This window comes from Jaculus jaculus, chromosome 14 (assembly GCF_020740685.1).
Source record: "Jaculus jaculus isolate mJacJac1 chromosome 14, mJacJac1.mat.Y.cur, whole genome shotgun sequence".
Taxonomy (NCBI): domain Eukaryota; kingdom Metazoa; phylum Chordata; class Mammalia; order Rodentia; family Dipodidae; genus Jaculus; species Jaculus jaculus.
In genome coordinates this window covers 21,937,569-22,076,555 of record NC_059115.1, presented here as the reverse complement: position 1 = coordinate 22,076,555, position 138,987 = coordinate 21,937,569, and the positions used below count along the sequence as shown (strand labels likewise).

Below are 138,987 nucleotides of genomic sequence, written 5' to 3'. Positions count from 1 at the left end.
CCCACACAGTAAAACAAATTGTGTTTTGTAAATAAACATTTTTGGTGGGCGGGGGGATTTCAAGGTAGGGTCTCACTCAGGTTGACCTGGAATTCACTATGTAGTCTCAGGCTGACCTCGAACTCATAGCCATCTTCTTACCTCTGCCTCTTGAGTGTACCACCACGCCAGGCTGCAAATGATTTTTTCTTAAATGAACTTCTATGGAGAATCTCCTATTTAGTATCTTATGAATATACATGATTGGACACACGTGATTAAAATCAGATGCAGCATGGGAAGGGACAGGCACAGTACAAAAAGAAAAGTTTACAAAACCCAAGCCTGTCAATCAAAACAAAGAACCACACACACACACACACACACACACACACCTTTAGCAACCAGCTCCTCCTTCTCCTAGACCCCATTAAAAAAGCCTCAGGAAGTGGGCATGGTGGCACATGCCTTTAATCCCAGCACTGGGGAGGCAGAGGTAGGAGGATTGCCATGAGTTTGAGGCCACCCTGAGACTGCATAGTGAATTCCAGGTCAGCCTGGGCTAGACTGAGACTCTACCTCAAAAAACAAAACAAGCAAACAAAAAGCCTTGGGGCTGGAGAGATGGCTCAGAGGTATAAGGCACTTGCCTGCAAAGCTTGAAGGCCCAGGTTTGATTCCCCAGTACCCACATAAAGCTAGATGCACAAGGTGGTGCATATGTCTAGAATTCGTTTGCAGTGGCTAGAAGCCCTGGGGTGCCCATTTTCACTCTATCTGTCCCTTTCTTCTGCTTCTTTCTCTCAAATAAACAATAGAAATATTTTTAAAAAATTGGATTGGAGAGATGGCTTAGTGGTTAAGGCACTTGCTTCTGAAGCCTAAGGACCAGGTTCGATTCCCCAGGATCCACGTAAGCCAGATAACAAAGCGGCACATGCATCTGGAGTTCATTTGCACCAGTTGGCAGAAGGCCCTGGCGTGTCCATTCTCTCTCTCTGCCTCTTTCTCTCTAAATTATAAATATAAATAAAAAAATTTTTTAAATGAAAATAGCTGGGTGTGGTAGGAGGATCGCTGTGAGCTTGAGGCCATCCTGAGACTACATAGTGGATTCCATGTTAGCCTGGGCTAGAGCAAGACCCTACCTCGAAAAAAAAAAAAAAGAACAAAAATAACAATAATAAAAATCTCTTCCTGTTTTGCTATGTGAGCTTCTTATGTTCTCTGAATAAGCCACCAAGAAACTAGAAAACACTGGAGACCACCAGAAGTAGGAGGACATTGGAGCTCCCAGCGCTGAGAGCTGAGAAATGCTGTGGGCACTTAGGAAGTTTGTACCAGTCCTACTTATGCCAACCCCCTCCCCGGGGCCCAAACTTCACAGTCATTTCAATCATTCTTTCTCACACCCCCTCATCCAGCTCCACAGCTGGGTGTGCTTGCAAATATTCCCAGAATCTACCACGGTTTGCCACCTCTATTTGACCTTCATTGTTTGCTGAGACTCTGACAGTCACCCCTTCTCTGGGCTCCATATTTTGCTCAGCCCCTTACCTCTTGGTTCTTAAACCACACATGGCTCGCATCCCACCTGGAGAAAACCCCAAAGTCTTCCTCTGACCCACAGAACACCACTGCACATTTCTTTGCCCCACTTTTGGTCCTCTGTCTGCTGCCTAGTCCTTTCTGTTGACTGAGCAGGTAACAAGGAGCCTCAGAGACTCTGTAGTGCCCACTGACCGCCACCGAAGGCAGTTTCAGTCCGGGCTCTTTCTGCTGTGTATGCTGTGCCACAGAAGCCTCTCCAGGCCTCCGAGGAGCTAGTCCCTCCCTTGCCTTCTCCAGCCCTCAGTCCTTTCCTTTCTTTTTTTTTTTTTTTAATTTTTTAAAAAATTTTTATTTATTTATTTATTTGAGAGCGACAGACACAGAGAGAAAGACAGATAGCGGGAGAGAGAGAGAATGGGCGCGCCAGGGCTTCCAGCCTCTGCAAACGAACTCCAGACGCGTGCGCCCCCTTGTGCATCTGGCTAACGTGGGACCTGGGGAACCGAGCCTTGAACCGGGGTCCTTAGGCTTCACAGGCAAGCACTTAACCGCTAAGCCATCTCTCCAGCCCTCCTTTCTTTCTTTTTTCCACTTTACAGGTGTTTTCTTTTAATGAAAAAATATTTTTATTTGCAAGGAAAGAGTGAGAGTGAGAAAGAGAGGAGAGAGACAGGCAGAGAATATGGGTGTATGGGTGCACCAGGCCTCCAGCCACTGCAAACAAACTCCAGATGCACGTGCCACTTTGTATATCTGGCTTTAGGTAGGTACTAGGAACCAAACCTAGGTTGTTAGGCTTTGCAGGTGAGTACCTTAACTGCTGAGCCATTTCTCCAGCCCTTACTCCCGCCCCCATTTTTTTTTTTTTTTAAGAAAGGAGGTGTTTGGGCTGGAGAGATGGCTTAGCGGTTAAGCACTTGCCTGTGAAGCCTAAGGACCCCAGTTCGAGGCTCAGTTCCCCAGGACCCACGTAAGCCAGATGCACAAGGGGGCGCACGCGTCTGGAGTTCGTTTGCAGAGGCTGGAAGCCCTGGCGCACCCACTCTCTCTCTCTGTCTTTCGCTCTGTGTCTGTCTCTCTCAAATAAATAAATAAATAATTAAAATAAAAAAAAAAGAAAGGAGGTGTTTATTTTGGCTTACAGTTTGAGGTTACAACCCTTCATGTCTGGAAAGATGTCATGGCAGGAGATGAGGCAGAGCTGGTCACAGTGCACAAGCTCTTTTCCTTTCCCTCTCATGCCATTCAAGGGCTTGACCACAGCTTCCTTCTTCTGGGGAAAGGACTAGAAACGTTCATGATCCTGGAGCTTTCTGCTTCTGCAAATGAACTCCAATGCCTGCTTCCTGTCGTACATCTTGCTTTACCTGGGTACAGGACAGTCAGGCTTTGCAAAAAGAGCCTTTACACGTGGGGCCATCTCTCCAGCCCTGCAAGTAGCCTGGGCAGCCATGTGAAAAGGGCCTGTTTACAGGTTTATTAGATTATACTATTTATTTATTTATTAGAGACAGAAAGAGGCAGATAGACAGAATGGGCACACCAAACTCCAGCCATTGCAAATAAACTCCAGGCCCATGGCCCACCTTGTGCATCTGGCTCATGTGGGTACTGAGGAATCGAACCTGGGTTCTTAGGCTTCATAGACAAGTGCCTTAACCACGAAGCCATCTCTGCAGCCTTTGTAGATAGAACTTAAGAGAAGGAAGGAACACAGAGCTCATGCCCAAGAGACATAAACAGTGTTCCTGGAAATAGGGAAGCCTAGAGCTTAAGAGAAGGAAAGAAGAGGGAACGCAGAGCCTCTACTCATGAGAAGTCAGGAGTGGACCCCTGTTCTTTCTCTTCATGAGGGTAAAAAAGCTCTGCATGGGGCTGGAGAGATGGCTTAGCGGTTAAGCGCTTGCCTGTGAAGCCTAAGGACTCCGGTTCGAGGCTCGGTTCCCCAGGTCCCACGTTAGCCAGATGTACAAGGGGGCGCACGCGTCTGGAGTTCCTTTGCAGAGGCTGGAAGCCCTGGCGCGCCCATTCTCTCTCTCTCCCTCTATCTGTCTTTCTCTCTGTGTCTGTCACTCTCAAATAAATAAATAAATAAATAAATAAATAAATAAATAAATAAATAAATAAATAAAAAAGCTCTGCATGACTCTGGGCCACATGTTTGTGTGCTGAAGTATTCAGGTCCCTGCTGTGTCTAGCACCTGGCTTGCAGGAGTGGCACAGTCACCTCAGTGGAAAGGTAAGGTGACAAGACAGGCGGAGGAGTGGGCAGGGCTGAGGTGGCACCAAGCTGTGTGCTGAGGCAAAGAGCCGGGTGTGTCCCTGAGATGAGAGCTAGGGAAGAGCAAGCCACTGGCCGCACAGCCGCTCGTAAAGCCCAGGGGCCCCTGGGTAGGAGGATGGGGAGTGATGTCGCACAACCCAAGGCCATGCCTCAGACTTGACTCATTCATTCATTCATCACTCATTCACTACTTTGGGGGCATAAGGTCACATTTTGAAAAGGTATATGCCATGTAACCATGGAATCAGAGGGGTTAGCAAAACTATCACCTCAGACACCGTATCAAAGCCTCTCTTCCAGGTGACTTGAAAGATGTCCTGTGTACTTTGGACTGGAGTCACTCCAAGGCAAAATAGTGCATCCAAAACTGCTCCTCCCACTTGCTTTTGTTGGCCAATCCTCAACCCCGTCAGTGACCACCGTGCACCCCAGTTCTCACTTCATGAGGTCACCTTCTCAAGTTTTTACGTGAGTGAGGTCATGCTTATCTCTGTGTCTGGCTTGTTCCATTTGTGCATATGCACATTTTCATCATCCATTCACCCACTGGGCACTCAGGCAGCTCTCATGACTTGGCTCTTGTGAACAGTGCTGGGAGCAGGGATGAACCCACAACCCGTGGCACATTGACCTCGGAACTCATGGCTCTGAACCCAGAAATGTGATGGCTGGGATTGTTCACTGAGGTTTACCTAGCTAGAGAGAGGACATATGTGTATACTTGTCTCTGGTTCTGAGGAACCAACTCTACACCACATATTTCTTGCTCTTTTCTTTTTTCCTTTTTTTTTTTTTAAGTTATAAGCCAAGCTTGGTGACACACACCTTTAGATGTATTTTTATTTATTTATTTATTTGAGAGAGAGAGAAAGAGGCGGACAGAGAGAAAGAGAGAATGGCCACGCTAGGGCCCCTAGCCACTAAAAATGAACTCCAGATGCATGCGCTTCCTTGTTCATCTGGCTTATGTGGGTCCAGGGAATCGAACTGTGGTCTTTAGGCTTCACAGGCAAACACTTTAACAGCTAAGCCAATTTCCCCAGCCCTTTCCTTTTTTTTTTTAATTTTTTTTTTTTTATTTCTCACGTTAGGGTCTCACACTAGCCCAAGCTTACATGGAATTCACTATGTAGTCTCAGGGTGGCCTCGAACTCATGGCGATCCTATCTCTGCCTCCCAAGTGTTGGGATTAAAGGCATGCACCACCACACCTGGCTCCTTTTTTAAAAAATGTTTAATTTTTATTTATTAATTAGACAGAGAAGAGAGGGAGAAAATGGGTGTGCCAGAACTTCTAGCCACTGCAAACAAACTCCAGACACATGCACCCCCATTTGCATATGGCTTACTTGGGTTCTGGGGACTCAAATCTAGGTCCTTAGCCTTCCCAGGCAAGTGCCTTAACTGCTGAGACATTTCTCCAGCCTTTTTTTTTTTTTTTAGTTATTTCATTTTATTTATTTGAGAGAGAGAATAAGAGAGAGAGGGAAGGAGAGAATGGCCACACCTGGTGCCTTCAGCCACTGTAAACAAATGCTGGACACATGTGCCACCTTGTACATCTGGTGTATGTGGGTCCTGGGGAATCAAACCTGGGTCCTTTGGCTTCATAGACACACACCTTAACCGCTAAGCCCTCCTCCCAGCCTTTTTGTGTGTGTGAGTTTGTTTTTTGTTTTTTGGAGGTAGGGTCTCGCTCTAGCCCAGGCTGACCTGGAATTCACTATGTAGTCTCAGGCTGGCCTTGAACTCACAGCAATACTCCTACCTTGACCTCCTGAGTGCTAGGATTAAAGGCATGCTCCATCACACTCTACTGTGTGTGTGTTGGACATGGAACCCAGGATCTTATTCATGCTAGGTGCAAGCACTCTATTGCTGAACCACACCCACAGTGCCTCACTGGATTCTAGGCAGGAGCTCTACCTCTGAGCCATGCCCCCAGCCCTCACTGTGAATTCTACACAGGAGCTCTACCTCTGAGCCACGCTCCAGCCCTCACTGTGGATTCTAGCCAGGAGCTCTACCTCTGAGCCACGCCCCCAGCCCTCACTGTGGGTTCTAGGCAGGAGCTCTGCCTCTGAGCCACAACCCCAGCTCCTCACTGTGGGTTCCAGACAGGAGCTCTACCTCTGAGCCATGCCCCCAGCCCTCACTGTGGATTCTAGACAGGAGCTCTGCCTCTGAGCCACGACCCCAGCCCTCACTGTGGAGTTTAGGCAGGAGCTCTACCTCTGAGCCACAAGCCTAGCCCGTTACTGTGGGTTCCAGACAGGAGCTCTACCTCTGAGCTACATCCCCAGGCCCCCACTGTGGAATCTAGACAGGAGCTCTACCTCTGAGCCACACCTCACCCCCTTAGTATGGATTCTATGCAGGAGCTCTACCTCTGAGTCATGTCCCTAACTCCTCGCTGTGGATTTATTCTAGTTAGGTGTTCTACTCCTGAGCCATACTGGAACTCCTAGTTCCTTGGGTTTTTTTGTTTTGTTTTTCCGTGGAAGGGTTTCATTCTACCCCAGGGTGACCTGGAATTCACTATGTAGTTTCAGCCTGGCCTTGAATTCATAAGGATCCATCTACCTTGGGCTCCCAAGTGCTAGGGATTAAAGGCATGGGCTACCATACCAGGCTGTTCCTTGTTTTTTGGGGGTTGGTTTAAATAAAGTTTTATTGGAATTTAATCACATACATTATATACTGTCTATAAGAACAGAGTTTGGGCACTACAGAAAAGAAGTTTCACTTACAAACGTAGGGTATCAAGTGACCCTGATATACTCCTGTTAGATGAAATGCCAGAGCTGTCTTGCTTTATTCTTTTTTGTTTGTTTGCTTGTTGTTTTGTTTTGTTTTTCGAGGTAGGGTTTCATTCTAGTCCACATTGACCTGGAATTCACTATGTAGTTTAAGGGTAGCCTCAAACTCATGGCGATTCTCCTATCTCTGCCTCCCAAGTACTGAGATTAAAGGTGTGTGCCACCACACTCGGCTCTTGTTTTATTCTTTTAAAGGTCTCTCTATGTAGCCATGGCCAGCCTGGAACTCACTTTATAGACCAGGCTGCCCTCAAATTTGTGGCAATCCTCTTGCCTGTGTCTCTCTAGTGTTGGGATTACAGGCATAAACCACCATGTCTGGCCTCTCCTTCAGTTCCTCATTTGCTGTCCCTACATTTCAGGGGGAAGTCAAAGAGCCACATCAGTGGTTTCTACAGAGTGTAGATCACAGACCTCTCTGTCACCTCAAGGGTCTGAGGTATGGCTGGCACTTGGTGGTGTTGGATTCACACTCTGCTGGCCTTATCTCCTGGCTCTACAGATCATCTTCCCCAGCAGGGCCCACAGGCCTGCCAAGGAAGTCTGAGTCAGTTTCCCAAGGAGTAGTGGCTTACACAACCATGATTCATTTCTTCTCATGATGCTGTGTGCAGTCAGGGCTCTGCAAGGCAGTTCTTCCGCTTGCCTTACTTCACTGGGAATCTCAGGTCAGGGTGTAAGTTGGAGGGGACCATCCACTTAGTAGTATCTAGGTGTGCTGGTGGGAGACATCAGTAGTCCCTGTCTTTGTGGTCTCTTTGCAGCCTGGATACATGAGAAACTGTCCAAACTTGGATCTCTAGAGGAAATGTTTCAAAGACCAGCCCTGATTCACATGCTCTGTAGCAAGCTTCTGCTTGTCTCATGCTTGACTGCCACCCATGGGTCAAGCCTAGTCTCTCACAGGGGACACTCCACAGATGTACACATTGCAGGTGTGAGAACCACTGCAGGGTCCGAGCTCAGGGAAGAGTTGCGCCTCTGCTTTGAGCTTTTCTGCTATATGAGCCCCTTCCATTCCGTACATCTGCCTCATGTCACTCATCAGCCTAGGTCATGCTGTGTCACTCATTTGAGGCCTTGGGGTACAGATTCTGAGGCCCCTTGTGCAGCCTCCCTGCCATGACAAAGGCTGCCTTCCCTCTAGCAGAATTTGAGGGTGCTCTACATAAAGGGTAGCACCTTAACCCAGCACCACTGAGCACCCATTCCTTTTCTGTATTTGTTTTGATTTTTTTTTTTTTTTTTTTTTTTGAGGAAGGGTCTCACTCTAGCCCAGGCTGACCTGGAATTCACTATGCAGTCTCAGGGTAGCCTTGAAATCACAACAATCCTCCTACCTCTGCATCCCAAGTGCTGGGATTAAAGGCGTGTGCCACCACGCCAGGCCCTATTTTTGTTGTTGTTGTTGTTGATTTTTGTCCTCAAACTCACTATGTAACTGAAGATGACCTTGAATTATTTTGTTTTTCAAGGTAGGGTCTCACTCTAGCTCAGGCTGACATGGAATTCATTATGTAGTCTCAGGTGGCCTCAAACTCACAGCAATCCTCCTACCTCTCTGCCTGCTGGGATCAAAGGTGTGTACCACCACACCTAGCTAACCTTGAATTCTGTGTGTGTGTGTGTGCATGTGTGTTTCGAGGTAAGGTCTCACTCTAGCCCAGGCTGACCTGGAATTCACTATGGAGTCTCAGGGTGGCCTCAAACTCAAGACAATCATCCTACCTCTGCCTCCTGAGTGCTGGGATTAAAGGCGTGTGCTACCACGCCTGCCTTTAACCTTGAATTCTTGATCCTCCTGACTCCACCTCTCATTTCTGGGATGGCAGGTATACCACCATGGCTGGCTTGAAATCCTTTTTGTTCTTGTGTGTTTTGTTTTCAAGGTAAGGTCTCACTCTAGCCCAGGAAAACCTGGAACTCACTCTAGTTCCAAGCTGGCCTTGAACTCACAGGAATCCTCCTACCTCTGCTTTCTGAGTGCTGGGATTAAAGGCGTGTGCCACCACATCCGGCCTCTCTCTCTCTTAAATAAATAAATTAAATTAAAGTAAAGTAAAAATATATAGGGTATGGTGACACACGCCTTTAATTCCAGCACGTGGGAGGCAGAGGTAGGAGGATTGCCGAGAGTTTGAGGCCACCCTGAGACTACATGGTGAATTCCAGGTCAGCCTGAGCTACAGTGAGACCCTACGAAAACAAAAACAAAAAAGAGAGAGAGAGGCAGATAGAGGGAGAGAAAGAGAGAAAGGGTGCACCAGGGTCCCTAGCCACTGCAAACAAACTCCAGACACATGAGCCACCTTGTGCATCTGGCTTGCGTAGATCCTAGGGAATTGAACCTGGGTCCTTTGATTTTGTAGGCAAGTGCCTTAACCATTAAACGATCTCTCCAGCCCCCAACAATATATTTTTTTTGCAAGGAGAAAGAGAGAGAGAAAGTGGAGATTGGGCACACTAGGGCCTCTTGCCCCCTGCAAATGAATTCCAGATGCATGTGCCACTTTGTCCATTTGGCTTTGCGTGGGCACTGGAGAATTAAGCCTAGTCCATCAGGCTTTGAAAGCAAATGTCTTATACCGCTGAGCTATCTCCAGCTCTGACTTGGCATTTTGTCTTCTAAATTGATTTTTTTTTTTTTTTTTTTTTTTTTTTACAAGGTATAGTTTCACTCTAGTGCAGACTGACTTGAAATTCACTATGTAATCTCAGGGTGGCCTTGAACTCACAGTGATCCTCCTACCTTGGCCTCCCAAGGACGGAGATTAAGGTGTGAACCACCATATCTGGCTCTAAATTGAGTTTTTGAATAATTTGTTTAAAATATATTTTATTTATTTCAGAGAGAGAGAGAGGAAGGGATAGAGAGAGTGAGAGAAGGCACGTGCCAGGGCTTCCAGCCACTGCAAATGAACTCCAGATGCATGCACCTCCTTGTGCATCTGGCTTACGTGGGTCCTGGGGAATCAAACTGGGGTCCCTTGGCTTTGCAGGCAAACACCTAAACTGCTAAGCCATTTTCTCCAGCCCTGAATAATTTTTTTGTTTTGTTTTTCGATGTAAGTCTCACTCTAGCCCAGGTTGACCTGGAATGCACTCTGTATTCTCAGCTTGGCCTCGAACTCACGGCAATCCTCCTACCTCTGCCTCCCAAATGCTGGGATTAAAGGCGTGTGCCTGGCTCTGGATAATTTTTTAAAATTTATTTAATAAATTGATGTTTTGAAACCTAGCAGGCAAATACCAAATCTTGCCTGTCGGTCACGTTCAGTATTTCTCTGAGACAGAGCCTCAGAGCTACCATGCTATGGCTGGGATAGGTGGGTGAGCAGCGGGAAGTCTCTGAGTATTGGTTACTTATTTATTGCCACGCAATAAACCTTCCCAAACTCTAGGCAATCATTGTTTATGACCGGATGGTCCTGAGGTCAGGGCTGGGGAGTGGCTTCATGTGTGACCAGCTCAAGGTCTTTTGTGGATGGTAGATTAGGGCTCCTGTTACCTGAAGGGTTGGCTGAGACGGAAGGTATCTATCTGAGATGGCCTAACTCCAAATTGGATGCAGCCTCTACACAAAGCTACTTTCCCATCCCCACAACACAGAGGTCGCTTTCTGAAAGCACATGACCCAAGAGATGGAGCTGGAAATTGAGGTGCCTTCTATGATATGTTGTATTCTCTTGTTCCCAAAGGTCAGCCCTGATTCGGTAAGGATGGGCTAACACAAAGGTTTCACACACATCAGAGATTGCCGGATGCCATGTAGGACTCACAGCACATGGGACTGGTCAGTGAACATCACCAGTTCCCTTGTGGCTAACACTCTAAGTTGTGACAGCCATGTGCCTTGCTGCTCTACAGCACTCGTGGCAGCTCCTGGGGACCCTCAGATCTCTGTCCCAGCAGCCCTACTACTTTCAAGCTTCCTGCAGGCCATCCGCTGCCTCCTGTGGCCTCCAACTTGTGGGTCTGCACATCGGCTGGCAATTGAAATGTGGCTCAGAGCCTTGAGCTGGGAATGCAAAGGTTCAGAAAGAGGAAATAATCCCATTCATCTGCCCAGGGGAGTGTGGGAGGAGGGCACAATAGCCTGGGAATTCAGAGCTGGAGTCAACGCATCCCTGCCTCAGGAAAACTCAAAATCATGGTGGCCAGGACACACCAGTTTCTGCAGGGGGGAGCAGAGACAGTTATTTATTAATTATTATTATTTGTTGTTGTTTCTTGAGGTAGGGTCTTGCTCTAGTCCAGACTGATTTGGAATTCTCAGGATGGCTTCGAACTCACAGTGTTCCTCCTACCTCTGCCTCCCGAGTGCTGAGATTAAAGGTGTGTGCCACCATGATGGGCTGTTTTTTGTTTTCCTTTTTTTTTTCTTCCATTTCTGTTTTATTATGGCATTGAGATCCTGTTCAAAGTCTCTATGTAAAAGGAGTTACATAAAAGAACTTTTACATTTAAGAATTAATTGCTGTTTTCCTTTATAAAACAGGGTTAGTTCTTCAAGATAGGTTTGACTCAAACTCCTGGAGGCAAGCGACACTTCCTCCTCAGTATTCCTGGAAGCTAAGCTTACAGGCATGGGCCATTGTGCCCACCTCTTTTGCAGTTCTTCCTTTGCTTCTTGGTTTCCTGAGTTCTTTCTTCAGAAATCAAATGCCTTAGTCAACTCTTCAGGGGGCACGGGGCACCATTCAAGTGATCCAAGCCGGCCTTCAGAACGTGTCAGTTCCGACTCGCTCCAGAAATATGAATCTTCCTCCCCTGGGTACAACTCAGGGTCCACATCAGTCTCCAGATCAGAACCATGAGGCTCACATCCTGTCAGAGGTGGATCCTCAGAAGAGCTCATGGCACACGGAGTTCCTTTTTCAAATCTGGATGCCAGGCCATTCTTCACCACCGTCGATTTCATCTGGTGTATGGCACACGTTCCTGCACAGTCCTCCTTCCACTTCACTCTTGAGGCTCCATGGGTGTCCCGCATGTCCATGGGTGTGGGGGGGGGGGAGGGAATTACCATGGGATTTTTTTATAATCATGGAAAATGCTAATAAAAATGAAAAAAAAAAGTATCCCATGGTAATACCCTCCCTTTCCCCTTTGAAATTCCATTCTCCCTCATATCCCCTCCCCATCTCAATCAGTCTCTCTTATTTTGATGTCATGATCTTTTCCCCCTCTTATGATGGTCTTGTGTAGGTAGTGTCAGACACTGGGAGGTCATGGATATCCAGGCCATTTTGTATCTGGGGAGAGCACATTGTAAGGAGTCCTACCCTCCCTTTGGCTCTTACATTCTTTCTGCCACTTCTTCCGCATAAGACCCTGAGCCTTGGAAGTTGTGATAGAGATATTACAGTACTGAGTACTCTAGTCACTTCTTTCCAGCACCATGATACCTTCTGAGTCATCCCAAGGTCACTGCCATCTGAAAAAAAGAAGATTCTCTATCAAAAGTGAGAGTAGAATTAATATAAGGGTGTGAACATTAAGAGAAGTGCTTACTGGGCAGTTTGATAAGCACAGTATATACATTTAGCCAGACAACAGCAGATGTTACAACCCTAGGGCTCATGACTACCCCTGTTTTAAGTTTTCAGTGTCAGGGATATATTCCCTCCCATGGAGAGGGTCTCCAGTCCAATTAGAGGGCAGTTGGTTTCCACCATGATAGATGTGCCACTATTGCACCCATTGGCTCATTTGGCCTGGCTGGCCAAATATAAGGCTTGCAGTGTCCACTGTTGAGTATCTTCACTGGTGATTTCAATTTCTCCCATTGAACTGCATGCAGAATGGCTTCTTCCAGCTTTCTGTCAGGGTCTATGCGGAGGAGGTTCTCAGCTTAGTTCCAGCAGGATTTCTCAGTGATCTTGCAGGCCAAGTATGTGGAGTCTTCAGCAATAGGGTCTTACCATCTCTTCCTGGTGGGAAACCAAGGGCCTTGGCAATGGCCTATAATGTTTTGGGGGCATCAGGGACCTCCCTGACCAACAACTCACTGGAAGGTATCCCATCCCTGGCACTGAAAATTTTCCAACAACAATCTATGGCTCCTGAGTGTTCCACTGTCCAAAAAAGTAGGATTCTATATGATTTATTTATAGCCTCTTAGATTTTGATTAGCCCTCTCTCCACCTCCCCTTTACTCTCTCTCTTTCCCTGACCTCACTTTGGGCCTTTTCACCCCCATTAATCTAGTCTTCTACTTACATATATACCATACCATCCTATTAAGTACCCCCTCCCTTCCTTTCTCTTCCCTTTATGTCTCTTTTTTAGCTTACTGGCCTCTGCTACTGAGTTTTTTCCTTCTCACTCAGAAGCCCAATCATCTGTAGCTAGGATCCACATATGAGAGAGAACATGCGACGCTTGGCTTTCTGGGCCTGGGTTACCTCACTTAGTATAATCCTTTCCAGATCCATCCATTTTCCTGCAAATTTCATAATTTCATTTTTCTTTACCGCTGAGTAGAACTCCATTGCATAAATGTGCCATATCTTCATTATCCACTCATCAGTTGAGAGACATCTAGGCTGGTTCCATTTCCCAGCTATTATAAATTGAGCAGCAATAAACATGGTTGAGCAAGAATCTCTAAGTCAGTGAGATGAGTCCTTAGGATATATGCCTAGGAGTGCTATAGCTGGGTCATATGGTAGATCAATCTTTAGCTGTTTTAGGAACCTCCACACTGATTTCCACAATGGCTAGACCAGATTTCATTCCCACCAATAGTGTAGAAGGGTTCCTCTCTTTCCACATCCCCGCCAGCATTTATGGTCATTTATTTTCATGATGGTGGCCAATCTGACAGGAGTGAGATGGAATTTTAATCTGCATTTCCCTGATGACTAGGGATGTAGAACATTTTGTAGATGTTTATATGACATCTGTTTTTTTTTTCTTTTTCTTTATTTTATTTTATTTATTTGACAGAGAGAGAAAGATTGGCACATCAGGGCCTTTAGCCACTGTAAACAAACTACAGATGCATGTGCCACCTTGTGCATCTGATTTATGTAGGTACTGGGAAATTGAACCTGGGTCCTTTTACTTTGCAGGCAAACCATGCCTTAACCACTAAGTAATTTCTCCAGCCCTGTTTTTTGATTTTTGAGGTAGGGTCTCACTCTACCCTGGGCCAACCTGGAACTCACTAGGTAGTCTTAGGTGGCCTTGAACTCACAGTGATCCTCCTACCTCTGCCTCCCAAATGCTGGGATTAATGGCATAAGCCACCATGCCTGGCTCTCTCTTTTTTTAAATATTTAATTAATTAATGTATTTGCAAGAGGGAGCAAGAGAGAAAGAGACAGACAGACTGATAGATACACACGCACACACAAACACACACACACACACACACACACACACACAGAGTGAGAGATTGAGAGAGAGAGAGAGAGGAGACCTCTACCCACTGCAAGCAAACTCTAGATGTATGAACTACCCTGTGCATCTGGTTTATATGAGTACTGGGGAATCAAACCTGGGTCCAGAGGCTTCAAGGGCAAGTATCTTAACTGCTAAGCCATCTCTCCAACCCTATCCTTTCTTTTAAACCAAAATATGAAAGGCATAGTATCCCAAGTCTGTAATACCATGGAAACTAAGGGAGGAGGATTGACACAAATTTAAGGCTAGCCTGAGCTACATATCAAGATTCTGTCTCAAAAAAATTAAGCTAGTTGGGTATAATGGCACATGCCTTTTATCCCAGCACTTGGAGAGGTAAGAGGATCACTATGAGTTCAAGGCCACCGTGAGACATCATAGTGAATTCCAGGTCAGCCTGAGCTAGAGTGACACCCTACCTCAAAAAAGAAAACAGAACCAGGTGTGGTGGCGCATGCCTTTAATCCCAGCACTCAGGAGGCAGAGGTAGGAGGATCGCTGTGAGTTCGAGGCCACCCTGACACTCCATAGTGAATTCCAAGTCAGCCTGAGCTAGAGTGAGACCCTACCTCGAAAAGCAAAAAAAAAAAAAAAGAAAACAGAAACAAACAAACAAAAAAATCCCCAAAATGTGAAAAACCTTGAATTGGGGCTCAAGTACTTTTTTTTGTTTTGTTGTTTTGTTTTTCAAGGTAGGGTCTTGCTCTAGCCCAGGCTGACCTGAAATTCACTATGAAGTCTCAGGCTGGCTTCAAACTCATGATAATACTCTGCCTCCCAAGTGCTGGGATTAAAGGCATGCACCACCAAGCCAGGCCTGGGGCTCAAGTTCTTTGGGAGGTTGCTCTGAGTCTTAGCCAGCTAACCTAATTGTTTTTGTGTGATCTTGGTACTTTGGTCTTGACTCTCCTGCTATGAAGATATGACTCAGTGATAGAGCGTGAGGGGCTGAGGCGTGACTCAAAGGTAGAGCTCCTGCCTAGAATCCCGTGAGGGGCTGAGGGTGTGGCTAGGCAGTAGAGCTCTGGCATCCAATGTGTGAGGCCCTGGGTTCAATACTATCACTGCTTCAAACAAACAAATAAATAGAACTGGAGAGATGCCTTAATGGTTAAGGTGCTTGCTAAAAAGCCAGAGGACCCAGGTTCGATTCCCAGGACCCATGTAAGCCAGAGTCATAAGGTGGCACATATGTTTGGAGGTCGCTTACAGCAGCTGGAGGCCTTGGTGTGTCCATTCTCTCTCTTTCTCTCTCTCTCTCTCATAAATAATAAATAAATAAAATAGATGTCCAGCGCTGGGTGGGGACTAGGGTCCTGTGCCCAGTATTTTCCTCTTGAGCCTTGTTCACTGCTCCTGTTGGAGCTACAGTGCTGCCATAGAGGTTATTACTGTGTGAACTTCACCTCTGTGAACTGGGGGTGACCTCAGTAGGCTTCTCAATGATTAACAAGCAGTTGGGGGATTTCTTGGCCAGGCACTGAGGATGTGCCACCAGCAAGTCAGGCAATATAATAAAACTGTGACTGTGTCTTGGTATGACAGGGGTGCCCTGGGTATGTGCCAGAATGAGCATCCACAAGGTGTGTCAGCTTCGGCCTGTGGTGAGATAGCCAACACCTAGGACATGGAGGAAAGAGAGCTGGATGTTGGGGGGCAACTGACTTCCTGTTTTGCCCATTGGGTGACTCTGCTCCACCACCCTCCCTCCCTTGGTGCTCCTCCATCCCAAATGCCCGCTCCTTCCCTTGTTCCTCAGAGGCAGGTCAGATATCAGCACTTGGTTTAGAACACTGGGCCCAAAGCCTCCCATTTCCACCCTGCCTTATTTTTTCCCTTGTATTATATTACTCATTTCCCTCACAGAATGACCACCTATAGTCATCAAGGCAGTGGGACCATATACTAATAGTTTTTCTTTCTTTTTAAAAATATTTTTATTTATTGATTTGACAGAGAGAGAGAATGGGTGTCCCAGGGCCTCCAGCCACTGCAAATGAACTCCAGATGCATGTGCTACCTTGTGTATCTGGCTAAGGTGGGTCCTAGGGAATAGAACCTGGGTCCTTTGGCTTTGTAGGCAAATGCCTTAACAGCTAAGCCATCCCTCCAGCCCTTTTCTTTGTTGTTGTTTTTCCAGGTAGGGTCTTGCTCTAGCCCAGGCTGATCTTGAATTCACTATATAGTCTCAGGGTGGCCTCAAACTCATAGCCATCCTCTTACCTGTGCCTCCCAAGTACTGCGTTTAAAGGCGTGCACCACCACGCCCTGACACACCTCCTTCTTTTGTACTTCAGCTTTCCCCTTTAATAAATCTCTTCCTGCCAGGCCTGGATTTTTTTTTCTTTTTTTCAGACAGAATTTTGCAATGTAGTCAGGTTTGCCTACACTTCAAGATCTTCCTGTCTCTTAAAAAAAAATGGGCTGGAGAGATGGCTTAGCAATTAAGCACTTGCCTGTGAAGCCTAAGGACTACAGTTCAAGGCTCGATTCCCCAAGACCCATGTAAGCCAGATGCACAAGGTGACACATGCATCTGGAGTTCATTTACAGTGGCTGGAGGTCCTGGCACACCCATTCTCTCTCTCTCTATCTGCCTCTTTCTCTGTCTGTTGCTCTCAAATAAATAAATCAAAAATTAAAAATAAAAAACATTTATGGGTGTGTGTGTGTGCATGTGTGTGCATATATGTTTTGCCCCCCCCCCTTTTTTTTTGAGGTAGGTTCTCACTCTAGCTCAGGCTGTCCTGGAATTCACTATATAGTCTCAGGGTAACCTCAAACTCTCAGAGATCCTCCTACCTCTCCTACCTCTGCCTCTCAAATGCGGGGATTTAAAGGCATGCACCACTACGCCCGGCTCTAATTAATTGATTTATTTCAGAGAGAAATAGAGAAAGAAGCAGATAGAAAAGATATTCTCTCTTTTTTTTTTAAAAGTATTTTATTTATTTGAGAGCGACAGACACAGAGAGAAAGACAGATAGAGGAAGAGAGAGAGAGTGGGCACGCCAGGGCTTCCAGCCTCTGCAAACGAACTCCAGACGCGTGCGCCCCCTTGTGCATCTGGCTAACGTGGGACCTGGGGAAACGAGCCTTGAACCGGGGTCCTTAGGCTTCACAGGCAAGCACTTAAAAGCTAAGCCATCTCTCCAGCCCGAGAATCTCTCTTATATGTGGATCCTAACTACAAATGTTTGGTCTCATATGTGAGTTGGAATAAAACTTGATAGCAGATATCAGTAAGCTAGAAAGGGGATATAAGGGAGGGAGGAGAGGGGAGGACTTAAGGAGATGATAATAAATATATGTAAATAGGAAATAGATTAATGGGGGTGGAAAGGCCTAAGTGAGATCAGGGGAAGAGATTGAGTAAAGGAAAGGTGGGGGGAGGATTAATAAAAATCTAAGATGGTATTAATAAGTCATATGGAAACCTACTTTTTTGGACAATGGTGCTTCCAGAAGCCATAAACAATTAGTAGAAAATTCTCAGTGCCAGTGATGGGATAACTTCCAGTGAATTATTGGTCAGGGAGGATCCCAGTGTCCCCAAAACATTACAGGCTATTGCCAAGGCTCTTGGTTTCCCATCAGGAGTAGATGTTAAACCCTATTGCTGCTGGGTGTGGTGGCGCACGCCTTTAATTCCTGCACTTGGGAGGCAGAGGTAGGAGGATTGCCCTGAATTTGAGGCCACCCTGAGACTACATAGTGAATTCTAGGTCAGCCTGGGCCAGAGTGAGACCCTACCTCAAAAAAAAAAAAAAAAAAAAAAAAAGGTATTGCTGAAGATTCCACATATTTGGAGAGGAAGGTCACTGAGAAATCCTTCTGGAACTGAGCTGAAAATCTCATCTCTGTTGAACAGCTGACAGAAAGCTGGAAAAAGCTATTCTGCATGCAGTTCAATGGGAGAGAGAGAAATCACCTGTGGAGATAAACAACAGTGGACACCAGAAGCCTTAAGTTTGGTCAGCAAGGCCAAGTGAACCAAGAGGTGCAACAGTGGCATGTCTGTTATGGGGAAAACCAACCACCCTCTAATTTGATTGGAGGCCCACTTCATGGAGGAAATACATTCCTGATAATGAAAACCTATGACAGGGTAGTCATGAGCCCTATGGGCGTAACACCTTCTGGTGTCTGGCTTAATGCATATATTATGCTCATCAAACTGACCAGTAAGCACTTCTCTTTTTTTTTTTTCTTAAGCACTTCTCTTAATGTTCATACCCATATATTAATGCTAATCTCACGTTTGATAGAGAACCTTCTCTTTTCAAATGGCAGTGACCTTGGGATGACTCAGAAGGCACCATGGTGCTGAGAAGAAGTGATAGAAGGGTGCTCAGCATTGCAATATCTCTATCACACCTTTCAAAGCTCAGGGTCCATTGCAGAAGAGGTAGCAGAAAGAATGTAAGAGCCAAAGGAAGGGTAGGATTCCTTACAATGTGCTCCTCCAGACACAAAATGAACTGGATATCTATGACCTCACAGTGCCTGACACTACCTACACAAGACCATCATAACAGGAGGAAAAGATCATGACATCAAAATAAAAAAGAGACTGATTGAGGGGGAGGGGATGTGATGGAGAGTGAAGTTTCAAAGGGGAAAGTGGGGGGAGGGAGGGGATTACCATGGATTATTGTCTACAATTATGGAAGTTGTCAATTAAAATTTTTTTTAAAAAGAGTTCAAGGTTATTCTTGACTATATAGCAAGTTCCAGGCTAGCCTGGGCTACATTCTCAGACTTGGTCTCAAAAAAAAAATAGACCAAAACAAGGTTTATTTTCAACCTTTAAACAGAATTATGTGTAAATTAGACTGGAAGGGCCATTTAGCAATGCAAGCAAAGCTAGTACAGACCCTCAACAGAAAGAAGCCAAATGTATGCAGCCACCACGTGTTCTCCAGTCATGGCTTCAATGATTACATTTTCTGAACCAAAAATCAGAACACATGGGTAGCAAAGGGTTTTTGTGTGCTCTGGGTGTAAGAGGTGATCCAAGCAATGTTGTTTTTTTTTAATTTTTTTGTTTATTTTTACTTATTTATTTGAGAGCGACAGACAGAGAGAGAAAGAGGCAGATATATATAGAGAGAGAATGGGCGCTCCAGGGCCTCCAGCCACTGCAAACGAACTCCAGACGCGTGCGCCCCCTTGTGCATCTGGCTAACGTGGGTCCAGGAGAACCGAGCCTTGAACCGGGGTCCTTAAGCTTCACAGGCAAGCGCTTAACCGCTAAGCCATCTCTCCAGCCCCCAAGTAATGTTTTTATCTTTTTAATGCCCAACACTTTGGCAAACACCAAGCCTTTTAATGGCATATGCCAAGATGGCAGAGTATTTAAAATCTAGATTGTCTCAGGAAATCAACTTACTATGACCACAATGACTGGAGTGTTATCCTTAGGACTCCTTATACTGGCTCTAAAAGAACAATTATTGTCTTTGCCCTTTTCCTAGGGAAATCAAACAGCACCGACTGAGGTCCAGCTATAGCCCAAAGCCACGTGCAGATGCCATGTTTAACTATGTATGCACTTGGAGACCACAGGAGTCCCAGTGCTAGTAACAGTTTAGAAATCCTGGAAGTGGATAACTAGTCCTTATCCTGAAAGACATGTGGTAAAACATGCATATGAAGGTTAGTCAGGAGCAACCCATCTGCTCAGGAGGGATGCAGGCAGAAAACGTGCCAAGCAGACACATTCACACTTGGGTTTCTATGTCTTGTCCCCAACTCTTCATCAGGTCTACTTTCTAGCCAGGTCCTATGGTTGCAGTGGCAGGTCATTTAGCAAAATACTTTTGTTTAAAAATTCATAGCCAAAATATGAGAGAGAGAAAAAGATAAAAATAAAAACACATAGCCAGTGATTAGCAATTTAAATGGGACATAAGTACTTAATAGTTAAATTCTGTTAATTATCAAAAGTCATGGCCTAGTGGGATTAGCAGCATCACAAATGAAATTAAACTGCAGCTCTGAAGGTTTTGTTGTTGTTGTTGTTTGGTTTTTCAAGGTAGGGTTTCGCTCTTGCTCATGCTGACCTGCAATTCATTATGTATTCTCAAGGTAGCCTTGAACTCTCGGGGATCCCCCTACCTCTGCCTCCCAAGTGCTGGGATTAAAGACATGTGCCGCCATGCCCAGCTAAGAAGTTTTTTCTAAATGCTTAACAAGTCTAATGCAGTGTTAATTGCACTTAAAACACATTGATTTATTATCATTTAATCTCTGAAATCTGTTCAGTTTTCATTTGCACAAAGAGAAAAAATGCATTATTTTGCATTATGAATATGATGAAAATCCCTTGCAGATTTGTGCATCAAACAGAGCTTCTGTTGTTCTCTGAAGCAGATTAAACTCGTCCTTGTGACATTTCAGAGCTTGGACTGCAGGGGCTTCAGGTGCTTGTGGAAAGATCCGTGGAGCCACTCAAACTTAAGTTTTCATGCACATTGCCAGCACAGCGGCTGAGAACAGAGCCAAGCATCCGATCCCCAAGGTATCAGCAAACACAACAGCGCTGGGCCGGATCACAGCACGCAGTTCCTGCCCGCGCTGACTCACCTGAGTCATTGGAGTGCTGGCTGACTCCACGCAAAGTATGTAAGAAACACAAATTTCTTAAGATAGCTTGGACTGCTTTATCTTGAATTTTGGGCACTTTTTCAAGGAAGAGCTTTACTACCACAAAGTGGCAATGAGCCTCACTTGCTCAAACCGGGTCCACAGAGTCTGGGTTGTGGATACAGAGATTGGGAAGGTCATTCAGTTGGGACACCAACTTCCCTGAGCGTAGCTTTTCATTAAAAAAACCTGGCCAACTGTCACATCATGACAGTTTTTTCTCCCTTGAAGGTGCAGGCCGGGGTGAACATGGTGTAAATAGTTGGAATACCACTGCTATGAGAATAGCCATGGCCACCAGAAGCCATGTGACATTCTCCATACCAGCGCTTACTATCCAGGTGGTGGAAGCCTTTAGCCCGGCGATGAGGGCATGAAGCTCAGGCGGCTCAGGTCCCCTTGGTTAATGTCCTCATTAATTCCATAATAGATGTCTTTCATGCATTTCCCCACAAACTGGAAGTCATAGGCTGTGGCCTGGAGCAGGAGGAGTTTATGCTGCTGGGTTTGAAAATCCAAAATCTGTGGTTCTGGTTCACCTGGCTTGATTTCAGACCGGCACTTCACGGCGCTGTATCGGATGGCAATGGTGCGTGTCTTGGACAAAGACTGAGCTGCTTCTCCCGCAAAGTAGGGCCTGTCGAACACCAAGGCCCCGAAGGTCACCTTGTTATTCAGGAGTTTCACAAAGGTGCCGTCAGGCTTCACACCTGGGCATATTTCAGCATCATGTTTTCTCTGGGAATATGGTAACTGCCCATTTTCAGGAAGCCGTTATCTATCTCTTCGTAACCAAATTTGGGATCAATATTCCCAAGAGTAATACCTGGCAAGGGCTTGTGAGTCTCAATTTCACAAACACAAATTAGGTACAATGAAGAGAGCAGACCACAGTTCTTTACCTGACGATGAACCGGGCAAGAACTACTGCATGGTCGGAAGTCTTGCCGAGCCTTCCAGACCACCACTTAACGGAGGTCACGGTAGGACTGTTAAGGAACTCTTGGGCTTTGGGGTCATATGCGGCAGTAGTTTCCAAGCCCCAGAGGTGAGTTCCATGACCCACCTCTGTCTGGGCATAAGTGCCAGTGATCTCCGAATCCAAATTCCAGGCTGGCATGAAGAAGTGTCCTGCTGCTCTGCGGTGGGCAGGAACACGCTCAGGTGAAGATCCAAAGGCACATGATTTCGTCAGGTCTGAGGTGCCACACTCTCTCATCTTCTTCACCATGGTGGCACTGTTCTTGACAGCCACTTCGTAAGGCTGGCTGCAAGTAAGGATGTTACTTACAGTCCTCGTGCTGGAAATCTGGGCTGTTGAGAATCAAGTTCTTGATCTCTCGGCAATGCCAGATGTTCTCGGGGCTGCCATCCAAAATGTGTGTGATCAACTCTGGGTTGCACACGGTGGAGGCCCGCTCCTTGTGCAGGTTGGGGTTCATGATGCCCACTGGGTCAGCGGCGGAGGAAGGAGTGGCAGAGGCGGCAGCGACGACAGGGCTTGGTTTTTAAATTTATTTATTTGGGCATGTGCACGTGCATTGGCTCTTCTTTTTTATTATTTTTTTAAATTTTTATTTATTTATTTGAGAGTGACAGACACAGAGAGAAAGACAGATAGAGGGAGAGAGAGAGAATGAGCGCACCAGGGCTTCCAGCCTCTGCAAACGAACTCCAGACGCGTGCGCCCCCTTGTGCATCTGGCTAACGTGGGACCTGGGGAACCGAGCCTCGAACCGGGGTCCTTAGGCTTCACAGGCAAGCGCTTAACCGCTAAGCCATCTCTCCAGCCCTGGCTCTTCTTTTTTAAAATTTGTATTTATTTGTGTGTGTGTGTGTGTGTGTGTGTGTGTGTGTGTGTGTGTGTGCCTGTATGCACCATAGGGCTCCACCGCCACTGAGGCAGGATCTCTTACTGATGCATATGAACTGTCAGACTGCAGAGAAATGTCAGACTAGCTGGCCCACAAGTTTATAGACTCATGTACTGCTTCGCATCTGACTTTACGTGGTTACTGGGGAGTTGAACCCTGGACAGTAGGCTTTTAAGCAAGTGCCTTTAACCACTAAACCATCTTCCCAGCTCTTTTTTTTTTTTTTTTTTTTTTTAGGTAGGGTTTCACTGTAGTCCAGTGGTGGCGTTGAACTCACAATGATCCTCCTACCTCTGCCTCCCAAATTCTGGGATTAAAGGTGTGCGCCACCACACCCAGCTTTAAAAAAAAAATTTTTTTTTTTTTTTGGTTTTTTGAGGTAGGGTCTCACTCTAGCCCAGGCTGACCTGGAATTCACTTTGTAGTCTCAGGGTGGGCTTGAACTCACAGTGATCTTCCTACCTCTGCCTCCCAAATGCTGGGATTAAAGGCATGTGCCACCACGCCCAGCTTAAAAAATATTTTTATTTACTTACTTGAGAGAGAGAGTGAGTATGGGCATGCCAGGGCCTTCTGACACTGCAAATGAACTCCAGATGTATGTGCCACTTTGTGCATCTGACTTTATGTGGGCACTGAGGAATCAAATCTGGGCTGTTAGGCTTTCAGGCTTTGCAAGCAAGTGCCTTTAACAGTTGAACCATCTCTCCAGCCCTCCCCCCCCCACCCTTTTTGAAACCAAGTCTTTCTTTGCAACCCTGGCTGGCCTGGAACTTGTAGCAATCCTCCTGCCTCAGCTTTTTCAATACTAGGATTGGAGGCATGCACCAAGCCTTGCTTATTTTAATTTCTTCTCCTTCTTGTATCCCAGTGCTCAGAACAGTACCAGGCACAGGACAGGTGCTTTGCAGAGCCGCACGAGGGATGGCTGCCAGTGGAAGGAAACAGAGCTGGAAGGAGGGGGTTGGTAGAGCAGGTTTTTGGGGACTGAGGGCCAGGGCGGAAGCATGAGTCCATGAAGACATAGATGCTGTTAGTGAGGAGCCACCCAGGAAGCAGGAGGAGAGAAGATGGACCAGGGATTGGGGTGTCCTGTTCTCCCACTTGAGCAGGCCTACACACCCGCCCTCAGGCTGGGCCTCCCTGGAGACACTGAGACAAAGAGAGAGGGTGGGGAGGGGGGACATAGGGATACCCAACTGGCACAGCGGGTTTGGCTGGTCTTAACATTTGGCAAGGGAGGGTGTCAGGGAGGGGTGAGGATGGCGCTGGAACAACCTCAGCCCCTGAGTCTAGGGGCGTTGGAGGGTGGCACCTCATTCACCTGATCCACCTATGGATTCCAGGACCCCCATCCAAATGCCATCACCCAGCATCTTTGGTGCCTCTCCCATGTGAGGCCATTAAGAAATTCCTCCTCCCTCACACAGGAGAGTCTTTCTGAGCCTTCCTAACTCCCTCCCTCAGACCAAGCGGGAGTCTTCCCTAGCCCCTCCCCTTAGATACAGAAGCCCTCCCCAGTCCTCCTCCATCAGATCAGGACTGGCCCTCATCTCCAGATCTCCACCCCCTCCCTGCCCCCCAACAGCCCTATGGCTCCCCCTCTCTGCCCTGCTGCTCCCTATCTCCTTTGTCTTTGTGGCCAAGCAGCCTCTTGGGACCCAGGCCATCTCTCCTAGTGTCCTCTCTTAATGTCCACTGGCTCTGGGCCCAGTGGTGACAGCCATGAGGTCTCCACGTGGCCTCAAACCCCACACAGTAATTGAAGACGGGGATCGGGGAGGCACAGGGTGGGGCAGGCTGGTAGCATCCCCCAGCGTCCCCCGGGGCTGCAGCCGCGTGGAGCAATCAGGGTGGAGAGCTACAAGGTTTCTGTCACACAGCCCGCCCCGCCCCGAGATGGACCCACTGATTAGAGGAGAGGCAGGAGGAAGAGTGGGTGGAGCCAGCTTTGGGGTGTCAGTGGTGGCCTCCCACCTCATCCAGTTGAAGGTTTTCACTTCCTCCCCACAGCAACTCTGCAGTGCCCTAGGTTACATCCTGTAACCTACCCTTCCCCACCCTTTCCCAGACCCAAGTGGTCAGGGTTCCTTTTCATGGATCTGGGTCCCCAGCACCCTACCTCGTAGGAGGCCCAGCACCCAGGAGTCCAGGACTCATCTTCAGCCTGTTTCCTCACCCCATTCAGGTTCCTTTCTGACTCAGGATTGGGGACCCAGCTGCACTTTCTAGGGATCCCTACCTCTCACAGCCTGAGCATTTCCTGTGTTTCTGACAATGACAGCTATTGGCTTTTAATGGAAAGGCTCAGCTCTGAAGGTGACAATGGCCTGGTTCTTGGGATAAGTGACCTCATGACCCAGTGACCTCCCCTCTGTGGATTCCAAGAGGCATTCTGGGAAGCAGATAAGTGGGGAGTGACAACCCGGCCCAAGCAGGGCAGCCCATCCCTATGGGTCCCCAGGGAGTGTCTCCAGATGCCCACTATTCAGGACCCAGGACAGCCTCTCTCCCTTAGAGCACTTCTACAGTCCTTGCCCACCAGACACCCCCCCAGGTCCTGCTCTCTCTCTAGAGCTACTCTCCGTTCCCCTGGGCTTAGCCCCGCAGCCAGCAGACTGCACAAGAACGCACACGGCGCATGTAGACTTTTATTTATTTATTTATTTATTTTTGAGGTAGGGTCTTCCTTTAGCCCAAACTGACCTGGAATTCAATATATAGTCTAAGGCTGGCCTTGAACCCACAGCAATCCTCCTACTTTTGCCTTCCAAGTGCTAGGATTAAAGGTGTGCCCCACCACGTCCGACAGAATTTTTTACATATATATTTATTTGCAAGCAGAGAGGGTGGAAGAGAGAGAGAGAGAGAGAGAAAGAATAATCATACCAGGGCATCTTTCCATGGCAAACTCCAGATGCATGTGCTACTTTGTACATCTGGCTTTACGTGGATGTTGGGGAATTGAACCTGGGGCCATCAACTTTGCAAGCCTTTTTTAAACCACTGAGCCATTTCTCCTGCCCATACGTGGATTTTGAAACTTTGTAGTCACCTTTGAGATAGGGTGTCACTCTGTGATCCAGGCTTGCCTCAAAGTCAGTGTCTTCCTGCTTTGTCTCCTGAGTGCTGGGGGATCACAGGCACGCAACACCATGTCACATTTTAAAAAATATATTTTATTTATTTATTTGAGAAAGAGACAGGATGGACACGCCAGAACCTCCTGCCAATGCAAAGATGCACCACTTTGTGCATCTGGCTTTATGTGGGTCCTGGGGAATCAAACCCAGGCCATCATGCTTTGCAAGCACCTTTAACTGCTAAGCCACTCCCCTTCATTTTTTTTTCTTTTGAAGTGAAAAGAGGGGCTGGGGAGTTGGCTCAGTGATTAAGTGCTCTTGCTCTGCAAGCATGAGGATTCAAAAGGGCCTGAGGTCATCTGAGTTTGATTCCCTGATACTCATATAAACAGCTGGGCATGGCCACACACACCAGGAACCCCAGTCCTGTGGACAGCAAAGACTGGGAATCACTGGGGCTTGCTGGTCAACCAGTATGGACAATAACAGGTTTGGGATCAGTGAGAGACTTCACCTCAAGATGAGAAACAGAGGAAGACATCCATTGGTTCTCCTTTGACCTCCACAGATGAACACACATGGGATGTATGCATCTGCACAAGTGTGTGCACACAATATCACACACACTACACTACTCATGCAAAAAGCAAAAAAAAAAAAAAAAAAAAGTACTGAAAGATGGCTTAGCGGTTAAGCGCTTGCCTGTGAAGCCTAAGGACCCCGGTTTGAGGCCTGATTCCCCAGGACCCACGTTAGCCAGATGCACAAGGGGCCGCACACATCTGGAGTTTGTTTGCAGTGGCTGGAGGCCCTGGCATGCCTGTGCTCTCTCTCTGCCTCTATCTGCCTCTTCCTCTCTCTCTGTCACTCTCAAATAAATAAATAAAAAAAAAATTTTAAAAAGAGAGAGAGGAAAAAAGTGAAGAGATTAAATTATTATTATTATTTGTTTTTTAATTAGTTAATTTATTTATCTGAGACAAAAATGAGGCAGAGAGAGGGAATGGGCATGCCAGGGCTTCCAGACACTGTAAACAAACTCTAGATGCATGCATCCTCTTGTGCATCTGGCTTACGTGGGTCCTGGAGAATCAAACCGGGATCCTTTAGGTTTGTAGGCAAATTCCTTAGCTGCTAAGCCATCTCTCTGGCCCTATTATTTGGTTTTTGATGTAGGCTCTCACTCTAGCCCAGGTTGACCTAGAATTCATGATGTAGTCCCAGGCTGGCCTGTACTAACAGCAATCCTCCTAGGTCTGTCTCCTGAGTGCTGGGTTTAAAGGCATGCACTACCATACCTGACCTGTTATTTTTAGAAATATACTGTATTTAATTCAAGGTATCTATCATTTCAACATGCAATGATATCAGTTACTGAGACTTCGTCCAGGCCTAGTATTTGAATTCCACTGCTCACTTTTCTTAAGTGTTTTCAAGGTAGGGTCTTGCTCTAGCCCAGGTTGACCTGGAATTCACTATGTAGTCTCCAAGTGGCTTCAAACTCATGTGATCCTCCCACCTCTGCCTCCCGAGTGCTGGGATTAAAGGTGTGCACCACCATACCCAGCTTTTAAAACATGTTTACTTATTTACTTGCAAGTAGAGAGAGTTAGAGTGAAGAAAGTCAGAGAATGGGCCCACCAGGGCCTCCAGCTGCTATAAATGAACTCCAGATGCATGTTCCACTTTGAGCATCTTGCTTTATGTGGGTACTGGGGAACTGAACCTGTGCCTTAGACTTTGCAGGCAAGCGCCTTAACCACTGAACCATTGCTACAGCCCCTAAAAGTTTTCACTTTTTTAGTCACACATGCTGCATTTCTGGTGCTAAACAGTCAGCTCAGCTCTAAGCTACGTTTACTTAGCTGGCTTGCTGTGGACTAACCCATAGGAACCTCTCCCATACTGGCTGAAGAGGTAGATAGATGGATGGATTAGGAATGGAAGGATGAATAGGTTGATGGATGGATGACAGAGTGGAAGGATGAATGATTGGATAGGTAGATGAGTAGATGCATGGATAGGCACGTCAGTGGGCGGGAGGGTGGAAAGGTCAATGAGTGGGTGGATGAGTGAGTGAGGAGATGAGTAGGTGGATATCATGTTGAATAAGTGGATAGGTAAGAAGATGGATGGGTGGATGGCTGGATGGGTGAGTGGCAGAGTGGATAGATGGATGGATAGGGGAATGGATCGATGAATGAGTAGATGGATGGCATGTTGGGTGAATGGGTGGACAGGTAGGTGGGTGGAGGGATGGATGCATGGATAGCTGGATTCATGGAGAGTAGGCAGGCACATGGGTGGGTGGGTATATGAATGAGTGGGTAGATTGATAAGTGGATATACAGATGGATAGATGGGTGGACGGATTAATGGACTGATGAATAGATTGTGGGTGAGTGGATGGGTAGATGGTTGAACAGATTGATAAATGCATAGATGGATATGTGTATAGCTGGCTGGTTGGGTGGATAGATGGAGGTAGATGATGGGTACGTGCGTGAATAGATGAATGAATGGTTAGACATATATGTGTTAGTCAGCTTTTAATTAATATAACAAAATACTGCAGGAAGGCTATTTTATAAAGCAAGGGGTTTATTTTTGGTGCCCAGATCTGGAAGGACACGGTCCAAACGGATTTACGCATGAGGTTTCGAGCCTGCGTCTCATCATGGTGGGCGTGTGTGCAGAGTTCTTTGTCCTGTGGTGTGATGCCTCCTTCTCCCTCTAAAGCCCTCTGGATGCTCTACAGGGGCTCCACCTCGGTGACCTAATCTTACCCAGTCACTTCCCAGAGGCCCCACCTCTCCACGTCATGGTTGGATTAAGTTTCAGCCCTGCTAATACCAGTAACAAAAGACCTTGGGGGCTGAGCTCCGGCCTGAGTTACTGGGAAGACCCGTTCAGACTGCAGCAGACGGTGGGCTGGAAGGGCAAACACCCAGGCTCTGCCCCTCCTGCTCCTGCCAGCTCCCTGGGCCCTTGTTCTGTGGCTCAGGCTGCTCTTGAATCCCCTTGCTGCCTCCTGCGGGCCTAGAACCCCATCGTGTCTGTGGGGCTCTGACTTCCATTAGTGTCCTCCCTCCCATTACTGCCTAAGTTGTCATTCTGGTGACTTCCAGGCTTGTCATGTCCCTAGATAGGGTGCAGACCCCCAGCATTGCCCTCCCTATGCTCCCCGAGTCTCGGCGGTCTGCTCTCCCCCCCCCCCCCACGTGTCATTCACTCCGTCTCTCAGCACTAAGCGGCTCAGTCCACGAGTGAGCATTTACCAGGGAAGAACCGCGGCACTCCAGGCACGTTCTGGAAAGCTACTGCTGGCCGACTCAGAGCAGGCCTGCCCTCGGGAGGCTGGCAGCCAGCAAAGCATTTAGGAGGTGTCTCTTATCTCACTGTCTCTCTTCTTGCGTCTCTGTCTCTTGCTGTTTCCGACTCACTCGGTATGTCTCTGTCTGTTATCTCTCGCTGTCACTGGCACTCTTTGTGTGTCTCTCAGGTGTCTCTCTCTGTGTGCTCTGTCTCTGTCTGTGTCTCTCTGTCTCTGTCGCTGTGTGATACTTTCTTCCGCACCTCTCGTTTTCTGTGTCTCTGTCTCTGCATCTTTCACTCTCTACGTGTCTGTCTCTCTGCATCTCTCACTGTGTCTCTGTCTCTGTGCACCTCTGTCTCTCTGCATCCCTCACTGTCTCTGTCTCTGACTGTGTCTCTGTCTCTCTGCATCTCTCACTGTCTTTTGTTATCTCTGTGTCTATGTCTCTGACTGTGTGTCTGTCTCTCTGTATCTTTCACTGTCTCTGTCTCTGCATCTCTCCCTGTCCCTCTCTGTCTTCTTGGCCTGCTGGGCCAGCTACATGTCTGTCTGTCTCTCCTCACAGGGCAGTTCCAAGACCCCCAGCCTCCCATGGTGGTAAGCCTGGCTGACAGGAGATGCTCAGCCAACAGTTCTTTAAATGGGATGAAGGAAGGAAAGAAGGAAAGGATGGGTAGATGGATGCATGAATGAAGGAAAGATGGAATGAATGAAAGAAGGAATGGAGGGAGGAAAGATGGGAGGAGGGAAGAAGGAGGAGGAGCTGCTTGGCTGGGCACGGGATGGGCAGTGGCTGTGGTGGCCACTTGGGGTGCAGGCGGAAGTCCCTGTGGTTGGCTGTGGACTCTGGCTGTGGGCATTCCGCCCTCGCTCAGGGAGGGCAGGCCTCTCCCTCTCCGCCTGCGGGAGGCGTGGGCAGCAGCTGGGAGAACCGGCTGCGCCCCTCCCCTGGGCCGGGTAGGCACCTGGCGCTGGCAGGAGCGGCAGACGCTGCACACCTGGCCACGGCGCCCAGCTCCTGCTCCTGCCCTGGCGGCCATGGACGGGCAGCAGATCCCAGCCCTGTGGGACACCTATGAGAACAGCATGTCGGAGATCAGGTGAGACCCAGGGAAGGGGCTCAACCTGGGGACCTACCGGGCAGGGAGGACAGTGAGCCATCACAACTGGAGTGTCCCTCCAATGCCTCAGTGGTTCTCTTGTCCCAGGGGTGGGGCTGAGGAACCGGGAACCCCAGCAGCTGCAGGAAAGCTGAAGGCACTCTGGCTGCTGTCCCGGGACACTCCAAGGAAACCCCGCTTGCTCTCACTGAGATGGAGCTGGCTCTGTCCCCATCCCAGACCCCAGGGAGGATGGATGGAGCGCAAAGGTGGGGGATATGGAGAGCAGTAGGAGGGAGAAACTGCAGCCCCAAGGCTGCTTTGAGGTGAGGAGGATCAAGACAGAGTTAAGGCAGGCTTCTCCTCACATAGGGAGCATGCGTGGCCCCTCTGACATGCTTCCTAGATGGGGAAACTGAGGCTGAGAAGGAAAGAGACCTGATCACCGAATCTGTGGCTTCTTTCTCTACTGGGCAAGCTTGCTCCTCTTGGCTCCACTTTTCAGCTGAGCAAGCAGAGGCCCAGAGAGGGCAGGCAGCTTGCCTAAGATCACACAGAGCTGCTGACTGATCAGCATGGTATCGGACACTGTCCCTCTGCCCTCCTAGACTTCTGCAGCCACCTTGGGCTGTGATGTTGGAAGCGGGGTGGGGGGATGACAGGGGACAGGCAAGCCGGTCTCCACTCCAATTGCCTCACTCTTATATTACACTACTTTGAGTCTTGCTATCCCTTCTCTCAGTGGAGAGCCAGGGTGTGGAGAGAGAAAGCCCTTGAGGAGCCTGGACTCCAGAGACCAGGCAGTTGACTGCTGTGTGACCTAGGCAAGCTTCCTGGCTTCTCTGGGCCTTCTTGGGCTAAGAGCTGCCTTCCTCTGCCCGGAAGGTGCCAGCATTCTCTGAGTCCACATCCTTTCCTCTGGGCTTCTGTCTATCTCCAAGTCAAGGGCTTCACCCCACCTAGCACCTAGAGCTTCCTCCTGGCCCTTGCCCGGTGGACACCAACTCTCCTCTCCCCCCCCCCCGCCCCCGCCCCCCCCCCAAGTGACTCTCCTCTGCACGTGATTGTGATTCAGTCATTTGCCCTCTCTGAACCCCAATCCTGTCATCCAACATGCGATGTGGGGATAAGCTCCTCCTCCCGTGAAGGTCACAGTCAGTCCCCAAGCCCTACCCCTACCCCACCCCCCACCCCCGTTCTAGACTTTCTTCCCACAGCCTCATCCTCTCCCTCTGGAGCCTCGCCCCAGCCTCTCCCATCCTGCCAGCCATCCTGTGACTCCTCAGCACCCTGGCCCCTCCAGGTCCAGGTTTGCCAGCCTCGCCCCCACCCCCAGCTCTCCTCCTGGCCTGCATTCCATCCGCCCTACGACTTTGGGTTCCTGGGCCACGCCCCACTCTTCCCTGTCCCGGTGCCTTTGCACATCCAGTTCTTTGGCAAGGACTCGCAGAGACGCTCTTTCTAAACCTCAAGTCTGTGTCCACTGCTGACCCCTGCTCTGGTGCTTTCCATGCATCCTCAGCATCTAGAGAAGTGCCTTCTAAAAGGGTTTCGTTCAAGACTCATGTTCCGCCCCCGCCCCATACCCAGGGCAAAAATACAAAATACGATGCAGGGAAGGCTAGCTCTGGAATGCAATGGTGCTCAAGGCTGGCTCCCCTGGCTCCCCTCATTGGCTTCCTACACCCTAACTCGCCACTCTTGCTACATGAGTTAGTTGGGTGGTCCCCACCGCACTCCCAGCCTCGCCCACCCTCTCTCACCGCCTGACTTCCCCCAGCTTCTTCCTCCAGCGCCCACCACCCGCTTCTGGGCCTTTGAGCAAGTTCTTTCCCCCGCCCTGTCTGTCGTTGAACAAACTGCGTCTCCGATTTAAAATTAAAATGTCAAACTTCAGCTGTTTAGGATTCTTGGCAGAGAGGTGGAGGGGCAGACCCACAACCTAAGGACCATGGCAGGAACACTGTGGTCTGTCTTAAGTCTAGGGCCGTACCTCCCTGAATGCGCCCCATCTCACCTGATCTCAGAAGCTAAGCAGTCCGACTGGGTAGTCCTTGGATGGGAAGAACACTGTGGTCTGTGTTAAGATCCATCCCAGCGGGCACGGTGGTGCTCTGCTTTAATTCCAGCACTGGGGAGGCAGAGGTAGGAAGATTGCTGTGAATTCAAGACCACCCTGAGACTACATAGTGAATTCCAGGTCAGCCTGGGCTAGAGTAAGACCCTAACTTGAAAAAAAAAAAAAAAAAGAAGAAAAAAAGGCGCACCAGTTCACCATGTCCTGACAGGGTCAAGGTATAGGGAACTATTGTGAGCAATGACCTGGGATGAATGAATGAATGGAGGGGTGAGGTCAGGAAATCTTCGATTCTGGGGCGAGTCAGGGCAAAGGGCAGGTGAAGAGGGGTAGGCAGGGAACAAAAGTGTAAGCTGGGTGGAGCACAGGAGGTGCCCTGATGGGGTGAAGTTCATCCCACCATGCCTCAGAAGCTGTGATGATTTTCTTTTTTTTTTCCTTCTTTCTTTTTTTTTTTTTATCTCTTTCATTTTTAAGCTCCTGGTGAACTGTGATCTGTTCTGGAACACAGGTCACATGACACAAACCCTCCGGGATTTAATTTGGGCTACAGGGCAGCTCATAAGATATACCACTTAGAATAGAGTCGGCAATGGTGTGGGCCACACGTCTGACTTGGTATAGATACGTCTTGCACAGCTTCACGTGAATCCAGTGGACTGAAAAAGGCATAATGGGGTGTTGGAGAGATGTCTAGGCAGTTAAGGCGCTTGCTGCAAAGCCTAATGACCCGGGTTCGGTTCGCCAGGACCCACATAAAGCCAGATGCACAAAGTGGTGCATGCACCTGAACTTAGTTTGCACTGACAAGAGGTCCTGGTGTGTCAAGTTTCGGTCTCTCTCTGTTTGCGAACAAATAAAAAAAAATTTAAAGAATATTCTAGGGCTGGAGAGATGGCTTAGCAGTTAAGGCACTTGCCTGCAAAGCCTAAAGACCCAGGTTCCATGCCCCAGGACCCATGTAAGCCAGTTGCACATGGTGGAGCATGCATCTAGAGTTCGCTTGCAATGGCTGAAAGCTTGAGCGCACCTGTTCTCTCCCTCTCTCAAATAAATAAAATAAATTTAAAAAAAATTTTTTAAAAAGAATATTCTAGCCAGGCATGGTGGCACACACCTTTAATCCCACACTCAGGAGGCAGACGTAGGAGGATTGCTGTGCGCTTGAGGCCACCCTGAGACTGTTCCAGGTCATCCTGGGCTAGAGCAAGTCCCTCCCTCAAAGAAAAATAAAAGAAATTCTAATTTTAAAACAAGGCAGGAAGGCTATACTTTGAGGGGTCATTCCTATAATTTGTTACTAGAGAAGTTTCTCTAACTGGAAAGAACCAGAAACCACGAGGAGGAGGCGCCACGTTCCCTCCTGAGGGTGAAGCTGGCTCTTGGTGTTGCTTTGCTGTGACTGCACTTGCCAGTGACGATCGGTCCTGCTCTCCTCCCGGGAGCTGCAGGCAGAGGACGCAGTCTGAGTGGCAAAAGAAAAAGCGAGAAAAAAAAAAAGAGGCAGAAGTGGCTTGGTGGTAGGCACTTGCCCAGCATGTGTGATGCCCTAGCTCCAAACCCAGCACCAAAAAAAATCAAAAATAAGGATAAAATGGGAGTTGTAAGGGGAGGGTTGGGAGTGTAGCTTAGTGGGTAGAAAAGCTCTGGGATCCAGAATCAGTGTCACATAAATGGGGGTGTGGTGGTGCCTGTAACTCTAGTGATGGGGAAATGGAGGGAGGAGGGCTATTTTAGGCTACATAGTGAGGCTAGCCTGGGGAGCATGACTAAAAGAAAGTTGTAAGGAAAGAGATTCAGGGGTTGGCAGGACACAAAGAAGGCACAGCCAGGGTGGCAAGAAGCCCAAATCCTGTAATCTGTAAACTCACTTAACCCTTCCAGTGATCTTCGGGCTTCGAGGATCCTCAGGGAAGGCCAACACGCCCACTGAGGCCCAGAGCAGTTGAATGGATTGCCTAAGGTCACACTGCTAGCTGTCAGTGTGAAGCCTCGATGTGAACCAGGGAAACCTAACTCTCGCACACATTGGATTTGGATATGAGAAAGGTCAGAGGGGGCAGGACCTGCCCCTCATCTAGGAGGTTTGTCCAGGGCTTCACTAGGGAGTTCCCCCACCTTCACGCTTGTGGAGAAGGTCAAGGACCGAGACCTGGAGAAGCCGCTAGCTTTTTGTTTATTTGAGAGAGAGACAGAGGCAGTCAGGAAGAGGGAGGATGGGTGCACAACGCTGTAAATGAACCGCAGAACATGCGCCACTTTGTGCATCTGGCCTTGCTGGGGAATTGAACCCAGGCCATCAGGCTTTCAGGCTTTGCAGACAAGCACCTTTAATGGCTAGCCTCTCCAACCAGCCACTGACTTTTGAACTTGGGAGGGGAGAACTTGTTCTTCTCTCAGTGATTGTAGGAGCCCCTGTTGGGCATTTCTTTATTTTCCTGGTGCTGGGGATTGAATTTAGAGTCCGCACATGCTCAGTAGGGGCTCTACCTCTGAGCCCCAACCCAACCTCACTGTGGATTCTAGGCAGGAGCTCCACCTCTGAGCCATGTCCCCCAGCCCCTCACTATGGATTCTAGGCAAGAGCTGTACCTATGAGCTATGCCTACAGCCCTTTTTATTTTATGACAGGCTTTCCCTAAGTTGCCCAGGCTGGCCTTGAACTTGGAGTCCTCCTGCCTCTAGCTCCCAAATACCTGGGGTAACAAACCTACTGGGTCACTAGAGGGATTCCACAGCCTTACTAAAGGAGCTTTTTCTGAAGGAGGGCCCATCAGAAAGATGTTGCCTGGCTTGGACTTGGGCAGAGAGGAGGCACCTTGATGTGAAGTTGAGATGCTCACAGCCCACAGGGATCCCTAGAGGTCTCCTCAACCTACTGTGTGTGAGGGCAGCAGCCACGCTCCATGGGCTTGCTTGAGCACCACCAGAGGCAGAGGCTGGGGAGTGGGCACTTCCAGGCCCCATTTGGAAAACACAGGGAACCCCCGAGGAAGCCTCGAGGATGCTCTGGGAGAGAGAGTGGGACCCAATGCCCATCAAGTATGGGAACAAGAGGGGAAACCCAGGCCAACAGGACAGCCTGGACCAAAGCTCTAAGAGGAGAACAGGGCTAAAGGCCAGAGATATAAGGAATCTGCTACCTGAACTGAGGTATGATGGTACCTCATGCTGGTCATGGCTGTGACCCGGGGACAGACAAGGTCTTCTGGAGCTGCAGCATCTGGGATGTGGGCAATGCTAGGGGAGAAGTCAGAAACCCACACTTGGCAAAGGGAAGGTTCATTTCTTTGGTTTTTTTTGGGGGGGTTATTTGGTTGAGTTTATATTTTGTTTTTTCAAGGTAGGGTCTCCCTCTAGTCCAGGCTGACCTGGAATTCTTGACCTCGCAGTGGGTTCTTTCTCAGCCTCCCAAGGACTGGGATTGAAAGCATGTGCTACCATGCCCGGCTTACTTTTACTTTTTAAAAAAATATTTTTTATTTTTATTTATTTATTTAAGAGAGCAAGACAGAGAGAGAGGATGGGCACACCAGGACCTCTAGCCACTGCAAATGAACTCCAGACACAAGCTCCACTTTGTGCATCTGGCTTATGTGGGTCCTGGGGAATCAAGCTTTGATCCTTTGGCTCTGCAAGCAAGCGCCTCAACCACTAAGCCATCTCTCTAGCCCAGTTTTAATTTTTTAAATTTTATTTTTACTTATTTAATTGAGAGAGAGAGAGACAGAGATAATGGGCATGCCAGGGCCCCGAGACACTGCAAACAAACTCCTGATGCATGTGCCACCACATGCATCTGGCTTACATGTGCTCTGGGGGAGTTGAATCTGGGTCCTTAGGCTTTGCAGGCAAGTGCCTTAACCATCTCTCCAGCCCCCTAATTTTATTATTATTGTTGTTGTTATTGTTGTTTGTTTTTTTGACATGGAGTCTCACTCTATCCTAGGCTGACCTGGATTTCACTATGTAGTCTCAGGGTGGCTTCGAATTTATGGTGATCCTCCTACCTCTACTTCCTAAGTGCTGGGATTAAAGGTGTGTGCCACCATGCCTGGCCCCTTAGTTTTAGTTTTTTGATACAGGGGCTCACTCTAGACCCCAAGCTAGCCTTGAACTCAGAGCAAACTTCCTACCTCAGACTCTCAAGTGCTGGGATTACAGAAGTGAGCTACCATTTGCACCTTGTTGGTATTGTTTTGTTTCTTTTTCCCTTCTCTACCTCCCAGTGAACCCTCCTGAGCCAGGAACTCAGGTGTTAGAAAAGGTGGAGAAAGACAGTAATTAATATGTCCCCAGCACACACCTAAGCCAGGCCTGCTCAGAGAGCCTTGCACAGAGGTGGGCTTCATCCACACATTCCCACTTCACAGATGGGAAAACTGAAGCCAGAGACCATGCACCCCACTCCCGTGAATCCCCCCTTTTTTTTAAGTGTGACAGAGACAGGGAGAGACACACACAGAGAGAATTGATGCCTCAGGGCCCCCCGTCGTTGCAATCAAATTTCAGACACTTGCACCATCTAGTGGGCATGTGCGACTTTGTGCTTGCCTCACCTTTGTGTGTCTGGCTAACGTGGGATCTGGAGAGTCGAACATGGGTCCTTGGGATTTTGCAGGCAAGTGTCATAACCGCTGAGCCATCTCTCCAGACTGAACCCTCTCTCTTTTATGGGTTGCTGGGAATGGAATCTCGGGCTCTGTGCACGCTACTACTTTGGAGTCACACATCAGTCTCCAGCAGTGTGGATTTAGGCAGACGCTTTACTGCTGAGTTAAGCCCCCAAAGCTGCCAATACTCTTCTCTTAGCCCCCATGCAGAGAAAAGAGTAAATGGTGGCTTTCAGCCCCAGGTAGAAGAAATATCCTGTAGGCCATTGCTCCTCCTGGGCACTTTCCACCCACTGTGGCATCGATGAGAATACCCTGCTCCGCAGAGACACAATATGAAGCCCAGGTAAACATGTTGTAGTTGTCACAATTTTTTTGGTTTGTTTTTGTTTTTCAGGATAGGGTCTTGCTCTAGTCCAGGCTGACCAGGAATTCACTATGCAGTCTCAGAGTAGCCTTGAACTCACGGTGATCCTCCTATTTCTGCCTCCCAAGTGCTGGGACTAAAGGTGTGTGCCACCATGCCTGGCCACAATTTTGTTTTAAGGAATGAGGCTAGAGAGAAGGCTCAGCAGTTAAAGGTGCTGGCTTGCAAAGCCTGATGGCCTGGTTTCTACTCCCCAATACCCATATAAAGCCAGATGCACAAAGTTGCATGTGCATCTGGAATTTGTTTGCTGTGGCAAGAGGTTCTGACATGCCCATTCATTCATTCATTCTCTCTCTCTCTCTTTCCTTGCAAGTAAATAAACATTTTTTTTTTAAGTAAGAAAACAACAGGCTGGAGAGATGGCTCAAGTGGTTAAGGTGCTTTCCTGTAAAGCATAAAGACCGAGTTTGATTCCCAGTACTCATGTAACACCAGATATACAAGGTGGCATGTGCATCTGGAGTTCATTTGCAGTGGCTAGAGGCCCTGGCAGGCCCATTCTCTGTCTTTCTCTCAATCTTTCTCAAAATAAAATAAATAAATGAAAAAAATATATACATATAAGAAAACCAGGTATTGTGGCATAAACTTGTAATCCCAGAACCTGGAAGGCAGAGGCAGAAGGATCAGGAGTTCAAGGTCATCCTGAACTGCATAGTAAATTGGAGGTGGGCCTAGACTTTGAAGACAGGCAGTCTCAAAAAAAAAAAAAAAAATCAGTAGGACATTTTCCTTCTTTCCCACACTAAGCTTTCAGCCCACAGTGTGTCTCTCCATCGGCTGACGACTCTCCTGGAGAGATTCCATTCACACTCAGAACTCATCAATGTCATGGCTGAAGAATCGGCTCGAGGCCCCCCTCAAAGCTCCCAGCCACTTTACAGAGCTTCCCACCATCAGTATTGGACTTTAAATCAGAAATGGATGAGGTAAACTCACCACCTCCATCCCCACCCCTGAGACTACATTTTGAGCCCTCAGTAGCCACATGTGGCTGGTGGTAGCTGGATCAGACAGCTGGCCACTCTCTATCCACATGGGTCTGTCTCATGAAAGGGCAGGAGAGGTATGTAGTAGGGACTTAATAAGGGAGAGAGAGATAAAGAGAGAGAAAGAAGAAAATGTCAGAGAGGTGGGAAGAGCCGTAGGCTGGAGGCTACAAGGCCTGGTGTGGTGGAGCGTGGAGCATTTAGGGAACAGGCTGAACCTGACAGAGCAACAGTCCCCACAGAGAGATGGCTGGCCTCAGGGGTCAGAGCTGGGGCCTGGAACCAAATGTGAGTCTCCAATAGGTACACATGGGTGATACACTGTGTGTCTTGCAGCCTTAGTGGCCCCTCTTTAAAGCAGACCTATGAGTGACATGTTAGCCACATGTGAATTAGCACCTGTGGCATCACCTACTTGCAGGACAGAACAACTTCCTTTTTGTTTAGTTTTTGTTGTTATTGGTTTTTTTTGTTTGTTTGTTTGTTTTTCTGAGATGGGGTCTTGCTCTAGCCCAAGCTGACCTGAAATTCACTTTGTAGTCTCAGGCTGGTCTTGAACTCAAGGGGGTTTTCCTACCTCTGTAACCCAGAGTGCTGGAATTGAAGGCATGTGCCACCATGCCTGGCCTTGAAAGACTTTGAAAAAAAATTCTTTTTTTAATTTTTTAAAATGTTTATTTGCTTATTTATTTATTAGAGACAGAGAGAGGGAGAGAGGAAGAATGGGTGCACCAGGGCCTCTAGCCACTGCAAACGAACTCCAGACACATGTGCCACCTTGTGCATCTGGCTTAGTGGGTCCTGGGGAATTAAACCTGGGTCTTTAGACTTCAGAAGTAAGAGGCAAGTGCTTAACACTATGCATCTCTCCAGCCCCCCTATTTTAATTTGTTATATTTTATTTATTTGTTTGAGAGAGAGGAGAGAATGGATGTGCCAGGGCCTCTAGCCACTGCATACGAACTCCATACACATGCACCACCTTGAGCATCTGGCTTACTAGAGTACTGGGAAATTGAACTTGGGTTCTTAGGCTTCCTAGGCAAGTGCTTTAACCGCTAAGCCATCTCTCCACCCCATTGAAGGGCTTTTTCATAGCAGTAGTTTATGTCTAGTAAATGTCACAATGATAAAGCATGCCAGCTTCGAGAATCCTAGCACACTGCAAACGTGTCCTTAGAAATGGCAGGGAGCCTATGTTTTCATTCCTTGCCTTTGGCTTTGGTCCCTGTTAAACAGTATGCATTTCACTGGGCATGCTATCAGGGTCATCTGCATACCCTACACAATGCATTTGTCCACCCCACAAATAAAATGAGGTGCTTCCCTCCATTGCTCTCTGGTCCTTTAAGTTGTAACACAATGGGGTTGAGGGGTACAATTTCTCTTCCCTTCTGGATCTGCCACTAGTGGGGAACATAAGATTTAAACAAGGGAATAGGGCTGGAGAGATGGCTTAGGGTTTAAGGTGCTTGCTTGCGAAGCCTAAGGACTCATGTTTGACTCTCCAGGTCCCACGTAAGCCAGACATACAAAGTGACGCAAGTGTGCAAGGTCGCACATGTGCATAAGGAGGTGCACACATCTGGAGTTTGATTACAGTGGCTGGAGGCCCTGGCATGCCAGTTCTCTCTCTCTCTTGCTTTCTTTTTTTTTTTTTTTTTTTTTTTTTTTTAGGCCAGCCTGAGCCGGGCAGGTGCTGCAAGCCTTTTTTTTTTTTTTTTTTTAATTTATTTATTTGAGAGCGACAGATACAGACAGAAAGACAGATAGAGGGAGAGAGAGAGAATGGGCGTGCCAGGGCTTCCAGCCTCTGCAAACGAACTCCAGACGCGTGCGCCCCCTTGTGCATCTGGCTAACGTGGGACCTGGGGAACCGAGCCTCGAACCGGGGTCCTTAGGCTTCACAGGCAAGCGCTTAACCGCTAAGCCATCTCTCCAGCCCCTCTCTTGCTTCCTTGCATTAAAAAGAAGGCTAGCCTGTTGGGCTTGCCTCAAAAAAATAAATAAACAAGGGAGTAGACAAAGAAAATAGCTACTAAATATTAAAGTGGCACAAAAAAAAAGGGCTGGAGAAATGGCTTAGAAGTTAAGGTGTTTGCCTACAAAACCAAGGGACCTCGGTTCAATTTCCCAGGACCCACGTAAGCCAGATGCACAAGGGGGCACATGCATCTGGAGTTCGTTTGCAGTGACTGGATGCCCTGACGCGCCCATTCTTTCTCTCTCTCCTTGCCACTTCTGTGTCTCTCTCTTTCAAGTTAATAAATAAAACTAAAATATTTTTTTAAAGGGCTGGAGAGATGGCTTAGCTGTTAAGGGACTTATCTGCAAAGCCTAAGGGCCCAGGTTTGACTCCCCAGAACCCACTTAAGCCAGACACACAAGGTGAGGCATGCACACAAGGTGACATGTGCGTCTGGAGTTCAATTGCACTGGTTAGGGGCCCTGGTGCACCAATCTGCTCTCTTTCTCTCTCATAAGAAATAACTTTCAAAAAAGGGCTGTGGTGTTGGCCCTGGCTCAATTCCCCAGTACCCTTCTAAAGCCAGATGCACAAAGTGGCCCATGTGTCTGGAGATCGCTGGCAGGGGCTAGAGACCTTGTCATGCTCCTTCTCATAATAAGTAAATCAATAGAATATTTTTTTTTTTAAATGGAAGAAACCAGCCAGGTGTGGTGGCACATATCTTTAATTCCAGCACTTGGGAGGCAGAGGTAGAAGGACAGCTATGAGTTCAGGGCTAGCCAGAAACTACATAGTGAATTCTAGGCCAGCCTGGGCTAAAGTGAGACCCTTCCTCAGAAAACAAAACAAAGTGGCAATGTCCTCTTCCATAGGTGCCACAAGTGCCTATCCTATATCCTGTCACCTCCCATGCCTCCTCCCTTTTCTCCCTCTTCTTCCTAATTTTTCTCCTCTTTCCTTTCCTCCTCTCCCTCCTTTTCCTCCACCCCCTCCTCTCCATCCTCCTAATCTCCTTCTTTTGTTTTGAGATAGACTCTTGCTATGTAGCCCAAACTGGCCTCAGACTTACAATCCTCCTGCCTGAGCCTCCCATTTCTCGTCTCCCTCTGGTATCCACCATGACATTATTTGGTGCTGCAAGGATTTCTGCTGTTCCCTCTCACTCCTGGGCTCCTGTCCATGGGATGGATTAATGGGCTTGCTGTCCCTCTGGCAAAGAAGTCTGAAACTCACCAGTCGCGGTGACGCACACCTTTAATCCTAGGACTCGGGAGGCAGAGGTAGGAGGATCGCCATGAGTTTGAGGCCAGTCTGGGACTACAGAGAGAATTCCAGTTTAGTTTGGGCCAGCGTGAGATCCTATCTTGATGAAAAAAGAAGTCTGAAGCTCTCTTAGAGGCCCAGGGAGAAGACTCAGGGTTGACACATCCCAGTAGGGTGGTGCTGTGGGTGGGGAGTGACTGGCCAGCTTGACATCTCATTCTAATAATAGGTTTTAAGCATTTATCTGAATGAGGCTCTTAAACACAGAGTCAGGGGCTGGGGAGAAGGCTCAGGGGTGAAGTGCGTGCCTCGTAAGCACTGGGATCTGAGTTCCTTCCCCAGCACTCACATAAAATGTTGGGCATGGCAGCACTTGCCTGTAATCCCAACACTGGGGAGGCGGAGACAGGAGGATTCCTGGATCTCTGGCCAGCTGGTCTTGCCAACTATTGGTGAGCTCTAGGCTGAGAGATCCTGTCTCAAAAAGAGGTGGTTGGGGGCTGGAGAGATGGCTTAGCGGTTAAGGCACTTGCCTGTGAATCCTAAGAACCCAGGTTTGATTTCCAAGTACACACATAGGCCAGATACACATGGTGGCACATGCATCTGGAGTTTGTTTGCAGTGGCTAGAGGCCCTGGCACATCCATTCTCTCTCTTTCTCTCCCTCTCTCAAATAAATAAATAATTTAAAATTGTTTAAATGAGGGCTTGAAAGATGGTTTAGTGGTTAAAGCATTTGCCTATGAAGCCAAATGAACCCAGGTTCAATTCCCCAGGACCCACATAAGCCAGATGCACAAGCTGGCGCATGCATCTGGAGTCCGTTTGCAGTGACTAGAGGCCTTAGTGTGTCTATTCTCTCTCTCTCTCTCTCTCTCTCTTTCTATCGGCTCCTCTCTCTCAAATAAATAAATTAATTTTAAAAAAAATCTCAGCGGGTGGAGGGTTGGCTTAGTGGTTAAGGCGCATGCCTGCAAAGCCAAAGGACCCAAGTTTGATTCCCCAGGACTCACGTAATCCATATGCACGCATGCATCTGGAGTTTGTTTGCAGTGGCTGAAGGCCCTGGCATGCCTATTCTCTTTCTCTCTCTCTCTATCACCTATTTATTTGTCTATCTCTATCTGTTCGCTCCTCTCTCTTGCTCAAATAAACCAAATAAAATATTTTTTAAAAATTTCAGCTGGGTGTGGCAGCACATGCCTTTAGTCCCAGCACTCAAGAGGCAGAGGTAGGAGTTCAAGGCCACCCTGAGACTACATAGTGAATTCCAGGTCAGCCTGGGCTAGAGCGAGACCATACCTCAAAAAAAAAAAAAAAAAAGGCTGGAGAGATGGCTTAGCGGTTAAGCACTTGCCTGTGAAGCCTAATGACCCTGGTTTGAGGCTCGATTTCCCAGGACCCACGTTAGCCAGATGTACAAGGGGCACATGCATCTGGAGTTTGTTTTCAGTGGCTGGAGGCCCTGGTGTGCCCATTCTCTCCCTCTCTCTCTCTCTCTCTCTCTCTCTCTCTCTCTCTCTCTTTCTCCTCTCTCCCCCTCTTTCTCTGTCTGTCGCTCTCAAATAAATAAAAATAAACAAAAAAATCCAGAACCAGGCATGTTGGTGCACACCTTTAATCCCAGCACTCAGGAGGCAGAGGTAGGAGGATCATCATGATTTCAAGGCCACCCAGAGACTACATAGTGAATTCCAGGTCAGTCTGAAATATATATGTGGTCTGGAGAGACGGCTTAGCCATTGAGGCACTTGCCTGCAAAGCCTAACCACCCAGGCTTGATTCCCCAGGATCCACGTAAGTCAGATGCACAAAGCGGCACATGCATCTGGAGTTCATTTGCAGTGGCTAGAGGCCCTGGTGCAACCATTCTCTCCCTCTCCCTCTCCTTGCAAATAAATAAATTATATATGGGCAAAGCAACTGAGTATGACACCTGTCATTAACCTCTGGCCTCCATGTGTACATGCACACATACATGCACATTATAAATCAGCCTATTGGGGAAGGTGTGCTTTATGGGCTGTGAGGCGGGCGTAGACTTGGGTGACCCTGCAGTTGGATCCAGACAGGCTCTGTCTCACCCACAGCTCCACCAAACAGCCCAGCCTTCTTAGTCTGTCCTTTGTCCTCTGTCGCTCTGAGAATGTTGCTGTTTGCTTCCTGCCATTGCCTTAAGCAATGGCCTCACTTTGTGTGGCTAACTCTATGACCAGTCACCATCTGTGGGTAATGTACGAATGGGTTTCCCTGGGGTGAGAGTGTTTTCCTGCCTCTCTGTCTCTCAGAGCCACCATCCTTGGCTTGTGTTCCCCACCATAGTGCCACAGTGACACTTTCCTGTCTCTTCCCCTTAGTATTGCCTGCTACCTTCTGTCAGCTCTGATTAAAAAAAAAAGTAGGGCCAGGAGTGATGGCGCACACCTTTAATCCAAACACTCTGGAGGCAGAGGTAGGAGGATTGCTATGAGTTCAAGACCACCCTGAGACAACATAGTGAATACCAGGTCAGCTTGGGCTACAGCAATACTATACCTTGAAAAAACAAAATAAAATTAAATAAATAAAGAGAAAGAAAAAATGTTTCAAGGTAGGGTCTCACTCTAGACCAAGCTGACCTGGAATTCACTATGTAGTCTTAGGGTGGTCTCGAACTCACGGCAATCTTCCTACCTCTCCCTCCTGAGTTCTGGGGTTAAAGGCATGTGCCACCACACCTGGCTCAAAAAATATTTTTAAAGATATTTTATTTGGGCTGGAGAGATGGCTTAGCAGTTAAGCGCTTGCCTGTGAAGCCTAAGGACCCCGGTTCGAGGCTCGGTTCCCCAGGTCCCACGTTAGCCAGATGCACAAAGAGGCACACGCATCTGGAGTTCGTTTGCAGAGGCTGGAAGCCCTGGTGCGCCCATTCTCTCTCTCTCCCTCTATCTGTCTTTCTGTCTGTATCTGTCGCTCTCAAATAAATAAAGAAATAAAAAGCAACTGATGGGAGAAAAGTTTTTAATATATATATATATATATATATTTATTTATTTATTTTGGAAAGATAAACCAAGAAAGAGGAAGAGAGAGAGAATGGGTGCACCAGGGCCTCTAGCTGCTGCAAACTCTAGACACATGCACCACCTTGTGCATCTGGCTTACGTAGGTCCTGGGGAATCGAACCTAGGTCCTTTGGCTTTGCAGGCAAGTGCCTTAACCACTAAGCCATCTCTCCAGCCCTCAAAAAAATTTGTATTTATTTACTTGGAAGCATTGTGTGGGAGTGGGGGGATGTGCATGCACATATACATGTGCACAAGAAAGAGAGAGACTGGGCCTACCAAGGCCTCTTACTACTGCAAATGAATTCAGATATATGTTCTTGGTAGGGTCTTGCTGTAGGTCAGGCTGACCTGCAATTCTCTATGTAGTCTTGGGCTGGCCTCAAACTCACAGTGATCTTCCTACCTCTGCCACCGAGGGTGCTGGAATTAAAGGCGTGAACCACCACACCTGGATTCCTCTGACATTTCTAAGGACCTTCCTGAAGACAATTCCCCCCAATATACCAGAGTTACATCCTCATCTTGAGGTCCCTGGCATGACAATTCCACCAAGCAATAGAGCAGTTTCCAAGCTATGGGGACACAACTGCCTTAGGGAGCCATGATTCAGCCAGCCAGTCACAGACATGCAATGACGTGACCCTTTATCTACCCAGCTTGGTGTCTGGGCCTCATATGACACCCACTCATATCAGTTGGTCAGTCTTGTCACGGTGCCTGCTGTGGATAGGCTGTTGGTAGGTTGTGGACCTGGTGAAGAACAATGGGGCTGTCCTTGTGTGGGACAACTTTGGATACAGTGGATATGTATATGCATGGATTTGCGTGAACTTGGATAAACACCCAGGAGGGAGAAAGACTTCCTTCCAAGTTGTTTTTACTATCATGACACTTATATGGAGGAATGTTAGTTATAATATAATAGCAATCACCGTGGGAGTTAGCTGACGGTGGGGCAGACGCATGGTGGTGATGGAGCACCCAAGGTCCAATCTGTGGGTTCAAACCAGCTCTGCTCTTCATAGTGTGTGACATTACCCAAGAGGTTTTGCCTCTGCTCCCATGTACCATGTAAGGCAGGGATTGTCACAAACCTTGTGATGTTGCAGAGTTAGGTTTGTACGTAGGTGCTATACAAGGAAACTTCTTTCTTTCTTTTTGGTTTTTCGAGGTAGGGTTTCACTCTAGCCCAGGCTGACCTGGAACTCACTATGTAGTCTCAGGGTGGCCTCAAACTCATGACGTTTCTCCTACCTCTGCCTCCCAAGTGCTGGGATTAAAGACCACCACGCTTGGCTCCAAAGAAACTAATTTCTTTAGCAAATTATTATTTTTTAAAAAAATATTTTAGTTTTATTCATTTATTTGAGAGAGGGAGAATGGGCACACCAGGAACTCCAGCCACTGAGAATGAGCTCCAGACACAAGCATCACCTTGTGCATCTGGCTTACGTGGGTACTGGGGAATTGAACCTGGGTCCTTAGGCTTCATAGGCAAGTGCCTTAACTGCTGAGCCATCCTTCCAGCCCCACCTTAAAAATTTTTATTTTAATGCAAGAGAGCTAAAGTGAGAGAGAGAGAGAGAGAATTGGTGGGCCAGGGCCTTCATCTACTTTAATCAAACTCCAAATGCGTGCACCACCTAGTGTGCATGTGTGACCTTTTGCACAAGTGACACCTTACATCTGGTTTACGTGGAACCTGGAGAGTTGAACCTGGGTCATTAGGCTTGGCAGACAAGTGCCTTAACCACTAAGCTATCTCTCGAGCCCTTAAAATATTTTTTTAAAATTATTAAGGAGAGGCAGAGAATTGGTGTGCTAGGGCCTGTGTGCCACCTTGTGCGTCTGGCTTATGTGGGACTTGGAGAGTTGAACATGCGTCCTTAGGCTTCACAGGCAAGCCCTAAACCATCTCTCCAGCCCAAGTAATTTTTTTTTTTTTTTGAGGTAGGGTTTCACTCTAGCCCAGGCTGACCTGGAATTCACTCTGTACTCTCAGAATGGCCTCAAACTCATGGCAATCCTCCTACCTCTGCCTCCCGAGTGCTGGGATTAAAGGCGTGCGCCACCATGCCCAGTTCCAAATAATTTTTATTTTATTCATTTTTTTTTTATTTAAGAGAAATAGAAAGAGGCAGAGAGAGAAAGAGAGAGAATGGGCATGTCAGGGCCTCCTGCCACTGTAAACAAATTCCAGAGCATGTGCCACCTTGTGCCTCTGGCTTACATGGTTCCTGGGGAATCAAACCTGGGTCCTTAGATTTCACAGGCAAGCGTCTTAACCGCTAAGCCATTTCTCCAACTTTTCTTTTTCCTTTGAGATAGGCCGGAGTTCACCAAGTAGGCTCGACTACCTGACAGGAGTTCCAGGGATCCTCTTCCCTCCACCTCTTCAGCCCTGAGATCACAAACACACACAACCGCACCCAGCCTTTTCGTGGCAACTAGGGATCTGCACTCAGGCCCCTGTGCTTGTATAGCAAGCATTTTACCCACTGAATTATCTCCCCAGCCCGCAAATCCTAAGCTTTTTGAGAGGCAGCATGACACCACAGATGGAAAGCTCCATGCTTTTCTTTATGGAATGAACCAGAGTCAAAATCCAGCACACGGAAAATACTGCATGCACTCATCTCTGGGCTTGTGTGAACTGGAGTTCAGATGATGGTCGCTTCCCAGAGGCATCTCATGATGTAGGTAGAGACATTCCAAAATATGAAAACCTCAGAGCCCAAAGCACATCTGGATGAGATGCCGACGCGGTAGTGTGTGAACTGAGGGGATTTAAAAGATCACGAGTGTGTGGGGGAAGCTGAGCTGTCTAGGGGATGAGTGGTCCGTTGTGAGCAGGGTGTCCTCACAGAGGGTGGGTGACATCAAGACAAAAGCTTGAAACAGGGGAGGGAAGAGGCAGGGACTGAATGGAAGACAAAGGAATGGCTGGTTCAGAGGCCCTGTGGCAGGGCTGCTTCTGAGTGTGGGAGGAAGAATGTGGAGGGCCAGCGCCAGGGAGATGCCTTGTGGATCCTGGTGTGGTCATGGATTCTGACGTGAATGAGACAAAGACCTGGAGAGTTTGGGCCTTGGAGAGGCCAATGGGCCTGGTGGGATCCTCCCTAGCTTGTGGGAAGAACCAACTCTGGGGGCTGGAGTGGAGGCAGGGTCATGGTAAGTCCAGGCAACAGGTGAAGGCAGCTTTCCTTCCTACTCTCCTTCTCCAACATGGAAACCTAGGCACAGAGACATCAGGCTGTATATTTAATGTCACATCAGCTAGTTGGTGAAGCAGTTTGTCCAGGTTGAGCACGTCTTCTTTTCTTCAGTGCAAGGGCTAGGCTGGCTGTCCTGCAATGAGTGAGCCCCTGTCACCAGGAGATGTAAAGTGGGTGCACACTTATTGGGTGTCCAGATGTTAGGGATGAAAACTGAAGTTGGACGTGGTGGTACATGCCTTTAATCCCAGCATTCAGGAGGATAAGGATATTGCTATGAGTTCCAGATCAGCCTGAGACTACCTAGTGAATTCCAGGTCAGCCTGGGCTAGAACGAGACCCTACCTTGAAAAAACAAAATAAATAAAAATAGAAGGAATGAAAAGTGACGAATTGGCAGCATGGCACGCAAGGGAGGCTGCTCTCTGACCTGGAGAGGTGTATTAGTTCCCTGGACTCTGGAGAAGTCCACGAGGTTCTGGGCTTCCCTGGAGCTAGAAGGAAAGAGGCTGTGTGGCTCCTGAGGCAAGTGGGATCCTGGACAAGAAAGTTTGCATTTCCGGGGTAACATGTGACTTGCTGGGTCTGGATAGTGGGAAGGCAGACAAAGGCATTTCAGGGGCAAACACCATGTGTGAGGCCTCAGAAGTATAAAATGCTCGATATTAAGAAATTGAGAGATGGCTTAGCAGTTAAGGTGCTTGCCTGTAAAGCCAAAGGACCCAGGTTTGATTTCCCAGGACCCACATAAGCCAGATGCACAGTGGCACATGCATCTGGAGTTGTTTTGCAGCAGCTGGAGAATCTAGTGCATCCATTCTCTCTCTCTCTCTCTCTCTCTCTCTTTCTCTCTCTCTCTCTCGCTTGCTCGCTCGCTTGCTCGCTCTGTTTGACTCTAGTTGCAAATAAATAAATATATATATATTTTATAAAAGAACATGAGAAGCCGGGCGTGGTGGTGCATGCCTTTAATCCCAGCACTCAGGAGGCAGAGGTAGGAGGATCGCCATGAGTTGGAGGGCATCCTGAGATACATAGTGAATTCCAGGTCAGCCTGAGCCAGAGTGAGATCCTACCTCAAAAAACTAAAAAAAAAAAAAAAAAAAAACTAAAAAAAAAAAAAAAGACCGTGAGAGAACTATGACTAGGAGGGGGAGAGAAAGATACAGGCGAATCCAGACTATGCAAGGAGCTGGAACTATGCCCTAAGTGGACAAGGAGCCCTTAGAGAGACTGGAGAAGGGAGAGACCCGAGGAGGTCAGAGCTGGGCAAGAAAGTGAGGAGGCGGGGCCTAGAGGGCCTGCGGAGGGGTCCTCAGGGTGCTCTGGGGGCTGAGTCCCACATCCTGGGGTCCCAGCTGGCTTGTGACCTCCCTGGCTGGTGGCAGGTCCTGAGCCCCGCCCATCACTCAACATAGCTCTGCCAGTGTCCCACCGGTCTCCAGCTTTGCAGCCTGCATTCCTGTGCTCAAATGGAGCGATAGCCCCTGGACGTGATTTGTGGGAACAAATTGGGCCCATGACCCAGTGAGAGGGCAGATGGTCCCCAAGGCCAGATCTGATTTGCAAGATGAGGAGAGGGCACACAAGGAGGTTGGATCACATTCCTGGCTACTCCCCCGCCCCAGGAGGACAGATGTTGGATGTGTTGGCTGGTGTCCCTTCCCCAGGAGGACTGGTGTCGGGTGTGCTTGGCATCTGCCTCTTCCCAGGACTGGCGTTCAGTGTGCTGGTTGGTTAACCGCCTCCCCGCTCCCCCACAACTGGTGTTGGGTGTCCTAGCTGGTGGGCGGGCCTTGAGAAATGAGCCACCTACAGGACTGAGTGGCCATGGCCGCCTGGGGTCAACACCCTACTCAGCCTCACTTATTCACATTCCTTTGCTCATTCATTTATTAGCATTTGTTCATGGGAAACTCATTTTCTATTCATCCTCTCATTGATTTTATCTCATTGTCACTCATTCTCCTACACATTCATTCTTTTACTCATTTACTCACGCTCTTCTTTCACACAATCATCATCTTTCTCATTCTTTCTTTCTCTCTCTCTTCTGTTTTTTTCCAGGTAGGGTCTCACTCTAGCTCAGGCTGACCTGGAATTCACTATGCAGTCTTGGGGTGGCCTTGAACTCGTGGCGATCCTCCTACTTCTGCCTCCCGAGTGCTGGGATTAAAGACGTGCGCCACCACGCCCAGCCTCTCACTCATTCTCTTTCTCAGTCATTCTCTCTCACTCTTTCTTTCTTCCTTCCTTCTTTCTTTCTTTCCTTCTGTATTTATTTATTTTCAAGGAGAGAAAGACAGAGAGAATGGGCACACCATGGCCTCTAGCTGCTGCAGACTAACTCCAGATGCACACACCACTTTCAGCATCTGGCTTTACATGAGTACTGAGGAATTGAACCTGGGTCGTTAGGCTTTGCAGATAAGCACCTTAACCACTGAGTCATTTCCCCAGCCCCCCTTCTTTCTTTTAGGTAAGATCTCACTCTAGCCCAGGTTGACCTGGATCTTACTTTGTAGTCCCAAGCTGGCCTCGAACTCACAACGATCCTCCTATCTCTGCCTTCCTTAGTACTGGGATTAAAGGCATGCGCCACCACACCTGGCATCACTCACTCCTTGTTGCTGTCACACACATTCTCTCATTATTGCTTCAGTAGTGCCAACCCTGCCATCTGGCTCCCCCAAGGCCTGCACCCATTCACAGATTGTATTGGAAGACAGTGGACTGTGTGCCCACGTGTTCACTCACTCATTCATCCAATAAACACTTCAGGGCTCCTGAGGGCACAAAATCCTTTCTGGGTGAGTGACTCGGTTTACCTCTTCTGCAATCAGAAAATAGCTCCCTTGAGGGGTTGAGATCTGAGAGTAATAATGCTACCAGCTTGAGAACCTCTTTTCAGAGCCCTGTACTTAAAGTATATGAGTCCTTGTAATCCTCTTTGAAGGATAAGCCTTCAGGCAGAAATTACCGCTGTGCCCACGTGGCAGACGGACGAGTAAACTGAGGCTCAAGGAGAGGAGGCAGGAAGGACCTCTGCGCTAAAACTTGCAGCAGATAATCTGCCTAGTTACTGGTGAGCTCACTGTGCCCGCCTCTGGGGCTGAATCTGCCTGGTAACTGGTGACATCACAAAACCACTCAACCTATGAGGAGAGTGATGCTGTCGCTCCGCGGATCCAAGCAATTACCATTACTGGAGGTCCGCTGCGCCGGAGCCGCTGCGCATCACGTAACCTGACTGCTGTGTAAAACGAGGATTTTACGGATCCGGGGGGCGCCGGCTTCGCGCCGGCGGCAAGCTCACTGCGCTGCCCGTGTGGACCCTCCTGCGACGACCATCCGTAAAATCTTAAGCAAGGTTCCCACGGCGCTCACTCCGCGCCAAGAGCATTTGCACACTCGCCACGCTGCGAGGTCACAGTTGTGACGTCATGTGTAACGACATGCCTGAGGCCCAGAGGACGCCCCAAAGTCGGAAATTCATCCTTAACCAAGGTCATGTTTCTGAGGTCCATCTGGGTGGTAGAGCCGCGCCGTGCCCACCGTCCGGGGGGTTTCGCAGCCCTGGCGGAGGGGGCGCGCACTGCGCCACCGAGCCACGCGCCCCGCCGCCGCCGGCTCTGTGCAGGCGACCTCCCGGACCCTCTATTTCCTTTTTTGTTTGTTTGGTTTTGCGAAGTAAGATCTCGCTCTAACACAGGCTGACTGAATTCACTACTATGTTGTCTCAGGGTGGCCTCGAACTCACGGCAATCCTCCAACCTCTGTACTGGGTTTAAAGGCTTGAGCCACCACGCCCGGCTTCCTCTTATTTACTTTTTTTTTTTTTCTTTTGGCCAGGCGCAGTGGCGCATGCCTATAATCCCAGCATTTGGAAGGCAAGGATAGGGGTGTTGCTGTGAGTTCGAGGTCACCCTGAGACTACATAGTGAATTCCAGGTCAGCCTGGGCTAGAGCGAGACCCTTACCTTGAAAAAAGAAAAAAAATATTTTATTTTTACTAACTTGTTTATGAAAGAGAATGGGTACTACAAGGTCTCTACCCAATGCAAAGGAATTCCAGACACATGCGACTGCCTTGTGAATCAGGCTTTCATGAATACTGGGAAATCGAACCTGGGTCTTTAGGCTTCTCAGACAAGCACCTTAATCACTAAGCCATCTCTCCAGCCCTACTTTTTGTATTTATTTTGAGGTAGGATCTTACTCTGACCTGGAATTTACTATGTAGTCTCAGAGTGGCCTCTATTCACAGCAATCTACCTACCTCTGCCTCCTGAGTGCTGGGATTAAAGGCATGTGCCACCAGGCCTGGCCTATATACATTTTATTTAGCTTAAAGTTTTTATTTATTGATGGATTTTATGAGAGAGAGAGAGAAAAGCAGATCGACAGAATGGGCACACCAGGGCCTCCAGCCCTATTTATTTTTATTTTTTTATTTATTTTAGAGAGATTGGGCATGCCAGGGCTGCTAGCCACTGCAAACGAACTCCAGATGCATGTACCACCTTGTGCATCTGACTTATGTGGGTATTGGGGAATCAAACCTGGCTCCTTTGGCTTTGCAGCAAGTGCTTTAACCACTAAGCTGTCTCTCCAGCCCTCAATTGTTATTTATTTTTATTAACTTTTTTCGAGATAAAATTTCACACTAGTCCAGGCTGATATAGAATTCACTATGTAGGATTAAAGGTGTGCACCACCATGCTCAGCTTTTTATTATTATTATTATTTATTTGAGAGGGGAGAGGGAGAGAGAGAATTGGCCTGCCAAGGCTTCAGCCACTGCAGTTGAACTCCAGATGCTTACCCTACCTAGTGGGCATGTTGGACCTTGTGTTTGCCTCAGCTTTGTGCATCTGGCTTACGTGGAATCTGGAGAGTTGAACATAGGTCCTTAGGCTTCACAGGCAAGAGACTTAATCGCTAAGCCATCTCTCCAGCCCTATTTTTTTTTAATTTAATTTTATTTATTTGAGAGAGAATGGGTGCACCAAGACCTTCAGCCACTGAAAATGAACTCTGGATGCATGTGCCACCTTGTGCACCTGGCTTACGTGGGTCCTGAGGAATTGAACCTAGGTCCTTTGTCTTCACAGGCAAATTCCTTTAACACTAAGCCATCTCTCTAGCCCCCTATTTTTATTTTTTGAAGTAGGGTCTCACTCTAGCCCAGGCTGACCTGGAATTCCCAGGGTGGCCTTGATCACAGTGATCCTTCTACCTCTACTTCCAGAGTGTTGGGATTAAAGGCATAAGCCATCACTCCCAGCTGTTTTATTTTTATTTATTTAGTTATTAGAGAGAATGAGCACACCAGGGCCTCCAACCACTACAAAGGAACTCCAGACTCATGTGCCACTTTGTGAATCTGGCTTTATATGGGTCCTGGGGAATTGAACCTGGGTCCTTTGTCTTTGCAGGCAAGCACCTTAACCACTAAGCAATCTCTCCAGCCCTAATTTTTGCGGGGGACTGGGTCCCACTGTAGCCCAGGCTGGCCTTGAATTTATGGCAATCCACCTACCTCAGTCTCCTGAAAGCTGGGATTAAAGGTGTGCATCACCACACCCCTCTTTTTGCTTTCTTCTGGGTGGGGGGAGAGTGTTCTTTTTTTAAAAAAAATTTTTTTAGCCAGGCATGGTGGTGCATGCCTTTAATCCCAGCACTTGGGAGACAGAAGTAGGAGGATCACTGTGAGTTTGAGGCCAGCCTGAGACTACATAGTGAATTCCAGGTCAGCCTGGACTAGAGTGAGACCCTACCTTGAAAAAGAGAAAGAGAGAGAGAGAGAGAGAGGGAGGGAGGGAGGGAGGGTGGGAGGGAGAGAGAGAGAGAGAGGGAGGGAGAGGGAGGGAAAGAAAGAAAGAAAGAAAGAAAGAAAGAAAGAAAGAAAGGAAGGAAGGAAGGAAGGAAGGAAGGAAGGAAGGAAGGAAGGAAGGAAGGAAGGAAGGAAGGAAGGAAAGAAAGAAAGAAAAATTTATTTTAGGGCTGAAGAGATGGCTTAGCGGTTAAGGCATTTCCCTGTGAAGTCTAAGGATCCATGTTTAACTCTCCAGATCCCACATAAGCAAGATGAACAAAGTGACACAAATGTACACGGTCACACATGGGCACAAGGTGGCACACATGTCTGGAGTTTGATTGTAGTGGCTGGAGGCCCTGGCATGCTAATTCGCACTCTCTCTCTCATTCTCTCTCATAAAAATATTTATTTATTTATTTACTTGAGACAGAGAGGCAGATAGAGACAAGGGGTGCACCAGGACCTTTCGCCACTGTAAATGAACTCCAGGCCCATGTGCCACCTTGTGCATCTGGCTTTACATGGGTACTGGGGAATTGAGCCTTGGTCCTTTGACTTTGTAGGCAAGTGCCTTAACCGCTAATGGTCACTCCAGCCCTTATTTTGATTTTTTGAAGTAGTGTCTCACTCTAGTCCAGGCTGATCTGGAATTCACTATGTAGTCTCAGGGTGAGCTCGAACTCACAGCCGTCTTCCTTCCTCTGCCTCCTGAGTGCTGGGATTAAAGGTGTGTGCCACTCTGCCTGGAAACCTTTCTACTTGTTATTTTGAGACAGGGTTTCACTAGGTGGTGCTTGAACTTTTTTTAAATTTTTTAAATTATTTGCAAGCTGAGAGAGATAGAAGAGAGACAGACAGAGAGAAGGGGTGTTCCAGGACCCTCCAGCCACTGCAAAGTAACTTGATGCATGCACCCCAGTGTGTATCTGGTTCTATGTGGGTACTGGGGAATCGAACTTGGGTCATTAGGCTTTACAAGCAAGCACCTTAACCACTGGGCCATCTCTTTAGCCGGTGCTTGAACTTTCAATCCTCCTGCCTCAGTCTCTGCAGTAGCTGGTATATAAGCCTGCACCACAAGCCTAACAGACTGTTTATTTTCTGGTTTGGGGGTTTTGGTTTTATTTTGTTTTGGGTTTTGTTGTTGTTTGTTTGGCTTCTGGTTTTTCAAGGTAGGGTCTCACTCTAGCTCAGGGTGACCTGGAATTCACTATGTGGTCTCAGGATGGCCTCGAACTCATGGTGATGCTCCTACCTCTGCCTCCCAAGTACTGGGATTAAAGGTGTGCGCCACCATACCCAGCGTTTTTTTGTTGTTGTTGTTTTTTGTTTTTTCAAGATAGAGTCTCACTCTAGCTCAGACTGACCTGGAATTCACTATGTAGTCTCAGGCTGGCCTCAAACTCACAGTAATTTTCCTACCTCTGCCTTCTGAATGCTGAGATTAAAGGTGTGTTCCACCACCCCTGGCCAGACTATGTTTTAAGAGCACTTGGAAGGGCTGGAGAGATTGCTCAGTGGTTAAAGGCATTTGCTCTCAAAGCTTGATGATCCAAGTTCCATTACCCAATAGTCACATAAAGTCAGATGTACTAAGTGGTGCATGCATCTGGAGTTAGTTTGCAATGGCAGAAGGACCTGGAAGGCCCATTTTCTTTCTCCTCTATCTCTTTCTCTCAAATAAATAAATAACTATTTATGGGATAGGGAAATTGCTCAGTGGTTAAAGGCACTTGCTTGTAAAGCCTGATGCCATGAGTTCAGTTCCCCAGTACCCACATACAGCCAGATGCATAAAGTGGTTCATGTGTCTGGAGTTCCTTTGTAGTGATGTGAGATCCTAGAACATGATTCTTTCTTCTCACTATTTTTCTTCTCTCTCTTTCTTTCTTTTAAGTAAATAATAAGTTAAAAACAAAGCTGAGGCTGGAGAGATTGCTCAGTGGTTAAGGTGCTTGCCTGAAAAGCCTAACAACTCAGGTTAGATTCCCAAGTACCAACATAAAGCCAGATGCACAAAATGGCACATGTGTCTGGAGTTAGTTTGCAGTAGCTAGAGGCCCTCAACTGCCCATTCTCTCTCTCTCTCCTTGCAAGTGAATAAAAATATTTTTTAAAAAGAATAAATAAGGGGGCTGGAGAGATGGCTTAGCGGTTAAGCGCTCGCCTGTGAAGCCTAAGGACCCCGGTTCGAGGCTCGGTTCCCCAGGTCCCACGTTAGCCAGATGCACAAGGGGGCGCACGCATCTGGAGTTCATTTGCAGAGGCTGGAAGCCCTGGCGCACCCATTCTCTCTCTCTCCCTCTATCTGTCTTTCTCTCTGTGTCTGTCGCTCTCAAATAAATAAATAAAATATTAAAAAAAATAAAAATTAAAAAAAAAAGAATAAATAAGGGCTGGAGAGATGGCTTAGCAGTAAAAGCACTTGCAGGAAAAACTAAAGGATCCAGGTTCAATTCCCCAGGACCCATGTAAGCCAGATGCACAAGGGGGTACATGCATCTGGAGTTTGTTTGCAGTGTTTGGAGGCCCTGGACTACCCATTCTCTCTCTCTCTCTCTCTCTCTCTCTCTCTCCCTCTCTCTCTCTCAAATAAATAAATAAAAATATAAATGTTAAAAATAAATGAATAAATAAATAGACATTTGCCTGGAAAACCTAAGGACTCATGTTGGACTCTCCAGGTCTCATGGGAGTCAGAGGCACATGTACACAAGACAGTGCACACATCTGAAGTTCAGTTACAGTAGCTGGAAACCCTGGTGTGCCGATTCCCTCTCTCTCGCTTGCTCTTTCGCTCGCTCATTAGCTCACTCTTGCTCTCTCGCAGCCAGTTAGCTGGGCTTGCCTCAAGAAATAAATAGATAAAAGTAATTGGCTGCCTCCAAAGTTCTGCTCATCTAACCTACCTGGGTCTCCTGTCCTTTCCCTGCTGAGGGATGGGAACCTGGGGACCCACTGAAATGACATGCAGGGCACACATTTCACTGGCCACCTGTAGGACACTGATGAAGGTGAGGTGATTGGTGAATTAGAGCATGTGAACAAAATATGGGAATCGCTTCCAGAACACTTGCTAAAGGCATAGAGACACAAAGTCAGGGACAGAAGTCAGGCCACTAAACTGCGTGTCTGAGGGCGCTCAGTTTCTGAGTCAATGACTTCAGGTGGGTGTTGGGGAGAAATTGGCTGTTGTTTTTCTGGAATGTTTGTAGGAATTTGTTCGCAATCAAAAGGAAACATGCTGAGATTTCTTTTCTCATTCAAAGTATATAATGTGCTTCCTGGGGCATGGTGGCACAGACCTTTAATTCCAGATTTCCAGGTAGGAGAATGGCAGAGGTAGGAACATCGCTCTGAGTTCCCTAGAGTGAGACCCTACCTTGAAAAACAAACAAAAACAACAACAACAAAAAAAAAAAAACAACAACACACAATCCAGAAGATGGAGCTGAATGGTATGAATGGTAGAGCTTCCGCCTAGAATCCACAGCCAGGGATTAGGGGTCTAGCTCAGCCTTACCGGGCTTCTCTAGTAAAGGTCCAGGGTTCCGTACTGAGTACTGCTGGAAACTCGGTCCTGTGGCTGCAAGAGCATCCCATAGGGCTTTGGGAAAAACACGATCATTTTAGCTTCCTGGTGACTCATCATGGTTGGTTTTTTGTGTGTGGGGGGGGGGCGGGGGGTTGGTTTTAGGATGTAGTCTCTCTCTAGCCCAGGCTGACCTGGCACTCACTATGTAGCCTCAGGGTGGCCGCAGTGATCTTTGTACCTCTGCCTCCCCAGTGCTGGGATTGAAGGCATGTGTCACCATGCCTGGCTTTCATCCTGATTTGATTTTATTTTAGTTTACTTGCAAGCAGAGAGAGCCAGAGAGAAGAGACTGGGTGGGGCGTAAAGAACGGTGCACCAAGGCCTCTGGTCTCTCCAGACGCATGAGCCACCTGGGGAATCAAACCTGGGTCCTTAAGCTTGCAGGCAAGTGCCTTGACCACTGAGCCATCTGTGCAGCCTCCCTTCGTGGGTTTTTAAACAATTTTTTTTTAAATTTTATTTATTTATTTGAGAGTGACAGACACAGAGAGAAAGACAGATAGAGGGAGAGAGAGAGAATGGGCGCGCCAGGGCTTCCAGCCACTGCGAACGAACTCCAGACGCGTGCGCCCCCTTGTGCATCTGGCTAACATGGGACCTGGGGAACCGAGCCTCGAACCGGGGTCCTTAGGCTTCACAGGCAAGCACTTAACCGCTAAACCATCTCTCCAGCCCCCTTCGTGGGTTTTATGTAGGTTCTACAGCATGCAGTATGAGCAGGGGACCTAAGACCAGTGCCTCAAATTTCCCATCTGGGAAATGGCCAATGACATGACATCTCTCTCCAGGGTTGGGGTACAGTATAAATGTATATTAAGTGCTTAGCCACACTTGCAGATATAATGGGCTCTGTGCCAACTGTTGTTTCACCCCCACATGCATCCATGCCTGCCTTTCTGCAGCCCTAATATGGAGATGATAATCATGACGTCACAGGACTGCTTGAGTTAATGTACTTCCATTATTTAGATGGACCCAGGAGGCTCAGAGAGAAGGAATGCTCTTTGCCAGGTTCTGGGTGGAGGGGCCAGCAGCTTGCAGCCCACGTCCATGCTCTTCCTCACACATCTCTCTCCCCCTCCCACAGCCAGAAGTTACAGGGGGAATACTTCTGGTACAAGGGCATCCCCTTCCCCGTCGGCTTGTACTCACCAGAGAGCATCAGCCTGGCAGAGAACACCCCAGACGTGCGCGACGATGATATCTTCATCATCACCTACCCCAAGTCAGGTACCTGCGGGGCTGGGGACACTCGGGAGAGCAGGTAGCCCAAAAAGGAGCAAAGGAGGGTGGGCTGGTGTGCAGAGCTCTGTGGGATGCGCCACCCCAGTTCCCTACTCCAGGTAGGCTCTGAAGGCCTGGCCTTTTTCAGCCTCCCAGACTGGAGTAACCCCCTCCACATGGCCTTTCTGTTGCCTCAGCCTTTATGGCACCGTCACCAGACACTATATATTTCAGGTGATTTTTGTTTTTGTTTTGAGATAGGGCTTCATGTAGCCCAGGCTGGCTCTGATCCTCCTGCCTCAGCCTCCCAAGTACTGGGACAGCAGGTGTATCACCAGACTGTCAACTGCACTGTGAATTTTTTGTTGCTGTTTTGTTTTTCGAGGTAGGGTCTCAATCTAGCCAGGCTGACCTGGAATTCACTATGTAGTCTCAAGGTGGCCTCAAACTCACAGCGATCCTCCTACCTCTGCCTCTCCAGTGCTAGGATTAAAGGCGTGAGCCACCATGCCTGGCCACTGCAATTATTTTTGTCTATTTAAAAAATTTTTTTTGTTTATTTTTATTTATTTATTTGAGAGCAACAGACAGACAGAGAGAGAAAGAGGCAGATAGCTAGAGACAATGGGTGCGCCAGGGCCTCCAGCCACTGCAAATGAACTCCAGTTGCATGTGCACCCTTGTGTATCTGGCTAACGTGAGTCCTGGGGAATTGAACCTTAAACCAGGGTCCTTAGGCTTCACAGGCAAGAGATTAACTGCTAAGCCATCTCTCCAGCCCTTGTCTATTTTTTTTTTTTTTTTTTTGATTTTTTGAGGTAGAGTCTCACTCTAGCCCAGGCTGACTGGGATTCACTATGGAGTCTCAGGGTGGCCTCGAACTCACGGTGATCCTCCTACCGCTGCCTCTTGAGTGCTGGGATTAAAAGGCATATGCCACCATGCCTGGCAAGAGACAGGCAGAGAAGAGAAAGGGACAAATGCAGGGAATGGGCACACCAGGTGCTCTAGCCCACACAAGCGCCCCCTTGTGCATCGAGCTTGCATGCATCCTGGGGATTCGAACCTGGGTCCTTTGGCTTCAGAGTCAAAGGCTGTAACCGCTAAGCCATTTCCCGGTTCCCCCTTGTCTATTTTTGTTGTTGTTGTTGGTGGTGTTGCTGTTTTTCTCAAAGTAGGGTCTCAGTCTAGCTCAGGCTGACTTAGAATTCGCTATGTGGTCTAAGGGTAGCCTCGAATTCACTGATGTGTTTGCTGAGCCTAGAGTACCACTTAGGGTATGATTAAGGCTCATTATGTTTTTGTGGAAGGAAAGCTGAGCCAGGAGTGGCGAGTCACACATTTTTAGAAAAATATTTTTCTTTAAGAGAGATGAGAGATGGACTTGCCAGGTCTTCTTACCACAGCAAACAAACTCCAGACACATCCATTGGCCCACGTTCAATTCCCCACTACCCATGGAAAGCCAGATGCACAAAGTGGCTCATGCGTCTGGAGTTTGTTTGCAGTGGCTAGAGGCCCTGGCGCTCCCATTCCCTCACTTTCTATCTATCTGCCTCTCTCCCTCTCTCATAAATTAATCAATAAATAAAATAAAAACTTTTTAAAAAGAAAGGCAGTATGTTGGATTTGCCTTAAAAAAAAAAAAAAGAACTTACCCTGAAAAATCAATCAATAAATAAAAATAAATTGCTAGAGAAACGTGGCAGGGAGCTTGGTACCAGGGGCTCTGGGAGGTGGGAAGTGGGAGTTCTTTCTTTATTGTGCTCAGAGTTTCCCTTAGAGAAAAATGAGAGGCTCTGGGGATGGATGGGGGTGATTAGTGGTTAGAATGGTGAGTTTTGCATTATGTATATTTAGTTTTTAAATTTTATTTATTTATTTGCAAGTAGACAGAGACAAGAGAGTGTGTGCACTAGGGCCTCTAGCCACTGCAAACAAACTTAAATGCATACGTCACTGTGCATCTGGCTTTACATGGGTGCTGGGGAATCAAACCCTGGTCATTAGGCTTTACAGGCAAGTACCTTACCCACTGAGGCATCTCTCAAGCTCCATTATGAGTATTTTTTTTTCCGAGGTAGGGTCTCCCTCCAAGCCAGGCTGACCTGGAATTCACTATGTAGTCTCAGACTGGCCTCAAACTCATAGCAATCCTCCAGCCTGCGATTAAAGGCGTGTGCTACCACATCCGGACCGTTACATGTATTTTTAAATTTGTTAAAAAATATTTTTATTTTAATTATTTATTTGAGAGAGAATGAGATTGAATGCACCAGGGCTTCCAGCCACTGCAAACAAACTCCAGACACATGTGCCACCAAGTACATCTGCCTTTGTGGGTAGTGGGGAATGGAGCCTGGGTCCTTAGCCTTCACAGGCAAGCACCTTAACCGCTAAGCCATCTCTTCAGCCTCCTTTGTCTGTATTCCCCCCCACCACCCCGAGGTAGAGTCTCACTCTAGCCCAGGCTGACCTGGAATTCACTATGTAGTCTCAGGGTGGCCTCGAACTCCCAGCGATCCTCCTACCTCTGCCTCCTGAGTGCTGGGATTAAAGGCGTGTGCCACTACGCGCGGCTTATACAAAAAGACACAAGTTCTCCAGCAACCAGGGCTTCAAACTGATGAAATGAACTCAAGAGTGTGAAAGAGCAGCCAGTCCTGGAAGCATATCCCTTGAGGATAACTGAACCCCAAGTCAACTGTACATTGGGGGTAGCCCTTTCCTGTTCCCCATCTCCCCACATTTGACTTCACTAGAGAGGGCGTGAGCCTGAAGTGTCCTGGGTGGAAGATCTCTTGTGTCCTCTGCAGGTTGGGACAGAGCAGAGCACGTTGTGCTGATTCGGTGTTCCTCTGGCGCCCTCTGCTGGTCGTCGAGCACTGAACCACAGGGAACGGGAGAGGTGACCTAGGAGGATGCCCACCATTGTCCTCTTTCATCTCATAGACATGATCTCCTGGAATGCGACGGGTTCGGTCCTGAAACCTGTGTTCAGATACAAAGGGCTGTGTGGAGCAAGCCTGAAGCCCTGGCCTGGGGAAGGCTGAAGCAGAAGGATGGCAAATTCAAAGCTAACCTGAACTACAGAGAGAGACCCTAGGGCTAAATTCAGCAGAGGAGTGATTACCTGGAATTAACAGTGAGGGCTGGGGGCGTGGCTCAGAGGCAGAGCTCCTGTCTAGAATCCACAGTGAGGGCTGGGGGCCTGGCTCAGAGGTAGAGCTCCTGTCTAGAATCCACAGTGAGGGCTGGGGGCATGGCTCAAAGGTAGAGCTCCTGCCTAGAATCCACAGTGAGGGCTGGGGGCATGGCTCAAAGGTAGAGCTCCCGTCTAGAATCCACAGTGAGGGGCTGGAGGCATGTCATCTCCCAGCTTTAAAAACTCCCATGAGTTTCTTTTATTCTGTTCTTTGTTTGTTGTTTTAAAGTTATTTAATTTGAGCGCATTTGCATTGCCAGGGTCTCTTGCTACTGCAAGTGAGGACTTGAGCCATTTTGAATGGAAAATTGAATCTTAGTCAACAGGCTTTGTAATTGAAGGACTTTAAGCGCTGACCCATCTTCCCAGCTCTGGTTTTTATCTTTTGCGAGGACCTTGCAGTTGTGGTGGCCCTGCACAGCGGGGTGACAGGCCTCAGTGAGCCATCCCGCTCTGGTAGTCTGTCTCCTGCTCTGGGCGGAGGCTCCTTGCCCTACCTTCTTCAAGGAATTGCTCATCGCATTTTCTGGTAGACGCTGCTGTTACTAATAGGTTGTGGGCCGGGTGTGGTGGCGCACGCCTTTAATCCCAGCACTTGGGAGGCAGAGGTAGGAAAATTACCATGAGTTTGAGGCCACCTGAGACTACATAGTGAATTCCATATCAGTCTGGGCTGGAGCGAGATCTTACCTCGGAAAAAAACAAAAACAAAAAAAAAACTAATAGGTTGTTGTCCTCTCCCCTCCACCTCCCCCTCCACCCCCAACTAACATGCTTGATTTCCCTCCACAGGTACCAATTGGATGATTGAGATCCTCAGCTTAATTTTGAGAGATGGGGACCCCTCCTGGATCCGTTCAGTGCCCATCTGGGAGCGTGCGCCCTGGTGTGAGACCATCATGGGTGCCTTCAGCCTCCCGGACCAGTCCAGCCCACGTCTCATGAGCTCCCATCTCCCCATTCATATCTTCACCAAGGCTTTCTTCAACTCCAAGGCCAAGGTATGGGTGTGAGGGCAAGACCTCGAAAAATCAGAGAGAGATAAGGATAAGGATATAGTTTAGCTAGTAGAGTACTTGCCTAGGATGCCTGAGGCTCTGGGTTTGATCCCCACCACCACTTAAACTGAGCCTGTATAAACTGGGCCTGGTGGCACACACACCCACAATCCTAGCACTGAGGTGGGGGCTGAAGAATCAAGAATTCAAGGTCATCCTCAGATGTATATAGCAAGTAGGAGGCCAGTCTGGGCTGAGATCCATCTCAAAAAATATATATTTAAATGGGTCCATATATATATATATAACAGGGGGCTGGAGAGATGGATTAGCAGTTAAGGCACTTGCCTGCAAAGCCTAAGGACCCAGGTTCGACTCTCCAGATCCCACATAAACCAGATGCACAAGGTGAGGCAAGTGCAAGTTCACACATGACCACTAGGTGGCACAAGCATCTGGAGTTCGAGGGCAGTGGCTGAGACCCTGGTGCACCAATTCTCTCTCCCTCTCCATCTCTTTCTAAAATAAAAAATAAATAAATAAAAATATATAACAATGGCTGGAAAGATGGCTTAGAGATTAAGGTGCTTGCCTGCCGAAGCCTAAGGACCCAGGTTCAATTCCCAATACCCATATAAACCAGATGCACAAGGTGGCACATGCATCTGGAGTTCATCTGCAGTGGCTGAAGGCTCTGTTGTGCCCATTCTCATTCTCTCTGTCTGCCTCTCTTCTCTCTATCTCTCTCTGCTTTCAAATAAACAAATAGAGAAAGAAATAAAATATTTCAAAAAGTATATATGACAGGATTGAAGAGATTTCTCAGTGGTTAAGGCACTGCCCTGAAGTGCCTAAGGGCCCAGGTTCGGTTCCCCAGTACCTATGTAAAGCCAGATGCACAGTGGCATGTGCATGTGGAGTTTGATTGCAATGGCTGGAGGCCCTGGCTCTCTCTTATATCTCTCTGCTTGCAAATAGATAAATAAAAATTAAATATAGCCAGGCGTGTTGGCGCACACCTTTAATCCCAGCATGCGGGAGGCAGAGGTAGGAGGATTGGCATGAGTTTGAGGCCACCCTGAGACTTCCTAGTGAATTCCAGGTCAGCCTGAGCTAGAGTGAGACCTGACCTCAAAAAAAAAAAAAAAAAAGAAAAGAAAAAAGGAAAAAAAAGGAAAAGAAAAAGAAAATATTAATTAATTAATTATATATTTAATTTATTTAAATACTGAATGGTTAAGGGTGCTTGCTTGCAAAGCCTAATGACCTGGGTTTGATTCCTCAGGACCCACATAAAGCCAGGCGCACCAAGTGGCGCATGCATCTGGAATTTGTTTGTAGCAGCAAGAGGCCCTGGTGCACCTGGTTTTGTTTTTGTTTTCTCTCTCTCTCCCTCGCTCTCTCATAAATAAATATTTTTAAAAGAATAAGGGGCTGGAGAGATGGTTCAGGTGCCTGCCTGAAAAGCCTAAGGACCTGGGCCCAAGTCCCCAATACCCACATAAAGCCAGACGGTGCATGTATCTGGAGTTCATTTGCAGTGGCTATAGGCCCTGGCATGCCCATTCTCTACCTCTTTCTCTTAAATAAGTAAAATACAAATATTTTTTAAAAGATTAAGGATTGAGAAAGACACTCCACATTGACCTCTGGCCTCCACACACACTCATGTGCACACCACACCACCCACGTGTAAAAATAAAACACATTCCATACACATGCAAAAACAAAACCCAAAGTGTTCCAGGGGAGGCCCCAGTGAGAAGGCACTGTAAGAATGACTTGGACAGAGATGCAAAGGCCCTGGGGTGAGTCGGGTGTGTCTGTGGACCAGTGGAGGTCCATGTGGCTGGAAATTGTCAGCCAGGGGGAGGGTGTGAGCAAGAAATCAGGAGACAGCAGCAGCCAGCATGTGCAGGGCTGCCTTTACCAGAGGGACAAGAGCCAATCCAAGCTCCCTGGCGTCCTCTGGCGGCAAGGTTGGGAACTGACTGTGAAGCCCTGGCAGAAGTAAGGAGGCCAAAGAGCCCCATCTCCCCTCTGTGCAGGGAGATGACCATGGAGGCTGGATGTGGCCGTGGAGGGAAGTGAGGGGACTGAGCTTGATGTGTATTTTGAGGGTTTATTTTATTTTATTTTTTGGTTTTTCAAGGTAAGGTATCACTTTAGCCCTGGCTGACCTGGAATTTACTATGTAGTCTCCAGCTGGCCTTGAACTCAGTGATCTTCCTACTTATGCCTCCAGAGTGCAGGGATTAAAAGTGTGTGCTCCACCACACCCAGCTGAGTTTTTTTTTTTAATGTGAGGGAGCAAGAGTGAGAATTGGCATGCTAGGGCCTCTAGCCATTGAAGTCAACTCCAGATGCATACGTCCCCTTCTGTGCATGTGTGACCTTGCGTGCTGATGTCACTGCATACATCTGGCTTATGTGGGATCTGGAGAGTCAAACATGAGTCCTCAGGCTTCACAGGCAAGTGCCTTAATTGCTAAACCATCTCTCCAACCCACAAGTTATTTATTTATTTATTTATTTGAGAGAGAGAGATGGCAGACACACATGCAAAGAATAAGTGGAGCAGGGCCTCTAGCTAATGCAAATGAACCCCAGACACATGCGCCACCTTGTGCATCTGGGTTTACATGGGTTCTGGGGACTCGAACCTTGGTCCTTTGGCTTTGTAGACAAATACCTTAACTGCTAAACCAACTCTCCAGCTCTGATTTTTTTTTTTTTTGAGGCAAGTTTTTGATATGTAGTCTAATCTGGCCTTGAACTCACTATGTAGCCCAGGCTAGCCTCAAACCCATGACAATCCTCCTGCTTCACCCCGACCCAAGTATGGGGATGTGAGTCACCATGCCCCAGCCATATATTCAAGATATGGGCTGGGCGTGGTGGCGCACACCTTTAATCCCAGCACTCGGGAGGCAGAGGTAGGAGGATCGCCGAGAGTTCAAGGCCACCCTGAGACTACATAGCTAATTCCAGGCCAGCCTGGACCACAATGAGATACTACCTCATAAAACAACCAAAAAAAAAAAAGAAAAGAAAATATGGTGCAGGGGGTTGGAGATTTAGTTCAGTGGGTGAGCTCTTGCCTAGCAAGCGAAAGGCCCTGGGTTTGGTACTCAGCTCTGGGAGAAAAATGTCAAACAACAACAACAACAAAAAGATATGGTGCAGGACACGAATGAACGCTGAGAACAGAGGTGGCACCAGGGCAGAAAGTCCAGGAGAGCTTGCAGGAGCTCCCAGCTGGCCTCTCCCAGGGGAGTCCTGTAACACCAGCGTGGAGTGTTGCCAGCTGGAGAAGCCCAGCTAGAACTCGGTGATCAGGGATCTCACTGCTCCTTACAGACAGGGCCACCCAGCCACGTGACAACAGCACAAGGTCCCTGGTTCCGTTTGGCTCCCAGGTACCCACTAGCTCCAGACCCATATCCCAGGTCTGCAGATTCTCGCCAAATAGGAGGCTTTTGGGCCTGAACTTTGGACAGGCCACACCGCTGAGCAAAGCAGCCATGAGAGGTGTGAGACTGGACAGGGCTCAGGAAGACACCCACAGTGTCTGAAGCTTCGTTGAGGTCCTTCTGATGTCTCAGGTTTCTTTCTCAGCACTCACACCTACCCACACACACCTGGCAGTTCCCTCAGATTCTTCCAGAGCCTTCTGGGGATGGGCTCAGAGATTAGAGAGACCCGCTCAGGCCTCCAGGAGCCCCTGTTATAAGGGTGGTATATCGCCAAGGAGGCAGTCAGGCTCTTTGAGGCCCAGCAAGCAAGCCATCTGGAGCCGGGCTCTGGACAAGAGCTGTGAGCTTCAGCCTGAGAGATGGTTACTGATGCACTGGAGGAGGGGGAAGGGCTGCCAGCCTATAAGAAGACCCTAGGCGTCTAACCACATGGAGGGCAGAAGCTCAGGCACAGGTGGAAACACAGGCTGTGGCTTCCATTGTGGAACAAGGAGGCAAGAGCCATGTGGCATCTTCACCTTCTTCATCTGAAGTTCCAGGCCTTCCTTCGATTTTTAAGAAATATATTTTGTTTATTTATTTATTTGAGAGAGAAAGAAAGACAGAGGGAGAGAATGGGTGTGCCAGGGCCTCCAGCCACTGAGCAATCTCTCTCTATATATTTTTTGTTTGTTTGTTTGTGTTTTCAAGGCAAGGTCTCACTCTAGCCCAGAATGACCTGGAATTCACTATGGAGTCTCAGGGTGGCCTCAAACTTCTGGCGATCCTCCTACCTGTGCCTCCCAAATGCTGGAATTAAAGGTGTGCCACCATGCCCAGCTAGATTTTTAAAAATGTTTTATTTATTATTATTATTATTATTATTATTATTATTATTATTATTATTATTTGGTTTTTCGGTTTTTCAAGATAGGGTCTCACTGTAACCCAGGCTGACCTGGAATTCACTCTGTATTCTCAGGGTGGCCTTGAACTCATGGCAATTCTCCTATCTCTGCCTCCCCAGTGCGAGGATTAAAGGCGTGCGCCACCATGCCTGGTTTATTTATTTATTTATTATAGAGACCTGGTACGCCAGGATATCTAGCCACTTCAAACAAACTCTAGATGCGTCACCTTGTGCATCTTGGTTATGTGGGTACTGGGGAATTGAACCTGGATCCCTGGGCTTTGCAGTCAAGAGCCTTAACTGCTAAGCCATATCTCCAGCCCAAAATTTTTATTTTATTTTATTTTATTTTTTAGAGAGAGAGAGAGTGAGAGAATTGGCCAGCCAATGCCTCAGCTACTAAAATCAACTGCAGATCTTTGTGCCACCTAGTGGGCATGGGTGACCTTGCATTTGCCTCACTTTTGTGCCTCTTCCTGCCCAAAATTTTTATTTTTATTTATTTATTTTATTTTCCGAGGTAAGGTCTCACTCTTGCCCAGGCTGACCTGGAATTCACTATGTAGTTCTGGCTGAACACACAGCGATCCTCCTACCTCTGCCTCCTGAGTGCTGAGATTAAAGGCGTACACTGCCATGCCCAGCAAGATTTAGAAAGAGAAAGAGAGAGTCAAGGAGAGAGGACGGTGCAGATGCAACAGGACCTCTTGCCCCTGCAAACAAACTCCAGACACATGTGCCTCTTTGTGCATTTGGCATTACATGGGTGCTATCAGGATTTGCAAGCAAGCATCTTTAACTGCCGAGCCATCTCCCCAGCCCTGACTTTTACTCCCAGAAGCCAAACTGTCCTCCACCTGGCTCAGAAAAGCCCTCAGAAAAGTGTTTGTGGTTAGAGGAGGAGCTGAGCTGAGCTGTGGAGCCATTGTTAGCTGGAAAATTCTCTGAGAACTCTACCCTGAGTGCTTCCTGCTTCTTACTGCGGGGTGAGAGCAGGGGCAGCCTGAGGGGCGGGGGTCCTGCCTGCGGCTGACGTGTCTTCCTCCCACTGTCCACACACAGGTAATCTACCTGAGCCGGAACCCCCGCGACGTCGTGGTCTCTCTCTATCATTATTCTAAGATTGCAGGACAACTGAAGGACCCAGGCACACCAGACCAGTTCCTTCAGAACTTCCTCAAAGGAGAAGGTGAGGGCAGGGATGGAGACAGTGGGAGACAGAGTGGGAGACAGACAGACAGACAGGAAGAGAGCCCAAGAGAGATGGAGATGGGGAGAGATAGATGTGAGGGAGACAGAGACAGGGAGAGACAGAGATAGGGAGAGATGGAGATGAGGAGAGACAGATGGGAAGAAACAGACAGGGAGAGCCAAAAAGTGAAAGAAGGCGAGCGTGCGTGGTGGCGCACGCCTTTAACCCAGCTCTCAGGAGGCAGAGGTAGGAGGATCACCGAGAGTTCAAGGCCACCCTCAGACTACATAGTGAATTCCAGGTCAGCCTGGGCTAGAGCAAGACCCTACCTCAAAAAACAAAGAAACTGATAGGTGTGGTGGCGCACGCCTTTAATCCCAGCACTCGGGAGGCAAAGGTAGGAGGATCGCCATGAGTTCAAGGCCACCCTGAGAGTACAGAGTGAATTCCAGGTCAGCCCGCGCTAAAGTGAAACTCTACCTTGAAAAATCCAAAAAAAAAAGCAAACAAAACAAAAAAAAGTGAAAGCAGGCACAACTCAGGCACCTGCTAGTCAAAGGCCCCGAGACCCTGACTTTGCAAGGGAATCTGAGCGAAGGGCTAAGGGCGGACTGGACAGCTGGACAAGAGAGGGGCAGGTTGTGCGGGACCCCGGCTCACCCGCCCTCCCACCCGCAGTGCAGTTCGGCTCCTGGTTCGATCACATTAAGGGCTGGATCCGAATGCGAGGCCGAGAGAACTTCCTGTTTATCACTTATGAGGAGCTGCAGCAGGTACGTGCCTCCCTCGGCCACCCCTCCCCACTGGCACCCACTGTTAGGGGTTACTTGCAAGGGTCTAAAGAGCAAAGGAGGAGAGCAAAAGAGGATGGGCAGGCAGGGGCAAAAATGTCTCAGGCAGAAGGAACGGCTTGTGCAAAGGTCCTGAGGTAACTCTACCAGTGAGCCACAGATTCTAGGCAAGAGCTCTACTGTTGAGCCACGCCTCCAGCCCTCTTTCTACATGTTGAGGCAGGATCTCACTAAATTACCAGAGCAAACTTTTGGCTTTTAGGAATACTGTTTTATTTATTTATTTGGTTTTTTTGGAGGTGGGGGGTCTCACTCTAGCTCAGGCTGACCTGGAATTCACTATGTAGTCTCAGGGTGGCCTCAAACTCACGACAATCCCTCTACTGCCTCCCGAGTCCTGGAATCAAAGGCGTGAGCCATCACACCAGGCTTTTTAAATTTTATTTATTTATTCGTTTATTTATTTTGGAGTTTTCAATGTAGGGTCTCCCTCTAGCCCAGGCTGACCTGGAATTCATTTTGTAGTGTCAGGGTGGCCTTGAATTTATAGTGATCCTCCTACCTCTGCCTCCCAAGTGCTGGGACTAAAGGTGTGCGCCACCACACACTGCCTTTTTAAAATATTTTTATTCATTTATTTATTTGAGACACAGAGAGAAAGATCTAGAGAGAATGGGCATGCCAAAGCCTCCAGCCACTGCAAACTCCAGATGCATGTGCCACCTTGTGCATCTGGCTTATGTAGGTACTGGGGAATTAAACCTAGGTCCTTAGACTTCATAGGCAAGTGCCTTTACTGCTAAGCCATCTCTCCAGCCCGATAATGCTTTTACTTTTTTGTCGTGGTAGGTTCTCACTCTCTAGCCCAGGCTAACCTGGAATCCATTATATAGTCTCAGGGTGGCCTCAAACTCATGGCAATCCACCTACCTTTGCCTCCTGACCAAGTACTGGAATTAAAGGCATGTGCCACCACACCTGGCTCCAGGATTTTTTGTTTGTTTGTTTGTTTGTTTTTTGTTTATCAAGGTAGGGTTTCACTCTTGCCCAGGCTGACCTGGAATTCACTGCGTAGACTCAGGGTGGGCCTTGAACTCACAGTGATCCTCCTACCTCTGCCTCCTGAGTGCTAGGATTAAAGGTGTGTGCCACCATGCCTGGCAACTAGGAATATTTTTTATTTATTTATTTATTTTGATTTTTTTATTGACAACTTTCATAATTGTAGACAATAACCCATGTTAATTCCCTCCATCCTCCCTCTTTGAAACTCCACTCTTCATTATGCCCCTCCCCCTCTCAATCAGTCTCTCTTTTACTTTGATATCATGATCTTTTCCTCCTATTATGATGGTCTTGTGTAGGTAGTGCCAGGAACTGTGAGGCCATTTTGTGTCTGGGGGGAGCATGTTGTAAGGAGTCCCACCCTTCCTTTGGCTCTTACATTCTTTCCACCACCTCTTTTGCAATGGACCCTGAGCCTTGGAAGATGTGATCTAGATATTTCAGTGCTGAGCACTCCTCTGTCACTTCTTCTTAGGAATACTTTTTTTTTTTTTTTTTTTGAGAGCGACAGACACAGAGAGAAAGACAGATAGAGGGAGAGAGAGAGAATGGGCGCGCCAGGGCTTCCAGCCACTGCAAACGAACTCCAGACGCGTGTGCCCCCTTGTGCATCTGGCTAACGTGGGACCTGGGGAACCGAGCCTCGAACCGGGGTCCTTAGGCTTCACAGGCAAGCGCTTAACCACTAAGCCATCTCTCCAGCCCCAGGAATACTTTTTATAGTGGGAAAAATCACTTAAAGTCCCCTGAGATTCTCAGAGCCCCCTCAGTTTCCTCCCTAGAATAGGTGCAGAGAGCTGGGCTTCATGAGTTTGAGACTAGCCTGAGACTACATAGTGCATTGCAGGTCAGCACGGACTACAGGGAGACTCCACCTTGAAAAGTAAATGAGTAAATAAGGACCAGATGAAAAGAAGAGCTCTTAGCCTCGTGGTGAGATGCAAGCCTGGCTCTCGCGTGGCCCTCACACAAGCCCCTTGCCAGCATCAGAGTCACGTGGAAAGTGGGAATGATTGGGGTCTGAATAAGGACCTTTCAGACTTCTTCCAGCAATGAAGGCAAATGTCTGTCACTTGCTACAAAGTAACAGGCATGGGAGACTGAGCAGTTGCCTCAGAAAGGAGAAGAGGGGAGGCATGTGCAAGATTTGCACCCGTGAGGCTGTCACGCAGCATTCCTGGAAGGCCGAAGCAGGACAGTCACTGAAAGTCCACGGCCAGCCTGAGCTACAGAGTGAATTCTAGAGTGAGACCATGCCTCCAAAAATGAAAGCGAGCCCAGTGTGGTGGCGCACGCCTTTAATCCCAGCACTTGGGAGGCAGAGGGATTGCTATGAGTTCAAGGCCATCCTGAGATGACATAGCGAATTCCAGGTGAGCCTAGAGTAGAGCAAGACTCTACCTCAAAAAGCCAAAATAAGAAAGAAAGAAAGAAAAGAGAAAGTCACCAGGTGTGGTGGTACACACCTTTAATCCCATCAGGAGGATGACTGTGAGTTCAAGGTCAGCCTGAGACTACAGAGTGAATTCCAGGTTAGCCTGGGCTAGAGTGAGACCCTACCTCGGAAAACAAACAAACCAAAGAACCTGGGCTAGGGCCGTGCGTGACTCCATGGGTGGAGTGCTTACCACACAAGCATGAGGACCTGAGTTTGGATCCTCAACACCCACATAAAATGCCAGCGGTAGCAGCACACACCTCTAACCCAGCACTGGGGAGGTAGAGACAAGGGCTTGCTGTCTAGCTGGTCTAGCTGAATTGGTGAGATCCAAGTTCAGGGAGAGACCTTGTCTTAAAAAAAAATAAGGTGGAGGGGCTGGGAAGATGGTTCAGTGGTAAAGATATTGCTTGCAAAGCTGGCTGGCCCAGGCTATATTCCCCAATACTCATGGAAAGCCAGGTCAAAAGTGCCATATATGTCTGTGATTGGTTTGCAACAACAGGAGCTCTTACACACACACACACACACACACACACACACACACACACGCACACACATACACACACACACACACACAAATACATAAATAAGGATAAAAAATAAGGGCTGGAGAGATGGGTTAGCAGTCAAGGCACTTGCCTGCAAAGCTAAAGGACCCAGGTTCAATTCCCCAGGACCCACATAAAACCAGATGCACAAGGTTGTGCATGTATCTGAAGTTCTTTTGCAGTGGCTAGAGACCTTGGTGTATCCTCTCTCTTTCTCAAATAAATAAAAATTGTAAAAGAAAATAAAATAAGGGCTGGAGAGATTGCTTAGTGGTTAAGGCACTTGCCTACAAAGCCATAGTACTCAGGTTCAATTCCCCAGTACCCACATAAGCCAGATGCACACAAAAAAATAAAGAAAAAAAAAACACAGATGGTGTGTTCATCTGGAGTTTGTTTGCAGTGGCTAAAGGCCCTGGTGCACACATTCTCTCTCTCTCTCTCCCTCTCTTACTTGTAGGGTCTCTAGCTCAGGCTGACCTGGAATTCACTATGTCACTATGTAGTCTCAGAGTGGTCTCTAACTCACGGTGATTCTCTTACCTCTGCCTTCCAAGTGCTGGGATTAAAGGCTTGTGCACCATGCCTGGTTCATATGCAGTGGCTAGAGGCCCTGGTATGCCCATTCTCTTTCTCTCTGTCTCTCTCATAAATAGTGAAAAATGCAATATTTAAAAAATAAAAATAGGGGCTGGGGAGATGGCTTATCAGTTAAAGTGCTTGCCTGCAAAACCAAAGGATCCAGGTTTGGTTTCCCAGTATTCACGTAAGCCAGGTGTACAAGGTGGTGCATCTGGAGTTCATTTGCCATGGCAGGAGGCCCTGACGTGCCTATCCCCTCTATCTCCCTCTCTGATAATCAAATAAGTAAAATATTTAAAAAATTTTAAAAAACTAAAAATATAGGGCTCATGACCTCCTTCATCATATAAAAGTAAAACTAAACAAATAATAATAAATAAAATAACATGAAGAGTGACACACACACATACATGTGTGCACAAATGTGTCCACATACACTTGAACAGAGCTGGAAGCTAGAACTTTACACCTTCAGAGAGGGTCGGTTATTTGCCCAAGGCACACAGCAATTTATTATAGCTCTAACAGTTGAGTTTTTTTTTTTTTTTTTCTTATCCTGATAAATTTCTTTTGATGGAACATTCAGGAAAAGGTTTCAGCATTACCCCTACCTCCCCCACGAGAATCAAGCTTTATTCTCCCAATGAAAAACTGGGCCATGGAGCCTAACACAGCTTCTGGGCCACTCCTGGGGTGTGTGGCGCCACCCACGTGTCCGTTTCTGGGACATACCAGTGACTGGGAGAATGAAAGGTTATGAAACCAGGACTGACCTGGAAAATTGGGCCATGGGGCTGTGTGCCACCGACCAGAGGGCTAGCTATGCAGGGCGCTGCAGGTTTCAGAAGGCAACAAGGAAGAGGGGGGCCATGCATTTGAGCCCCAGGCAGTGTGGCCTTGGGACAAGTGTTTTCTGGGCATCTGCTTGCAAACTGGGGTATCATTTCCCTTAAAAAGCTGGGCAGGATGGCGCACGTCTGCACCAATGTCAGTTTTAGTGAACCAATGAGTTTACTGGGATTATTACAGAGCAGGGTCAGGGCCCACTTACAGAGCACGGAGACCTCCCCCGCCCAAAGTAGCCTATACAACCGAGAAGACTCACCCCAGCATGGATGATGACCCCTGCCAAGGAATTTAGAGGAGCTCCCTGCTCTGGAGGGTTCTTCCCTCAGCCTCAGGGTGAGGGCTTCCCGAAAGCATGGAGCCCCCGAAGCAGCCACGCCACTGAGCAGCCTCGTCTCAGCATGGGTGACGACTTCCCCATGGCTGCTTAGATGGGGTGCGCTGCCCCTAGATCTGTATCCCTCAACCCTGTCTCCCTCTGAGGCCCCAAGATCTCGTGCAGTACTGCATACAGATGGTACAGAGTGCCTGAGATCTCAGGTTGCGGGTCTGATGGCCTTGCATGTGCCCGTCCTTCTAGGTGTGTGTGAGGGGGGATATCAACAGGCCCAATCTCCTGAATCTCTCTTGAGCTGTTCCAGCTGCTTGTGTGTGTGTGTGTGTGTGTGTGTGTGTGTGTGTGTGTGTTTTCTCATTTTTCAAGGTAGGATCTCACTCTAGCCCAGGCTGACCTGGAATTCACTCTGTGAATTCACCAACTCACGCTGGCTTTGAATTCACAGCAATCCTCTTACCTCTTCCTCCCAAGTGCTGGGATTAAAGGTGTGCACCACCACGTCAGGTTCCAGCTGCATTTGATAGTGGTTTACTGCTTTTAAAGACTTCTCTTTTTCAAACATTTATTTATTTGAGAGAGTGAGAAGAGGCAGATAGAGTGAAAGAGAGAATGAGTGTGCCAGGGCCTCCTGCCACTGCAAAACAAACTCCAGATGCACGCACCACCTTGTGCATCTGGTTTCACATGGGCACTTGGGAATCGCACTTGGGTCTTTGGGCTTTGAAGGCAAGTGCCTTAGCCAGTAAGCCATCTCTCCAGCCCTGCTAACTGCCATACAACAGGGCTGAGGTGGATAAAGAGGCTAAGGCTGGACCATGGAGCCCAGCACTGATCCCAGTGGATGCTGTGGAACAAATATCCAAGCTATGTTTATGAAGGAAGGCATTTATTGCAAGCTTACAGGTCCAGGGAGAAGCTCCATCAATGGCAGCAGAAGCTGCTACCATACATCCAAGCCGAGAGAAACAACTAAAACAGCCAGCAAAAACCAAAAACAGGGCTGGAGAGGTGGCTTAGTGGTTAAGGCACTGGCTTGCAAGCCTGATGGGCTAGGTTCAAATCCCCAGCTCCCACATGTACAAAGCAGCACATGATTCTAGAGTTCATTTGCAGTGCAGTGCTCAATCTCTCTCCCTTCCTGCTTGCAAATAATAAAATAATTTTAAAAAACAGGGCTGGAGAGATGCATTAGCAGTTAAGGCGCTTGCCTGTGAAACCTAAGGACCCAGGTTCAATTCTGCAGTATCCATGAAGGCCAGATGCACAAGGTGGTATGTGCATCTGGAGGTCTCTTTCCTTTCTTCTCTTTCTCTCTCTCTCTCTCTCAAATAAATAAAATAAATTTAAGAAGTATTAAAAAACAAAATAAACCAAAACCCCAAAGCACAAGCAGGACCCCATCCCCAGCTCAAACCCCTCTGCACACCTCTGGGCTGGAATTCATATCTGCCCCCAAACACAGGAAGCACCCCCAATGACACCTCCAGCCAGGCAGCTAGAGACGCAAGTTACAAGCCTTTCTTTGTTTTGTTTTGTTTTTTTTTTTAATTTTTTTTTAATCCCCTGTGTCAAGTACAACAAACATTTTATAGCAAAGTGAGTAACCTCTCTCTACGGGATGTGAGGTGCAATATATCGGAGTATAGAGCAATACCCTGCAAGCTAAGAGCCTAAAGCCTTTTGTTTAGTTTTTTGAGGTAGGCTCTTGCTGTAGCCCAGGCTTACCTGAAATTCACTATGTAGTTTTAGGGTGGCCTCAAACTCATGGCAATCCTCCTACCTCTACCTCCCAAGTGCTGGGATTAAAGGCATGCATCACCATACCCAGCAAGTCTTTTTTTTTTTTTTTGTAAATTAATTAATTTACTTATTTGCAAGCAGAGACACAAATAGAGACAAAATGCACACACCAGGGCTTCTAGCCACTGCAAATGAACTCCAGATGCATGTGCCACTTGGTGCATCCGGCTTTATGTGGATACTGGGAAATTGAACCCAGGTCATTAGGCTTTATAGGCAAGTGACTTAAACACTGAGCAATCTCTTCAGCTTGCAAGTTACAAGCGTTAATAAAACACCCGAGACTATGGAAGACATTCATTCACACTACCACAGTACACACGCTGGTCTTGTACTAAGGGTGTGGGGAGACTTCTGACTTTCAGGAGTGGTTCTCCCTAAGGTGCTGAGGTGACTTCTGCCAGCCCACTCACCTCTTGTCCATCCACAGAACCCTCTTAGAAATCCTAGAGGTTAGGACATCCAGCCCCTTGGCTTGGAGGTAGGGAAACAGAGACAAAGAGACAGAGATTCACTAGAGCACCCTAGGTCAGGTTGCTGACTCCTCCCTCTCTCCCTGCCCCAGGACCTGCGAGGCTCCGTGGAGCGCCTCTGTGAGTTCCTGGGCCGGTCTCTGGGCGAGGAGGCGCTGGGCTCCGTGGTGGCACACTCCGCCTTCGGAGCCATGAAAGCCAACACCATGTCTAACTACACGCTGCTGCCCCCCAGCTTGTTGGACCACCGCCAGGGGGCCTTCCTGCGCAAAGGTACGTGTCCACGTGACCTGGGCCAGTTCCTTAGCGTCTCTGGGTCGCATAGGGTGGCCAGGTCCACTGTAAGCCCAGGATCACCTGCACTCTCAGAGCTCAGCAAGGGGCTCCCACACTGGTGCAAAGCATCCTGGGAACCGCCATAGCCAGCCAGAACTGCAGGAGGCCAAAGTCCTCCTCAACTCTCTGTTTGCCAAGTTCACAACCCAGTGTGCAGAACTCAGTGGTAAACCGGTGGGCAGCACAGGCCTGTAATCCTAGTACTGGGAGGTGAAGGCAGGAGGATCTGGAGTTTAGGCCCAGCCTCAGTTACATAGCAAGTTCAAGGCCATGTTGGGCTACACGAGACCTTGTCTCACAAAACAAAATGGGATACTTTGACAACCCGGGCATGATCCAGGGCCCCGCCCCCACCCCACCCCGTCCCCAGGTTCTCTGCCATGCAGTCACACATTCTAGATGTGAAGGATTGCAAACCCCTGCAGGGAACCCCATGACTTCACCAGGAGAGTTGTCATCTTAAACCCAACATGATAAGACTGGAATGGACCCTGGGGCATAGGCAAAGACCTGGCCCGCAGTGATCTCCCTTGACAAGAGGGCCCTGGGGCTGGGAGATTGCCATAAATAAATAGGGCTTGCAATACAAGCATGAGGACCTGAGTTCAGATCTCCAGCACCCACACAAAAACTTGACATGGTAGGGTACTGTGTGCCTGTAATCCTAATGCTGGGGCGGGGCAGTGGAAACAGGAGGATCCCCATGGCTCACTGGCTAGCTCATATAGCCTAATTGATGAGCTCCACATCACTGAGACCCTGTTTCAAAAATAAAGTGGATGGCTGGGTGTGGTGGCGCACGCCTTTAATCCCAGCACTGGGGAGGCAGAGGTAGGAGGATCTCCATGAGTTCAAGGCCACCCTGAGACTACATAGTGAATTCCAGGTCAGCCTGGGGTAGAATGAAACCCTACCTTGAAAAACCAAAAAATAAAAATAATAAATAAAAATTAAAAATAAAGTGGATGGCATTCCTGAGGAACAATATCCCAGGCTGTCCTCTGGGTTCCTCATGCACATACATGTGCACAGGCATGCACATACAAGCCTACACATGCATAATAAAGAAATAAATACAGCCCTCGGGCCTAGCTATGGGGTTAACGAGGTCCTCCGCTCATGTATGGCAGCCCCAGCGCACCTGGCAGCGGCCCCCGGTCACAGCAACAGTGGAAGTCACACAGGGACACTGTAGAGGAGGCTTGTCCTGGTAGGGGTGGCTGGTGCAGGCCACCTACGAGATAGCACTCTCACTGTACCGGACAAATAGAAATACTGAGACCAAGGCGAGTTCTGGAAAGGTCTGGAGGGCCATGAGCAGTCCCATGCGGAGGGAGGGGATGGTGAGCATGCGCTGTGGCAGCACGTCAGTCATGGTTAAGGGAGCGGGGAGAGGGAGGCAGAGCCCATCTGACATCTGCCGGGATGTGGGAAAGAGGACTCTGGAAGACCGGGGTAAGGACAACACCCAGAATCCTCATCCCCCCCTCCGCGCCCCTCCCCCATGTCTACTCCAGGGGTCTGCGGTGATTGGAAGAACCACTTCACTGTGGCACAGAGTGAAACATTTGACCGGGTCTACCGTGAGCAGATGCAGGGGCAGCCAAGCTTCCCCTGGGATGTGGACCCAGAAGCCATCAGCCAGGACCAAAAACCTGACCCTGAGCCCAGCCCTGGCCCTGGCACCGCCTCAGATGACCCCCACCCAGGATCCTCACAATAAACTTATCACTCTGATGCTCTATGCTGTGCTCCCAGGGGAGAAGAGGGGTGTGAGTGGGTGGCAGTGGGGAGACAGGTCAGAGCCTGAGGTGGGGACCCAGCCCCACCACGGGGACCGTGTAGCCCTCTGCTCCACAGAAGATGAAGATGCCTCAGGGAGCATGGCTTGACCCACTTGTAATCTCTACCCTGGGGATGTGGAGGCAGGAAGGTTGCAAGTTCAAGTACAGCCTGGGCAATTTAGACCCGGTGTCAAAAATAATACATGGTTGCCAGGCGTGGTGGTGCACGCCTTTAATCCCAGCATTTGGGAGGAAGAGGTAGGAGGATCACTGTGAGTTCAAAGCCACCCTGAGACTACATAGTAGATTCCAGGTCAGCCTTGGCTAGAGTGAGACCCTACCTTGAGAAAACAATAAATAAATAAATAATAACTATAGATGGTGCTGGAGAGATGGCTTAGGGGTTAAAGTGCTTGCCTGCAAAGCCTAATGGTGGCACAATTCTCCACTACCTACATAAAAGCCAGATGTACAAAGAAGCATATATATAGAGAGAGTTTGTTTGCAGCAGCTGGAGGCCCTGGTATACCCATTCTCTCTCTCTCCTCCATATTTTTCTCTGCTTGAAAATAAATAATTAAAAAAAAATAGGACCAGGCATGGTGGCACATGCCTTTAATCCCAGCATTTGGGAGGCTGTGGTAGAAGGATCACCAGGAGTTTGAGGCCACCCTGAGACTACAGTGAATTCCAGGTTAGCCTGAGCTAGAGTGAGACCCTACCTCAAAAAAACAACGGAGAGGCTGGAGAGATGGCTTAGTGGTTAAGCATTTGCCTGTGAAGCCAAAGACCCCAGTTCAAGGCTCGATTCCCCAGTACCCACATAAGACAGATGCACAAGCTGGCGCATGCATCTGGAGTTTGTTTGCAGTGGCTAGAGGCCTGATGCGCCCATTCTCTCTCTCTCTGTTGCTCTCAAATAAGTAAATAAAAATAAACAACAAAAAATAAAATAAAATAAAACTTAAAAAAAAAAAACACAATGGAAGCCGGGTTGGTGGGGCATGCCTTTAATCCCTGCACTCAGGAGGCAGAGATAGGAGGACTGCCATGAGTTCAAGGCCACTCTGAGACTACAGAGTTAATTCCAGCCTGGACCAGAGTGAGACCCTACCTGAAGAAAAAAAAAAAAAAAGGAAAAATAGGGCTGGGGCTGGAGCATTGGCTTAGCAGTTAAGGCACTTGCCTGCGAAGCCTTGGGCCCCATGTTTAACTCTCTGGGTCCCACATAAGCCAGACACACAAGGTGACGCACATATCTGGAGTTTGATTGCATTGGCTGGAGGTCCTGGTGAGTCATTTCTTTTTCTCTTTCTCCCCCTCTCTCACAATAAATAAATAAATAAACAAACAAACAAACAAATAAATAAATGGCTTGGCTTTGGCATGGTGTCACACGCCTTTAATCCCAGCACTCAGGAGGCAGAGGTAGGAGGAATTCAGTTGTTGTGAATTCAAGGCTAACCTGGAACTAAAGAATGGGTTCCAGGTCAGTCTGGGCTAGATTGAGACCCTACCTCAAAAAATATATAAGAGGGCTTGTGAAATGGCTTAGTAGTTAAGGCATTTGCCTGCAAAGCCTAAGGACCCTGGTTCAATTCCTCAAGACCCACGTAAACCAGATGCACAAGGGGACACATGCACCTGGAGTTCCTTTGCAGTGGCTAAAGGCTCTGGTGCACAATTTTCTTTTTCTCCGTATCGACCTCTGTCTCTCAAATAAATAAATAAGTAAATTATATATATATTAGATGGGGCTAGGGGTATGTCTTCAACAGGGACAAAGGACTAAAGCTCAGACTCCCAGATCTCAAGGGTCTAAGTGAGGAGGGTAGGGTCCAAATTCCTGGATTGAGGACTTGGATGTGGACCCCTTGGTCTGAGGGCCCAAGGTCTGGACCTCTGGTTCTGAGGGAGGAAGGCTAGACTGTTGGGCTCGGGAGAGGCTGTGGAAACAGACACTTGTGCTGTGGAGGAGTTTAATCTGAGCAGAAAGAGTCGGATACACAACCCCTCCCCCTGTTCACAGGCGGCTCTGTGGCTCCAACTACTGTATCTCACAGTTTCAATTCCCTCAAATTTCCACCATCCTCCATCATCGTGGGCTCTCTCCTCTCCTGGACTCAGTTTACCCACTCTCCTGAGCATGGTGGGTATGGGAAGCTGCCCCCTTTTGTCCTTGGGTCTCTCCACATAGTCCATGGTGGGATACCTCCTCAGCAGTCCTGTCCAGGGTGAACAGGATGTGCCTTGGAGCCCGCTGCTAGTGGAGACCTTCTGTTCATTTTCCAGGCAGAGAGACAATGGTTAGAACTGTGCAGGGCTAACCCAGCTCCGATCAAGCGAGAGCCATCTCCTGTGCCCGGACCCTGAGGCCAAAGGCAAGGTCTAAGGCCCAAAAGTTGGCAGGGGCTCTGAGCTGACAGCCAGCTGGCCACATTCGGCCAGGGCTCCTCTCAGCGCCGCCGCCCAGGGCCTGAGCCAGGGGTCCAGTCTGAGGCAGAATTATCACCCAACCTCCTTCGGGCTGGAGATACATAGTGCAGGCGGCGGGCAGGAGTCACAGGCAGGGGCCCACCCCAGGGCTGCGACCAGGCCAAAGGACGGGAGTCCATCTCACCCCAGGGGCCCCCTCCAGCACCCCGCTGCCTCATCAGGGCCCTTGCAGGAGTGTCCTTGGAGTCCCATGACTTCTTAAGCTGTGAAAGGAAGAAGAGGAAGGTGAGTGGAGACTCCTGTGGCCCAGAGGCAGGGAGGGAGGTGGAGAGAAAGGGAGATGGGGGTACAAGGCAAGAGGAGGATGGGAGGTGTTGGAGGAAGAGCTGTAGATGGAGGATGATTTGGAACGGGGAGGAAAGAAGGGATTGTAGATGGAGAAGTTAGAGAGGGAGAAAGTGAGGAGGAGGAGCTGGAAATGGAGGAGGAGTTAGAGAGGGAAGAGAGTAAAAGCGGTTAGGGCTACGCTTGGTGGAGCAACCTGGTTCATTCTAGCACTCCAGAGGTTGAGGTAGGAGGATCACTGTGAGTTTGAGGCCAGCCTGGAGCTAGAGTGAGATCCAGGTCAGCTTGTGCTAGAGTGAGTGTGAGACCCTACCTCCAAACAACCAAAAAAAAGGGGGGGGGGGATGAATGAGTTAGCAAAAGAGAAGAGGAATTGGAGATGGAAGAGGAGTAACAGAGAAGGGGTTGGAAGGAAGAAGGTGGAAGGTGAAGCTGGGATGGGATGGGCAGGAAGGAAGGGAGGATGAGGTGAAAAGAAAAGGGAGGAGGGAGGTCTTAAGGATGAGAGAAGACCCGAGAGCTCAGAGCCTCCAGGAGGTAAGCCTGAGGCCTGGGACCCCCAGACCTACAGAAAAGCCTCCATTCTTGCCTCCTAGCTGGGGAGGAACCGGCATTGGTTGGCAGCCATCTGCGGGAGCAAATGTTTGCCAAGGGAGGTGATGCTGGGTGATGGCAGCTCAACCCAGATGGAGATGAGGACCTTGCCCTGCCCAGCCCTTTTACACCCTTCCAGCTCTGGCTTTACTCACAGGACTTGGGAAGTGGTTCTGTTCTAGTTCCCACTTAGCAGATGTGGACACTGAGGCTGGGCGGGTGTCAGCTTACAGAGGGATGGCACCCCATCTACTTGCATCCAGGGGGAGGCTGCCTGTCTCCCCAAAGTGACTGTTTATACCTCTGCAACTACCCATTTTATAGCAAGAGAAACTGAGGCTCAAAGAGAAAGTCACCTGCTCAGGGCCCCACTGTCTATGCAGCTAGGGACAATTCTAGGCTTCCTTGGTGCTCTTTTCCCCAGAACCCAGGAGATCCTTAAATCCAGGAAGCTAAGCAAGTCCCACTTGAGACAGCCAAGGGCTCTGGTACTTCCCTTCCTCTATATATGAAATACATATGGGCTGGGAGATTGGGAGTTCAAGGGCAGCCTTGGCTAGACAGAGAGGGCTCTACTCTCTCATAAAGCCAAAGAAAATAGCATACTGCATACTTCCTGTTTGGGGGTTTGGGGTTCAGAGCAGTTGACCCCAGGGCTAGGTCTCACCTCATTGTCACCATCACTGGAACCTGACAGCTGGGACAGGCGGCTGAGGTCCCACAGGGAACGACTAGGCCGGGTCGGTGGGCCACTAGCTGTCCTTGCACGCACACTCCTTAGGATGTCACTGAGAGCTGGCCCTGGGGTGGCAGGGGCCTCCTGTCCATCCCCCTTAAGGATTCGACAGGCAGCCAAGCGTTGGGCTAGTGGGCCTCCAGGGAGCAGTGGGGACACAGGGGCCACTGGACAGCGGAGGGCCACATGGTGTGGGCTGAGGAGGTTCCGGGTGGGCGCAGGTGGGAGTGGCCCTGAGGCCGCATACAGTGTGCGGAACTCGTGGCTGAAGGCATCTGCAATTTCCCCAGTAAGCAGGGTCACCAGGCCCCGATGCAGACGAGCATCACTCCATGTGAAGCTGGGGACATGAAGAAACAGTCAGAATCCGTGTGGGGTGGCCCCCCTCCAGATCCCCAGCCAAGTCCCAAGTCACCTATAACCTCCCAGTCCTTGGCTTCCCCCTCTGTGGAATGGGACAAGGAAGTGCCCACCTGCCTGATGGGAGCTGATGTCGGGAAATCATGAGATAAAATATTTATATCAAGTAGGGTCTGGTGGCGCAGGCCTACATGTAATCCAAAACTCAGGAGGCTGAGGCTGGAGTACTGCTGTGAGCTCAAGGTCCAGTCTTGGCATAGCAAGACCTTGTCTCAAAACAAACAATAAAACCAGAAAAGGGGCTAGGGAGATCACTCAGTGGATAATGTACTTGCTGAGAAAGCACAAGGACTTGATTTAGGTACCTAGCACCCACATAAATGTCAGGCAGGCACAGCAGCCCACCTGTACTCCCAGAGTGGGGAGGTGGAGACAGGGATCCCCAGGACGAGCTGGGAAACTCTGGCAAGTTCTGGGTTCAAATGAAAGACCTTTCTCAGTAAATAAAGGGAAGAGTGATTGAGAATGACCACCCCCTCCACATCAACCTCTGACCTCAATATATACACGTGTGCAAATGGAACACACCCATCATACTAGCACTCAGGAGGTGGAGGCAGGAGGATCAGAAGTTGGAGGTTGGGGCTGGTAAGATGGCAACTGTTTGCAAAGCCTAATGACCCAGGCTCAGTTTCCCAGTATCCATGTAAAGCCAGATGCACAAAGTGGCATATGCCTCTGGTTTGTCTGCAGTGGCTAGAGGCCCTGGTGTATCCTCATACTCTGTCTCTGCTTGCAAATACATTTAAAAAAATTTAAGGTCATCCTTGGCTGCATAGTGAGTTGGATGCCAGCCTGGGCTACATGAGACCCTGTCTCATAAAATAAACAAAAACAAGCTGGGCATGGTGGTGCATGCCTTTAATCCCAGCACTCAGGGGGCAGAGGTAGGAGGATCTCTGTGAGTTCAAGGCTACCCTAAGACTACATAGTGAATTCCAGGTCAGCCTAGGCTAGAGAGAGACCCTACCTGGGGTGGGGGTGGGGGGTCAAAAAACACACACACACAAATCAACAAAACAAAAACGGAAAGAATCCTCACAAATATTTTTAATTTTCTTTCTTTCTTTTTTTGGCTTTTCAAGGTAAAGTCTCTTTCTAGCCCAGGCTGACCTGGAATTCACTATGTAGTCTCAGGGTGGCCTGAACTCACAGTGATCCTCCTACCTCTGCCTCCCCAGTGCTGGGATTAAAGGTGTGTGCCACCACACTTTTATGAGTCAAATGAGCTTAAACGTGGGACCTGCCCTGCCCCCACTGAGGGAATGCCTCAATTTCTCCATCCTAAAGGAGAGCAGATTAGTTTCCTAAAAAAATCACAGGACTGACTGAAGACTCATGGGCTCCCTAGTAATGCTGTGATTAAGCACGTGCTGTATGCCAGACTCTGAGTTCCAGCTGCCCATTTGGCACATGGAGCTGAACCAGGGCAGTGTGTGTTTCCAGCTTCTTTGCATGGGCCTGCTGTCTGTGGAGGGCAGTCCCTGTCCCAGTGTGGATCTCGGCTCTCCACAGACACCTGACTGCAACAGGATAAAGAAGCTGTACACCTAATCTTATCTGAAAGAGCTAGAAGAGATTATAGCAGTTCTAAGCCAACACAGGGGCCCCATGGACAGGCCAGTCTCCCTCCTGGGCCTTGGGACATTAGTGAGCCTTGGCAGTGTCTTTATCTTGGTGGGTAACAGTGCCTCTGTTCCCTTGTCTGCTGCCCAGACAGTAACCCCTCCTCCACTCACAGAAGCCAGGGAATCCTGAGGGTCTGTGAGGTCACCATGTTCTATTGCCCAAAGGCTTGTGGGCAGTGACACTGGTCCATCTCTACCCCAAGGACGTGAGAGCTCCCGAGAGAAGGACTCAGAGCATTGGGAACCAGGAACACCAGTTCCAAGTGCAGACTCCAGAGGTCAGGCCAAGACGAGGGGCAGGAGGCATTCTGGGAGGTCACACTCTGCTGTCCAGGAAGCTCCTGGCCTGGCTCAGGTGCCATCCACACCGCCAGGCCACCATGGTCGTTGGTTGGCTGCTGCTTCTGATGAGCCTGTCCCCAAGCGCAAGAGCCATCAAGGACTGTGTTTTCTGTGAGTTCACTGACTCCACGCAGTGCCCTGGCACCCGCATGCATTGTGGGGACGACGAGGACTGCTTCACAGGCCGTGGCACGGCCCACGGTGTGGGGCCCATCATCAACAAGGGCTGCATACGCTCCGCCAGTTGTGGTCACGAGGAGCCTGTCAGCTACATGGGCCTCACCTACAGCCTCACCACCACCTGCTGTTCTGGCCATCTATGCAATAAGGGTATCTGTCCCACCACAGGGGCCATCAGCCTGGTGCTGGGCTTGCTGCTGCTCCTCCGGCACTGGCTGTAACCCGCAGGGAGGGTCAGGCCTGGCACTGCACCCTACACCTCTGACTCTACCTCCTTCCCCCATTAAATGGCCAGGGGCCTGGACAATGTCTCAAGGTCCTGGTTTCTTCCATTTGAAGGACTTCAGGAACCCAGCTGGTGAGGTCCCCATCTGAGCCAGCATAGGGCCATGGCCCATGTGTCACAGAGCTATGTGTGTCATTGCTTCTAAGATATGTCTTCTCAGTTTGGATCCTTCACTGTGCTGGCAGCACCTCAGAGTCCATGATATTGGTAAACAGTAATAATAATAGGGCTGGAGAGATGGCTTAGCAGTTAAGGAGCTTGCCTGCAAAGCTAAGGACCCAGGTTCGATCTCTCTCCAGATCTTAAGTAAGCCAGACGCACAAAAGGTGAGTCAAGCACATGGCTGCACATGCCCACTAGGCAGTACAAGTGTCTGGGGTTTGAATGCAATTCTCTCTCTCTCTCTAAAAAATAATAATAATAGCTACGCCACAGCCTGGGCTAGAGTGAGACCCTACCTTGAAAAAAATAAGTTGGGATCAGTACTCGTTTTTATTATTTGTTTATTTTGAGGTAGGATCTCACTCTAGCCTAGGCTGACCCAGAATTCACAGCGATCCTCCCTACCTCTACCTCCCAAGTGCCAGAATTAAAGGCATGCACCACAATTCTTTCTTTCTTTCTATTTTTATTAAAGAAAGAGAAGAGGGAGGAGAGAGAGGGAATGGGCACGCCAGGGCCTTCAGCTGCTACAAATTCTAGACAAATGTGTCTCTTGTGCACCTGGCTTACGTGGGTCCTGGGGAATCAAACCTGGGTCCTTTGGCTTTGCAGGCAAATGTCTTAATCACTAAGCCATCTCTCCAGCCCACAATTGTTTTCTTTTTGAGACAGGATCTCATGCAGCACAGACTGGCCTCTATCTCTGTATGTAGCTGAGCATGATTTTTGAACTTCTGGTCCTTGTATCTCCCCCCCCCCCCAAGTTTTGGGATGACAGATGTGTACCACCAAGTCCAGTTTATGCAGTGCTGGGGATGGAGCCCAGAGGCTTGGCATGCTAGACAAGCATTCTACCACCTAAGCTCCAGCCTCAGCCCCTTGCTTTGGCGGTTTGAGACAGGGTTTCATGTAGTCCAGGCTGACCTCCAAATTGCTATGTAGCTAAGGAATGAGTTTGTGTTCCTGATCCTCTTGCCTCAGCCTCCCAAGTGTGGGACGACAGGTGTGCAACACCAAGTCTGGCTTCAGAGCCTTCTTATGTCATGTGCTGGGCACCACACCTGCTCTGCCCTCTAGAAAAGCCAGGAAAGTAGTGAAGCCGCAAAGCACAATGGTCCAGGGCTGCTGGTGGTTCTCAGAGTGGGAACTGGACTAGCAGCACCAACATGTGGGAACTTGCCAGAAACACATGCATGTCTCCAAGTCCCACTGAAGTCCAAGTGATTTGGGACAGAAAGCGAGGTTTCAGGAAGTCCTCCCTGGACGCTAATGTGATTCCCCCCACCCCCACCTACCATTGTAGAGGTCTACTGTTCAGGCGCGTGGGGGGGGGGCGGGCACCCTGCAGCATCTAGCAACTTCGTGAGGACTTTGGAATTATGATGGTGGTAATGGGTAGGGGATACTGGGCAGAGGGCTGGGAAGTGGCTTAGCATCCTAATGTGAGATCCCCCCAGACAGTCTGATATATAAGAGGTATGGCAAAACAGGCAGAGAGGTAAAGTAAGGTGCCCAAAGTCACAGTACAGCTAGTAGCTGGCAGAGCTAGGATCTAAATTCAGGCCATCTGGAGCCCAGAGTTCACACCTATTTTCTGGATTGGGATTTATGGGTGAAATTGAGACACAGCCCAGGCCACTCACTAGGCCTGTTCACCCAGGCAGGCCTGGCTTTAGCCCCCCACTCTCTGCAGCAGGATACCTTCTTTCTAGCTAAGGGCCTGTGGGCTTATTTTACAGCTGAGGATGATAAAAGGGGGCCCAGAAGGGGTACCTACTGTCCTTTGTGTATGCCAGGGGAGGTCTGGGTACAGGACGCCATGGGGGAACAGTTGGGGTGAAGCAGACACCTCACCTGTAGGATCCCGAGATGACCCTGTCCCCATCAAGAAGCACAAATTTCTCCTGCACATGGCCAGTCACCTGGCGTCGCCAGCGGCTCTGGAAGGTGTGGCCCCGCACGGTGCGGATGTCCAGGTTCTGGAGGGAGGGGGAGAGTGGACCTTTGCTCAAGTTCACACAGTTAACTCGGAGCCTCTACCTGGGTATCCTATGGCTCCACAGGTGATGTCCTAATGTCCCAGGGCCAACACTAAGCCACAAGAGTCTCTAGGTGATACCCAGCTCCGACCCAGACCACTTGGGAGACATCCACTTTGCCCAATGTCTGGGGCTCAGATTTCCGGGGACCCCAGTGGCCTAGGACCCATGGAAGGGTCAAACTCTGGGGAATGCAGAAGCCTTGGCCTAGGTTCCTACCTCAGTGGCCCAGGGGTTAACTCCCAGCTGCTGAGCCATCACCAGGAAGGAGGGCAGCTGCTGGCGGTCGAGCAGCAGATAGACAGGCACCCATCGTCGTGTGGCAGCGTCCACTAAGTCTGAGAGCAGGTCGGGGTCGGTGAAAATATCCATGACTATGGCCACCAGCTGGGGGTGGGGAGAGAGCATGGGACATGGAGCGCAGGGCACTAGAGTACTGGAGGGGGGCATTGGGGCATTGTGGCAGCGTGTTCTGGAGGAAGGTTCAGGGCCTGGCTTCCATGGGATGTGCAGGGGCTGTAAGGGAAACCCCAGAGCATGGAGTGAGAGCCAAGCAGCTCTTCCTGGAGAGGACAGCTCCCAATTTCTGGAAGACTGTCATCTTAAATCCCATGTTCATGTTGGTCAATTGTCCCCAAAATCTCTAGGGCAGTACGGCCTCAGGTCAGTAGCTGTCCATTTGGGTCATCAGGAACATCCTGGGTGCTGGGGTCAGAAGGGCTAGGACACCAAAGCATGCTGGGAACCATGGTGTGGCCAAGGGCTTGGACCTTTTTTACACAATATTGTGGTAACAACTCTGAGTCACCAGCTAGACTACTCATAGGCAAGAGCTGAAATTGTCGGATGTCTCAGTTTCCTCATGCCCTCTATGGCACAAGAGCAAATCCCTACCTGACAGGGCTCCCAGAAAGCCATGCACATTAACCCATTCAGAGCACTTGGCATGGCAGCCAGAGACCTCCACAACTGCTACCTAAAGGGTATCTGGAAAGATGGTTCAGAAGTTAAAGGCACTTGCTTACAAAGCCTTCCAGCAAGGGTTCAATTCCCCGGCCACACATGAAAAGCTAGATGGGTGTTGGTTTGCAGTGGGCATGCACACAAACACACACACAAATAAAATTTTAAAATATGGGCTGGAGAGATGGCTCAGTGGTAAAGGCACTTGCCTGCAAGGCCTAATGACCCAGGTTTGATTCCCTAGTAACAACGTAAAGCCAGATGCACAAAGGGACACATGCATCTGGAGTTCATCTGCAGTGGCCTAAGGCTCTGGCACACCTATTCTATCTTCTCTCTCTGCTTGCAAATAAATAAAAACATTTAATCTCCCCCCACCCCCAGGTAGGGTCTCACTGTAGCCCAGGTTAACCTGGAATTCACTATGTAGTCTTAGGGTGGCCTTGAACTCTCAGAGATGATCCTACCTCTGCCTCCCGAGTGCTGGGATTAAAGGCATGCACCACCATGCCCAGCTAAACTTAATCTTAAAATTTTTTAAGAAATATTTATTTGTTTGAGAAAGAGGCAGACAGAGAGAGAGAGAGAGAGAGAGAGAGAGAGAGAGAGAGGGAGGGAGGGAGAGAATGAACATGCCAGGACCTCCAGCCACTGCAAAATGACTCCAAATGCATGTGCTATCTTGTGCATTTGGCTTACGTAGGCCCTGGGGAATTGAACTGAAGTCCTTTGGTTTTGCAGGCAAACGCCTTAACCGCTAAGCCATCTTCTTATTAAAAAAATTTTTTTAGTAGCCAGGCGTGGTGACACACACCTTTAATCCCAGCACTTGGGAAGCAGAGGTAGGAGGATCACCATGAGTTCAAGGCCACCCTGAGACTACGTAGTGAATTCCAGGTCAGCCTGAGCTAGAGTGAAACCATACCTTGAAAAAAAAATTTTTTTTTAGGGGGCTGGAGAGATGGCTTAGTGGTTAAGGTGCTTGCCTGTGAAGCCGAAGGACCCAAGTTCAACTTCCCAGAACCCATGTAAGCCAGATGCACATGGTGGTGTATGCATCTAGAGTTCCTTTGCAGTGGCGAGTCCATGGTGTGCCCATTTCCTGCCCCCCCTTCAAGGTTTCAAGGGACTGAAGGGGATTACTGCGCCAATGGTGTGGAGGGGGAAGGCTACAGCCTCTGGTAGTGGAGGGCAATGGCTGACTCAGAGGTCATAGCTCCATTTAGGACCTATGAATCCTTGACCCCCAGGTCTTGGAAAAACCAGGGGCCCTCAGATCTGAGGAGGTGAGAATGAGACTCAGGTTGTGGACTCCTGAGCCTAGGTTGAAAGGAGGGATTTAGCCTTGCAAATTCTGGGAAGGGACAGGAATTGGCATGCACATAAGGAACAGAGGTGGTGAAGGAGTGCCCACATACTCACCTTGCAAGCAGCTTGGATCTCCCCACGCACCAGCTCTTTAATGGGTGGGTGGCCCTCACATGGTGGCTGGGTGTAGAGCTGTGCCCTGGTGATGCCTTTCCATGCAGTGTCCTCCGGCCAGCCCAGCCGCAGCAGGGGCGCTGGCTCCTCGGTCTTCCTGGGCCAGTAGGTAAGGCTGTCCACATCCTCATCAGTGGTGGTGGCTCCTTCACCTGACCCTCCAGGATCCTGTCCCGCTACTATCCAGTCCTCAGCAGCCACAGCCAAAGCCTGGGCCTCATCCGTGCTCAGGAAGAGCCTCAGGCCCTCTTGTTGCACACACAACCGAAAGGCTTCCACTCCCTTACTTAGCAGGGCTTCAAGTGCCAGCCGCTGGCCCTCAGAATACAGGAAACCTGGGCTGGCCTCCGTCAGGCGGGGCTCCCCAGTCCCTGATTCCACTCCTTCCAGTGCTGCTAGTTGGGAGGCTGCCATTGGGGACCTGACCACCCGGGGGCTTCCAGCAGACCAAGTGGCCACCTGTCTCCACAATCAAACTGCAAAGTAGCCACAGGCCAGACGTCTCAGGTTGCTCACATCAACTCTCTCTGGTTGGTTACCTGAGTACTCTGCTGACCACCAGGCATCTCTCTGTGGACCATCTGAGGGACACTTCTGACCACTGGCCTCAGCTGTACCTGGCTTGTCAAGATGACCCAACTACTCCAGTGGTAGGTCTACCTTTCCAACTACCTCCAAGGAAAAAGCCACCTGCCCATCCCTGACCACCCTACTGTCCCTAACACCACAGGCTTGCCAATTTAACTTGGTCTTATTGCCAGGTCAGTCTGGACAGAATCTCATGGCAGTTGCCCCCTTACCTGCTCTCAAAGGATGACCATAAAGCCCTTAGACCTGCCCTTGGATGTTAAAGGAAAGCGCTCCAACCCAGACCTGCTCAGCCCTCACTCAGGCTTCTAGTAATGTCATCCTTACAACCTGCGTGGGGGTCCACAACACAGACCTAACTCCCCCAGCTGAACAGTGTCCTGAGGTGAGTCCAGCCCGGCTTCTCTACCTCAATCTTATGATCTCCTGCCCCGGTACCAGCTACTTCCTGGACAATAACCACCCTCTCCTACCAAGCCTATCAAGGATTCCGGCCCCTAGCAAGGTATTTGCCCTGAAGAGAGAACTGAAGTTAAGGCCAGACCTCTAGCCCCTAGCTCTCACCTGACCTGTGCCCACTCCAGGTCTCCAAGGATCTTCTTGAGGTCAAGGACCAGCTGGGAGGCCTCCCCCCCACTTGGGCAGCTCTTCCGGGCCTCCCCTTCTGCAGGCGCCAGGTGGACGGGCCCATCCCCTTGTGCAAACATAGGGGAGGGCCCATCAGGAACCTTGCTCAGGGACTGGCCACTCACCATCCAGGGAGCACTGCCTGGCGTGTTCCCACGCCCCCACTGCCAAGATCTTGGGAGAGGCTAATCCTAGCAGGAAACAGGTAAAGGGACACCCTATACCTGGCAGAGGTGAGGCCCCAAGCCTAATGGGCAGAGGGCAGGACAGGAGGATGGGTACTGCCCACAGGCAGGTAAGGGCCTTAGAGGATGGTATTCACTGGCCTAACTCCCCAACTAAAAAAAGTGAGGCCACCAGCAGTCACCCAACCCTATAAACACACACAAGGCTGTCAGCATCCAAAAACTTTTTAATAAGACAAAATCTGGGGTAGTTAGTTTTTGTAGCCGCGGCTCGCACGCCGTCCTCTAGCACGCTCGAACTTCCGGCCCTTGGAGCGGACATAAGGTCTGTGGGAGAGGAAACAAAGCAGGAGCATGACCACAATGTTTCTTTCTAGTGCACTGGGTCTCCACTGAGGCTGCCAACCACCCGTGCCCAGGGAGCATCTGGACACTTACTTGGTGTGGCTGTGTGGGGTTCCTGGGGCCTTGCCAAAATGCCTGTACACCTCCCGGCCTTTCCGAGGACCTGGTCAGAGAAGGGGATAAGAAAGATCGAGTTCTTCCAACCCCACAGGGCCAGACAAGCTAAGGATGCCAGCCACCAAGCAGCCCCACTCACCAGATAGCAGCACAGTGCCACGGCCCTTGGGGGACTCCAGGGCCAGCTGGTCAAAGGTGAGGATCTTGCCACCGGCCTTGAGGATGCGGCTGCGGGCCCGGCTGCTGACACGCAGCGCGCACACCTGGGGGGGGGGGGGCAGGGTCAGACACTAGGGGTTCAGGCACTGCTATCCACTTCCTGCTCTGCAGCCTATCTCCAACAACCGAACTTTCTTACTTGGCAATTGCCCTCAACAGTTCAGGTCAACAACATGCCCAGGGTGCTTGCTTGCAAAACCTGCCAGCCTGGGGTTCCATTCCCCTGGCACCCATTCAAAGCCAGACGCACAAAGCAGCACATGTATCTGGAGTTCTTTTGCAGTAGCAAGAGGCCCTGGAGTGCCTGTTCTGTCCCAAATAGTTTTCACCAGAGGCCTAGGATGACCAGCATCAAGTGATGAGCACCTCAATATAGCAAGGCCTGCAGTCAGGCCTGAAGGATGTTCCCTGGGGCCACTCACCTTCAGCTTGGGCACCTCTAGAACACGCACGTCATCCGTGACCGTCCCTACGACCACAGCTGTTTTGTTCTCCCGGCCAGGAAGCTTCATTTTCCGAATCTTGGGGTGGGGACAGAACACACAGTGTAAACTGTCTTATGTTTTATCCCATCAACTTTCTATAGACACCCAGAGCACCAGAACAGCCGTGTCCTGAAGATGGCTCAGACCGCCCAGGAGGAGAAGCTTATCAACTCCTCTGCCTGCACTTTCCCAGGCGAGTGAACACCAACAGGCTGTCAGGCAGTGACGCGGCAGCACAGAACTCTCTACTCCCCACTAGCTTCAGCCTCCCTGGTGGGGAGAAAGGGGAGGATGGCGGCTTGCTGTGGCCCAGCACCACGCACCTTTCAGAGGTGTGCCAACACCCACTTACCATCCGGGAGAGGGACAAGGGAGGCCGGTTTGTGCGACTCATAAACAACCTTTTGAGCACAACTTGGTTGAAGGTGGAGTTGGTTCGTCTGGCCAGAAACCTGTACAGCTGGAAAAGAAAGTAATTGAGGACACAGGACATCCCCCAAGCCTCCAGTGAAGGGGCTCCCAGCCAGGAAGATCCCACCGATGGCTGGTATGATTGATGGCCTTCCCTCACCTTGACCAGCAAGCGCAGGTAGATGTCCTGGCTCTTGGGCTCCTTGCGGCGAACCTTCCGGTCCTTGTTGTGACGGATGTCAACTCCCTGTGGAGTGTGATAATGAGTGACAATGGACCTAACTGTGAATTGGGACTATCACTCACCCCATAAACTTCTCTGACTGTGGCATCCCCAAGATTATGAAGAGTACAGATCAAATTTTAATAACTCGAGTTCTCAGCGTCTCCAAACATCGATGCCACTGTCCTATTAACTTCGAGAATTTAATGTCTTCGGGCTGGAGAGAAGGCTCAGCAGTCAAGGCACTTGCCTCCAGAGTGTAAAGACCTAGGTTCAATTACCTAGCACCCATGTAACCCAGACGTATAATCTGGCACATGTATTTGTAGTTTGTTTGCAGTGGCTGGAGACCCTGGCACACCCATTCTCCCTCTCCCAAATAAACATTTTATTCTGGTTTTCTGGGGTAGGGTCTCACTCTGGCTTAGGCTGACCTGGAATTCACTATGTAGTTTCAGGGTGGCCTTGGACTCACAACAATCCTCCTACCTCTGCCTCCTAAGTGCTGGGATTAAAGGCATGTGCCACTATGCCCGGCTCCAAATCAATACTTTAAAAAATTACAAGTTGAAGACTTTCAATGGAAAGATGTTACTCAGTGACACAACACTTGCCTTATAGCAAAAGGCCCACTCCAAAAAACCACAAGGAATCTTTATTCAGAACATAACACAAGGATCTTTCATATAGTATCTCTGAAGGTGCTTGGTATATAATTATCCTCACTTCTCATCAAAGAAAACTGAAGATCTGTACTACATGTACTACATGTCCCCCACCCACTGCAGACCCTGCCAACTGTTTGTTGTTTTTTTTTAACTAGGTGAACAGTAAATATTGTATCAACAGCCCCCATTTTAAGGCACATCCCAAGACCATGTAACGAGTATGCTCCTTAAGTAACTTCCCAACACACAAGCAAGCGGGGAAAGGCCGCAAAGCAACAAGCAAGCGGAGGGAGACCCCCACTGACGCCAACCTGTGCCCCAAACTCGGGTATGGGAACCTCACTTTGCGTAGAACTTTCCAAAACCACGTTAAGGGTGGCTACAGAAGGCAAAGGTGGTGATGTATGCCTGTAACTCAACCACCCGGAAGGTTGAGCAGGACGATTGCCCTGAGTTCGAGGTCAGCCTGGCTGCAGTTTCAAGACCGTCACGGTTAGAGCCTAACCTAGGGCCGGATAACCGCTCCGCCATGTCCTGGCTGGTAGGTCCGCTCCCGTCCCCTAACCTCCGTGAACATCAACTGTGGCCGCCCGCAAGCCTCCCGCACCCCTCAGGCGCGTCCCCAGCTCCGGCCCGCCGAGGATGGATGTGGATTGACCCGCGGCTCACCATGATGGCAACCCTTGCTCAGCCAGGTACGGAAAGAGAGAGCGGCGCAAAAGTGGGCGTGGAAAGGCTCCAGTGCGCGTCGCTTTAGTGACGTCCCAGGCCGCGACGCTCTATCCCAGGCTGGACTTCTCTGTGGACGGTTGGCAACGTCACGGAATGCGACGCAGCGCTCTACCCCGACCCTCGTTTCTCTATGGTCCGTAAACGACCGCGGAGTAGGGCGGAGGAATCTTTAAAGAGAAACCGGCGTGATGTCAGAGGAGGGAAGTGCCAAAAGTTCAGTAGCCTCTCTAGGCCTTTTAAATCCTCGTTCTCTATATATTCTTCCTGGATTCTTCCTTGACTTAGGAGCAAAAGAGGATGCATGGAGCTAGCTGGAGGCTTTACGCGGTGACGCTCTGGCCGGACGCCGAACGCCTCTCAGTGGCTCCGGGAGGACTCAGCCGGATGAGTCTGGGAGGTGAGGAGGCGGGGCAGGCGGGTTTTGTCCAGGCCTGGAGAAACCTCTCATCCCATGTTTCCGGGATTTCCTTAAATTCTTCGCTTCCTTTTCATTAGGCCGAGTTTGCAGGGCGCAGATGAAGCTCAGGAAGTCCTACTAGGTCTCTAACCTGAGGGTTTCTTGCTGCATCTCAACCTATAATACCCATTTTTGCCATCCTTTTGGTTCCGTTATCTTCTACCGATAGAAGGCCCTTCTCAAATCCTGCCTTAGCATCTCCCTCCATACCCCGTCAGGGACTGGCTGCTTTTCTCCAACAGACTCGTTCAACTGGCCCAGCAGTTTCGGTGTGAGGGATGTACCAGGTACTCGTGCAGAGAAATCATATATAGATCCATGGATTGGGGACTAGGGTGGGGAGGGGCTGGATAACACACTCCTGAGAGAGGGGAGACCTAGTGAGAGGGAGATAAGAGACTCAGGGGAGGAAGATGGAGACCAGAGGGTGAGAACGAAGGATGTAAGGCCGAAGAACAGAAGTCGACAGAAAGAATGAGGCAAGTTTGGGAACTGACTCCTTTTTTATTTTTCTTTTTGAGTTACGGTGTCAGCAAGTTGCATAGATTGATTTTGAGCCTTTTTTGGGTGGGGGGGTTCGAGGTAGGGTTTCGATTTAGCCCAGGCTGACCTGAAACTCACTGTGTAGTCTCAGGGTGGCCTCGAACTCATGGTAATCCTCCCACCTCTGCCTCCTCTCTGCTGGAATTAAAGGCTTGCGCTACCATACCTGGCTGGGCTTTTTTTTTTTTTTTTTTTTAAATACTTATTTAAGAGAGAGAGAGAATGGCATGTCAGGGTCTCCAGTCACTGCAAACTCCAGACACATCTGCCACCTTGTGCATCTAGCTTTATGTGGGTACTGGAGAATTGAACCTAGGTCCTTAGGCTTTGCAGGCAAGCACCTTAACTGCTGAGCCATCATCTCTGCAGCACATCACACAGGATTTTTTAAAGCTTTTAAAATCTTATTTACAACTTCCGTAATTATAGACAATAAATCATGGTAATACCCCCCAACCTTTTTTTTTTTTTTTTTTTTGAGGTAGGGTATCAATCTAGGCCAGGCTGAACTGGAACTCATGCTGTAGTCCTAGGCCGTCCTAGAACTCACAGCAATCCTCCTACCTCTGCCTCCTGAGTGCTGGCTTAGAGGTATGTGCCATCATGCTTGGGTGATCTTGAATTTTATATATTTATTTTATTTGAGAGAGAGAATGGGCCTGCCAGGGTCTCTAGCTACTGCAAACAAACTTCAGATGCATGTGCCACCTTGTGCTTCTGGCTTACACAGGTCTTGGGGAATTGAACCTGAGTCCTTTGGCTTAAGAGGCAAGTGCCTTAACTGCTAAGTCATCTCTCCAGCCAAATCTTGAAATTAATGAGAGAGTGAGTGTGGACATGCCAAGGCCACTTGCTGCTGCAAATGACCTCTGGATGCATGCACCACTTTGTGCATTTGGCTTTAATGTGGATCCTGGGGAATTGAAAGTTTGGAATTCTATTCACTATACCACGAGGTAGCATTGATACTGGGGAATTGAATCTGGAATGACAGGTTTTGCAAGCTTTTTTTTTTTTTTTGAGAGAGAGAGAGAGAATATTAGTGGGCCAGGGCCTCAGCCACTGCAATTGAACTCCAGATGCTAGCACCACCTATTGGGCATGTGCAACTTGGCGCCTGCCTCACTTTTGTGTGATCTGGAGAGTCGAACATGGGTCCTTAGGCTTATCAGACAAGCGCCTTAACTGCTAAGCCTTCTTTCCAGCCCAAACTAGTGCCTTTAACCACTGAACCATCTCTTCAGCCTGGCCTTGGACTTTTTGTTTTTACGATGTACAGCTTCACTCTAGCCCAGGCTGACCAGGAATTCACTATGTAGTCTCAGGGTGGCCTCGAACTCACAGCAATCCTCCTACCTCTGCCTCCCAAGTGCTGGGATTAAGGGTGTATGTCACCATGCTGGGCTGGCCTTGAATTATTAAAAAAATATATTTTTATTTTTACTTTTATTTATTTGAGAGTGACAGAGAGAGAATGGGTGCACCAGGGCCTCCAGCCACTGCAAATGAACTCCAGATGCATGTGCCCCCTGTGCATCTGGTTTACATGGGTCCTGGGGAATCAAGCCTCAAACTGAGGTTCTTAGGTTTCATAGGCAAGTGTTTAACTGCTAAGCCATCTCTACAGCCCCCTGGCCTTGAACTTTTGATCATCCTACCTTAACATCCCAATTAGCTATAATTAGTCTTGAGCTGCAAGGCCCTGTTCGTGCTACTTTTTTTCAAGTTGTGACTTTGGACAAGACTCCTTTCCTATTTCGACAAAAGGAATGATAAACCTAACAGTCTTCCCTGGTTATATAGGCTGGTGAGCATGCTTAAGTCAATACTTGGCACAAAGGTGCTCCTGTTATCTGCTTTCAGTGGGACTAGACAGACCAGCTTGGTGGGGTGGTGCCCCTTTGGTACACTGAGCATGCTGGATACTAATCTTTATCCACAGAGCCCAAGGCCAGGTCTGCACAGTGAACAGACCACCCCCATATGGCCTCCTCCACTGGGTGGAGGTCCTGCTGTGGTAAACAAGGCTGACTAATGAATGGACACCCCGAATCAGGGACAGCAGAACCAGGTAAGTGGGCTGTCCTGACCATGGACATCATGCCGTGTGAACTGTGTGTGCCTGTCGTACCCCTATGCCACTGACCTCAGACCTTTCCTGTGGGCAGGGTGAGTAGTTTCCACCTCCCAGGCTAGCCAGTGGAGGCTAGAATTCTGGGTGAGCTGGAGGTGTTGTTCCTCTTTTCTTCCTCTTCCTCCTTTTGTTCCCAGTCTCTGTTCCTAGTTCTCTAACATGGTTTGTGTGTCCCTGTCTTAGCTAATTTATTTTTATTTATTTATTTGAGAGCAACAGACAGACAGAGAGAAAGAGGCAAATAGAGAGAGAATGGGTGTGCCAGGGCCTCCAGCCACTGCAAACAAACTCCAGACACATGCGTCCCCTTGTATCTGGCTTACGAGGGTCCTGGGGAATCGAGCCTAGAACCAAGGTCCTTAGGCTTCACAGGCATGTTCATTTGCTGTGTCTCCTACTCAGTTTTTCCTCCATTTCTCAGTATCATTCCTTGGCGCTCCATATGGTATGCTTCCTTCTCTGCTTGTCTCATCCCATCAACCTTTGTCCCTTTCCTGTTCAGTGTTTGTTGATGGGAATGGAGCTTGGTGGGAGGCACTTGCCTACTACCACACCTACCATTCAGGAGGCCCTAAGTTTCATCCTCACTATTGAAAAAAAAGAAAAGGAAAGGAAAGACAAGTTCTGCATGCCTTCTTTCAGTTCTATCCGACTGACAGTCTCCTGATAGACCCTTGCTTTGCCTTTATTTTTTTATTTTTGTTTTTTCAAGGTAGGGTCTCACTCTGGCTCAGGCTGACCTGAAATTCACTCTGTAGTTTCAGGGTGGGCTCGAACTCTCAGCGATCCTCCTACCTCTGCCTCCCAAGTGCTAGGATTAAAGGCGTGTGCCACCACACCTGGCTTTTAAAAAAAAAAAATTATTAGCATTTTCCATGACTAGAAAAAAATATCCCATGGTAATTCCCTCTCCCCCCCCCACTTTCCCCTTTGAAATTCAATTCTCCATAATATTACCTCCCCATCTCAATCATTGTACTTACATATACACAATATCAACCTATTAAGTACCCTCCTCCCTTCCTTTCTCTTCCCTTTATTTGCTTTGCCTTTTGATTTTTGATTTTTCCATGTCTTTGCCCTGTATGTTTCTCTGTCCACATTTTTTTTTCCGGGCTCAACTCCCCCCACCCAATCTCTGGGCTGACAACATTCTTCTGTCCCTGGTCCTCTGGTGAGCTTTGTCCTGTCACGTGGTGTTTTCCTGGGCAGATGTTAATCTCATGGAGTCCAAGGTAAACAGGTTGTGAATTAATCAGACTCGCCACCCTGTTTTGTATTCCACAAGGTGCATATCCACCTGTGTTGATCATTTTCTCTAACTGTTTTATTTGAGGCAGGGTCTCACTCTAGCTCAGGCTAACCTGCAACTCAGTCCGTAGCCCAGGCTGGCCTTGAAATCACAGTGATCCTCCTACCTCAGTCTCTTGAGTGCTGGGTTGGAAGGCATGAGCCAGCATGCTTACCAAGCCTCTTGTTTGTGGTCGTCCTAAATTGAGTTTAACTGGCAATGTAGCACAAGCTGACCTTGAACGCCTAATCTTTCTGCCTCCACCGCCCAAATGCATGCACCACCTAGCCTAGATCTTCTCTGCATTTGTGTCTATCTGTAACTGCCTTTGCATGTCTGTTGGAGTCCTTGTCAGTGTTTGCAGCTAAAGGCGGCCTCTTCCTCCTCCCTCACTCCCCTTTCAATAAACACATCTGGATTTTGCCCACCCTGCCCTTAAGAAACATGGAGGACTCAGGGTATTCTATGGAGGCATGACGCCGCATCTACTGTGTGTATGCCCTCACTTATGATGGCCGGCGTGGTCTCGTGTTCTCTGTCCAACCCTGACGCTGAGCTCTCTAGGCCCCGCCCCCTCCACTCTTATTGGTGTGAGTTGGACCTGCCCCGCCACCATTGGTTTAATGGATGCACACCCTTCCCCCCTCCCCTAGGCCTGATGGGGGCGGGTGTGCAGACTGAAGGGGCAGCAGGGAGAGCACAGCGTACGTGGAGTTTGTGGGGTTCGGGGTGACTGAGAGTCTGGGGGACTGGTGAAGTCAGAGAAGCGGACGTGTAGAAGGGGCACAGCGGGGTGGGAGCTGTAAACGGAAAACCAGGACTGCATTTGGGGTGGCGACTCAGGCGAGGGGCTTGGGTGGTGGCACTGGAGTAGAGGTGCAGGCTGGGGATAACCAGGACTGACCTAGTGGAGGAGATCCGACGAGAGCAGGGACTAGGGCCCAGCCCCGGGTGGAGGACTTGTAGGGCTGTGCTCTTGAGTCTGATTTAAGGGTTCCTCTGCAGGTTTGGGGGTGGGGTAGGCACCTCCCTGTCCTTTGAGCCTAAGACAGTTGGGAACCTGAGAGACATTCCACATGGGGGCGTGTCCCCCGGCAGCCCTGGACCTGGGGAAGTTGACAAGACAGGCAGGTCACTGGGTAGGCCAGTTAGCACAAAGGTGAGGAGAGGGAGGGACTCCGACCTGGCTCCACTCTCCTCAGCTGCCAGACGCCCAGGTTAGTGCTCCCAGAAAGGCTGGTGGCCCCTCAGACACTCATGTGTGGCTCCCCTCCAACCCGCAATGTCTGTGTCATGCCCTTTCTCTCCTGTTGCTTTCCTCATTGGGCTGTCTTTTATCCGCCTGGGGTTCTCTTCTGAAAAATCTGTTGTTTCTCTCACTGGCAGAGCTTGTTCATTGTGCTGAATGTCCCTGCATTATTCCTCTACATGTGCCAGTGACTCAGTTGGCGGGTGGGCAGGTACAACATCTTTTGTCTTGACTTGTCTATTCTTGCAGGTGTCTCCACTATTCACTTCCCTTCTTGGCCTTGTTTTCTTTCAAAGCCTTCATCATGAGCCCAGCATACTGTGTCCTCCTCCTTCATTATGGTGCAGTGTTGTTTTTGAGACTCCATATGTTGCCCTGGCTGGCCTAGAACTTAACTGTGTAGCCCAGGTCTGTCTCAAACCTACAGTAACACTCCTGCCTGTGCCTCCTGCTGGGATTACAGGCATGTGCCACCATGCCAGACTGGCAGGAAATGCTGCTACATGTTTTGTCTGCCAAGTCTGGTACCACAAATGGTGCAGGGCATCCTGAATACTGGTTTCAGGGATTGTGCTACCTTGTGTACTCAGGGTGTCTCCATGCTCACCCTTTGTCTCCTGTACCTCCTTCCATCGACCATGGGGTTCTAGACTAACTTGCCCTTCCCCCCACAGAGGACAGAGCAGAAAGTGACTCCAAGCCACAAGTCTAGGAGCACCTGGGACAGGACCAAGGAAATGGCCCCGCCACCTCTGCCATCACCTGCCAATACCCCAATCCTGCACGGAGAGTTTGGCTCCTACCCCGTCCATGGGCCACGGTTAGTCCTCACCCTCACACAGCAGGCCCTGCACATACAACGGCTGCGCCCAAAGCCAGAAGCCCGGCCCCGTGATGGCCTGGTCCCACTATCTGAAGTTTCAGGCTGCAGCACACTGCAGAGCCGCAGCCCCTCAGACCCTGCGGCCTACTTCTGTGTCTATACCTATCCTCGTGGACGGCGAGGAGGCCGTCGCAGAGCCACCCGCACCTTCCGAGCAGATGGGGCAGCCACCTATGAGGAGAACCGTGTGGAAGCCCAGCGCTGGGCAACAGCTCTCATGTGTCTCCTCCGAGGAGTCCCCTTGCCTGGAGACCAGGGTGAGGCACTGGGCCAAAGCCTCCTGTGTGTGTCGTGTTGTGTGTGAGATTTGTGTGTGTGTGTGTGTGTGTGTGTGTATCTGTACACAATGTGCTGGGTCTAATAGGGAAAAATGAGACACACAGGTGAGTTAGGGTCTCTTTTCCTGGCTAGGTCCTGTCTGCTGGTAGTCTTGACCACAGATGAGTCAGAGGTGCTCTGCCAGGGAACAGCAGGCTTGAGAATGGTTACTAGTGTTCCACAGGCCTCTGGGGTTTCTGGGGCTTGCACTGGTGGCCTTTAGGCTGAGACTAAGAAGGTCAGGGAAGGCTCTGGTGTAGCCTTCTCTACCAGGGTCTTAAGGGTCTTGCCTGGGGCCTTCAGGGGCTGTGATATTAAGGGATCCTGTTGCGGGGTAGCAGGTGTTTGAGGAGCACAGCTCCTTGGTCCGCATGCTACATGTGGGTCCAGAAGACACACTCTGACAAGCAAGACCCACCCTTGTTTCAGCTGGGGTAGGTAACTCCCAGCTTGTCCCTGGTGCCAACCCTTCACAGGTGGATTTCAGAGACCTGTAGGGGAGCGGCCTGGATCTTTGGCGTCTATAGATCCTCCCTCTCTCTGCAGAGATCACTCCTGAACTGCTGCCTCGGAGAGCCCGACTGCTCCTATTGGTTAATCCCTTTGGGGGGCGGGGCATGGCCTGGCAGCGCTGTAAAGACTACGTGGTGCCCATAATTTCTGAGGCCGGCCTGTCCTACAACCTCATACAGACAGGTAAGGGCCCTGGAGATGGGAGGTGGGGCTGGAGGGTAGGACTCTTGCCTAACTCTGATTCACCCCTCTTAGAACGACAGAACCATGCCCGAGAGCTAGTGCAGGGGCTGAACCTCAGTGAGTGGGAAGGCATCGTCACCGTCTCTGGAGATGGGCTTCTTTATGAGGTAGAGCAAAAGCATCCTATCCCAACCCTGGGGGATCAAAGAGGGGACTAGGACCCAGCAGCCTCTCCCACTCGCAGGTGGTGAACGGGCTCTTGGATCGCTCTGACTGGGAGAAGGCTGTGCGGATGCCTGTGGGGGTTCTCCCCTGTGGGTCAGGAAACGCGCTGGCTGGAGCAGTGAACCACCATGGCGGGTAGGTTGGCTCTCCTGCCAGAATGGTCGAAGGGGGGCAAGGATGAGCCTCTGGCACTACAGGACCCCCATGTCTTCCTGTCAGATACCTGCCTGTCCCTGCTTCATGCAATGGGTAGATGTGTGTTTGCCCCACAGATAGCCCTCCTGGGCCCGGCATGGTGGCTCACACCTTTAATCCCAGCAGAGGCAGAGGTAGGAGGATCACCGTGAGTTTGAGGCCACCCTGAGAAAACAGAGTGAATTCCAGGTCAGCCTGGGCTATAGTGAGACCCTACCTCAAAAAACCAAAAGCAGAAAAAAAGAAAAGAAAGCCCTCCCGTGTGTTTAGCAAGTGTCTGGCTGCCCAAGGCTGCTGAGGTTCAGGGATGCACTCCTGGTGGGTGCTGCCTGTCTCATGCAGCCCCTCCTGCTCTTTCTGTTTGTGGCCCTGTGGCTCTGGCTATGAAGGTTTGCGCCTGCCGTAGGCATCGATCTCCTGCTTAACTGCTCACTGCTGCTCTGCCGGGGTGGCAGCCACCCAATGGACCTGCTCTCCGTGACACTGGCCTCAGGAACCCGATGTTACTCCTTCCTGTCTGTGGCCTGGGGCTTCCTGTCAGATGTGGACATTCACAGTGAGCGCTTCAGGGCCCTGGGCAGTGCCCGGTTCACCCTGGGTGCAGTGCTGGGCCTGGCCACATTGCATACCTACCGGGGTCGCCTCTCCTACCTCCCTGCGGCTGCGGAGCCGGCTCTGCCCGCTACTGGCCACAGGCTGCCTCGGGCCAAATCAGAGCTGGCCCTAGCCCCAGCCCCAGCCCCTCCAGTCACCCATTCGCCTTTGCATCGCTCTGTGTCTGATTTGCCCCTGCCCTTGCCCCTGCCCCAGTCTGCCTTGGCTTCTCCTGGCTCCCCTGAGCCCCTGCCTGACCTGTCCCTCAACGGTGGGGGACCAGAGCTGACAGGGGACTGGGGGGGAGGTGGGGATGCTCCTCTCTCTCCAGACCCACTGTTGCTCTCCCCTTGCAGTTCTCCCAAGGTAGCTCCACTCTCACCCATCAGTGAAGGGCCTCCAGAAATGCCAGCATCCTCGGGTCTCCCGCCCCCCACCTCTGGTGCTCCAGTGGCCTCTACCTGTGGTCCAACTGACCACCTGTTGCCTCCACTGGGCACTCCGTTACCCCCGGACTGGGTAACAATAGAGGGGGATTTCGTGCTAATGTTGGCTATCTTACCCAGCCACCTGTGCGCTGACTTGGTGGCGGTCCCGCATGCGCGCTTGGACGATGGTTTGGTACATCTGTGCTGGGTACGCAGTGGTGTGTCGCGGGCTGCGCTACTGCGCATCCTGCTGGCCATGGAACATGGCAACCACTTCAGCTTGGGCTGCCCCCATCTGGGATACGCCGCGGCCCGTGCCTTCCGCCTCGAGCCACTCACAACACGTGGCGTGCTCACGGTGGATGGGGAGTTGGTGGAGTACGGGCCAGTGCAGGCGCAGGTACACCCACACCTCTGCACGCTGCTCACTGGGCCTGCAGGCCGGGCATGAACTAGGGGCGGGGATCCTGACTCAGGATTGTGCGGGCCTTCGTAGAACCAGAGGCGACGCCCTAGGCCTGCCTGTGAGTAGTTCCTGAAGGCAAGGACAGCTGATCCCCCAGCACCATAGCCTGGGACTGGGCTGAGGCCGGGTCTGCCTTCCGCGTAGCCCAATGACTCCTGGAATGTAGGGGCTGGGAGAGGCCTTAGCCCATTGGCCTGACAAGGGCTTGGGCCCGCCCACCCACCCCAGTGCCTCCACCCGACCGGCCAATCAATCCGGGAGGGGCAGGTTTCCCCCAGGCGGTCGGATTTGCACTATTGCTCCTCCCCTCGCTGGTGGGGCTAGGAAGTCTGTGTCACGTGCGTCTAGTCCTGTCTACAAAGCAATTGCAAAGGTCTATGCAATAAAGGCTGTGGCTTCTTTCCTCCACCTGTGCCCCTTCCATCCGGGTGGGCACTGGCCTCCTAACGGGGCTTTGTCCCCCATAACAGCTGGCTCGGGGTTCTCAAGATTTATTCAGGATCGTGTTAACGGAGGCGATTGGGAGAGTAGGGTCCCCGACGTGCTCAGAGCACACAGGATCCGCCCCCGCGAGGGAGGGGGGAGGCTCGCTTTTTCTTAAAAATATATATGTATTTGCATCATTACGTCCCTGGGGCACCCAGCTGGCCAGACCGTGGGCCATCGGGCAAGGAGGGGTGAAGGTATGGGGTGCAAGTCTGAGCAAGGAAGAGGGCTCCGCCCCGGGCGGACTGAGGTGGTCTCACAGCGCCCCATGCTGAGCCTGGTATCGCGACAGGACCGCACGGTAGTGGGAAAGCTCCTGCCGCACAGCCACCACCTCCTGCCGAAGCAGGGCGTTCTCCTTCTCCAGGAAGGCCGCCCGCACTGATATCTGGTTTTCCTTGAGCCGCCGAGCATCGCGAGACCGCTTGGCTGCTTCATTGTTCTTGTATCGCCGGCTCCAGTACTTCTCATCCTAGAAAGTGGAGAGGTGGGACACGGGTCTACCGAGAGAGGAAGGGCGGGGACCCTTCTGAGATGCTTCCCCGACCTCCCCAGTGGCTGTTTTATGTTCAGCAATCTAATGGATACCCACTTTGCTGAGATGGGGCTCAAAAAACTATCCCTCTAGGGCCCTAGTTCCTAAGGAGACCATGCACCTAACGCTTAAGCATGAGATAGACATGCACGCACACACACAATCATAAGCAACTGGACTTCAATTGTCCAAGGTGAAGAGCAGGCCCGAGCCCTCATTTGACAACGGGCCTGCAGAATGCTGGTTGCTAAGGATGCATGTTCCCTAGCAACAGCACCTTCAGTTGATCCTGGTGAACAGCAACAACACTGCTTCCCCTGTACATCACCTCTCCACGTCCTGGTTGTTAAAGGAAAGCTTGGGTACTACACCCCCTCCCCCAGTAATGGGGTTAGGTGCGCTAGTTGCCAAGGCAACATGATCCCTCATCAGCAAATAAACATTTAAGGTAAGGTTAGTAGTCCCAGTGATTCAAGTCTGAGGCCAGGGAACCGCCCCTTACCCCAAGGACATGGTTGATTGAAGAACTGCTCCCCACCCTCAGGCCTCCCCAGAGGATCAGACCTGTGGGTTCCACAATCCTAGAATCTGGCTTCCAAGGAGGGCCACTCCTTAGTTACAAGGACCACCCAGATGGGAAACAAGCTTCCCTTAGCTCCTGCTCACAAGCAAAAGGGCCTGTAGCAGGAGAAACCCATGGTCTAGACTGCGGCTCTCCACCAGAGACTGGTTCATTACCCAGAATGGAGAACTGCCAATCTGAGAAAGTCTAAGCAGAAGATATTCCCTCCTACGGGGGTGCTCCATGTAGCTGGGGGACTTGCAGGTCTGGGAAAGGGGCTCCACCACCTTCATCCTTTGCCCCTAGTACCTGGTGGTCTGAGGTCTGTACCTGCAGGCCAGGAGAGCCTGACTACAACGAAAAGCCTGGCAAACTAAAGCAGGCTTCTTCGCATCTGGCCACTCACCTTCTGCTCCTCGGGCACCTGGACTTTCCTGGCCTTCTTCATGATTGGCTGAGGCTTTAGCTCCTCCTCTGAGAAACGATGTCTCCGAGGATCAAAAGTCTCATGGCCTGGAATGCTTGATAGGGCCAGATCGGCTGGATCGGGTTCAAAGGTCATCAGCACCTCCACCGTGTCTGGGTCCACAGGACTGGGTGTATCACGAGAGGTCAGACCTTGGGAAACAAAATTCGCCACTAGACTACATGCTGTTATTTTGGGGGGAAAACTGGATTCCCAGAGGCTCCCTGTTCCTCCCCCGCATCTTATCCACCACAGGGAGGTAGGTCCCTTCTGCAACTTAATGCAACACCTTCCAGGCATAAACCACATAATATAAACCATCAAGAATCCCTAAGTAGCAAAGAAAGATGCTGAGCCGTCATGGAACCAATTCCACTTTTTGTTTTGTTTGCTTGCTTTTTGTTTGTTTGTTTTTTCTAGATAGGGTCTTGCTCTAGCCCAACCGACCTGGAATTCACTATCTCAGGGTTGCCTTAAACTCACAGCGATCCTCCTGTCTCCCAAGTGCTGGGATAAAATGCGTGCACCACACACCCAGCTTCCACTCTTAGAAATAGTAAAGTGGAGGCCAGTCACAATTGACTGGCCCAAAATAACACGGGTCTGTCAATAGCTTCTGGAGCCTCAAGACTGCAGGCTCACAGAGTGTTAGTTTTCTTTCCATAGTCCAGCCTGAATCTTACTGAATCCCTGCTCAAAGCATAAGCTACAGGACGTCACAGGGAATGTCCTCAGTAAAGACTCTTAAAAGCAAATCGCTTCAAAAGTGATGGAGAAGCGAATGCAGATCTTGGTTCAAAGAGGAAGGCGCCTGTGTCTTTAAGCACTAGCAAGTTGGGGCCAGTTGAGGACACAGGTTCAGGGCCCCGTCACGTGCAGCCGCCTGCTTTCCTTCTTCCCTCCCCCTGCCGCTCGCCCTCACGTTCCCGGGTCCCGCCTCTTCCCGCGTGAGAGCGCGTGCGCGCGGCAGGGGAAGGAGGACTCACGTGGCATGGTAATGTGCAGCTCTGCTTTTGCCTGGAGATCGGACCAGGGGCAGGTGTGCCCAGGAGTCCCACACTGAGACCCCAAGTGCCCTGATGAAGGTCCCTTCGCCTCTGGCTCCTTCTCGTCTCAGCTCCAACCTCTCCAAGGATCCCGACACCCCCAAGGCCGGGGAACGTAGGAGAACCAGCCTGTCTCCAAGCCCCTTGACACCAGAGCCCCCACGATTCTGAGATACTATGTACCGTGAAGCAAGAATATGGGGTGCTCCTTCCTCTGGAGGATCCAGAATCGAGATTCTTAACGTCTCTGCTGGAGTCTGCGACCCAGGATTCAGCACCCCCCAACGGGAGTCCCAGAATCCAAGTGCCCAGCTCTGGCCTGCTGCCATTTTATTGGTCCGGTCCCATCTCAGTTTCCCCTGATTCTGGGCCCAGATAACTCTCCAGTAAATAAAATGGTGTATGTTTTCAGTCCCTAATCCAAGGAAATCCGTGCCCTTTGTCACCGACTATCTCTCATTAGACAGGCCTCCTGGAGTTTAGGTTCCAAGGTCCTACTGCGGACCACAGCATCTCAGAGGGCAGGCTACCTGGAATTTGGGGGTCCCAGGCCTTGTCTTCCTTATGAATCACAGCATCTCATTGGGCAAGCTTCCAAATGCATCTCAGCCCCGCCCCCTAGACTCGAGCCCTGCCCCCTCCATCGCACCTGCGCGGTGGCCGCCGGCGGCCCCCAAGGTAGCTCGAGCGGGGGCGTGTCCCGGCGAGGAGCGGGGAGAAGCTGAGCCACAGGAGCCAGGCCCTGGGGAGGGCGCTGGAGTGCGCGCCGGCGAGGGCACGGGCGATAGACCTCCGGGTGGCGGCGGGCTGGGCGGGAGCCCGTGCTCCAGCAGGAAGGCGTCCAGGTCCACGTACTCCACGTCGCCGAAGGGCAGCGTGCGCTCCCACAGCAGTGGCCCCAACAGACCCGGGCCAGGCACGGTTCCTGGGCGCCCCCGCGGGGACCCGCTGCCCCCCAACGCCCCAGCCGGGGCATCAGCTGGGCCCGCGGTCTCCAGGCCCGAGCCAGGGATGGGGACTGCGGGCAGAGCCGCCTTGCGCTCCTTTTCTTTCAGGAGACCTGCAGGCCAGGGAAAGGAGGGGTAGGTTGGGGACATACAGGAAAGACCCCCCAAGTTAGAGAGGAGGTATAGAGATCCATACGGCGGAGATCCAGGGCGTGAGGTGGGAAGACGGGTGCGGGAGGGCAAAGACCCAGAGAGAAGGGACAGGAACCCACAGAGAGACCCAGAGATGGGGACAGGGACTCAGAGAAAGGAGATGGCAAAGATATACCGAGATGGGGATAGAGGCCCAGGAAGGGACCGACACAGACCCGGAGAAAGAAAGATGGAAGTTCAGAAAGATGGGTGCAAGGACAGAGTGGGTGGAGTGTTGGGCAGGTGAGAGAGAAAAAAATGACAGCTATGTAATTCCTCTGTAATTTCCTCACTCCCTGCACACAGTTCCCTCCTCCCTTCCCACCCAATCTGAAAGGGGCTGAAAGGGGCTCCATGGCTCGGGCACATTCCTAGTCCCAAGTGTCCATGTGACCTCATGAAGCCCCGCCCCAGCCCGTGTCACCGTCGTGTGAGCATCTGACACACCCCCTCCCTTTTCTCCTGGTCTCCAGGGGTCCACACTCCCAGGCCAAAAGGAAGAGAAGTGGGGGTTGGGACTTAGACTTCCATGTCCTCAAGTAAGAGAACACTGAAAACTTGACCCCTGGGTCCTTCGGTGTCAGGTTTGGTCCTGGACGTTGAAAGTCCAAGGAACGTAAACACCTGAGTGACAGTGGCTAAAGGGGAGGAAAGATGGGGTCCCAAGCACATAGGAATCGTAGAACCCTCTCCCCCAACCATCACTTGAGTCCCTCACAAGGTAAGATTAGAACTCACAGCTAGCAGGCTCTTTGGGCTTACTGGTTCCTTGCAGAAGGCTCCGCAGTCCAAGCAGCGTTCCCCCGCCAGGCGGAGCCCCGGCAGGGCCACCCAGTAACAAGGGGGCCGGGGTCCTGTCGCTCAAAGGCCGCGCCATCGCAGGGCACCTGCCCCGAGGTTCATGAGCTCATGGAGAAGCGTAGGGCTGGTCTGCCAATCACCGGCACACTCCTGTGGTTCTGGCGAGTGTGTGCCCAGGGTCGGGCAAGGGTAGCGTACAAGACTCCAGAATCCAAACGCTGCAAGATCTGAAGAGCGCTGGGGATCTGCGGTTCTCTCTGCAGAAACGTGCAACTCAAATGTCCCGAACGGATCTTTATAATCTGTGCGAGTGGGTGACCAAAATCAAGCAGCCCGGCTCTGCAACTGAGGGTGCCCAGGGATACAGTGGCGCGCTCCTTTCGTGCAAGGTGGGCGAGCCTGACTCTTGCAAATTTTTCAGCTCTCGCAAAGGAAGATTTGCAATCTGCACCCAGAGGTGTGCGCTCTGGGGCGAGCGGAGGAGGGGACAGGAGGAGGCGGACTATTTGAGGCGTGGCCAAAGCAAACTTCTTTCGTGGAAAAAAAAATCCAAACCAAAACACCCGACGCCACGGCGCGCATCCCTCCTCCGGGCCCCCGCCCCCTCTTGGGCCATGCACCCCAGCCGCGTGCCTCCCTCCGGCTGTAGACACAGACCAATCAGATCTCCAACCCTTGAGACTTCGAGCCAGTAGGGTCCCGGGATCCACTAAGGCCAGGGAAGGCGCGTGAGGGTCTGTGCGCGTGAAGTTGCCTCGCCTTCTGGAGGGAGGCGGGACACTGACCTAGATTTGACCAATGGGAGGAAGCGCTGGAGGCGGGACCGTGACCCAATTCGGGCCAATGAGGCAGACGAAAGAAGGAAGCACATGGCTCTGCGCGTGCTGGTGCATCGGGTTGGGGTGGGGGGACGGGAGGGGGACGGGGGGGGGTGCCTCTTAAAGGAGCCGCGCATTCATAGGCTGGTTTTGGGAAGCAAAATACCAAGCTGCGCAGGTGTAGAAGGAGACTGGTTTCAGGAGCTGGTTCTTTAAATCCCAAATATTTAACCCCCCAACGCGCCCGAGAATCAAACCACTGTGAAACACGAAGCATTCTGTCCCTTTAATAGCTTTGTTTCGGGGTAACTCCCGTCCCCTAGTATAGGGAGGCTTGGCTCGGGCGGGCGCAGTCCTCATCTGGGAGTCTCAGCGACCATGGGGGGCACTGTCCACTGCAAAAGATTACATCCATGGGCTGGGGGCGGAGGTTAAGAATGGGCGGGCGAGCGGCGGGGGCGGGGACTGGAGCGTGGGGCTCTACCACCGGAGGCCGCGAAGGGAAGCCGTAATAGACCGAGTTGAGAAGCTGGAGGGCGGATGGTCATCTCCAGGACCAGAACATATAGGGAGGCAGGAAGGTGGGATGGGACGTGTGGTGCAACTGTAAAGGTATCCAAGGATGGGAAACTGGGGTGTGGACTGTACCATGTTGGGAAGCCGGGAGCTGGGCTGAACCACAGGGTGGCAGCAGGGAGGGGTGGGATCATTCCAAGTTGATTATCAAAAGGGGAAAGCTGTCAAGACGGTTTAGGGTCATACCATTTGGAAACAAAGGGATTACTTGGGCTGTGCCATCTTGGAAAATGATGATTAGCGCTGGCAAGATAATTATGCCACAAGGAACCCAGAGAACTGGGTCTTACACCAAGTTGCAAAGCAGTGAAGAGAAAAGCAAGAGACAGCAAGGGGGTGGATTGCCCCCCCCCATATTGGAACATGGGCTAGACCACACAGAGAAGTGGGAACTCACACCGACAGAACACAGATGTACGCTGGACCAAGGCCTGTGGGGCTAGGGGGGCAGGGGTTACATAGGACCATACCATGCAGGCGATAGTTGGGGCCTCGGCAGCGCCTCTCCGGGTGCCGGGGGTCCCTGTTGCCCCTCAAGGCCCTGTGAGCCAAGGGCTGCAGGGGCCGGCCGTTACCGCTGAGGCTCTGGAAGATCTGGGAAGGAGGGTTCTGGCTCAGAAGTCTCAGAGAGTGCATCTGTCCCCAGAAGAACGTGGGAAATCAGAAATGAGTGGAAAGGGTTGGCCCCACACCCTGCTTTAATGCCCAGGAAATAGTGTCCAGGGTCAGGACGGGGTGCACACACAGGGTCACCTGGAGAGAGGTGATATTGAGGGCTCGATCAATGAGGATCCAGGTGACAGTCTCTGAGCAGGGAGGGGTACTGAGAGAGCCCTGATAGGTAATAAAGCCGAAGGACTCAGGGAAAAGGAGCTCCGGGCTCAGGTCTTGGAGAAAGTATGCATCATCTGTGGGGATACCAAGCCAGAGTGACACATTGTGTACCCAATACACGGAGACTTGATTCCTTGATTCTATTCTATTCTTTTCTTTTCTTTTCGAGATAGGGTCTCACTCTAGCTCAGGCTGACCTGGAATTCACTATGTAGTCTAAGGGTAGTCTTGAACTCATGGTGATCCTCCTACCTCTGCCTCCCAAGTGCTGGGATTAAAGGCATGTGCCACCACGCCCAGCTGATTCTTTTTTCTTTTATATTCAGTATGGGCATTGAACCTAAGGCTTCCAGCATGCCAGACAGATGCTGTATAACTAAGCCACACCCCCAGCCCCTAACTGGTGAATGCTAAGCAGGCACTCAGATACATCCTCAGCCCTCGATTTCATTATTTTGAGGATGGGTCTCTCACTAAGTAGCTCAGGCTGGTCTTGCCATCCAACTGCCTCAGCCTCCTCAGTAACTGGGATTATAGACCTGCATCACTTGGGGACTTACTCTTGTAGGAGATGCGGGTGATGGTGTCCCGGTTGAGGAGGCGACTGAGGAATGGGTTTGAGCTCTCGGCCACCTATGCAGAAGGGTGTAAGACAAGGAGGCAGCAGTCCAGGCTCCCCCAAGCCCCTCCTCCCCAGAAGCAGAAGCCTGACCACCCAGCTTCCATCATCCCTCATGCCCTGGATGCCAGGTACCCATCTGGCCTCCCTCACATTGACAAAGAGGCTGAGGATGGCCAGTCCGTTGGGGCCCCGGGAGGCAGCACTGAGATTCCCGTAGAGTTCTTGGTTGAAGTGAATGAGCTGTACCTGGGTGGACACAAAGAATGGTGGTCCACCAGAAGAAGGGGAGGAGAGAATGGCTCTAACTCTTGGGCCTTTGAGGTCCTGAGTTAGGCTGAGGATCAGCACTTATGGTGGGAAGGGGCAGTAGGGTGGTGATGAAAGACCCTTAAGCTGTTGTTACTCAGAGTGTCATAGGTTAGGGGGCCCCACCTCAGCAGAGAAGCCCTGGTGGTTGATCTGGTGTTCAGAGCCAGCTCCGTCTCGAGCTCCAAACAGCAGCCGCAGTTCGCTGAGTCGGTGGCTATAAAGGAGAGGACCCCCTGACACGTTGACCACAGGCCGGGATGCAGGGAGGAAGGAGACATGGCGGCCGGTGTTGTACAAGGTTCCCCGGAGCTGTAGGAGAACCATAAGCAGTCAGGTAGACACAGAAAGATAGCTCCCTTCTCATCTCCCACTTCAGTTCTTGTAGTCCAAACAATTCATTATTCAACAGAGTTTAGGTATTGGCAACTCCCCAGGATCGTGTACTTCAACAAGTACATGATATTGGTGAATTCTTTCAACTAACAAATACGGAGCCTGCTGTGGTGGTGCACACCTGTAATCCCAGCACTTGGGAGACTGAGGCAAAAGGATAATTCTGATTTCAAGGCTGGTCTGGGCTATATAGTGAGATTCCATGTCAAAAATATTATTGATTGGGCTGGAGAGATGCTTTAATAGTTAAGGTGCTTGCATGTGAAACCTAAAGACCCAGGTTCAATTCCCTAGGACCCAGTAAGCCAGATACACAAGGTGGCACTTGAATCTGGAGTTCCTTTGTAGTGGCTACAGGCCCTGGCATGCCCATTCTCTCTCTTCCAAATAAGTAAATAAAAAAAATAAATATTTAAAATATTATTTATTGAGGGGCTGGAGAGATGGCTTAGCACTTAAAGATGCTTGCTTGCAAAGCTTGATGGCCTGGAGTTTGAATCCCCAGTACTCATGTAAAGCCAGCCTCTATCTCTGCTTTTTGGGTTTTTTTTTTCTTTCTCTCTCTGAAAACTAAACCACTTTTTGCTGGGCATGGTGGCTCACGCCTTTAATCCCAGCACTTTGGTAGGCAGAGGTAAGAGGATCGCCATGAGTTCAAGGCCACCCTGAAACTACATATTGAGTTCCAGGTCAGCCTGGGATAGAGTGAGACCCTACCTCGAAAAACCAAAAAAAAAAAAAAAAAAAAAAAACATTTTTTTTTTCATCCTTCATAATAGGGTGCACTTTATTATCACTGTGTCTCTCTTTTGTGTATATAAAATTATAGTATATGGCCTGTATTCTCTACCTTATGTAGACTCTTTAAAGTAAACTGGTTTAAATTTAAAAAGAAAAATAAACCATTTAAGCTGGGCGTGGTGGCTCATGCCTTTAATCCCAGCACTCAAGAGGTAGAGGTAGGAGGACTGCTGTGAGTTTGAGGCCATCCCGAGAATGCAGAGTGAATTCCAAGTCAGCCTGAACTAAAGTGAAACCCTACCTCGAAAAACCAATAAATAAATAAATAAAACCATTAAAAATATTATTAATTGAACTACTATTGTACTATCAGCACTGTGTGTTAAAAATACAACAATGAGCTGGGCGTGGTGGTGTATGCCTTTAATCCCAGCATTAAAGAAGCAGAGGTAGAAGGATCGCCATGAGTTTGAGGCCACCCTGAAACTACATAGTGAATTCCAGGTCAGCCTGGGCTACAGTGAGACCCTACCTGAAAAAAATAAAACAAAAACAACAACAACAAAAAAAACCAGGTTTGAGTTGTGCACACATCTTTAATCCTAGCACTTGGGAGGCAGAAGTAGGAGGATCATTATGAGTTCGAGGCCAGTCTGAGAATACATAGTGAATTCCAGGTCAGCCTGGGGTAGAGCGAGACCCTACCTTGAAAAATAAAACAAAAACCAGCAATGAGGCGCAGGGGATTCCTCAGTTGGTAAGGCACTTCCCATACAAGCACGAAGATCAGATCCCCAGTACCTATATAAATGCCAGAGAGATGTGGTGGTTGCCTGAAATCCCAGCACAGGAGGAGGTACAGCCCTAGGGCAAACAGTCTAGCTAGACTAACTGTATCTGCGAACTCTGGGCTCAAGTGAGACCCTGCCTCAGTAAAATAAAGAAAAAGCAACTGAAGAAGACAACTGATTCAACATCTGGCCTCTACTTGCATACATACCATATATTAAAAAAGGGGGGGGGGAGGGAGGGAATTACCATGGGATTTTTTTTTATAATCATGTAAAATGTTAACAAAAATTAAAAAATAAAAAAGGAGGGGCTGGAGAAGTGGCTTAGCAGTTAGACGCTTGCCTGTGAAGCTTAAGGACCCTGGATCAAGGCTCGATTCCCCAGGACCCACGTTAGCCAGATGCACAAGGGACGCACGCGTCTGGAGTTCGTTTGCAGTTGCAGTCTCTCTCTGCCTCTTTCTCTGTCTGTTGCTCTCAAATAAATAAATAAAAATAAACAAAAACAAATTAAAACAGGAATAGGCTGGGGAGATGGTTCAGTGGTTAAGGCACTTCCAAAAAGAAAGAAAAGAAAAGAAAACATGAGCAAACAAGAGAGGTAGTAAAACAAAAACAACACAAAAATACAAGACCTACTGCTTGAGGAACTGGCTACAGAGTGTCATAGGAGACCTGCTTAGATTGAGGGAGGAATCAGAGACAGCCAAAGCTTCCCTGGGGATGAGTTGTTTGATCATTTTTATTTATTGATTTATTTATTTGAGAGCGACAGAGAAAGAGGCAAAGAGAGAGAGAGGATGGGCACACCAGGGCTTCCAGCCACTGCAAACGAACTCCAGATGCGAGCGCCCCCTTGTGCATCTGGCTAACGTGGGTCCTGGGGAATCGAGCCTTGAACCCGGATCCTTAGGCTTCACAGGCAAGCACTTAACCACTAAGCCATCTCTCCAGCCCGGATGAGTTGTTTGAATGGTGATCTGAGCAATAAGAGGTGGTTAATTGTCAAAGAATAGGAGAAGGGCATTCCAGGGAGAGGGCAGGGTCAGTGCAAAGGCCCTGAGGTGGTCTGTTTTAATGACAGCAAAGAAATCCAAGTGATGGGGTCTAGTGAACAGAAAAGAAGGGTCATGGGGCCCAAATGCTGAGTTTTGAGGGGGATGGGGAGTTTGGTATTATTTTTCACTTTTTGAGACAGAATCTCACTTTATGTCCCTGGCTAGCCTTGAACTTGAACTGTCTCAGCCTCCCGAGTAGGTGGGATAACAGGTATGTTCTACCACAACCCACGTTGCAGTGAACAGTTGATGACAGAAAGCAGTTTCAGGCCAGCAGGGAGGTAAGACCCAGTCCCGGGAGGTGTGATGAGGCCTGGGACTGGGTGGGGGCAGTAGAGGGAAGTGGAAAGGCTGGGAGTGATGGCCCTGATAGAGTCGAAATGAGATTTTGAGAGGGGACAGAGTAGGGAATGGCTCTGTGGTTTTTGGCAACTAAAGCTAAATGAAGCAGGATGTGGGCTCTTTTAAGAGTTCCAATACAGACGCTGAGCCCAGGTCACCTGGTTTAAATCCCAGTGGATTCTGTCTGTGTGGTCCCAGGAAAGTAACTTGACCTCTCTGTGACTGAGTTTCTGCAGTCATAACATAAGGACAGTATGATAGTACCGGGTCTTTGGGTTATTGTGAAGATTGGCGGGTTTGTTAAGCTTTCTAAAACGTGGGTCACGTGACATATTGTGTTCACTGCTTCTGCAGACATGAGATGATTGGGGAACTAAGCTTCATAGTGTGAGGAGCCTTCTCTCCATCTCTCCATCTACTGGGAAGTCATCCTCCTTCCCCCACAGCTCACCACCTGTCCCCGATTTTCACTGCGTTTTCCCTCCAGGCCCCTTACCTTCTCTCCCCCGGTGCTGAGCCTGAGCGGGGGCAAAAAGGGGTCGTAAAGCACCCGCTTCAAGTCCACATCCACCGGGCTCTGCCGCTTTCCCACTGCACACAGGCTCCAGGCAGCGTTCACCAAGCCCCAAAAGGGAGGCCCTGAGGGGGACAGAAAGGGGTAGGGTATGGAGCCTGGGTCTGCTGCGTGGGCTGCTAATGGTCCCAGTCCATACCCTCACTAGGTACGAGGGAAAAGGGTCATGGAGACCAGAATCCTTATTTTCTTGAAGGATCTAGAAAATGTTTCCTAAGTCCCCCACAACACACACACACACACCCTCCCTCTCTCCCTCCCTCCCCCTCTCTCTCTCTTTCTCAATCTCCCTCCCTCCCTCCCAGCCTCCTCTGTATTGGACCCATCTCAAATGAAATCAATGCGGAAAGAACTACAACTCCCAATAGACCTCAGGGCTGCAACCTACTCATGCGTCTCGTCTGTCCCAGCACCCCATGGGAGTTGTAGTTCTCTTAGTCTCCCGTGTCCCACAGCTGGATAAGAATATCAGAGGAGAAGTGTTGCAAAAGAGGGATGCTGAAGTCGGGGGCTGGAGCCACCGAGCTTCTGGTTTCCAGAAGGGGCAGGACCTGCCAGTGGCTGGCTGCAAACACACACATCTCTCCACCCCCATACTTTCTTTGCACTCACTCCCACTCACTACTTGAAATGCGCATGTATAATGTCCCATGGTGAGCCACTGGGATTCAGAGGCAGGGCCCCACTCTGAAGGGAGGCAGGAGGAGGGTGGTGGGAGTGTGTGTGTGTGTGTGGGGGGGGGGTGGTACCCCTGATCCTGGGATAGGGGATGAGGGTGTCAGGGACCCACACTCCTCAGTTTGTGCATAGAGGCGCCTGGGCGGAGGGGGTGGGGGGAGGGAAGGGTGGTCTCTGCCCTGCATGCACCTGGCACGAAGTTCCCCTGGAGGTTTTCCTTGTAGCTCCACCAGTCTTCGGGGTCAGGTGCCGGTCCAATGTGAGCTGGGAAGAAAATAACCTGAATACCTCTCCTGGGCACCCCACCCCACCCCACCCTGCCCTCAGTGACTGCTGCACGGAACCCCCAGGTCTTACCTGCCGCCCCCAGTGCGGCCCAGAGTACGAGCGCTCGCGGGGCGCTCAGGCAAGCGGCACCCCCCATCCGGGAGGCCACGGAGCGACCCCTTTCCCCAAGCCCAGCCCCCGAGCTCCTCCCTCCCCTCCTCCTCCTGGGACTTCCAGCCTGGCTGTCCCCAGCACGGGGGAGCTCCCAGGCTCTCCAGATGCAGGGTGCTGGGACCGTGCACCCCTGTGCCTGCCCCGTGGGCGCTCCTCCCGCCGCCCAGGCCCCCGCCCTGCGCTCGCTCTACCTCCCGGAGCTGCGCTCTGCCTCGCCGGCCCCGGGTCCCGCTCGCTGCCAATGCACACCCTCTCTCTGCTCTCATTCAGCCGAGCCCAGCAGCGCTCTCCCGGGCGCTCCCCTCCCTCCGCCTCCTCCTACCCGCTCCACTCTGCCTTCCCTTCTTCCTTCGGTCTCACCTCCTCCCTCACCCTGCTTGCCTCTCCCTCTTCCCTTCCCTCCTCCCCCTCTTCTTTGCTCGGCGTTCCGTCCCTTCTTCCCTTTCTTCCCTCTATCGCATCTCCTCCTCCATCCTGCTCTGCCTCTCCCTCTTCCAACACCCGCCCCCCCCCCACTTCCCCCGTCTTCTCTAGGTCCTGCCTCCTTCCTTCCAACCCCTTCTCTCTGCGACTGATTAGATGTTTGGTTAGTGGGCCCCCGCGGCGCGGGGCTGTACCCCTGGGGCCAGCGGCGAGAAAGCAAGCTTAGGTGCTGGCGCTGCCCTAGACCTCTCGTGCAGTGCAGGCGGCCCAAGGGTCCCTAGTGTCCCAAAGATTCTGGAAGAGCAAGGTCCTCAGCCAGGAGGGGGAGACAGAGGACTGAGGGACTGGAGGGCCCAGGCTAAGGCTGGTGGTGATTCAAGGCTGCTGAGGAGGGACATGGCGCTTCTACAGGGTGAACAAGATGCCAGGCAGGAGGGAAGAAGAGAGAGATATTCAGAGATTTGCAGAGACAGATGCTCAGAGACCCAGTTACAGAGAGACACAGCACAAAGAAACAGACAATACAAAGAAACAGACACATAGAGGGAGACTTGGAGCTCAGAGAGATGGTCAGGCTTGGAGGGAGAGACAGACATACAGACACACACACACACACACAGAGAGAACACACACACACACACGCACAGAGAGAGAGAGAGAGAGAGAGAGAGAGAGAGAGAGAGAGAGATCAGATACTGGAGAGCAAGGTACCAAGCCAGAAGGAATCAGAAGACAGAGAGGGGCGGGGGGGGGGGGGCGGGGAGAGAGAGGTTCCAGACATATCAGACACTGGAGAGCAAGGAGCCAGGCCAGAAGGAGTTAGACAGAAGACACACACAGACAAAGGCTATGGTGGTGGTGAATGCCTGTCTGATAGGCATGTCTGACACTTAGGAGAATGAGGCAGGACTGTGAGTTCAAGGCCAACCTGGACTATCCATATAGAGATTGTCTCAAAAACACAAAATATCCAGGTGTGGTGGTGCTCGCCTTAAATCCCAGCACTTGAGAGGCAGAGGTAGGAGGGTCACCGTGAGTTCAAGGCCACTCTGAGACTACATAGTGAATTCCAGGTCAGCCTGGTGAGACCCTACCTTGAAAAACAAAACAAACAACAAAAAGAAAAAAGAAAGAAAAATAGAGTTGGGCAAGGTAGCACATGCCTTTAATCCCAGCACTTGGGAGTCAGAGGTAGGAGGAGTACTGCAAATTCAAGGCTACCCTGAGATACATAGTGAATTCCAGGTCACACTGGGCCAGATCAAAATCCTACCTCTGGCTGGAGAGATGGCTTAGCGGTTAAGCGCTTGCCTGTGAAGCCTAAGGACTCTGGTTCGAGGCTTGATTCCCCAGGACCTACATAAGCCAGATGCACAAGGTGGTGCATGCATCTGGAGTTTGTTAGCAGTGCCTGGAGGTCATGGCACGCCCATTCTTTCTCTCTCTCCCTATCTGCCTCTTTCTTTCTATCTGTCACTCTCAAATAAATAAATAAAAATAAACAACAAAATAAAAACCCTACCTTGAAGCCCCTCACCCCCAGAAAAAAAAAAAAAACTCTTAAAATATGGCTGAGGAGGGCTGGAGAAATGGCCTCAATGGTTAAGGCACTGCCCATAAAGCCTAATGTCCCTGGTTCCATTAACCAACACAAGGTGGTCCATGCATCTGTAGTTCATTTGCAGTGGCTAGAGACCCTGATGTTCCCATATTTATTTTTTCTCCTTCCTTCCCTCTCTCCTTACAAATATTACTGAGAACTGGGTGTGGTTGCATGCCTTTAATTCCAGCACTCAGGAGGCAGAGGTAGGAGGATTGCCACAAGTTCAAGGCCACTTCGAGCTACATACATAGTAAATTCCAGGTCAGGCAAGCCTGGACTAGAGCAAAAACACTACCTCTAAAAACCAAAAAAAAAAAAAAAAAAAAAAAAAAAAAGGCTGGAGAGATGGCTTAGCAGTTAAAGTGTTTGTCTATAAAGCCAAAGGACCCAGATTTGATTCCCCAGGACCCACGTAAGTTAGTTGCACAGGGGTGCGCCTGTGTCTGGAGTTTGTTTGCGGTGGCTGGAGGCTCTGGCACACCAGTTCTCTCTCTCTGCCTCTCTCTCTCTCTTTTTTTTTTTTTAATTTTTTTGGTTTATTTTTATTTATTTATTTGAGAGCGACAGACAGAGAAAGAGGCAGAGAGAGAATGGGCGCGCCAGGGCTTCCAGCCTCTGCAAACGAACTCCAGACGCATGCGCTCCCTTGTGCATCTGGCTAATGTGGGTCCTGGGGAATTGAGCCTCAAACCGGGGTCCTTAGGCTTCACAGGCAAGCGCTTAACCGCTAAACCATCTCTCCAGCCCATCTGCCTCTCTCTCTTAAGTAAATAAATAAATAAAAATATTGCTGAGGAGATGGTTCAATGGGTAAAGTGCTTGCTGTGCAGCATGAGGAAGGACCTGGGTTCAATATCCAGAGTCCACATAAAATGGTGACAAGCACCTGTCATCTCAGTGCTGTGGAAATGGAGACAGGGGATCCATCTTTCTGGCTGACCAGCCAGGAAGCTGACTGAATCAATGCGCTCTAGGTCCAGCAAGAGATCTTGTCTCAAAGAATAAAGTGGAAAGGGCTGGGAAGATGGCTCAGCAGTTAAAGGCACTTGCTTGAAAAGCATGTCAGCATATGTTCAATTCCCCATTAACCACATAAAGTTAAATGCACAAAATGGAAAGAGGCCCTGGTGTGCCCATTCTCTCATTGTCTCTCATTTTATTTATTTATTTATTTTTAATATTTTTCATTCATTTTTTATTTATTTATTTGAGAGCGACAGACAGAGAGAAAGACAGATAGAGGGAGAGAGAGAGAATGGGCGAGCCAGGGCTTCCAGCCACTGCAGACGAATTCCAGATGCGTGTGCCCCCTTGTGCATCTGGCTAACGTGGGACCTGGGGAACTGAGCCTCGAACTGGGGTCCTTAGGCTTCACAGGCAAGCACTTAACCGCTAGGCCATCTCTCAGCCCAATTTATTTATTTTTAATTTATTTATTGGAGATAGATAGAGAGAGAGAGAAAAAAAGAAAACAGGCAGAGAGAATGGATGCACTAGGGCCTCTAGCCACGCAAACGAACTCCAGATGCATGAGCCATTTTGTGCAGGTGACTTACATGGGTACTGGGAAATTGAACCTGGGTCTTTAGGCTTTATAGGCAAGTGCCTTAAGTGCTAAGCCATCTCTCCGGCTCTAAAAATATATATTTTTTAATAAAGTGGAGAGGGATTATATATAATTTATTTATTTATTTATTTTTGTTTTTCAAGGTAGGGTCTCACTCTGGCCCAGGCTGACCTGGAAATCACTATGTAGTCTCAGGGTGGCCTTGAACTCACAGCAATCCTCCTACCTCTGCCTCCCCAGTGCTGGGATTAAAGGTGTGCGCCACCACACCCAGCTGAAATATTTTTTTATTTTTATTTATTTATTTGAAAGTGACAGAGAAAGAGGCAGATAGACAGAGAACGGGTGCGCCAGGGCTTCCAGCCACTGCAAACAAACTCCAGACACATGCATCCCCTTGCACATCTGGCTAACGTGGGTCCTGGGGAAACAAGCCTCGAACCCGGGTCCTTAGGCTTCACAGGTGAGCGCTTAACCGCTAAGCCATCGCTTCAGCCCCTGAAGTATTTTTTAAAAGAATAAAATGGAGAGGGCTGAAGCGATGACTTAGCAGTTAAGGTACTTGCCTACAAAGCATAAAGACCCAGGTTTGATTCCCCAGTACCCATATAAGCCAGATGCACGAGGTGGCATATGCATCTGGAGTTTGTTTGCAGTGGCTGGAGGCCCTAATGTGCCCAGTTTCTCTTTCTCCCTATCTGCTTCTTATTGTGTCTTATTCAAATAAATAAACAAGATTAAAAAAAAAAGAATAAAGTGTAGTGATACAGGCCTCAAACACTCAAAATTGACTTTGGCCTATACACACACAAGTGCATATGCAACAGCACATATGTACATATGTGTCCACACAGATATGAACTTACATATATGCATGCATGACAAAAAAAAACAAACCCTACACAAACTGGGCATGGTGGTGCACGGCTTTAATCTCAGCACTGAGGAGGTCGAGGTAGGAGGACCACTGTGAGTTCAAGGACAGCCTAAGTCTACATAGTGAATTCCAAATCAGCCTGGGCTAGAATGAGACCCTGCCTCATTAAAAAAAACAAAACAACTAGGTGTGGTGGTGGTGCAGGTTTGTAATCCCAGAACTCAGGAGGCTGAGCTAGGTGGATTTCAGGTTTCATTTTGCAGTACAACCTAGGCTACAGAGTGAGACCCTGGAAAAGGGTTGGGAGGCAAAGCAGAGAAAAAGATGCTAGAATTGAGGACACTGGCAGAAAGAATCATCTGTGTAATCCACTTCCAGCACTGAAAATTGTCTGGGATTGAGGGCTCAAAGAGGGAGTGACACTGAGAGTAGGGGACTGACCTCCACCAACCTCCAGCCCTCACTGTGGATCTAGACAAGAGCTCTGCCTCTGAGCCACGCCCCAGCCCTCACTGTGGATTCTAGACAGGAGCTCTGCCTCTGAGCCACGCCCCCAGCCCTGACTGTGGATTCTAGACAGGAGCTCTGCCTCTGAGCCACGCCCCCAGCCCTCACTGTGGATTCCAGACAGGAGCTCTACCTCTGAGTCACACCCCCAGCCTTCACTGTGGATTCTAGACAGGAGCTCTGCCTCTGAGTCACGCCCCCAGCCCTCACTGTGGATTCTAGACAGAAACTCTACCTCTGAGCCACACCCCCAGCCCTCACTGTGGATTCCAGACAGGAGCTCTACCTCTGAGCCACGCCTGCAGCCCTCACTGTGGATTCTAGACAGAAACTCTACCTCTGAGCCACGCCCCCAGCCCTCACTGTGGATTCCAGACAGGAGCTCTACCTCTGAGCCACGTCCCCAGCCCTCACTGCGGATTCTAGACAGGAGCTCTACCTCTGAGCCTCGTCCCCAGCCCTCACTGTGGATCTATACAGGAGCTCTGCCTCTGAGCCACGCCCCCAGCCCTCACTGTGGATTATAGACAGGAGCTGTGCCTCTGAGCCACGCCCCCAGCCCTCACTGTGAATTCCAGACAGGAGCTCTACCTCTGAGCCATACCAACAGCCCTCACTGTGGATTCTAGACAGGAGCTCTACCTCTGAGCCACGCCCCCAGCCCTCACTGTGGATCTATACAGGAGCTCTACCTCTGAGCCACGCCCCCAGCCCTCACTGTGAATTCCAGACAGGAGCTCTACCTCTGAGCCATACCAACAGCCCTCACTGTGGATTCTAGACAGGAGCTCTACCTCTGAGCCACGCCCCCAGCCCTCACTGTGGATCTATACAGGAGCTCTACCTCTGAGCCACGCCCCCAGCCCTCACTGTGAATTCCAGACAGGAGCTCTACCTCTGAGCCATACCAACAGCCCTCACGGTGGATTCTAGACAGGAGCTCTACCTCTGAGCCACGCCCCCAGCCCTCACTGCGGATTCTAGACAGGAGCTCTACCTCTGAGCCACGTCCCCAGCCCTCACTGTGGATCTAGACAGGAGCTCTGCTTCTGAGCCCTGCCCCCAGCCCTCACTGTGGATCTAGACAGGAGCTCTGCTTCTGAGCCCTGCCCCCAGCCCTCACTGTGGATCTAGACAGGAGCTCTGCTTCTGAGCCCTGCCCCCAGCCCTCACTGTGGATTCCGGACAGGAGCTCTGCCTCTGAGCCACGCCCCCAGCCCTCACTGTGGATCTAGACAGGAGCTCTGCCTCTGAGCCACGCCCCCAGCCCTCACTGTGGATTCTAGGCAGGAGCTCTACCTCTGAGCTACTGTTAAGGAGTTGGAGAAACATAGGAGAAACATTTGATGACCAAGACAGAAACTAAAATGATTCAAGCAAGAACAGCAAGAAACACCAGGAGCCTTGGAGTGTGGAAGCGGCAAGAACAACCTGCCCCACCACACTTGGAAACCTTGCTAACACACCCTATGGATTTTTAACTTCTATAGAATGTGGAAAAATAAATCCTTGTTTTTGCTGGGTATTGTGGTGCACGCCTTTAATCCCAGTACTCGGCAGTCAGAGGTAGGAGGATCGCTATGAGCTCCAGGCCAGCCTGAGATACGTAATGAATTCCAGGTCAGCTTGGACTATAGTGAAACTCTACCTCAAAGAAACAAAAACAAACAAAAGAAACAAACAAACAAAGAAGGAAAGAAAGGAAGAAAGAAAAAGAAAGACAAGATACACGAGGAGAGAGAGAGAGAGAGAATGAGAATGGGTGCCCTAGGTCCTCTAGCCACTGCAAAGGAACGCTAGATACCTGGCTTTATGTGGGTAAAGGAGAATCAAACCTGGGTACTTTTCTCAGGCAAGTCCCTTAGCCGCTAAGCCATCTCTCTAGTCTCATGAGAAAATTTTTAACAAAAATTTTTTTTGAGAGAAAGATTCAAGTGGGTACTGAGGAATTGAACCAGAATTATCAGGCTTTGTAAGCAAGTGCCTTTAACTGCTGAGCCATCTCTTCAGCCTAAGGAAAACAATTTTTTTTTTTTGAGGTAGGGTCTCTCTCTCTAGCCCAGGCTAACCTGGAATTCACTATGTAGTCTCAGGGTGGCCTCGAACTCACAGCAATCCTCCTACCTTTGCCTCTTGAGTCCTGGGATTAAATGTGTGTGTCACCACACCCGGTTAGGAAAAAAAAATTTTTTTGAGACAGGGTTTCACTATATAGCCAAAGCTGGCCATGAACTCCAGATATGCCTGCCTCTACCTCCCTGAGAGCTGACATTGTACAGACATGTAACATCTTGCCTGCTTGGATTTGTATTCTCAGGCTGGAGAGATGGCTTAGCGGTTAAGTCGCTTGCCTGTGAAGCCCAAGGACCCAGGTTGGATTTCCCCAATACCCATGTAAGCCCCATACACAAGGTGGCACATGCATCTGGAGTTCATTTGCAGTGGCTAATGGCTAGATGCCCTAACATGCTCATTCTCTCTCTCTCTGCCTCCTTCTCTCTCTTAAATAAAAAACAAAATAAAACAAAATACTTCTTTAATCTGTATTCTCTTACTGTGCCCAGCCTTCTAGTTTCTGAATGTTTTCACAAACTGTTTCCTCCATCTCTGGCTTCTCTCTCCTGGCTTTTCTGCTACACAAATTCCTACTCAAACTTCTCCAGACTTCACTGGCAAGCCATATGGCCATTGCATGAATTGTACTGGGCGGGGGTCTCCTCTGTGGTCTAACGACCATCTGTGCCCCCTCCATTATGGTGCATAGCTAGGCAAGGTTTGGGGCCCAGCAGGGCAGAAAGGGGAGGGAGATGGTATTGATGTGAATTTCACACCAATTTGTTCTGGTTGACAGCAACAAAGTTTGGGTCATAAGGTACATGGAGGGCTTACCCTGCTCAGAACTTTCATCTCACACCCCCTGGCTCCAAGGTGGGAGGTGGCAGCACCAGGGCTTTCAGCTCCAGGGTGTCCCATAACCCCTGGGCCTCCTCAGCCCTGTCCTTCTGTCCTAGACTCCTACAACCTTGGGATTCCAACAAGCTTCTGTCACCAGGGTTCTGACCCTGAGGGAGGCGTGGCTGCATGTTTAAATAATTACAGTTAACTCCTAGGGTGGTCTGTACCAGGCATGTTTCAAATTCCTTATGTAGATTTTTTCCTTTTAGTGATTTTTGAGGTAGAGTCTCCCTCTATTCCAGGCTGACCTGAAATTCACTATGTAGCCTCAGGCTGGCCTGGAATTCACAACAATCCTCCTACCTCTGCCTCTAGAGCTGGGATTCAAGGCATGCACCATCATGCCCAGCTCCTCATGTAGGTTAATTACAGATAACTCATAGGGTGGTCTGCACCAGGCATGCTCCAAACCCTCATGTAGATTACCTGACTTTATTCTCAAGATACACCCTGAGGTAGACCTTTCCTTTCTTTCCCTTCCCATTTTCCATTCTGTTCCTTCCCCTTCCCTTCCCTTCTCTTTCCTTTCCTTTTTCCTTCCCTTACTTCCCTTCTCCCCTCTTCTCCTTTCTCTTCCCTCCCTCCCTTCCTTCTCCTTCTTTCTTTCTTTCTTGGCATGGCATAGTGGTACACACCTTTATTTATTTATTTTGGTTTTTCCAGATAGGGTCTCACTGTAACTCAGGCTGACCTAGAATTTACTATGTAGTCTCAGAGTGGCCTCAAACTCATGGTAATCTTCCTACCTGTGCCTCCCGAGTGCTGGGATTAAAGGTATGTGCCACCACACCTGGCTTGAAAAGCCTTTTTAAAATTTTTTATTTTATTTTTAGAGAGATCAAATGCAAGAGAGAGGGAGGGAGGGAGGGAGGGAGAGAGAGAGAGAGAGAGAGAGAGAGAGAGAGAGAGAGAGAGAGAGAGGGAGGATTGGCACACCTGGGCCTCAGCCACTGAAATTGAACTCCAGACACTTGTGCCACCTAGTGGGCATGTGCGACCTTGCCTTGCACTTGCCTCACCTTTGTGTGTCCGGATAACTTGGGATCTGGAGAGTAGAACATGGGTTCTTAGGCTTTGCAGGCAAGTGCCTTACTAGTAAGCCATCTCTCCAGCCTGAAAAGTCTTTTCTAAATTTTGCCCTGATACCCCCAAAACATTACAGGCCATTGCCAAGGCTCTTGGTTTCCCACCAGGAATAAATGGTAAGACCCTATTGCTGAAGACTCCACATACTTGGGCTGTAAGGTCACTGAGAAATTCTGCTGGAAGGCTGGCATGGTGGTGCATGCCTTTAATCCCAGCACTCAGGAGGCAGAGGTGGGAGGATCATCTTGAGTTTGAGGCCACCCTGAGACTACATAGTGAATTCCAGGTTTGCCTGGGCCAGGTGAGACCCCACCTTGAAAAACAAACAAACAAACAAACAAACAAAAAAGAAAAGAAAAAAAGAAATTCTGCTGGCACTGAGCTGAAAACCTCCTCCATATAGATCAGCTGACAGAAAGCTGGAAAAAGCTGTGCTACATGCAGTTCAATGGGAGAGGGAGAAATCACCAATGAAGATACTCAACAGTGAACACTGCAAGCCTTAAATTTGGCCAGCCAGGACAAATGAGCCAACATATGCAATAGTGCTATGTCTGTTATGGGGAAAACCAACTGCCCTGTAATTATACTGGAGGCCTGCTCCATGGGAAGGAATACATTCCTGATACTGAAAATATACAACTGGAGTAGTCATGAGCCCTAGGGGTGTAATGTCTGCTGGTGTCTGGCTAACTGTATATACTGTGCTCACCAAACTGCCCAGTAAGCACTTCTCTTAATGTTCATACCCATATATTAACATTACTCTCATTTTTGGTTAGAGAAGCTTATCTTTTAGATGGCAGTACCTTGAGATGACTCAGAAGGCACCGTGGTGACGAGAAGAAGTGACAGAGGAGTGCTCACCACTGAAATATCTCTATCACACCTTCCAAGGCCCAGCGTCCATTGCATAAGAAGTGGCGGAAAGAATGTAAGAGCCAAAGGGAGGGTAGGACTTCTTATAACGTGCTCCTCCAGACACAAAATGGCCTGGATATCCATGACCTCACAGTGCCTGACACCACCTACACAAGACCATCATAAGAGGAGGAAAGATGATGACATCAAAATAAAAGAGAGACTGATTAAGAGGGGGAGGGCATATGATGGAGAATGGAGTTTCAAAGGGGAAAGGAGTGGGGAGGGAATTACCATGGGTTATTGTCTACAATTATGGAAGTTGTCAATAAAAAAATCAATTATAAAAAAAGTGCATTAAAGAAATGGAAAAGGGCCTCCCTGTCTCTCAAAAAGCTCAAAATCCCATGATTAGAGCCATTTCATTCCGTATTATCATGTAAGGTTCTAGGGATGATCACTGGATTTTCAGTTCTCTTGGTAGCATACCAATAGGTGTGGACAAGGGAAGAAAGCAGTAGAGGGGATGGACAGCAAAATGGAAGTGCCTTAGTCTTGTCCTGTTTCTTATGGATCCCACATCCACTAGGAGCTGTGCACAGATGGGTCAGTCCATCTAAGTCTCCCATGGGCGCTGAAGACTTAGCCAGACAGACTGCACGGAATCTGGTCAGCCTGGGCTAGAGCGAGACCCTACCTCAAAAAACCAAAAAGAAAAATTATTTACTTGTGTATATGTGTGTGTGTGTGTACACCATGGCCTCTTGCTACTACTACTAGGAACACCAGACAATTGTGCCACCTTTTGATTCAGGTTTATAGGGGACTTGGGAATTGAACCTGGGGTAGAAGACTTTGTAAGTAAGTGCTTTTAACCACTAAGCTAGCCATCTTCCCAGCTCCTCTCTTCTTTCTTTTCTTTTCTTTTTTTTTCCTTCCCTTCTATTCCCCTCCCTTTCCTATTTCCTCTCTCTCTCTCTCTTTTTAATTTTTATTTTTTGATTTTAAAAAAAATTTTTATTAGCATTTTCCATGATTATAAAAAAATATCCCATGGTAATTCCCTCCCTCACCCCCCCTACTTTCCCCTTTGAAATTCCATTTTCCATATTTTTTGATTTTTTAAGGCAGGGTCTCGCTTTAGCTCAGACTGACCTGGAATTCATTCTGTAGTCTCAAGGTGGCCTTGAACTCATGGTGATATGGTGATCCTCCTACCTCTGCCTCCTGAGTGCTGGGATTAAAGGCGTGCATAACCAACCTGGCTCTCTTTCTCTCCCCCCCCCCCCAAAGGTAATGGCTCACTCTAGTCCATGCTGACCTGGAATTCACTATGTAGTCACAGGCTGGCCTCAGATTCATAGTGATCCTCCTACCTCTGCCTCCCAAGTGCTGGGATTAAAGGCATGTACCACCATGCCCAACCTCTTTCTTTTGTTTGTTTGATTGATTTTGTTTGGATTTTTGTTCATTTGTTTGTTTGCTTTTTCAAGGTAGGGTCTCACTCTAGCCCAGGCTGACCTGTGATTCACTATGTAGTCTCAGAGTGGCCTCAAAGTCATGGTGATCCTCCTATTTCTGCCTCCCAAGTGCTGGGATTAAAGGCATGCACCTCCACACCCACCTTCATTTGGAATTTTTAACTGTTTAGATTTTATTTAGAAGTTACTTAGGGGCTGGAGAGGTGGTTTAACAGTTAAGGCACTTGCCTGCAAAGCCAAAGGACCTCAGTTTGATTCCCCAGGACCCACATAAGCCAGATGCACTTGGTGGCACATGCATCTGGAACTCATTTGCAGTGGTTGGAGGCCCTGGCGTACCCATTCACTCTCTCTTTCTCTCTCTCTGCCTCTTTTTCTCTTGCTCTCGAAAGTAAATAAATTAAAAAAAAAAAAAAAGAAGTTACTTAGACGTTAACAGAATAGATGTCTTGCACCTAAACAAGATAATGATTAAAGATGTTATAATTGGGGCTGGAGAGATGGCTTAGTGGTTAAGGTGCTTGCTTGCAAAGCCTAAGGACCCAGGTTTGATTCCCCAGTATCCATGTAAAGCCAGAGGTATGAGATGATGCATGTGTCAGGAGTTTATTTGCAGCAGCTTTCTTTCTCGCTTTCTCTCTCTCTGTCAAATAAATAAATGAATAAAAATAAAGTTTTAAAAAGATGTTATAATTTAAGCTAGAATTTCCACTCTGAAGATATATCTCTTTGCTAATATTGTAACTAAGTCATATTAATCAGGTTCACGTTCTTTCTTCAAAGAATCATCAAAATAACATAGATTGAAAATACTTGTGAACATGTGCCACTTCTTGCTGCTAAGTTTCCATCATAAATTTTTTTTTTTTACAAACATAGCCATTTCTTTTCTAAATTCATTCTGTATATTGGCAAATACATTATTATTCCTTATGTCCTCCAAACCCTTTATGAACTGTCATGTAGTTGCTTGATTGTTTTGAGTCTGTGGTTCTGAACAGTTCTATATTGTTGAAGAATCTTCTGTTGCAAGTGACTCCAAATGCATGTGCCACTTTGCACATCTGGTTTTACATGAGAACTGGGGAATCAAACCCATGTTTGTACACTTTGCAAGCAAGTACCTTTAACCACTGAATCATCTCTCAGCTCTTGTTTGGATATTTCCTTTTCTTTTTGGAGATTTAAAAAAATCTAATTTATTTATTAATTTTATTTATATGTGTGTGTGATGTGTGCATGTGTGCATGCATGTTCATATGTGCAGCCATATGCTTATGTGTGGGTATTTGTGCATGCATGTGGAGACTTGGATGTCTTCCTCAATTGCTCTCTATCTTTTTTTTTTTGGTTCAAGGTAGGGTCTCCCTCTAGCCCAAACTGACCTGGAATTCACTATGTAGTCTTAGGCTGGCCTCGAACTCATGGTGATCCTCCTGCCTCTGCCTTTGGAGTGCTGGGATTAAAGGTGTGTGCCACCACACTCAGCTCTTCTTTTTTTTTAAAAAAAGTGTATGTATATAAATATATACATATATATGTATACACATATATACTTATATATACATATTTTAAATTTATTTTTACTTATTTATTTGAGAGCAACAGACAGAGAGAGAAACAGGCAGAGAGAGAGAGAACGGGCACACCAGAGCCTCCAGCCACTGAAAACGAACTCCATATGCATGCGCCACCTTGTGCATCTGGCTAACGTGAGTCCTGGGGAATTGAGCCTCGAACTGGGATCCTTAGGCTTCAAAGGCAAGAGCTTAGCTGCTAAGCCATCTCTCCAGCCCTATATACATATTTTTTAAAAATTATATATTTAAGAGGGAGGGAAGGGGGAAAGATAGAGTGGGTATGTCGGGGCCTCTAGCCACTCACTGCAAACAAACTCCAGACACATATGCCATCTTGTGCATCTGGCTTTACATGGGAATTGAGCAATCTCTCCAGTCCTTAATTTTGCTTTTTTTAATTTTATTGTCGGCGTTGTTTTCAAGGCAGGGTCTCACTCTAGCTCAGGCTGACCTACAATGTAATCTGTAGTCCCAGGCTGGCCTCCAACTCACAGTGATCCCCCACTTCAGCCACTTGAGTGCTGAAACTTAAAGGTGTGCATCACACACCAGGCTCTTCTATCTTTTTGTTTGTTTGCTTGCTTTTTGAGGTAGGGTCTTACTCTGGCCCAGGCTGGAATTCACTATGTAGTCTCAGGGTGGTCTCACATGGTGATCCTCCTACCTTTACCTCTCATGTGCTGGGATTAAAGGCATGTGCCACCACGCCCAGCTCTTCCATCTTACTTAAAAAAAAATACACACACACACACACATATATTATTATTATTATTTGGTTTTTCAAGGTAGGGTCTCACTCTGTTCCAGGCTGACCTGGAATTCACTATGTAGTTTCAAGGTGGCCTCAAACTCTTGGCGATCCTCCTACTTTGCCTCCTGAGTGCTGGGATTAAAGGTGTGCGCCACCACGCCTGGCTATATTATTTATTTATTTATTTATTTGAAAGAAGAGAAAGGAGGGGGAGGGAGGAAAAGAGAGAGAGAGAGGGAGGGAGGGAATGCATATGGGTACACCAGGGCCTCCAGCCACTACAAACAAACTCCAGATGCATGTGCCACCTTGTGCATCTGGGTTTATGTTAGTACTGGAGAATCAAACTGGGTGCTTTGGCATTGCAGGCAAGTTCCTTAACTGCTAAGCCATCTCTCCAGCCAAAATTACTTATTTTTTCAAATTCAAATTTATTTATTTGTAAGCAGAGAGAGATAGAAGAGAGACATACAGAGAGAATGGGCATGCCAGGACCTCCAGCCACTGCATATAAACTCCAGATGCATGCACCATTTTGTGCTTCTGGCTTAACCTGGTACTGAGGAATCAAGCTCCAGTCCTTAGGCTCTGAAGCACCTTAATGGTTGAGCCATCTCTCCAACCACCATCTTATTTAAAAAAAATATTTTTACTGATTTATTTGCAAGCAGAGAGAGATAGAAAAGAGACAGAATGAATGTGCCTGGGCCTCCAGCCGCTGCAAACTCCAGACACCTGTACCACTTTGTGAATCATCTCCCAGCCCCCATCTTATGTTGAGACAGGGTCTCTCACTGAACTTGAGCTCACTAATTTAGCTAGGCTAGGTAGCCAGTGAGTCCCAAGGATGGTGTCTCCACCTCCCTAGTTCTGGGATGGGATTACAGGCATGTGCCACCATGCTTGGCATTTTATTTACTTTTTAATATTTACATTTATTTATTTATTTATTTGCAAGCAGAGAGAGAGATAGAGAGAAGAGACACACAGAGAGAATGGACACACTAAGGGCCTCCAGCCACTGCAAATGTGCTCCACAGGCATGTGCCCCCTTTTGCATCTGGCTTACGTGGGTACTGGGGAATTGAACCTGGGTCCTTTGGCTTCACAGGCAAGCACCTTAACTGCTAAGCCATCTCTCCAGCACTGCCTGGCATTTTATGTGGGTGCCGGGAACCTGAACTCAGGTCCTCATGCTTAAGTGGCAAACACTTTACCCACTGAGCCTTCTCCTCAGTGCCTTTGTATTTTGGAACAGGGTCTCTGGTAGCCAAAGCTGGCCTTGAGTTCATTATGAAGCTGAGGATGATCTGGAGCCCTTGATCCTCCTGCCTCCACCACCATTCCCACTCCTAGTCTACGCGTTAAGAGTGGGTGAGTCCATCAGAGCCAACGTCAGATATTCACTCAGAGTCCCTTCATTTCTTTCATAGAGAGTATCCTGAGGCTCATCAGAATCAGAAAGTACTTAAAGTTGGAACTTTCTGGAAATACAGAGCTGTTGTCCTGAAAGACCCAAGAATTCAGAAGCCCAGAAATACTACCACGCTCCAAAGGGAGCTTAAGCGGGCCCCTGCATACCTCAAACCCCAGGCTTTACTCTCTGTTGGAAGCAAGTAAAGAATCCCTCTTCTCATTATATCAGAGCCCGCTCCTAATATAAAACTAGGTAAAAAGGGCATGAGATAGCCCTCAAGGATGGGAAATGAGTAATGAAGTGAACCACTTATTTGGTTTCTGTAAATAGCCTGCACCATAAGCCTTAATAGCCCACACCGTAAGCCTTAGTAGCCCGCACCATAAGCCGTAACAGCCTGCCTCAGACCACCAAGGTCATAGGAGACTGATACCACACTCTGCTACCCCCACCTAAGGACCTGCGCAAATGCTGACCTCCAAGGTCATAGGAGACTGATACCACACTCTGCTACCCCCACCCAAGGACCTGCGCAAATGCTGACCTCCAAGGACATAGGAGACTGATTGGTCCACGAGGGGCTTGAACAAATTAAACTACTTGGCTTAGAAACTATGGAGTGGCACAAACTGACTGGCTCGCACCCTGTGGGCTCCTGATGTTAAAAAAAAGATTGGTGTAATGCACAGGCTTTGTTAGAAACCCTATAAAAACTGTCCCGTTCCTGCATTCGGGGCTCTGCAGTCCTCTACCCCTGTGCGGTGTACGACTGTGGGCCCTAGCGCGCTTGGAATAAAATCCTCTTGCAGTTTGCATCAAGACCGCGCTTCTCGTGAGTGATTTGGGGTGTTGCCATATCCGGGCAGAGCGTGGGGTCCCCATCTTGGGGTTCCTTCAGTCCTTTCTCCAGACTTTATCAAATTTCCCAACCCTTCCAGCCACACCACAACCCCTTGCAGTCTTTCGCCTATCATCATCAAGCAAAACACACCTGACTGACACCCAGTGATGCCCCAGTCCTCTCATTGGACTGGCTACTTTCCCTCAGGGAGTTGAAATTCAACTTCAGCTTGGCTACTTCACCCCAAGAGACTCTCCTAGCATGGACAACAGGGGTCTGTGGACGAAAATTTCAAGATTTAAGACTTTATTATGGAGAATAACTGCTTAGTTCACAGTCCAAATGACATCCGCCTGCACGGCTTGCTTTAGATTCCCGCCTTTTCTGAATCAACTGTGCTCTCGAGGGCCCTGCGCGTGCGCACCAAAGTCTCTGTGGCTTCTGATTGGCTCTGGCGTTTGGAAGTTCCTCCCGGGCTTCGAGGCGGCCTGGCCTAGGCTCGTGTTCGTGGCGGGACTCCGGCAACCGCCACCGCGCTCCTCCTGCTGCAGCCGCCGTAGCGGCCGGGCCCAGTGCGATCTCCAGGGCAGCGCCAGGCCGTGCCGATCGAGGACGAGGCGCGAGGGGTCCGAGTCGTTTGCCGCTTTGCTTAGCAACAGGTAGTCGGTGCCGGCGCGCAGGCGCACACAGCCACAGGCCAGGTCGACGCCCGGCACCCAGGCCTCCTGTCCGCCGCGGTGCACGGGCCGCGCGCGCTGCTTGAACACCGCGAGCACGCGCACGGCCAACCGCCGCCACGACGGGCCCGCAGCCTCCGACTCCAGCAGCTGCGCGCGCAGAACTGCGGGGAGGGCTCACGTCAGCACCCGCGGGGACTCCCCACGGGCGGCCTCCTGGGGTCCCGCCTTGGAGGGCAGGCCGCCCCTGAGCTGAGGAGACAGTGTAACGGCGCGGGAGGGAGGGTCTCAGTGTGTGAGGTGGGGGTCAGGGTCGCGAATGCGAGGGCGTTTGAGGACGGACCCGGCGTCAAGGTTGGAAAGCATGCGTGAGGTGGGCCCCGGCATCCACTTTGAGAAGGGAATGTGAGGTGGGTTCCAGGGTTGAGGTTGGGAAGAGCAAGGCTACGTGCTCCAGACAAAGGGAAGCTAGTCATCGAGGCGAGCCCAGGAGACTGGGATGTGCTACCGAGTAGCTTTGTGAGTCTTGTTAGGATTAAAGGTAGAAGGCATGGGATCCTTTGTCAGGTGGAGGGGACAGGACAGAAGAAGTGGTCAAGGGTCTAGCGTTTTATTTTTGTGACAAGGTTTCATGTAATTGCCAAGTTTGCCTGGATCTTCTCTCTAGCCTAGGCTGCTGGTCTTGAGTCCTATTGCCTCAGCCTCCGGAGAGCTGGGGATTGATTACAGGCATGCACCGCCATGCCCAGCTAAATCCAGGCTATTTATATTTAGGGCAGCAGGGTCAGAAGGCACATGGAGTGGAGGCGTCAGGAGAGGAGTTTTTCTTTGAGGTGGATCTAGGGGCCAGAAAGATGAGCTCAGATCTAGAGCCAGAGGGTTGAGGTTAAGTCAGAGTATGTGTGTGGGGTGGGGGGGTGGGGCGTGGGTGTTCATGCAAGGCTTGGAGCTGGATTTTGGCCAGCAAGCTGGGTGTTTGGGGCAGAAATCCCTAGAGAAAGGGGAGAGAAGCCGGGCATGGTGGTGCACACCTTTAATCCCAGCACTCAGGAGGCAGAGGTAGGAAGATCTCCATGAGTTTGAGGCCACCCTGAGACTACATAGTGAATTTGAGGTCTGCCTGGGCTAGAGTAAGACCCTACCTAGAAAAACCACCACCACTAACAATAATAATAAATATAAAATAAAATAAAATAGGACAGAGGCACTACCTCTAAGGCCTGGAATACTGAGGCGGCCACTGACAGTACTGAGGGAAAAGGGGCCTGCATCCCAGAGAGAAGCTACTGAGGCCAATTTGCATTTATGGGCTAGACTCTTGTACATCTAAAAGCTGATCTACCTGGGCTTTGGTCCCCTAGGGCTGGGAGGCTGGTTGTGCTGATGGGTAGGGGACAGTGGCTCAAATAACTTAGACCTGAAGGAAAAGAAAGGTCTGAGATGGGCAGGACAGGGCAAGGACCCTCAACTCAACTAATTTCCCCTTCTTCTTACCCTCATAGATGCCAGGCTGATGATGAGAATGAAATAGCAAGCACAAGAACATGGAGGAAAGAAGGCAAGAAGGTAAGGGACACCTCTCCCCACTGTGCCTTCCACCACTGTCTTCTATTCCGTCACATATTGTCACAGGAAGGGCCTTTTAGAATCCAACACCCTCTCCCCACTTAAGATGAAAAATAGGAAGGCCAGAGAGAAGGCAGGCATCAGAACCTTGGTTCTACTCCCCAGTACTCACTGTAATCCTGCTGGCAGTACTTCTGAAGGTTCATGTGCACACTTGTGTCTGAGCTGTTGCAGTAGTTTTGACATTGTGGGTCTGGGGAGAGTCAAGCTGTCTGTAGTGGGATCCTGAGGCCTGGACCACAATATTCTGCCCATCTGTTCACCCACTTCATCTCAGAAGACAGCTGTGTTGCCCTTACCCTCAGGAAGGGCTGAGCACCCTTGCATCCCAGGCAGCCCATTCCCATCTCTCTTGCTGCCTAAGATGTCCTGCCAAGCCTCTTACCAGATTGAGAAGCACTGGGGGTAGCAGGAAGGGTGGTTGTGGCCTCTGGAATTCCTGTCAGACCACAGGAGAAATTCAACTGAAGCTCTTGGGTACCTTCCCCCAGGAACTCAGGCATGCAGACCCTCAAGGATACAAACATCCCTAACCTTCTCTCCAAGAATTAGGAGTCTAGACCCCAAGTCCCATCCCATTCTCCCCAAGGCTGAGGAGACTGTAGCTTCAGCCCTAAGTCTGAGGAGTCAGAGTCTCCAACTTCTACCTCCCACTCCCAAAGCCCCAGCCTATACTACATTTGTTCACTGAAACCTACACTGTCACCTTCCAACCCAGTTCAGGACTTGTGATCAGTCATTGTGGGACTCACGCTGGCAGGGCATCCTTGGGGAGCGGCTCTGCTGGTAGCCAGGACCACAGCGATTGCATGTCAGGCCTATGACCCCCAATTTGCAGGAACACTGCCCACTGCTCTGGTTGCACATGCCTCCTGTTGCCCCAATGGGGTGACACTGGCAGGCTAAATAAGAACAGTGAATCAACAGGTTCCCTACCAAATCTACATCCTACTCCCCAAACTTAAGAGCTCAGGCCCAGCCCTCCTCCCTCTGACCATGAGTCTAGGTGCCAGATTTCCTCCTTTACACTAGGAGGCCATCTTCCCTCAGAGCCAGGGGTCCCGTCCCCAACCTCTTTGCTCTCCAACATAGAATCCTGGCTCTGTGTCCTTTCCCCTTCAGCCTCATTTCAAACTGCTCACCTCTGCATGCCTTGCGGCTTGTGATGGGCTGGCTGGGGTCCCTCCAGAACCCTGGCTTGCAGTAGTGACAGTGCCGCCCAGCTGTGTGGTGGCGGCACCTTTCACACACGCCCCCACTCCGACCACCTGACAGCCTGAACAGCTCAGAGTTGAATCGGCAGCGTCGGGCATGCTGGTTGCAGGAGCACGCTTAGGATGAGATGACGTGAGGAACAGTTAACAGTCACAAAGGCATGTCCCAGTCAGGCCACATTCTTCTATCTCCAAGTCTCCCATCCCCAGCTCTCTCCCCACTGCCCTACTTCCAGGAAACAATGAGGCCTGTGATTACAGAAATTGCCTTTGGCTCTTTCTCTATCTCCATTCTCAGGGACATCTTAGTTTTCATCCTAGTATGGCATTGCAGGAGTCACTGGCCAGCCTGTGACTCTCCTGAGAGGCTTTGTGAGGCTATAGTACTGAAAGAGCAGGGAGGCAGGAAGCCTGACCTCTGCCAAGGGACTGCTTTTTCCTGTAGTTCAGTTCCTCTACTGCAGAATGGCTTTGGTCGTGTTTACCTTCCGAGGCTTGGCGAAGACAGGTGTGCTTAAACGTGGCACAGAGCAAGTGCTTCTATATTTTAGGCTCCATGTCTGGTGTGTACCATCCTCACATTGCTCTGTAAAACTGCTGCGTTTACCATTTACACTTTACAGATGAAGTCACCTGCCCAAGGCTGTCAGAGGCAGGCTTAGAGCCTATGTGTTCACCAGAATGCTGGGTTGTTTCCATAAAGCTCAGAATTGCTGACCACATGTGGTTTCTTGGGGCATGCATCAGATTCTTGAAAGCAAGGGCTCTCAAATCTCTACCACTGATCAGAGCCACTAGGAAACTTTTTTTTTTTTTTTTTTGAGGTAGGGTCTCACTCTAGCTCAGGCTGACCTGGAATTTACTATGTAGTCTCAGGGTGGCCTTGAACTCATGGTAATCCTCCTACCTCTGCCTCCCAAGTGCTGGGATTAAAGGCATGTGCCATCATGCCCAGCTACACTAGGCAACTTTTTTTTTCTTTGAAGTAGGGTCACGCTGTAGTCCAGGCTGACCTGTAATTCACTCTGTAGTTTCAGGCTGGGCTCGAACGCACCGTGATTGTCCTATGTCTGCCTACTGAGTGCTGGGATTAAAGGCATGCACCACCATGCACTGCTATTAGGAAACATTTTTTAAAAATTAATTTGTAGGGCTGGAGAGATGGCTTAGCGGTTAAGTGCTTGCCTGTGAAGCCTAAAGACCCCGGTTCGAGGCTCGCTTCCCCAGGTCCCACGTTAGCCAGATGCATAAGGGGGCGCACGCGTCTGGAGTTCGTTTGCAGTGGCTGGAAGCCCTGGCGCGCCCATTCTCTCTCTCTCCCTCTATCTGTCTTTCTCTCTGTGTCTGTCGCTCTCAAATAAATAAATAAAAAATTAAAAAAAAATTAATTTGTAAGCAGAGAGAGATTGAGAGAGAAAGAGAATGGATATGCCAGGGCCTCCAGCCACTGCAAACAAACTCCAGATACATATGCCACCTTATGCATCTGGCTTTATGTGGGTACTGGGGGATCAAACCTGGGTTGTCAGGTTTTGCTGAACCATCTCTCTAGCCCGGGAAACATTTTTAAAAACTGTATAAGTCGGACTGGAGAGATGGCTTAGCAGTTAAAGCACTTGCTTGTGAAGCCTAGGGACCCAGGTTTGATTCCCCAGTACCCACATGGGCTAGATGCACATGGTAGTACATATGTCTGGAGTTTGTTTGCAGTAGCTGGAGGCCCTGGTGTGCTTATTTTCTATCTGCCTCTCTATCTCAAATACATAAAAATAAATTTAAAAAACTGTATAATATATAAATCCATTAGGATTGCTGGACCCAGGACTCCACATTTCCACTGTGTACCTCAGAGTAAGATGCTGAAGCCTGGACCACACTGAAGAGACCTGGACTTAAGGGACAGTTCATGGCAAGAGGGTTGAAGGCAAGGACTGGCAGTTCTTTTGAGCCTAGCAAGGCATGATTAGCATGGGCAGCATAGAGGAAGCTATGTTCATGGGAAAATGACCCCCATCAGCCTTGGTTGTTTCCTGCCCAGGATTTGAGTGGCTTTAGGTGGCAGTGTGTTCTGATTTCCATGGGGTAGAGACATGCTTTCTGAGCCAGGGCAATAATTTCTCACTTCCCCTTGAAAAAATTTCTTGATGGGCACAGTGGCATATGCCTTTGATCCCAGCTCTTGGTAATCAGAAATAGGAATATTGCCATAAGTTTGAAACCAGTCTGAGACTACAGAGTGAGATCTAGGTCAGCTTGGGCTAGAGTGAGACCCTACATTGAAAAAACTAAAAGGGAAAAAAAAAAATCGTGAGCTGGGCATGGTGGCACATGTTATTCCAGCACTCAGAAGGCAGAGGTAGAGGGATTATCATGCGTTCCAGGCCACCCTGAGACTACATAGTGAATTCCAGGTCAGCCTGAGCTTGAGCTAGAACGAGACCCTACCTTGAAAAACCAAATAAAGGGCTGGAGAAGTGGCTTAGCAGTTAAGTGCTTGCCTGTGAAGCCTAAGGACCTCGGTTTGAGGCTTGATTCCCCAGGACCCA

General features: G+C 49.5%; 8 protein-coding genes, 1 non-coding gene and 1 pseudogene across 14 annotated transcripts in view; 5 read left to right on the top strand and 5 right to left on the bottom strand.

Annotated features, from left to right (window-relative positions):
* Positions 1-20,441: 20,441 nt before the first annotated feature.
* LOC101609262 lies at positions 20,442-22,133 on the bottom strand (annotated as a pseudogene).
* A 7,810-nt stretch (positions 22,134-29,943) lies between these two features.
* Positions 29,944-78,025, top strand: Sult2b1 (sulfotransferase family 2B member 1). The gene is made up of 7 exons (XM_004672305.2): positions 29,944-30,064; positions 58,172-58,314; positions 62,306-62,514; positions 67,939-68,065; positions 68,747-68,841; positions 76,044-76,224; positions 77,805-78,025. Exons 1-7 carry the CDS (start codon positions 30,003-30,005, stop codon positions 78,008-78,010), a joined length of 1,023 nt encoding a protein of 340 aa, XP_004672362.1. The 5' UTR covers positions 29,944-30,002; the 3' UTR covers positions 78,011-78,025.
* On the top strand, positions 33,404-33,615 carry LOC123455002. Its single transcript, XR_006633630.1, has one exon. It is a non-coding gene; the product is annotated as a small nucleolar RNA U3 (small nucleolar RNA).
* A 2,502-nt stretch (positions 78,026-80,527) lies between the features above and the next one.
* Positions 80,528-90,200, bottom strand: Fam83e (family with sequence similarity 83 member E). The gene is made up of 5 exons (XM_004672274.2): positions 89,625-90,200; positions 87,459-87,626; positions 87,055-87,179; positions 82,114-82,522; positions 80,528-80,770 (listed from the first exon to the last, which is right to left on the bottom strand). Exons 1-5 carry the CDS (start codon positions 90,096-90,098, stop codon positions 80,528-80,530), a joined length of 1,419 nt encoding a protein of 472 aa, XP_004672331.2. The 5' UTR covers positions 90,099-90,200.
* Positions 84,611-84,973, top strand: Spaca4 (sperm acrosome associated 4). The gene has a single exon (XM_004672273.1). It carries the CDS (start codon positions 84,611-84,613, stop codon positions 84,971-84,973), a length of 363 nt encoding a protein of 120 aa, XP_004672330.1.
* A 1,091-nt stretch (positions 90,201-91,291) lies between the features above and the next one.
* On the bottom strand, positions 91,292-114,303 carry Rpl18 (ribosomal protein L18). Of its 2 annotated transcripts, none has more exons than XM_004672272.2 (10): positions 114,297-114,303; positions 108,997-109,000; positions 105,879-105,886; positions 94,222-94,238; positions 92,822-92,908; positions 92,603-92,710; positions 92,188-92,286; positions 91,686-91,809; positions 91,523-91,592; positions 91,292-91,411 (listed from the first exon to the last, which is right to left on the bottom strand). In XM_004672272.2, the coding sequence occupies exons 4-10, from the start codon at positions 94,222-94,224 to the stop codon at positions 91,336-91,338; spliced, it is 567 nt and encodes a 188-aa protein (XP_004672329.1). In that variant the 5' UTR covers positions 94,225-94,238; positions 105,879-105,886; positions 108,997-109,000; positions 114,297-114,303; the 3' UTR covers positions 91,292-91,335. The 2 variants fall into 2 exon arrangements, with proteins under 2 accessions (XP_004672329.1, XP_044990340.1); XM_045134405.1 differs by having other exon boundaries at positions 94,222-94,233; positions 105,880-105,886.
* Positions 94,449-104,171, top strand: Sphk2 (sphingosine kinase 2). Of its 5 annotated transcripts, none has more exons than XM_045134401.1 (7): positions 94,449-94,681; positions 97,227-97,355; positions 100,633-101,098; positions 101,706-101,855; positions 101,928-102,022; positions 102,100-102,215; positions 102,665-104,171. In XM_045134401.1, exons 2-7 carry the CDS (start codon positions 97,323-97,325, stop codon positions 103,746-103,748), a joined length of 1,944 nt encoding a protein of 647 aa, XP_044990336.1. In that variant the 5' UTR covers positions 94,449-94,681; positions 97,227-97,322; the 3' UTR covers positions 103,749-104,171. The 5 variants fall into 5 exon arrangements, with proteins under 5 accessions (XP_044990336.1, XP_044990337.1, XP_044990338.1 ...); XM_045134402.1 differs by lacking the exon at positions 94,449-94,681 and adding an exon at positions 94,688-95,028; XM_045134403.1 differs by lacking the exon at positions 94,449-94,681 and adding an exon at positions 95,072-95,220.
* On the bottom strand, positions 104,230-108,990 carry LOC101597381 (D-box binding PAR bZIP transcription factor). The gene is made up of 4 exons (XM_004672271.2): positions 108,736-108,990; positions 107,508-107,918; positions 105,753-105,964; positions 104,230-104,721 (listed from the first exon to the last, which is right to left on the bottom strand). The coding sequence occupies exons 1-4, from the start codon at positions 108,872-108,874 to the stop codon at positions 104,506-104,508; spliced, it is 978 nt and encodes a 325-aa protein (XP_004672328.1). The 5' UTR covers positions 108,875-108,990; the 3' UTR covers positions 104,230-104,505.
* Ca11 (carbonic anhydrase 11) lies at positions 109,884-117,068 on the bottom strand. The gene is made up of 9 exons (XM_004672269.2): positions 116,892-117,068; positions 116,724-116,798; positions 115,779-115,921; positions 112,081-112,266; positions 111,799-111,894; positions 111,587-111,659; positions 110,946-111,100; positions 110,663-110,828; positions 109,884-110,011 (listed from the first exon to the last, which is right to left on the bottom strand). The coding sequence occupies exons 1-9, from the start codon at positions 116,956-116,958 to the stop codon at positions 109,986-109,988; spliced, it is 987 nt and encodes a 328-aa protein (XP_004672326.1). The 5' UTR covers positions 116,959-117,068; the 3' UTR covers positions 109,884-109,985.
* A 16,838-nt stretch (positions 117,069-133,906) lies between these two features.
* The window catches only part of LOC101596593 (galactoside alpha-(1,2)-fucosyltransferase 2-like), a 15,182-nt gene continuing 10,101 nt past the window's right edge, over positions 133,907-138,987 (top strand). The window contains exons 1-2 of the mRNA XM_045134551.1: positions 133,907-134,011; positions 135,104-135,167. Of these exons, the coding sequence (XP_044990486.1) occupies positions 135,146-135,167 (22 nt within the window). The 5' untranslated portion in view covers positions 133,907-134,011; positions 135,104-135,145. The remainder of the gene's footprint in view (positions 134,012-135,103; positions 135,168-138,987) is intronic.

Excerpts from the sequence above, each read along its gene's own strand:
- Sphk2 (XM_045134401.1), top strand. The coding sequence starts at position 97,323 with ATGGACACCCCGAATCAGGGACAGCAGAACCAG. Across the intron at positions 101,856-101,927 it reads CTACAACCTCATACAGACAG|AACGACAGAACCATGCCCGA; the intron begins GTAAGGGCCCTG and ends CACCCCTCTTAG. Across the intron at positions 102,216-102,664 it reads GCAGTGAACCACCATGGCGG|GTTTGCGCCTGCCGTAGGCA; the intron begins GTAGGTTGGCTC and ends CTGGCTATGAAG.
- LOC101597381 (XM_004672271.2), bottom strand. The coding sequence starts at position 108,874 with ATGGCGCGGCCTTTGAGCGACAGGACCCCGGCCCCCTTGTTACTGGGT. Across the intron at positions 107,919-108,735 it reads GCCCAAAGAGCCTGCTAGCT|GTCTCCTGAAAGAAAAGGAG; the intron begins GTGAGTTCTAAT and ends CCTGGCCTGCAG. Across the intron at positions 105,965-107,507 it reads CGCCGGCGGCCACCGCGCAG|GTCTGACCTCTCGTGATACA; the intron begins GTGCGATGGAGG and ends TTGTTTCCCAAG.
- Spaca4 (XM_004672273.1), top strand. The coding sequence starts at position 84,611 with ATGGTCGTTGGTTGGCTGCTGCTTCTGATGAGCCTGTCCCCAAGCGCA.
- Rpl18 (XM_004672272.2), bottom strand. Across the intron at positions 91,810-92,187 it reads TAGAGGTGCCCAAGCTGAAG|GTGTGCGCGCTGCGTGTCAG; the intron begins GTGAGTGGCCCC and ends CCCCCCCCCCAG. Across the intron at positions 91,593-91,685 it reads TGGCACTGTGCTGCTATCTG|GTCCTCGGAAAGGCCGGGAG; the intron begins GTGAGTGGGGCT and ends TTCTCTGACCAG.
- Fam83e (XM_004672274.2), bottom strand. The coding sequence starts at position 90,098 with ATGGCAGCCTCCCAACTAGCAGCACTGGAAGGAGTGGAATCAGGGACT. Across the intron at positions 87,627-89,624 it reads AGATCCAAGCTGCTTGCAAG|CTGGTGGCCATAGTCATGGA; the intron begins GTGAGTATGTGG and ends CCCCACCCCCAG. Across the intron at positions 87,180-87,458 it reads TTAACCCCTGGGCCACTGAG|AACCTGGACATCCGCACCGT; the intron begins GTAGGAACCTAG and ends CCCTCCCTCCAG.
- Ca11 (XM_004672269.2), bottom strand. The coding sequence starts at position 116,958 with ATGGGGGGTGCCGCTTGCCTGAGCGCCCCGCGAGCGCTCGTACTCTGG. Across the intron at positions 112,267-115,778 it reads TCAGCACCGGGGGAGAGAAG|CTCCGGGGAACCTTGTACAA; the intron begins GTAAGGGGCCTG and ends GTTCTCCTACAG. Across the intron at positions 111,895-112,080 it reads ACCAGGGCTTCTCTGCTGAG|GTACAGCTCATTCACTTCAA; the intron begins GTGGGGCCCCCT and ends GTGTCCACCCAG.
- Sult2b1 (XM_004672305.2), top strand. The coding sequence starts at position 30,003 with ATGGACGGGCAGCAGATCCCAGCCCTGTGGGACACCTATGAGAACAGC. Across the intron at positions 62,515-67,938 it reads TCTTCAACTCCAAGGCCAAG|GTAATCTACCTGAGCCGGAA; the intron begins GTATGGGTGTGA and ends GTCCACACACAG. Across the intron at positions 76,225-77,804 it reads GGGGGCCTTCCTGCGCAAAG|GGGTCTGCGGTGATTGGAAG; the intron begins GTACGTGTCCAC and ends TGTCTACTCCAG.